Source organism: Rattus norvegicus, chromosome 1 (assembly GCF_021556685.1).
Source record: "Rattus norvegicus strain SHRSP/BbbUtx chromosome 1, alternate assembly SHRSP_T2T, whole genome shotgun sequence".
Taxonomy (NCBI): domain Eukaryota; kingdom Metazoa; phylum Chordata; class Mammalia; order Rodentia; family Muridae; genus Rattus; species Rattus norvegicus.
The window spans coordinates 165189200-165305912 of record NC_141534.1 but is presented as its reverse complement, the minus strand read 5'-3'; the positions used below and the strand labels follow the sequence as shown (position 1 = coordinate 165305912).

At 47.2% G+C, this 116713-nt stretch overlaps 2 protein-coding genes and 1 long non-coding RNA gene across 22 annotated transcripts; 2 read left to right on the top strand and 1 right to left on the bottom strand.

The window, feature by feature from the left end:
* Window positions 1–19696: 19696 nt before the first annotated feature.
* Window positions 19697–50798, top strand: LOC134484906 (uncharacterized). 10 transcript variants are annotated; one of them, XR_015651954.1, is made up of 6 exons: window positions 19748–19808; window positions 26346–26435; window positions 28503–28781; window positions 39711–39826; window positions 49969–50131; window positions 50675–50798. XR_015651954.1 is itself a non-coding variant. In XM_087607397.1 (6 exons), the coding sequence occupies exons 2-5, from the start codon at window positions 26423–26425 to the stop codon at window positions 50080–50082; spliced, it is 363 nt and encodes a 120-aa protein (XP_087463523.1). In that variant the 5' UTR covers window positions 25720–25811; window positions 26346–26422; the 3' UTR covers window positions 50083–50131; window positions 50675–50798. The 10 variants fall into 10 exon arrangements, 1 of the variants encoding a protein (XP_087463523.1); XR_015651982.1 differs by lacking the exons at window positions 39711–39826; window positions 49969–50131; window positions 50675–50798 and adding exons at window positions 24906–24987; window positions 25646–25811; window positions 32238–32968 and having other exon boundaries at window positions 19754–19808; XM_087607397.1 differs by lacking the exon at window positions 19748–19808 and adding an exon at window positions 25720–25811 and having other exon boundaries at window positions 28662–28781.
* LOC147996891 (uncharacterized) lies at window positions 42095–73695 on the bottom strand. The gene is made up of 3 exons (XR_015651992.1): window positions 73512–73695; window positions 47128–47222; window positions 42095–44327 (listed from the first exon to the last, which is right to left on the bottom strand). It is a non-coding gene; the product is annotated as an uncharacterized LOC147996891 (long non-coding RNA).
* On the top strand, window positions 56519–67917 carry Tsku (tsukushi, small leucine rich proteoglycan). Of its 11 annotated transcripts, none has more exon segments than NM_001438195.1 (3): window positions 56613–56659; window positions 57596–57874; window positions 65478–67917. In NM_001438195.1, a coding segment is annotated over 1 exon segment (1062 nt). In that variant the 5' UTR covers window positions 56613–56659; window positions 57596–57874; window positions 65478–65485; the 3' UTR covers window positions 66548–67917.
* Window positions 73696–116713: the final 43018 nt, after the last annotated feature.

The window sequence follows — 116713 nt, the reverse complement described above, 5'->3', positions numbered from 1 at the left end:
TCCTAAGTGCAGCCTGAACAACAGCAGCTGTTTCCATGGAAGCGAAGTGCCCAGCTGTGGGGAGGTTTGTGTGTGTGTGTGTGTGTGTGTATGTGTGTGTGTGTGTGTGTGCCCGTGAGTATGAGTGCATGCATGAGTGTGAGTGCATATGTGTGTGAGCATATGTATGTGAGTGTATGTGTGTATATGAGTGTGCATGAGTGTATGTGTGTGATTGTGTGTATATGCCTGTATGTGAGTGTGTGAGTGTGTGGAAGAGAGAGAGAGAGCATGAGTGTATGTGAGTGTGTATGTGTGTGCATGTGTACAAGTGTGTGAGTGTATGTATGCGATTGGGTGTGAATGCAAGCATGTGTGTGAGTGTGTGGGTATATATGTGTGAGAGCATATATGTGAGTGTATGTGTGTATATGAGTGTGCATGAGTGTATGTGTATGAGTGTGTCTGTATATGCCTGTGTGTATATACATGAGTGTGAGGACATGAGTGTGTGTGAGTATGTGTGTGTATACAAGTGTGTGAGTGTGAGTATAAGAATGTGTGTGTGTGTGTGCGTGTGTGTGTGTGTGTGTGTGGTGTGTACGTGGCATATGACTGTACTGCCCACCAGGGCTGCTTGGTTTGCTAGAAGCTGCTGATGTCTACGCTTAAGGGTTGGGCTGTGGCCGGCTTTCTGCCATCTGAGTGCCCATTTTGGCTTGGGAAACCTCCTTTGAGACAGAGGCAGCCAGCTGGACCGGCATGCTTCCCAGAACTGGCCGCAAGTAGCTCTTGCTGCTATGGGTGCGTGCAAGCGAGGGGAGGGAAGTGGGGGCTGGCTCAGTAGAAGCCATGTAGCATCAACTCCCAATCCACAGCCAGGATGCCATGGTAAGGGGGCTCTGAGCAGGGTTAGTGAAATGGGTCAGAACCGGAAACTGTGGCAAGGGAAGAACTGGGCAGCAGTGGCAGGGAGGAAGCAGGAGGCAGGAACCAAATAGCCATGAGGTCAGAAAAAGATTCACATCAAAGCTGCCACGGACAGAAAAGAGAGAAGGTGGAGGGAGGCAAAGAGTCACAGGCAGAAACAGAAAGACAGAAAGGAGTAGAGCTAGATTTTGAGGAAGTTAAGGCGGGAAGTAAATGCTGGAAGGCAGAGGGAGGGGGATCATAAAAAGAGGAAGGAGGGGGAGGGATACCGGAAGAGAATGAGAGTTAGGGGAAAGAACGTGCAATGACAGACCAGGAACAAATAAAAGGATGTGGCTCAGGGCTTGTGCTTGGAAAAGACAGAATTTACAGTGGTCAACCCCCTCCCGTGCCTGAGATGAGAGGACAAGGCTCCAACATGGCAGCCGCAACCTTTATCCCCAATCCCTGGGCTTAGTGTCAGTCATGCCTGCAAGGACCTCTGAGTCCATTGCTTTTGGGGGCGGGGTGCCCCGGAGCCCTGTCAGTAGAGAAAGCAAAAGAATGTACCTCTCTGTGAGTTCATGCCTCCACCCTAATCATGCTCTCCCGGTCTTCTCATTCAGACATATACAAGTGCACACCCACGACAAGCACTGGTCTAGTGTGTGGGCATCCTCCTCTCCCTGTCTATAGGCTGACAGCTGGTGCTGGGCTCCATCTTCCTCACTCCCAGGACAGCTTGAGATGTCAGAAGTCCATGCTCAAAGAATGGTGAAACATGTCAGAAAGAACCAGAAGGTTCCCTGGAAGAGTTCCCATAGGGCAAAGCTGGAATTCTCTGTGCATCAGAATAGATACTGGTCACAACAGACTATGAGTCCTTCAATAAAATAATGAGATCAGGACCCCAAGCTGTTGGAGACAGGAGGAAGGAGGGAGGGGACATTTAATGAGGCATGGGATATTTACACATGCCTCCCACCTTCCCACACAACACCTTCCCACGAAATGCTTGTTCACTGTTCAGGGGATGGCAAAGGATTCCTTTCCTCCAAAGGTTTTAGAGCGGAAGAACCTGGCAAGCCCTTGTCAGGAGATCAAAGAGCACCCCATCAGAATCAGGACAGGTTGAAGTCCTGTGCGTCAGACAGCAGGCTACAACAGAGCAATGCCTGGAACATTCTTGCTGAGGAGTCTAATCTGAGTCTAGTCACGAGGAGACACCAGGCAAAACAGCGTTGAAACATACCCTACAGGAAACGGGCCTGTCGGCTTTGAAAGTATTAAGCACATGAAAGGCGGGGCAGCTCTGCCTCAGTCTGGTCTAAGGGGCGGACCCTAGGAGACTTTAAACTGGATCATTGGCTGTAAAGGACTTTGCTAGGTTGTTTTCAGAAACCCACAAGGAGCCTAAGTAGTAGGTGGAGATAACACAGCCACACTCGGACACTCCTGCTGTGCTGCTGTTGTTGTTTGATGGTCCCCATGTGGTTATCCAGGGAGATGGCCTTGTTTCGTAGGTTACAATGGGATGTCTGTTCAGGAAAACATGAACATTCATTCTGCTTGCACAGTTGAATACTTTTTTGTGTGTACATACAGTACAATTTTCAAAAGAGAATTTTCCCATAATAAATACCAAGCTTCCCAGAAATGAAAAACCCCTAGTTTTATAACTCAGCCCTATCAAAATGGAAGCTTATACGTGAAGTAAAATCATGTTTATAGGCTCGTGAATGCGAAGATACCCAATAAAACATGCGAGCTCTCAGGCATTAGATTCAAAGAGCCGGTTCTCAGGTGAGCCGGCCTTCTGACCCTGTCCCACCCTCCTCCCCACCTTGGGACAAAGGTTTGTGCTAGCTAGGGTGCCATCTTGGATCAACAGTGACAGTTCACTGGAAGAGGTAGCACCCTGAAGGAGGAGCCTGCGGCCTGGAGCACTTCCTGGAGCATTCTCACCAAACTGCTCCTGTACTGTTGACTCTAAATTCATCTGTAAGAAGGACAACTCCTGTTGTGTTATATAAAAAGATGAGGGAATGAATATGTTTGGTGGATGTGTGGTAAGATGGTGCCCCTGAGGCCCATGCTGAGTCATCCTTTCCCCTTGAGGGAACAGCCACATGACAGACAGTACGGTATGGAATAGAGTTTATTCAGGGAATTCGGAGCGGAGATGAGAGGGTAGTGGGGTCAGAGAAAAACAGAGAGAGAGAAGTAGAGAAGTAGAGGTTGGCCATGAGCACGAGGAGAGACAGAGGGGAAGGGAATGGGGAGAGAGGGGAAAGGGGCAGCAGGAAGCAAGAAGGCAAGAGAGGAGGGGCAGGCAGTCCCTTTTATAGAGAGTCAGGCACCCTGGCTATTGCCAGGTAACAATAGGGTGGAGCCTAGACAACATGCTAACAACTCCCTCCTCAGGAAAGCCAGTATTTGGGGCAGGGGTATGTCATTTACAACCAAACCTAATTGGAGCATTCAGCAGGGAAATAAAGGATAAAAAGTATACTTCATCTCTTAATGAAAAAAAAATGAATTCAATAAAATTTGATGCTCGCTCATGATTCTAAAAATAACTCTTAGCAAACTTGAAAGAGACAAAAAACGGCTTTGATTTCATAAAGGAACACCTACAAAAGCCCCACGAACAAGCACTAGACTGAGTTCACCAGGAAGTTTTGTTGTTTAAATCTTTAGAACGCTGAAGGAGATAAGCATTCTGGCTGTCATAATTTCTATTGAATTCTCTCCTGGAGACACTAAACAGCCTTATAAAAAAATGCCAAGAACAAAAAACAAAGATAAAGAAATAAAAAAAAAAACAAAAAAAGAACGAAAACTCATTGTTTGCTGAAGATATTATTGTCTACATAGAAACCATAAATATCCACGAATTACTAAAACAAGAGTTTAGTGAGATGCATGGGTATACGACACATATATAAAACAGGAGCACTGTATCCTGACAACGTAGAGCTCAGAAACGTAATTTGAAAAGGTGTATTTATAATAGTAACAGAAGTTAAAGTGGACTTTGAATCAAAATGAATTATTTTTAATTTTCTGCATATGAGGGTGTGTGTGGAAGACCGTGGGGGCCAGAAGAACGTATAGGATCCCTAAAAACTGGAGTTACAGACAAGCCATGGTGTATGGGTGCTGGGAACTAAACTTGGGTCCTCTACCAGAGCCATGCATGTCCTTAACCTCTGAGTCATCCATAGCTCCCAGTATAAGCTTTTATTCTCAGTGGATGAACAAAAGGTCCCCCCCAAATACTTCCCCCCAAAAGAAAAATAAGGTTATCAGGCCTGTCCAGCAAACTATTGAGAGGTATCACAGGCCGTATGGAAATTAAGAAAATGCGGTTGCTGAAGGGTGAACACAGCGAGGAATGAGAGAGAGCCCAGAAACCAGCTGGGCACATATAGAAACCCGATAAATGACAGCTGCACAGGGAGGAAGAGGAGAAAATGCTTCCAAACGGCCTGGCACTTGTGGTTGTCCATATGGAAAAGCTGTAACACGAGTCACACACTTAACGACAAACTTACAAACCAGTTTCAGGTGGATTAAGGTCTTTAACACGGCTGGCGGAGAGTTTGGTCAGCTTTTTTTTTTTTTTTTTTTTTTTTTGGTTCTTTTTTTTTCGGAGCTGGGGACCGAACCCAGGGCCTTGTGCTTCCTAGGTAAGCGCTCTACCACTGAGCTAAATCCCCAGCCCCATTTGGTCAGCTTTTGAAGAAAAGATAAGAACATTCTTTTATGAAGTTGGGGTAGGGAAGAACTCCAGCAAGACCTTTTAACGCGCAAACAGAAAGGGCGCCTGCAACAAACTCAATTACTGTAGAGATCCGAAGCTTGGCTAGCGGAAAGGTGTCAGATAGGGATCAAAATACGCAGGCATGAACGGGCACAGCACGGCAGGCTCTATCTTCCAAAGATAGCAGGGACAACACCTGTCTTAAATGCTTTCTGAGGGCCCTGCCACTCACAGGCAAGAGGGAAAGTTCATAGCCTGGAACTGCGCAAACTCTGGGGATTGCCTTGAGTGACAGGATGCAGCCAGCATGGTGTCATATAACTACTGAATTAGGTCATAAAAAGCCACACATTTCAGTCTCATCCTGTGGCGACTGTCCTCAAAGTCTCACTCATTCCCCAGCTGGTGGCAATATTTTGGGAGGATGTGAGGCCCTTAAGGTTGGGCCTAGCTAGCAGAAACAGCCGATAGAGGCAGGTCTTTGAGGGTCACAACGGTCACAACGCACAGTTCTCTGCTTCCTCTCCAGCTGTCAAGTGCTCCCAACCCTGTGAGCTCCATGCCTTCTGGGAATGTGAAGCAAGATAAGCCCTCACTCCCTGTTCCTGCCAGGGGTCAGGATCACACCGGTGCTTAAGAAGCTGATTGGCTGAGCTGAGCGCCGTTGCTCAGCCCACTCAGTCAGGTGACATCATGCAAGGATCTAGGTATCTGAATGTTGACATTCACCCAGCTTGAGAAGCGGAGAGGAGCACAGAACTCGGAGATTAAAGGACTATTGAATACCTGTGTGTGCTGAGGGGTCCTGTTGAAGCAGGAGGAGTATGTTGGGGTTGGGGTAAACCTGCGTGGGCACTCTGAGCCGGAGGCTGGGTACTCACTGGATGCCGGTCTGCCCTCTGGAGTCATGTTCAATACTGGGGAGCAAAGGTTTGAACCCAGACAGTTGTCATCTCTGACCTGTCTCCAAGTGCTCTATGACTCAGGGCAGGCCATTTTGGCTCTTTAGCCCCTGGAGTCCTGTGCGTATCATTTGCATAGAGCCCGCGTACATCAGGAAGTCTGACTATAAGCAGAGCGGCAAGGATGCCCACAATGTGGGCATTACCTAGACTCCTGCTTCCAGTCATTTTCAATACCCATCTCACGATGACTGCGTCTAGGACGCTTCCTTTTCCTTTATCTCACCAAGCCACCATGTAGCCCCGACCTTCCTTCCATCCTGGCAAGGAAGTCTGTCTGTCTGTATTTATCTACCTATCTATTATCTATCTACTTATCTGTTCGTCTGTGTATCTATTATCTATAACATAACACATAGCTCCTAAACTTGAATTAATCATTATGCAAAATACATTATGAATACTGTCTTCTTCAAAAATATAAAACAAATAAGCAAGATGTGAAAATAGGCAAGTTTCCATTAAATAAATGAGCGGTTTTAACGATTTATTTTTAAAGTATGTACATGTGTGTGTGTGTCTGTCTGTCTGTCTGTCTCTCTTTCTCTGTGTGCGTCTGTGTCTATCTGTGTGTGTGTGGGTGTGTGTGTATGTGCGAGAGTGTGCATGAGCGTGCAGGTGCCCAAGGAGGCCAGAAGAGGGTATCAGATCTCCTGGAGCTGAAGTTACAGAGCTGTAAGAACCAAGCTGAGGTCTTCTAGAAAGTGTTAAGGGCCCTTAACTCACTAAACCATCTCTCCAACCCCCAACCTCCTTTCCATACCATTTAAAGACAATTTGAATGGATCTCCAACTGCATTCTAAGGCGTCAATCTCTTCCTGCAAATTTTATTTGCTGCTTCTAACATTTCCAGTTTCTTCTTGAGAATGTCTAAGGAAAACATCTCTCATCTGATAAGGTATCGTTAACAAGTCTTCATGTGCGAGTGCAATGCCACTCCAAGAAGCTTGTAATCTCTGGACTTGTTTCTCTTATTTCTGATGAGCTCTGGGATGCTCATCTGTCATTCTTTAAAAGTAACACTGACATTTTCTACAGCCGTCTTCCTGCGGTAGTCACCAGCATTGAAGTGGGCCTCCCGACTTGATCAACTCTGACCCAGCATCTCCATCAGCAGAGATCACGTGGGAGATGTCTGTGCACATCAGACCCCAGCTCTTGGCTGGGGCAAAGCTTGGCCCAGGAAGTAGCTTCTGGATCCAATATTTGATCAATACGTAAGGAAAGCTGTTCTTCTGAAAGGACCCAGGAGGGCCTGTTCTGCTGAAGGCCACATGGTCTGTTAATAGCCATCCTCAGGAGCCAGGCCCCATCTTCTTAGGGAGTTCTGTATAGGAGTCACAGAGCTGCAGGGAAGTCACTGTCATCAGACAGCTGATTCTCAGCACATCTCATGACAGACACGAGAGTCCCTTAATTCGTCGACACTGGCAGGATTCCAGTAGGAGCAGTCTTTTTTTTCCTATTAAGATCGGCAGGGAGTTTATGAAGACATGAGTTGGCATCTGTGTTGTCTGAAATACATCCTTAGCCCTCCATGGCATGGTCAGAGCCGCAGAGCACACTCAGTGCTGTGTGTGAGGATTAGCCACAGCCAATATGCAGTCTGATATGGTTCCTTGCCCCCACCCCCTATAACCTGAAGCTAAGAACACCCACTTTCCAATTTAGTCTGAACCAAGGAAGACCCGCAGCCCTGGTGGTCACTCATCTTTACCTATAGCTCAATCCAGCTCCATCCTGTTCAGTTTTAAAGTGACTTTGGGACAAAAGGAAGCCCAACTGTAGTCCTACTGTGTCTGTCTCACTGCCCCTCTGCCTGTTCCTCTATACCAACATTTCTCAACTTGTGGGTTGAAACCCCTTTGGGGGGTTGAATGACCCTTTCACAGGGTCACACATCAGATATCCTGCCAAGCAGACATTTACATTACAATTCATAACAGAAGCAAGACTGCAGTTATGAAGTAGTAACAAAAATCACTTTATGGTTGGGGGTCAGCACAACATGAGGAGCTGCATTAAAGGGCTGCAATGTTAGGAAGGTTGAGAACCACTGCTCTACCCTCACACAGCACAGCCTTGCATCCACAGTCTCAAGAAGCTGTCTTCTGGCTATAGGAGAGAGAAGAGACAGTGGAGAGACAGGCAGGAGAGAGACAGAGACAGAGAGACAGAGGGACAGAGACATGGAGAGAAAGACAGACAGACAGACAGACAGACAGACAGACAGACAGAGAGGAGAGACTGAGGCAGGAGACTAGGCTAGCAGATACTATGATACTGGAGCCCAGAAGACCATTCTGGCTTCCATGAACAGTTCATTGCTGCTGCCTGATTCCCACCTCCTGCCTCTGTAGCTAGAAAGAGAAGGGCTTTCACAGAAGCCTGCTCCACCTGCAGGTACCTCAGGTTCCACAGTGACCAGAGCTCATGCCCTACCTACCTTATTGTCATTCCTCCCCACATTCTCCAATGCTTATTTATTTCTGTGGTCACAGACCCCACAAATAAATGACATGACCTAAATCACCTCAGGATCTGCTTTGGAGCAGCCCAAAGGAAGATAGCCAGGGGCAGGCTGAGCCGGTGGGGTGGATGTCAAACACCGACGCAGGAAAGAGGCCATGAGAGTGGGCAGAACCGGTTGATCCTGAGAAGGCCCTTGAGTAGAAGAAGTGGGACCTGGCAATGACTAGATATAGGGGTAGTGAGAGAGAGAGGGTTTCCAAGTTGGGTGGCACCTTTCCTGCAGTAAGAGATAATGGATTCTGATGAGTTCCAGTTTTAATGAGCTTTGGATCCAATTTTAAAAATTCAACTTGGATTCAATTTTTAAAATTTTATATCTAAATTTTACATACACAGAATTATAGTTAATCCTCATAGCAACCTCATAGCAACTCAATAAGTAAGTTGATTTCGCATTTTTCAAAAGAGAAAAGCCGGATTTTATGTGACTTATAAGAGCCCCCACCTCCTGTCTGTATCACATCTTTTGAGACAGGGTAACATACAGGTGTAGTGGCCCAGCTATGATTTCATAAAAATACAAGATAATATGATGAATATAAGACTATATACTCAATTATCAGCGGACTGTCAAAGGCAGTCAAATCAAGGATTTTTAGTGACAACAAGGAAAATAGTTTAAAGTGCTTTATTAGGTTAGAATAATTAGCCCACAAAATAATGGGTGAGAACTCATTTGGGTATTAAGAATTATACTTACTTATGTCTGCATGCACATAAATAATGCATTACAACCTTAGACCACACAAGGACACAAAATCGCTAATATCATTTTTTAAGTTTAAGATAACACTCTACAAGGTAGAAATTTATCCTCAATCACTTCTGAGAGTCTGTCTTGTTGTCTCTATTCTGATAGGTAGGTCCTCAGATGTTATCTGTCTGCAGTGGTAAGCCCTAAGACAGACATCTCAGGCCTGTCTGAGCCCTGGCTGGTCAGTTCCCACTGCTCACTGCCCCAGTCATAAGGCTATTGCTTCCAAGCCATATTCTTGACTACTGCAGTGTCCTCAACTCCCAGATACACCTACTTCAAAAGTCCTGGAACCAGGGAATGTGACCTTATATGGCAAAAGGTCTGGTTAAGACGAGACTCTTGAAGGGAGGGGCCTATCTCGAGTTACCTCAAAGGGAGCAGTCAAGAAAGAGGTTGACATACACACAGAGAAGACCCTGTGCAGAAGGCACAGGGAAACATGCAGCTGCCTAAAGAGGACTGAGAGCCACCAGGAGCCTGCAGAGGAAGGGAAACGTCTGACCCAGAGGTGTGCAGCCTGCAAACGCACTGTTTCTGCCTCTGACACCAACTGCCAGCTTGGGATGCCCAGGATTATAGAAGGACACACTGCTTCAGGAATCACATGCAGCTGCCTAGCATGCAGGCTGCAGGTCACTTTACTTGTGGCGTGGGCGTTTTGCCAAGGTTCGATGTCTTTTCCCACTCTTCAGGGACTCCGAGCTTCCCTCAGCTGTTCTGAGCTTTTCCAGGGCTGGAGACATTTATGAGGCTCCTTTGGTCTGTTTCCCTGGACTCCCCTCAGCTGCCTCTGCTCTTCTGGACAGGATCTGATCATCTACCCCCAGCCTGCTCTTGGAGTCCCACAACAGCCTCTGCCTCTGGCAGCTGGTCCCCAAGTTCTCTCTCTGGGGCACAGTTTGATGGGGTGTATGATGCCAGACGCCTCACCTTTTTTCCAGCTCTCTCTCACTCGGAGTGCTGTCTGCTTTGGGGTGTGAGGTTGTCACCCTTCATCAGGCCTTCTGAATGACCGGCTGATCCTCCAACCACAGAGGCTGGGTGGGTCCAGGAAGGAACCTACCTTAGCTTAAGGCATTATTCTCAACAACGAGGAAGGCCAAGGGCATGGGGCTAAGGAGCCTGAGGAAAGGATGGAATATGTTTAATAGCTTCATTTTCTTCTGGCCATGTGCACGCACACGTGCACACACACACACACACACACACACACACACACATACATGCATATGTACATGTACACACATACACACTGACACATATGCACAAGCACACACACATGTCCATACACACACATGCACACTCGTGGTGACAAAAATATACTACAGAACGATTAAAGTATTATCTTTGAGTTACGCATATTTTCATTCACGGTCCGTTTCTTATATATTTCCCCAAATATCTAACAGTAACAGGTCTGATTTCTGCAATTGAGGGGAGAATGTTATTTGAAAGGCAATATTTAAAGGAGGTAACATTTCAAATGTATTTTTAAAGTAGGTGTGAAAGAAAAAGCAAGCCCAGGAACCACGTCAGACTGTGTGAAGACGGTCACTCTTGCTGTGCTGCTCAACACTGTACTCTGGGTTCCCGAGCAGCCAGCCGGGAAGCGTGAGCCACACTGTGCTTATGAGACAAGCAGAGCAACTGCTCAGAAGGACGCTATTCTTAGGTCTAGAAGCAGACAGGAATGTCTGCCAAGGATCTGGGCGGGACATAGTATTAATCTTCTTTTTTCAGAGAAGAGTGAGGCAGGGTGGAGAAATCACTCAGTCATTGATACAGTTGCAAAGCGGGGGACGGTGGGGGCTGAGCCTGGGGGCCCATCAAGAAACCAAGTGGGGTGATCCTTCCAAAGCAGTGGCAAACAGGCTGACTTCTCTGTTAGAAGCTTCCCAAGGTTCCAAAGTCACTTGAGAAAAACCAACATTCCAGTGCCCTGTAATGCCTCTACTAAACTGTAACCTCGTTCAGCATGCTCCACTGACCTCAGCAACACCTCAGGAAGCCAGGTCTGCTCCACCTCAGGGACTTTGCCCTGCTGCCCCATGTGACCAAGAACACACTCTCCGAGGACCTCTGTCTCCAAATACCCTCCGCTATTTCTAGACCCTCTAAAGAGGCCTGTATTAGCCCAAAATAAATTTGCTGCCCCACTCCCATCATTCTAGCTTTAATCTATTTCCAGCCAAGGCACTTGTCACCTTCTAATGTCCACTGCTATTGGCTGTTTGTTCCCTCTACCGGAAGGCATGAAGATTATCACTGATTTCGCCCAAGCCCTGTGGACAGAACTGGTGCCTCGCAGATGATCACTGAGCATTCGTTAAATGACTGGGTGGTCAGAAAACGTTTCACACTTTGACCATACAGAGCACGTGACTCTGTTTGTCTGTGGAAAGTTGGGACACTACCATCCACAGATACTGTGATGGGTCCTGGGTTAGGAATCAGGACTAGAAATGACCCAGGTCTCAAGGACTCCTCATTCTGAGGAGGGACATATGCCAACTAACATAAGGCAGAAAGTGAGACCCGTTTTTCACTGAAGAAAGTGCCAGGATGAATTTATGTGCCAGAGTCATAATTTCATGTAAATTCTCTCACTCGATGTTTGTAGGACTCACAGATGTAGACATCAATTTGCAAGTAGGTGAACTGAGGCTCTGTGATGTACTAACCTTCCCAGAGTCAGTTAGCAATGTGTCATCCTGACCAACGGAGATCTCAGGGGTTACAGTAGAGTTGAAGGTAGGCAGGTATTAGCAGGAAGAGAGGGCAGAACTACATGACCCTGGTGTTAGGGACAGCAGGGGCCGAGGTACAGAGAAGGTGACATGGCAGTATGACCAAGGGCAGCCAGAATCAGAAAATGGCTTGTCTTCCTAGTATGTGGTCTTGACCCGTGCTAGGTGAGACAGAAGTCTGGTGCCCAGATCATTATCACAAGAAAGAATAAAGCTATAGTCACTGAAACAGCCAAGCCCTTGGGCCTGCATCCTCATTGGCAGAACTGTCCCTTTGACCTCAGCCTCCTTGTGCTTGCTCCAGTCACAGTTCCTCTGGATCTGGACGACTCTCTCCTCAGCAACCCACTGGGCACTTGATCAAAAACCTGCAGGAGTAACATTCAGGCACCATCTCTCAATTGCTGTGCGCCTAAGGGCCACTGTGAACAGGCCAGGCCCTTTTACCACGGACCCTTAGCAGCCCAAGTTTAAAAGGGGCAACTGTTCCCCCATGTTGTATTGTCTCATCTTTACATGATGGATTTTAAATTTCAACTCTTATACTATGGTATTTATAATTTATATGTGGATGGTATTTACTGAGGTTTCTTATTTAATTCCAACAATATGCATGCTCCATCTCTGTTTCACTGAGGACCTGTGATGTATGCAAGGCCACAGGTGATCAATGACTGAGATTCAGCCGTTCATTGAGCGGCTACCTGAGGCTGCCATCCCTTTAAAGGATGTTAATACATCTTCAAAGCCTCTTTCCCGGGCTGGAGAGATGGCTCAGCGGTTAAGAGCACTGCCTGCTCCTCTAGAGGTCCTGAGTTCAAATCCCGGCAACCACATGGTGACTCACAACCATCTGTAATGGGATCCGATGTCCCTTTCTGATGTGTCTGAAGACAGTGACAGTGTATGCACATACATGAAATAAATAAAATCTTAAAAAAAAAAAAGCCTCTTTCCCTTTGTTTCAGCTGAAATTCTCCGGGGAAATTTAACAAGAACCAGCCAAGGTCACAGAACCATTCTGACTTACTCTTTTAGGGAATCTAGAGTAATCTTGGCTCATTGCAGTACTGAGCTGAGCATGCTCAGAAGTATTCATGTCAGCCATCTTTCCTTTCTGAACATGCTCTCTCTGACCTTGAACTGATTGATGGTTCTTGGAAATGTGCCCTCTTCCGCATGTATATTAGTATGTATAGGCTTCCCAATAAATCCCCATGCTTCCCCCTTGTTCCCAGAAAGCACTCTTTCACAAATAACCCCAATCTTTGTATTTGCTATAATGTGTCTTTCTCCTCTTACGTCCTGGTTGTGCTTTGGGGCATGGTATTCACTAAGATGGGGACCCACTGCCTTTGGTTACAACTCATCTTTCATTTTCTCTTTATTCTGAGCACTCTCCCTGTGTCACTCACAGGAGGCATGGCTGGGGCTTAAAGCCGGCTTCCTGACTCTTAGCTTATTCCTTCATGAAGCATTCAAATTCTACCTCAAGTAAAATTTGAGACTTCTATGTTGGGAGTTTTATCTATGACTTAACCTTTAATTCTTACAACAGTGCATTGCAGGAACCTGCTTATTATTATTATTTTTTTTTTCAGGAAAGGAAGCAGGGATTAAGAAGAGGAAAGCAGTTTGACTAAGACCCCAACACCCCCCTCCCTATTGCAGGGGGTTGCGGGGAGAGCGGATCCCAGGACCTGAAATCCCTGAATCCCCACATCCAGTGTCACAATCCATTCTTACTTCCTCTCCCTTGTCACCTCCTGCTTGGCTTTTCTTATAACCCACCTGTCCTGGGTGCTAATTCCTCCCAGATGTCTAATAGCCTAGCAGGCAGATAAAGGTGCTTGAGGAATGCAGTCCCCTGGGGGAAATCAGCCTAGTAAGGGGTTGCTCCCAGGCCAGGACACCAGGGCAATAAGGGACAGGAAGAGGCCCAGGCTGCCTATACAGGATGGAGGTGTGACATTGCTAGGTAGAAAAGGCGCAGATGACCTTACCCATGAGTCATAGCTGCCCCACTACTGCCTCAGCAAAGCAATGTTAGGAAAGTGTGAGTCTGGCCCATGCCCACAGACCTTTGTGGAGCCTGACCAGTGGGGGAAGTGTGAAGGAGACAGCCAGGCAGGATTCAGGCTTCTCAGGGCAGGGAAAGGACTTGGGGAAACTAAGAGCCACCCTTTGCCAGGCTGCAGGAGGGGAAGGCCTGGGTAGAGGGAGGGTATAGCTGGTTCAACAGGAGTATGGAGGGAGGAAGGAGCCTAGGAAGTCGCAAAAAGCAAAGTCCAGGAGGCATAGACTGAGAGGGCAGTGCAGAGAAACAGCAGGTGGAAGACAGGGACAGCAGAAATGGTTCTGTGGATAAAGTGCTGGCGGTGTAAGCAGGAACCTGAGTTCAAGGCCCAGAACCGACAGAAAGCCAGAATCAGGAGCCCCATACTTGTGCTTGTCAAGTTCCTACAATGATGCAGAAGGGCAGAGGCAGGAAACCAGAAGCCCTCAGGCCATGTAGCCTGGCCTGAGGCAAGAGACAAACAACAGATCCTCTCTCAGACAAGGTGGAAGGTGAGGATTGATACTCAAGATTGTCCTCTGGCCTCCACGGTTCTCTCTCTCTCTCTCTCTCTCTCTCTCTCTCTCTTTGTGTGTGTGTGTGTGTGTGTGTGTGTGTGTGTGTGTGTGTGTGAAAGAGAGAGAGAGAAGAGGAAGAGGAGGAGGAGGAAGAGGAGGGGGAGGAGGAGGAAGAGGAGGGGGAGGAGGAGGAAGAGGAGGGGGAGGAAGAGGAAGGGGAGGAAGAGGAAGAAGAAGAGGAGGAGGAGGAGAAGGAGGAGGAGGAGGAAGAAGAGGAAGAAGAAATAACAAGGCCAAGACAGAGACAGACACAAAGGGCAGACCCAGAGTCTGAAGGGCACCAAGACTACCAAGGAGACAAATCAGAGGAGGGGAGAAGGCTGTCTCCCAGGAACAGCTCTTCAACTGGCTGCACTGCCTGCCTGCTGGACTCTGGAAAAGAACAAAGGCCATTCTCACAGGCTCCCTCCAGACTGAGGGCTGAGGAGAGAGCTGGGCAGATGCCTCACACAGAAGAGGATTCAACAGAGGCCTGAGTACTGAGTGCAGGGAGGCACAGCAGATCTACGACTCTGGTCTAAGACTGAGCCTGGGGCATAGAGGATTTAGCAGTCTTGGCTGGGTCTCTCTCTCTCTCTCTCTCTCTCTCTCTCTCTCTCTCTCTCTCTCTCTCTCACACACACACACACACACACACAAACACACACACACACACACACACACACACACACACACACACACACACACACTCCCCCCTGTCTCTGACAGGATCTGGCTTCAAACTTGCTTTGCTCATATGTTGAAGTGCTGTACAACTGGGCTACATTTCCAGCCCTCAGCCCCTAGCCCCAGCTCTTTACAGATCAAAACTAAGGTCCGGGTTGGGAAGAGGAGAACATGCTGAAGTCATACTTTTTCAGGCCTCCTATAAACGAAGCCCTACTTACCCAGGCATCTGTTTGATGCATGGTTATCCATTAAGCCATCCTTAACAACTTTGCCGTGAACTGAGTATCATGGTAAATGCTGAGGGGACATCAGGTAGTCTCAGTTCACAGTCAGAGGGCAGAGGCAGGCGTCACTGCACACTAAGTGCCACCATAAAGGATAGCTAGGCTAGGGGAAGTCTGTCTGGACACAGGGTAGCTTCCGGAGGAAGACACCAAAGGCTAACCTGAAAGTGGAGTAGGAAGTAATCCGGAGGGGGAAAATGGGAAACCACGAGAGGCAGAGAAAACAGAGGAAGCCAAGCATTTGGCAGAGGCGTTACAAGATTCAGCTCACTGCTCTGATGCACAAGGAAGCTGTAATTATGTTATTACTAATGTGACTTTTCTCCCGAACTCCTCCCTGTCTCTTCCTTAGGTTGACAGGGAAGACTTACATCATGTTACTGAGTATATTTTTAAAAGCTCAGTCTGCGAAGATCTTTTTATGTACCCAGGTACCACGCTGCCTTGTATCTAACTATGAAGCTGGATGTGTAGCTCAGGTTGGGAGAGTGCGTGCCTTGCATGCTTGAGGCCCTGGATTCAGGCCCTGGCACTGGAGACAACCGGGCACAGTGGCCCCAGCATTTGGAAGTAGAGGCGGGAGAATCAGAATTTCAAGAATGGTTGACCTTGTCTACATAGGAATTTTGAGGCTAGCCTTGGCTACATGAGACTCTGCCTAAAAAATTAAAACTAAATGACTAAGGCCATCACTTTTGTCAACCTTCAGGCAGTGTTGGTTCTACTTGAGTGTGGGGAAATGTTGAGGGTAAGTGGGGTCTGTTGGGGGCTTGGATACCTAAGTAGGAAGGTTACTCTGAAGAGGCAATGCTCATCGATGTCCTCTGCCTCTACAGGTCAAACTCCCACCTGTCCAGTCACAAGGCTCCTCGGGAGGGTTCCCAACTCATGAACTTGGGGGTCTTTTTAGCCAGTTCAGGAATGCCTCTGCCTGAGCTGCCTATACTGGAGCTCTGAGAGTCTGAGCTCTCCTGGGCACTTGCCCAGGCCTCTCCCTCAGCCTTCACTGCTCCATCCCTTACTCAGCTTCTAGTACATTTGGAGCATTGGACAGGACAGGCAGGCAAATAAGCACAGGCCTTCACCCTCGGACAACACTTGCACGGACGCCTTGCTCTGTTGCTGTGTGGAATCATGAGCGTGCCAGATTTCCTTTTCCTTTTCTTTTCTCTCTCTCCCTCTCTCCCTCTCTCCCTCTCCCCCTCTCCCTTCCTCCCTGTCTCTCTCTCTCTCTCTCTCTTTCTCTCCCCCAAGATGAGCCTTCTCTGTGTAGCCTTGACTGTCCTGGAACTCCCTCTGAAACCCACACTGGCTCTGGTTTCTCCCAATTGTCAGTGTAATGAACAGTGTTTCAGGAAACTTCTCTGTGCATGCATCCAGGTGTTTCTTCAGTGGGTAGATGCCTGGGGGTGAATTGCTGGGGTAAATACCATATATTTTAAATTCCAGTAGAATGTGTCTGATGGTCTCCAAAAAAGTTGTTCCAACTTACATGGCCAGCAATGCTTTTTATTTCTCCAAGCTGTATTTTATTTTTAATTACGTGTCTCTGTATGGGTATGTACACATGAGTGTGGGCACCCACACCCCACAGGGACTAAGTTATGACACGTTGTGAGCCGCCCTATGCGGATTCTGGAAACTGAACTTGGGTCCCACGGAAGAGTAGAGGGCTCTCAGTTGATGAGCAGCCTTTCTAGTCCCCACATTATATAGCAACTCTTGTCAACACTAGGTATTGCTATGAGTTGGTTGTGGTTTGGTCTTCAGTGGTTCATGAAAAATTAGCCATTACTATAATAATACTGAGAGATGGGATGGACCTTTCAGAGATGGGTCCTTAGGTCACTCAACCGCTGTGTTTGGAAAGAATTTAAGCAAACCTCATTTAGAACCCTCTCTGGCTTCCTGTCTGAGAAGCTGGTCACTTCTCCCCATCCACCTTGCAGCCACTGTGACATTATCTACCAAAAAGCCTTTACCAGAGCTGAGTTCATACTGGCTGGGGGACCCGTGAGCCCCCAGAACTGTGAGCTAAACTAATTTCTGTATATAAACTGAGTCCTATGAAAAGCCTTGTGTGTTTTGCTATCATAATGGATGCAGATATCATCAATAGTCTGTCAGTCTCTCAGATGAGAACTGATTTCAATCGATGGTATTTCAGAGTTTCACCCCCTGACAAGCAGCATGGAGGACATGGTCGCATGTGTGAACCCTTCCTGCTCCTTCTATGGCTTTCCTATTTGAATGCTTTGCCCAGCTCTCTGGTTTGGTTTACTGGGTTAGGGGGTTGTTTGCTTGTTTGTTTATAGGAATCCTTTCCAGTTTTCAGACTACTTTTTCTTATGTATGAGGAAGCACTTCCCCTTTTCATTTTTAAAAACATTATTCTAAATTTTAAAACATTATTAAAATTTTTATCCAAAATTTTAATACAATGTATTTTGAGCTGTTTCCCCTCCACCAACTTCCTCCCAAATCCTCCCCACCTCCTTCTCCCTCCCCCACCCTCCAATAATGTACACTGGGTGTCTGGGCTCCAGTAGCTCTGGCCACTGTCACACCTCCCTCAACATGGGGTAATGTCACACAGAAACAAGTTCAGCCACCTGAAGCAGGCCTTTTTCCAGATCGCCACGGGCATCTCAGGACTTGACCCACCACCTAGACACCAGGTACAGACCAGGCTGCACATTTGGGTTTCTTGCCTGGCAGCCCTGCCTGCTTGACCCAAGGTCCTAGCTCTCCTGTGGGGTGGAGGAAGGCACCATCATCTTCTCACAGTTAAGATTCCTGTTCCCTTTTCTCCTCTGGGTCATCGCAGGGGTCTGGAGGTTGTTTATTTTGAGCCTATGAAACATTCTAATTACACCCAAATTATAGCCCCTTTCCTGACCACACTGCTGACCCACCCAGTCATGGCGTTCTGCCATGACTCCCTCCAACAGTTGCGAAGGACGGCTGTGTCGGTCACCAGCTGGGAACATACATCCTATGAGTGGGTCTGGCTCCCCTCAGCAATCAGGGGTCAAAATTCCCAGGTACCCATAAGTTGTCAGGTGGTTCTCAGTGTGTCACTGCTCCACCATCGCCTTCCTCAGGACCTTTACTCCCCTGGGCAGGGCAGGAGCCATGATAATCAGCAACACTGCAAGGAAAACCACGCCAAGGACTCTGAGGCCAGGTTCAGTCATAACTCTCTCATTAAGGAAGACATTTCCCAAAGTGTATGCCTAGGGCGTGGGGAGAATCGCTGATGATGTGGCTAAGTTGGTAGAGTGCCAGCCTAGCACACATGAAGCTCCGAGTTCAGTCTCCAGCGCCATATAAACTAGGTGTGGTGGCTCGTGCCTGTCATTCGAGCCTTTGGGAGGTAGCTATATTGCTGTACGGTGGATTCAAGGTTAGCTTGGGCTACCTGAGATATTGCTGAGAGGGGCAGGAGAAGAGGAGGAGGAGGAGGGAGAGGAAAGAAAGACCATAAAGTGGCATTTTTAATATGCTTCTCTTATAGTCATGCCCCCACTTAGATTCTAGAATGATCAGTAAACATAACCAGACACCCTAAGTAGCTACCAGTGCAAGAAGGATGGGAGGTGTTCTCCATAGATCCTTAGGCCCAAGATAGCACCATTTACATTCTCTCTCTCTCTCTCTCTCTCTCTCTCTCTCTCTCTCTCTCTCTCTCTCTCTCGCACACACACAGTTTCTAAGTGTAATAAAATTGGTCTTTAAATTCTTTAAAAATAACACTGTCTCTGTTCTTAACATGTATAATTTTTTTCTTGTCATTATTTTCTAATCGAGGCACCATGATAACTGATTCTGTGGCTTTTACTCTGTCTTAAGTTTTCACCCAGAGGCGGTTTAAAGTAGGTGCTCTGTCTGAACAGTTTGTGTGCATGCCATTGAATATGAGAGACTGGGGCGTGCACGGACTTGGGTATTCATGCAGGGTCCTAAATCAAATCCTCTGTAGACAAAGAGAGGTAGCTGTACTCTACTCCCCTCTGAATGTGATCGTTTTACGGCTTTTTCCTAAAAATGTAGGCACAGTATCTGGGCAGAGGGAGAAGAGGAGGGTGGTAGGGGAGAGAGGCTGAGTAAAAAACAAAACATGACAGTTCACGCCTGTGAAATGTCACAATGGACTCCACTTTGCATGCTACCTTTAAACGTTAATTTAAAAATACAGATAATCAGCCCTCTTTTTAATTTGTATGAATTAGCTTCTTGTTGGATGCCTTTATGGCGTGAAGACCATGGCAACCAGACTACTTTGGTTTTTCAGGGACTTCCTGACTCTGAATGGCAAAATCCTGCATTAACTTTTGTGTATAAAAGCGTTCCTCACTCCCTCTATGCCACCCTGCTTCTTTCAGTGAAGTGAGGTCAGGCGCATGAGTCTGCATAGTTTACTTTTCATGACTTAGTGATATTTACCCTGTCCCAGGCTCTGGCCCCAGGGATACCTGAACAAGGGCATTACACACAGTCCCTCTAGGATGACACTCGGAGCCGTGAGTAGGACAGGTGATCCACACTGTTCAGATGCCAGAATGGAGGTAAGAAATGAGCACCCGGCTGAGGTGGGACACTAACTCCCCAGGGAGTTGAGAACATCAGAAAGATCTCTGGGAGTTGGTCGATGGAGTGTTGGAGTGTGATTTGAGTCAAGAAGGAGGAAGCAGTGGGCCTGGGTTTGGGTGACCTCCCTCTTTACAGGCTGAGTCTACAGAGCGTGGGGACATCGAGTGGGGTTGTCCTGAAGCTGCTGACAATGTGTCTGAAGTCAGACAGGCAGCATAGTGGACGTGAGAGAATGGAGGGTGGATGGATGGAAGGAAGGAAGGTAGGCACAGAGCCATTGTAAGACGGGAGCCTCAGAAAGGAGACTCTGTGAGGTGACCATCTGAAGGAGGAGGACACTGAGCCTCTAGGAGGGCAGTGAACCTGGGTCCCACAGAGAGCAACCAGTGCTCTTGACTGCTAAGCCATCTCTCCAGCCCAACTAGTGATGGTTTTGCTCTGACAAAAAAGAGATTGTGTTTGCTCTGAATGACCCAGATGATCCCCTCAGCTCCCCCAACCCAGCAAAGCCTCCCTAGTGGCCAAAAGGGCCCTTCACCCCGAGATACCCACAGGCCCTGGAAAAAATACAGGGCTGGGAGTCTGCTGGCTTGGAGTCACTGAAACAGCCTTCTCTAAGGCTTCCTCTTGGGGCCCCTTGTTGGGACCGCACACCTTGACTTGGAGACCGATGGGGCCAGCGGTCTCTGGCTTGATTCTGATTTTATGCAGTGTTGTTCCTGCACGAGCACATACTTCTACTCACTCACAGGCAAACACTGCTCGCTCTGATCCTCAGTGTCAGCTCACAAGCTCACACACTCACAGACAAGAACATCACTCAAGAAGTGACCTGCTGCCAGACGAGTTAGGGGATGCAGGAGCGAAGAGGTTAGAGCAGGATACAGGACTCTGCTGTGTGGGGAATATCTTGGTCCTGAGCAAATGGAGCTGTACTTTCAGATCTGCTCTCATTGCAGCAGAGAAGCAGCTCTGGCTTCAAAGGCTGTGACCTTTCTGACTTTGGGGCTAGACAGAGGGCTGGCCTGCATCAGGGCTAGGCCCAGAAGAGCATCCTTAGTGTCTGACTTCTGTTGCTGGCTGGCAGGGCTCTGGGTTGTTGTGCACTGAGCTAAGGGTTTTCACGGCCCTTCTGCCTGGAGGCATCTATGCTGTGGAAGGAGGCAGGGGTGGTATGCCAGGCCATTGCCCTGAGTGACTATCTCCATGATAGCATTCCCACAAGGCAAGCTTAGCTGCCAGTTTTTCCCCTGGCATCTGCTGAACCCACGATTCCAATGAGCAGAGCCTTTCGGAGTCAGGTATAGAGGACCTGGGCCGTGAATTTCTGGGAATCACACAGATCATGAAAAAAGACATCCAAGTGTGCTGACGGATGAAATCTTGCAGGAAATGACGTTGACAGCCTAGTAGTGGAGGGAGACTACAGAGGAAAGTTGGGGGAAACAAGAGAATGTGTGGGGAAAGACTAATAAAACATCATATTTTCTCCTACATGCAGAATCTAGGTATAAATATACATTGTGTGAGAGCAAAGGGGGTCCATTTGGTAGAAAGAAGGCTAGCAGGGATGGGTGTCGGAAGAATAGGAGAGGGTGAGGAGGGTCATGAATATAAGCCAAATGCAATATCACACATGTGTAAAAATGTCATAATAAGGGGTTGGGGATTTAGCTCAGTGGTAGAGCGCTTGCCTAGGAAGCGCAAGGCCCTGGGTTTGGTCCCCAGCTCCGAAAAAAAGAACCAAAAAAAAATTGTCATAATAGGTGCCACAATAGCAACACTAATGAAAGTAAAAACTAACAGAAAAAGGTACTAACCTAAACAGTAAAACAAACAAAAACAAACAAACAACAGCAAAATCTGGACTTGAGTGAGATGGCAGTCCAGAGTCGAATCCCCCACACCTCCACCTAGCCAGATCCTAGCTGCGTAAGCTTCGAGCACTGATGTTTTCAGACACCAAGTGTAGGGGTGGGTGTATCCAAACGGCAGAACCCTCACTTTTCGCAGATCCCCGAGTGGGCTCCCAGAGGCCCCCACTGTGCTTGGAACCCTCGGATGAGTGCTGCCAGCATCGTTAACCTCACAGCAAGTCTGAGCAGCAGGGGTAATGAGCTCTGATGGGCTCCGGTGTGGTAATTAAGTCAAAGTGGAAAGGAGCAGGATAATTGAGGGTAAGGAAGCAGGGAAGGAACTTTAGGTCCTGAAGGAAATCAGAAGTTGGGGAGGCATTCAAGCAGGGGCTGGCTAACGGCTCTGGGGGAAGACACCGGCAGGGGGGGAATGCATTCCACTTTGGTTTTCTCCAAGACAAGTGAACCTCAGAATCCCATGGGTTAGCACTTCTGTGCAACTAAGGTTTGAGACCCAGAGGGAGGTCCAGCTCCTCTGAGGGTGCCCTGCTAAGCTTGAACTGATGACAAGCTTCTGATAATGGCCTCATCCGACACCCCCTGCACCTTAGGGTTCTGAAGTCCAAAGGCTGTTATATGACTTGCTCCCCTGTGGCTGGGGATTTGTTTCCTCATGAAGTCCCAGATGGGCTCCATGCAGAGCCCTTCCTCAGCAAGACTACAGCTTCCTGTCTCCAAAGTCACATGTAACCTCAAGATTTGTTAGCCACTGGGTGAATTCAGCAGATGGGTTTCTGCTGGTTGGATGGTGTCCATGTCCTCTGATGTCTGCTGTCAGATCCACACAGAAAGCAGCCCTGATGGCCTCTTGAGGCATGAACTCAACGGCTGTTAGTTCCTGTGCAGGTCAAGGGCAGTGCTGAGCCCATGGCTTCTAGTCCTAAACACCCAGAGTACAGGGTGCCAAAGAGGGTTCCCTGGAGTGCTCAGTGAATGAACAAAAGCAACCGTGTCTGCACCTGGAATAATACCCTTTGCCCTAACAGAGCAGAGCCAGCACGCAATGCCAGGAGAGGCATGCAAGGTGGGTAGATAGACCGGGGCGTGGGGCAGATGATGTGTGTGGGCAGGTGAATCATGTCCTTCCAGACCAGCTCTCCTCCTCTCTCCAGTTTCCCTCTGCACTCAGAGACCATGCTGAATAGGTTCCGGGGCCCTTTGACCTCTGCCTAGATCCAGCAAAGAGGAACCCAGCAGGACATGGGACAGAAGGAGAGTCTTGTTTCCAGAATTTCTACACAGTTCCTTGGCCTGGCCACACCCCTTGACACAGGGCACATTTCCTATTGGGCATCCCTCTCTGTGTAACTGGCTCTTCTGCACTTTTTTGGGCTCTGGGTAACATCAGTCTAGCTGTGCTCGATCAGGTCGTCACGAGCCTGGGTGGTCTCCCTTCATACTCTCCGATCCTCGTTTTTCCTACTTGTCCATTTTTATTTCCTTTTAGTTTCTTGCAGACAGTCTCCCTCTATATGACCTGGGTTAACCTTCTGGTTCATGAACTTTAGGTTGCTGAAGCTGAGGAAAATGTCTGGGCTCATATCTTACCTAATGTGGTCAGCCAGCCACAGAAGAAATAGCCCGGGCTATCCTCAACCAGCAATCCTCCTGCTTCAGCCTTCAAAGTGCTGGGATTACAAATGTAAGTAAAGATGCCTGGCTTTAATAGTCCCAAGTTAATAAAGCCCACCCTGAAACATTCCAGTTTTTAAATAAATGAGTTTCCCAGTGCAGTCCTGCCTGGCTGCTGCACATGGTAACTGACTGGCTCAGGGTGGCCAGAAGTCACCACTGTGATATGGATAGAGGCCCAAGTGGGTTTTTTTAACCTTTTATTTATTCTTTGTGAGTTTCACATCATGTACCCCAATCCCACTCACCTCCCCGTCCCGTCAATATCTACTGTCTACCCTTGCCTGCCAAAATAAAAATAAAATAAGATAGAATAAAAAAAAAACTGTCATGGAGGCTGTAGGGTGTCAGTGTGGCACACAATGTACCCTTTTGTCCACATATCTTTACTTGCAAATGTTCATTGCAATGAGTCATTGGTCTGCTTCAAGGCATCTGGCTTCTGTTACACTATCAATACTGGGTCCTCGCTGGATCTCCTGCTGTCTCCCTGTGTCTTGGAGATCCTGCAGCTTTGGCACTGCGGGCCTAGTCCTTTCACACATGTAAGCCGATTATAGACAGGGTAAAGTTGGGGTGCACCAACTCAGAGCCCTGGGTCTGGGCCTGGGTGGTAGCTGGGTGGTCAGCCTGCCAGCTCGCCTGTGCTGTGCCCCCAGGGCGAGCGCTCCTGCACTGCCCTGGCTGTTAGGCTTCAGACCCAGGACAAGGAGCTGAGGTACATATTTTACATACTGAAGCAGACCTGGCCTCCGGGTTCTCCCAGCATCCCTCAGTCCCAACATGGCATACCCCACCCCAACTTTCCAGTCCAGGGGCTGGGCTGCCCTTCCCTATATAATCCAGACATCTTTTTCCTTCTCTCCCTGGGCACACTTTCTCTCTTTCTCTTCCCCAGCCCCCGTCTCTCTCTCCCCATGGCAATGTCTCTGACCTTGTTCCTTGGGACCACTGAACTCACCCACCTGAGGGCAGACTCCCAGTCAATCTGTGTTTGTGCATTTTAATCTGCCTTGAGTTGACTCATTTCACCACAGAAATAACTTATCACTGGTTAGCTCACCCAGTGCCACATCCAACAAGGGTCAGGGTCAGCTCTCCTGATATGTCCTCGGGGCCAGCTCCCCTGCACCTCTGTCACTAGGGCCAGCTCTACTGTGCTGCTCAGGTGAAGTGCAGGGCCTGCTCTCCAGAATGCTGCAGCAGGTGAGAGATGTGACCAGCTCTTCCCGCATAGCCTGGGTGCCAGCTCACCTGTCTGCTGCAGGTGGCAAGTGTCGAGATAAGGAAAGCATCTATCCTTTGCCTGGGACACCCCGTGACAGAAGAGAGGCCAGGTCAGGCAAGGTTCAGGGCTCACTCTCCTGAGTGCTACAGACAGTGAGGGGTGGGAGGACCAAGGTGTCAGGATTCACTTCCTGGCTCTAGTCTATGTGCATACTTGGGAAAGCCTGGTAATGCCTTTAAGGATTCCTTCTTCGGGTGTGAAAGTGGGAATTGAAATGGGACTCCCTTGCTCAACAGGGCTTCAGGGAGCAGCAAGAGCTAAGCATCCTGCTTGACACAGTGAGTGCCATCGTTGCTTTTGTGGATGGCTGACCACATGGTAAGATAAAAGCCCACAATGCCTCCCTTAGCTTCAGCCGCCTGAAGGTCATGAACAAAGAGGCCAACCCAGGTCCTGCATTGTTCCCAGGTTCCCTCTGCCATATATGTAGTATTTTGTACTATGTGTGTGTGTGTGTGTGTGTGTGTGTGTGTGTGTGTGTGTATGTGTGTGTGTGTGTGTGCGCGCGTGCATGTATGTGTTCTGGGAGTCTTAGAATGTACTTCTGAGGGGGTTGCTATATTTACAGTGTCGCTGAGGTATGATCTCCCCTGGGCCCAAGTTGGTGCAGGGGTTGGGTGCTAAATGGACAATGACAGTGTAGTAAGACAGAGAGGACAACAGATGAGACCTGCCATGACACACAGAGAGTTACTTTTTGATTATTGTGACAAAATGCAATGACCGAGGCAACTTACAGAAGAGTTTATTGCTTACAGTTTTAGAGAATTAGAGTCCATGACCATCATGGTGGGGAACATGACTTCAGATAGGCAGAACTGGCATGAGAATGGTAGCTAAGAGCTCCCACAAGGCATAGAGAGAGAGAACTAACTGGAAAGGTCATGGATTTTGGAACCTGAAAGTCCACCCCAGTGACACCTTCCTTCAACAAGGCAACACTTTCTAATCCTTCCCAAATGGTTCCACCAACTAGAAGTGAAGTATTCAAACTCCTGAACCCATGGGAACATTCCCATGCAAGCCATCACAGATGCTGTCACGTGGTGTGGTTGATGGACAAAAGAGGGAAGATCCAAGCCCAGCAATGGTGGTGCATGCCTTTAATCCCAGCACTCAGGAGACAAAAGCAGGAGACTTCTGTGAGTTTGAGGCCAGCATGGTCTACAGAGCCGGTTCCAAAGCTACACAGAGAAATCCTGTCTTGAAGAAACCAAAAACCAAAACCAAACAAACAAAAGCAAACGAAGGAAGGCCCTTGACAGGAATTAGAGAGAATTCTTCTTGGGTCATCAGGTCTCTGAGACACAAGAACCTTCCCAGATCTAGAATATTCTGTTTTACCATGGTTCCAGATGGGATCTAGCTACCAAAAGAACATTTTTGACATTTGCTCAACTTTAACCAAGGCCATCCTAGTTTTCATACTGAGTCCTGCTTAGGATCTGGGAGAGTGTTGGCCATGGAGACTAGAGGAGGGATACCCAGCTGCAGGCTCTGGCTTCTTCCGTAGGGCCTGCCACAGTCTTGGGTATGATCAGGGAGGTTCGAGCTATGACAAGTTTTAAAACACGTTCTGTTTTGTTTCAAACCTCCATGAGAAGGTGATTTTAGAAGCTAGCTCTGTACTCTTTCCGAAGTTCTCAGTCACGATTTTGTCTCTTCTTATCTACCAGGCTGTGGTCGTCAAAAAAAGGAACCAGTCCCCTGTAGCCACCCATGGAAGCAGAAGTGATTGCATGCAGAGTTAGAGATGCCAAGCTTTCGTGAGTATCCACAGTGTGCCAGCGGGCATGTGTTCATATTAATGAACACGATCGTTAATTGGACCAACTCAGGCCCACTGTGTGCCTCCCACAATGCTGCTTTCTCTATATTCTCCCAAGAACTTTGTAAGGAAGGACTCATTATTTCAAAATGAAGGAAATGGAAGCCGAGAGAAGGGTTACTTGCCAAAGTTTCCCAGCAAGTCCAGAGTTCAAGGAGCCAGACCTTGAACTCAAGTCTGTTTCCAAATTCCCTCAATCCCCTGGCCCGATGCCACAACTCACATTGATTGAGGCATGGACAGGCACCTGGCTGCTGGTTGGGACACTCAAGCTAGAACATGCTGTACACCAGAGTACTGGGTGGCCTTGGGCAGGTTCTTGTCCTCCCTAGACCTCACATGTCCATGTTGAAGTGATGGCTTGAACACACTGTCCAGCTGTGACTAACTCGGACCTGTGTGTGAACGAGCAAGGTTGGGACCAGTCCAAGGTGAGGAGAGCAAACCATGGACACCCTGACTCGGCATAGCAGGGCTTTCTGTCACTCACTGTGGTGCTTGTTAGATTCCGTCAGGCGGGTAGTCCATGCAGGGTGCACTAAGTGCAGAAGGATAGCTCACTTTCTGGGTGAGGCACAGACAGACATCACGGGAGAGGCTAGCATCATGCTATTCACAACCGTATGTAATCTAAAGTTTATAAATTATTTCTGGAAGTTTCCCTGTAAAATTACTGGTTTTGTATTTTGTTTGTTTGTTTGTTTTGTTTTTTTTGAGACAAGGTCTCATGTAGTTCAGGTTGCCCTTGAACTTGTGATCCTCCTGCCCTTGAACTCCCCAGTGCCATGGTTATAGGAGTGTTCCACCATACCTTGCTTTCATTTAATATATTTGGATTGTGGTAGACAGTAGGTCACTGAAGCCATGGAACACAAAACCATAGAGAATGGAGGTTACAGTCCTTTGCAGCTCAACATAAAAGGTCAGGCTCTACAAAAACACTTTGAGAAAAAGATGCTTGAAGATAGACCATTTCCCTGCAGGGCACAGGTTGGAAATGACTGGCCCAAAGTGAGGTAGGTTTAGGGGGCCCACTCTTGACTGTGGAGGTGCCATCCCCTGAAGAGACCACTGCTGCACTGCTACAGAGTCCTTCCCATATGTGTCAGGGTTTCAACCAGGAGCTGGAGGGATTCCCAGGCCTGGAAATTCCTGCTAAGATAATCCCACTCCACCCTAAGTCCCCATAAACTGGTCATTCTCTGCTCTGTTTCTTGGAAGAAGTTGGCTTGTGATCAAAAATTCTGGAGTTCATCATAGGAAGTGGCCATTCAAGCAAGGAGAAAGGACTCTGATTAAAGAGCCAAGAATTCTGGATCCCGATTTCCCCTCCAGCAATTACAAGCATGTGTCAGACGAGCCTGGATCGACTCCAGCTCTGTCTTTGGGCACTGCCTGGTTCCGGACAAGGCGGGAACCTCACTGAGCCCTGGCTTCCTCTTTATGACTAGGGACTGAGGTATCTGTCTAGCAGGTTCTTGGGAGGATTTCAGAGGGAGCAACTGGGCTTGTGGTACGTTGGCGTGCAAGGACACTTACTGCCTTGGGAATAGCTGCTACATGCAAATGTCCCTCTACCCGACCCCGCAAGGTTCAACAACCAAAGGGTTAACAACTAGCCCACCCTACTCTCCAAGACCCTTGGTCTTTCTGATTGCTAATAAACTCAATGGGTAAACGAATGTTCTATAAACCACCAGTTACTGTCATCCCACCTCCACACATACCCAGGTCACACCATCTCCTACAAACTTCCAGGGTCTCTTCACCCAGATCTCTGGTAGCCATGATGCTCACTGAGCTGAGTCTGTTGTTGAATCTTTCCTGTCATCCCAGGCAGGATGGCTGGGGCAGGATCCCAGACAGCTCCACCTTGCCCTGATGTTCCAAGGCTCCCAGATCCTTTCCAGACTCAGTGTCCCCACCCGCACTCCCTGTTCTCTGAGTCCCTACAGATCAATCCCCTCCTTCTGCCCCCTCTCGCTCACATCTTTTTTTTTCCTAGATTGAAACAATCAAATCCTCCCTGACTGCCAGATTCCAATGTGTCCTGCCAGAGCATCCCCTCACTCTGGACAGAAATGCCTTCAGAAAGAAGGGTCTCTCATCACCCCTCAATGAGATGCCACCCATCATGGAGACCCCTGCATGATGGTTGTTACAGGTGGAGCTCTTGAGGACGGAGATCAAGAGGGAGACTTGCTGGTAGAATGTTCTTTGGGGAAGTTCTCTCAAGATCTGCCTCAGAAGCAGGACTGGGCAGAGGGACAAACTGGACTTCCAGGTAAACCCCTCAAAGGCCTTTGCCTGCTCCTCCCAGAGGTCTGGAGCTGGCATGGCTTGTGTGTTTGGTGGTGTGTGTGTGTGTGTGTGTGTGTGTGTGTGTGTGTGTGTGTGCGCGCGCGCGCACGTATGTTTGTGAGCTCTCACCAGTCTTTTATGTGAATATCAGAGCACATGTTGTAGGTTTTGTTTCTCTCCTTTACCTTATGGGTCCTAGGGATTGATTTCAGGTTGTCGGACTTGGCAGCAAACATCAGTTCACTACTAAGACATCGTACAGCACCCCCCTCCCCGATTTAGTATTGGAGCTCAGGTCTTTCACCAAACATGGCACTCACTAATTTGGATGGGTTGACTGGCCAGTGAGTTACAACCCACCTGCCTTTATCTCCTCAGCTCTAGGCTTACACACGGCTGCCTCTGGGCCTGGATGTTACACTGGGGATCCAAACCTAAGTTGTTTTTGTTTTTGTTTTTTCAGTCTGGCACAGTAAGGACTTTACACATTGAGCCATCCCCCAGCCTCTATAATGGTTTCTTGTGATTATCCCAAATTGAGGGAAGAGCCCTGGGCAACACCCCACCCCATCCCCCACACCACGTGATGGGGAGACAGTGGCAGTGGGGAACATTAACCACAGATTCTACCACCGGAAATCTCAGCAACCAAGGAAGGAGTGACACAGCCTGGGGTTCGGGGGCATCTGGGCTGCACCCAAGGCGTCCACCACAAAAGTGCTTCGGGTTGAGGAGCTGTTTGGGATGTCTGTTGTATAACGTACGAAAGAGCTTGGTGTGGCCTGCAAGCTGGGTCGTGAATCATTTAGTACCCTAGACTCTTCGAGATCTGACCCAAACATCCCCATGTCCCTGCTGCCCCTCGCCCCCACCCGTGTAACGGTATTGTGCCTCTTCCCACGTCTGGCAGGTTATTTCACACCCCTCTACTTTTGCTCCTGTTACTTTGCCTGCCAGGAAGGCCTTTAAAACAGAAAAGAGAAATCCTGTTCGCTAGGCCAATTCCCACTCCCCCATCATACTGCAGCCAAGCACTGCCTCCCCTGGGCAGTTCTTAGTTCTTTCAAAGCTGATGCTGCCACATGCTCAGGGCACAGCCACTGGGTGCTGTTTGAGGACCAGTATCTGGCTCCCTCCCAATTCAGAGGGCAGGCCCTGGCTACTTGGTTTCTCTGGACGTGTTTGTACATGTGGAATGTCTTGGGTAGGTACCCAGGAAGATGCACAGGGTGGAGTCCGGAAGTGTCACGGATGGCATCATCCTTCTCCCTTTCTTTGTCATTACAACACCATCGTTACATTGTCATGACCATGAACGCTGACTACCTCCCAGGCTTGGCGCCATGTGTGTTACAAACATGCTTCCAATTAGTCCCTATTTTATTCCAGTCATTAATAACCCTCCATCAATAGGTACTGTCATTATCACTGTTTTACAGGATGGAAGCTGGGGCTGGCTAGCAGTGGGCGTGTCCAAGGACACCCTCCATCGCCACACTATCGGGCAGACAGCCACAGTGACCTCAGCCCTTCTGAGTCCCTCCCGCTTGCATCACTGTCTGCTTTTCTAAATGATCTGAGATGCAGGGTAGACCTACCAGAGGAGCAGCCTTGGAGGGGGTGAGGCAGACCATTCAGAACCACATTCCCTTCCAGACCCAACCAAGACAGGGCTTGAGTCATCTACAGTCACTGTTGCTCTGAGTGCTTGTCCCAGCCTCATGTCTGCAAACCTGCAATCTGACAGCTCGCAGAGAAGACTTGCTGAGGATGTTGGTCAGTTGATAGAGTGTTTGCCTAGTATGCACCAAGCCTTTCATTTAATGCCCTGTACCGCATAAAATCCGGTGTGGCAGTATATTTTGTACCCAGCATTCCAGAAGTGGAGGTAGGAAGATCACAAGTCCAAGGCTATCCTTGGCTATCTAAACAGCAAGCTTAAGGCTAGCCTGTCTCAAAAACAAGCAAACAAACAAACCCAAAAGGGAAGAGACCTTTTCAAGAACGCACTGCCTATCCATCTATAGTCAGGGCCGGAGTCTGGAATCCCAGGCCAGAGTTCTGCCAAGCTAACTCCAAGAAAAGAATATTCTGAGGGTGCTGGGCAGAGATCTCCTCACTCACCAAAACTGATGGTAAGCCCCAGAATCTTCCAGAGACCCCAGGAATGAGGCCTTTGACCCCAAGATCAGCCTCACAGTCAGATGGTTAATGGAAAGCCCCATTCTGTCTCTTCTGACTTAAATAATGCACAATTATCCAGGGATAGACCTGGGATGCAGCAGACCCCCAAACCCAGCCGCAGTGGCAATAAATACAGAATGAGGGACAGCAGAGCCGGGAAGTGGCTTTTACCCAGATCTATTTAGGTAAGGATCCTTCATGCTGGCTGTGTAAATTTTGGAGCAAAATCTGATTGATCAAGCCTCAGTCTTCTCCTCTACACAATGGGAATAAGAACTATTATCTGGTAGTGTTGCCAACAACAGTTACTGAGGAAAACAATGGCAGTGTTCAGTAGGGTCACAAGGTCTGGGCTAAGAAGAAGCTCTGGGTGGCAGCTGCTCTTTTATTTCATTTGGAGCGGACAGAGATGGTGGGTTCCAGGTCGTGGAACAGAGTAGTTCCAGTCCCCACTGGACAGGACTGAGTTTTCTATGTCTCTGGAGTCCAGAACAAAGGGAGAAAGTTTCCCATCCCTGAAGCCAAGGAAGCGATGGTGTAACTGTCTATCAGGTGAGACGGGCAGGGAGGAAGCAGAAGAATTCCTGAGGTCACCAGGAGCATCAATGACAAACCTAGAAAATGACCAGCAGCTATATCTTCAGCCAAGCAAAGCAGAAAGAATCCCTCCCCAAATCTGCTGGGGTGAGAGGACAGTGTATACCAAATGCTGTCCCTGCCTCACCTCCAGTTGCCCAAACATCAGCTCTGGTAGGCAAGACTGGCAAAGCCCTGATGGCCTTCAGCTGCCTGTCTGAGGAGGAAACTGGATTCAGGACAGGTGTAGCTACTCCAGGAAGCTACTGAAGCCACACTGGCTGAGCTGGGCCTATACCCCAGCCTCAGAGACGAAGAGACAGAGACACCAGCTCAGGAGACTAAGCTCACCTAGGAAATTCTGTCTGGGCAGACACGTGGTAATGGTTGGCTGCCCCTGGACAGCCCTCACTCTCAATCAGGGGAAGGCCTCTGAGGGCCCAGAGAAGTCACAGGCTGAATTTGTACATTTCAAAGCTGGGTCCCACCAGATCCCAGCCCAGCACATTCCTGTACCATACCCTGTACACAGCAACACACATCTGTAACACCAGCAACACACGCCTGCAAACACCACACAAGCACTTCCCAACCTCTGCCTTTGCATATACTGTTCTCTGCTGAGAAGCTGCCCTTATCTGGCCCCTCTAATTCTTGGTAACCTATGTTCTCTCAGCAGGGTTCCCTGTTCCCTAAAGCCTAAAGCCATCAGCTGCCACCAGCTCTCATGCCCTCAGCCTGGGGCCTCTTTCCCTCTGTCAAGGAGCAGGTCATGTTAACAATCAGTGTGTCTCTTTCCTGCATCAGATGGAAGTCTCTAGAAAACAGAACTGGCTTCTGACTTAAAGCAACAGTCCCAAACGTAATAAAGCCTAACTACAAAGGATCTACAGTTTCTTCCCTCTCTCTTGCTCTTCCTCCCCCAAAGACTGACTGAAATCCTACTATGTACCAGGCTGTAGGGAGCCAGTAAACACTTGTACGGAATATGAATTGTTTGACACATGCAGGGCCATGACAAGGACCAGTTCCTCGGTCCCATGGGAGTAGCAAAGCCTCGAGTGTGAATATTGACATTGTGTACAGAAAATGTTCACCATAGCTGTCTGCCCCCACCAAGATGTTTCCAGCCGGAAGACTGCTCTCCCACAGACTGCTCTTATCAGGTTAGCTAGACCTGCCTCCTGCCTCAGCTCCTCATCATAAACCCCGCCTCCTTGTTTATCTTTATGGAATAACTCCACCCTTTTGGTTATCTGAATGCAATAACCCTGCCTTCTTGTTTATCTGTATGCAATAACTCTGTCTCCTCGCATATCTGTATCAATAACCCTACCTTCCTGGTCTAGTGTATATAGTAAACTAAGCCTAGGGTGCTATGGCTTCTCCATTTGAGAGCCCGGATCACTCAACCCCAGCGTTTCTGTGTCCATATGTCTGTCCTTCCTTCATTTTCCTTATCACCGCTAATAGGCAGTTCAGGGCCCAAGTCTTGCAAGGGCTCAGCACCCGGCAACTCCTGGGGCAGGAGATGGAACAGTGACCAACACAAAGTTCATGCTACACGATCATCATTCTTCTCGGGGAAAGGGGCAGGGAGACCACTGAAAACATGAAAATGCCAACAAGTTTCGGTGGAAACAAATGCTAGAAAGTACTAGCTCACTGAGGGAGCCAAGGGCTTCAGGGCGGGAGCTGAGGGCTGTTACCTATGCTCTCAGGCTGCCAAGAGCTGCAGGGGGCATGTTTTAGGAAGGAAGCTCTGGTCGATGGATGTGCCAGACAGCTTTCCTGCCCACAGGCACACTTCCTGGCTCTCCAGGAATTTGACTCAGAACAGTTCTAAGCAGTCAGTTGTGTACTGGTCACAATAGATGCCATTATGGAAGGCCTTGGGAGCGCTATGGGTGGAGATGACCTTCCCATTACAGAAGCCTCCGTCTATCCATCTGGGCCCGACTAGTCTCCACTGAAGGAAGGCTCAGCGTCACACAGCCTACACAGCCCATCAGTGGCCCTGCTGGGATTTGACTCCTGGATCCCACGGTCTCCCTACCCCAAGCCCTGTAACTTCCCCAAGGCTTGGAGTGACTTGTAAACAGTCTGGTAGTGGGAAGAGTGTGACACTAAGGTGCTGATCCCAGCCAAGACTGCAGCGTGGGGGGTCCCCTAGCTCCTGTCTCTGTGGCCTCTCTACCACTCCCTGGCAACCGTGCCTTATACCAAGATGGCCTATGAACCAGGGCAGGTTTGCTGTGAACTTGGGCATAGGTAAAGTCCACTATGTACCCAGCTCCCAACCAACCTGGCTGGAAGCCAGTCCCGAGGCCAGGGCTGGGCGAACACAGGGTTGGTTGCCAATCTGGGCTGTAGATGAGGGTGGAGTCAAGGGTAGGGTGCCCTGGATCCATGCTGACACAGGATGACTCTGCAATATCCCTAGTCAGCCAGCTACTCTTCTTGTTCTTGGAAGATAGGCTAAGGACATTTGCTAAGGCCCTATTATGCACCAGACCTCTTCTTAGGGACTCAAACCATACAAATGTGTTAAATGCATTACCTTACAGTTCTTACGAGTCCAAGGTTAAGGAGTTAGCAGGCTTGCTTTTTTTTGTTGTTTGTTTTTTGTTTTTAAAGACAGGGTTTTTCTCTCTCTTTGTAGCCCTGGCTATTCTGGAACTCACTCTATGAGCTGGCCTTAAACTCAGAGATCCACCTGCCTCCGCAGTGTTGGGATTAACTGTATGTCATCACTGGCCTTTGGGGCTTGGTTTTTGAGTTCTCACTCCATGGTTAGTAGACGGCCATCTTTATAGTTACATGGCGTTCGACATGTGGGGTCACAAGCAAATCTCTCTTCCCAGTGAAGATACCAGTCGTGTGCGATCAGAGTCTAGCCTGCTGACCTCATTGTCACTTGTACCTTGCCCCAGATATTTACAATCTAAGATAATCTAGGATTTTAAGAGAGAATGCAGGTGGGGAGCACAATTCTAACTATAATGATGAGCGACAGAATCAGACTTTGACCATGGGTCATTTAGATCCCTCTTTTGTCCACTTCCTTTCCCTGGGACCCAATGTCTACCCCATTATAAGAGCTTTGCCCTTGATTTCATTCACACAGTGCAGCAATGTGGTCCTCGGAGGACACCGAATCTTGGGGAAGAGAAGGCACATGCACACACCAGAAGTCAGCGCTACAATAGGACGTGACCTTGACTTTCCCCTCTACCACCCTGCATAATTCACTTCAGCAGCAGCATGGTGGTGTGGTACCATGGCTTGCTCGGACAGATGCCCATCAGATATGAGCCATTAAATTGCTGGGATGCTCAGACAGACTCTGGGCCCAGGGCAAGAGAAGGGTCCGCTTTAGACAGCTGTGGGTATTTTGCAGCTTGTTTTGCTCCATGTTTGAACAGCAGTCCTCTTCTCTCCTGTAGTCCCCAGGTCGTCCTTTATGGTAAAGACCATTGGAACGTCTGTCCTCTAAGGAGTGTGGCAACAGGAGCTTCCTGTCTTTGAAAAGTGAGCTTCACTAAGGAGTCAGCATTAGAGCAAGGATGCAGGCCTGAAAAGACCCTGAAAACCAGACTATCCAAGCCCCTGCCCTGGACATTCAGAGAGACCCAGGCCCGTGGAGCAGGCTGTTTCTTTAGACTGTAGGGAACCAGCCCTGAGCCAGGCAGGAAGGCCTACCCCAGGACCCAGACCCAGGTTCTTTTGCTACATCAGACTAGGTGTTCTGGCTGGGGCAGAAAGTTCACTGTCAGTTGTGGGCCAAAACATTCCTCTTGTGAAATTGTTCCTGGGATGCCGATTCTGATGAAATTCTTTCACTATCCACAGGATTCTCACTATGACCTACAATGCTCCTGAAGCTCGCGTGTGTGTCCCTGCCCTGCCCTTTCACCCTCTCCTCTCTCTTCTCCACATTAGCTGATTGCCTCAAGCAAGCATCGAGCGACTACTATTTGAACAGACTCACAGTTGGCTTGTGTCCCAGAAGATAAACAAAAAATATCAGCACAGGTCATCTACCATGTCTGGGGTGCCCCAACCTGGAGTGCACTGAACCAGGCTGGTGGGTGTCCCTCCAGGGTTAGGCCAGCTTCCACAGTCCCGCTTTTGAGAGAAGCAGTTAAAGGTAGGGACTCTGATGTGGAACGCTGGATTCAAGTCTCAGCCTCCTGCTTACTAAAAGAAGGGAATGATAACAACAGGGTTCTCCTTGTGAGCCAGTGAGGACTAAGGTCACAATTATGTCATGTCTGCTGGGAGCCCCAGCTAAGTCAACACTTCCCATCTCCCAGGGCCCCCATCATAGGTGCTGATGGCATAAAACTAACTTCACTATCACTTCTACCTCCAGCTGAATAATCTCTTTCTTCCAAAGCCTCCATTTGTAAAACAGAGGTAGGAATGCCACACACCCCACCCCCCCACCCCACCCCACCCCACCCCACCCCTGTCACCAAATGGGCCTTGGGTATGACCTCAGCTTGACCTCCCTACCTCTCATTCTCTCCCTCCCCAAGCTACCTCTTTTCTTGATGTTCCCCACCCCCTAACCTCCACCACCGTTCTAAGAACAGAACTTGCTTGTGCTCCCAGCTCCTGGAGACACTAGATTTCAATCCCCAGGGCTCAAGGGAGAGGGCATTCTGCACGTTGGAAACAGAGCAAGGCAGAGAGAGTGGAAGGCACCACAGCATCCAAATCTTACCCAGCCTGGGCGGTCACTGTCTGGGCCTGGAAGTAGGCACTCGATGTGGAGGCAGGCAGCTGGGACTTTTTGTGGTGATCCTCGGGAATATGGAGGAATGGAGACTGGATGAGGCGCTGGGAAGATTCTGATAGGTGTTTACCTGGGACCAGGACCCACTCAGAGGACCCAGCACAGCCTAACAAAAGGATGGCCAACCCACTGGGACCCTCAGCAGAGATGAGACACATGTGCAAACATGGAGGCCACCGAAGGGCTCTCAGGTCCAACTGCCCACGGCATAAGTCTGTGTCTTGCTCTCACGGGATTTGACAGAGTCTATTCCATTGTGTCCCTATGTCCCATACCGCTTTGGCTTCCCACCTATGACATCAGACAGCTCACTGTGAGCCTTGCTGTGAGCACCTAGAGTCAACACCAGCAACTGTGACTCTGTGCAATGCCTGACTCAAAGTTCCTTGCCCCCTGCTCACTACCTTCCTGTCTCAGCCCTGGGGGCAGCTGGCAGGCGAGGCCATCCCTGTTAATCACCAGGGTTTACTACACCTTGCCTCTGAGAATTCAGAGAAGCTGCCATGTGCGCACAATGCTGCCAATTTCCGAGATGATGCCAGGGAGTCCCTTCCATTGGCTTCCAAAGAAATGATTGTCTTTATCTTACAGAAAGTTTGCAATCAACTCCCTTGACCTGGTGATGCCAGGTCTGCCATGTGCCCATTGAAGAGCAAGGCTTACCCTCCTCCACTCCCTCCCATATTTGGTGGACCCTCAGTCTCCTGCTCTGGCCATGTCCCAGAACATGAGGCAGAGGAGAGACATAAGGGGATAGTACAGAGTAACAGTAAGGACAGGGGCCTCAGTCAGAGGCTAGGGTTCAAGGACCAGCCCTTCTACTTGTGAGCCGAGTGACCTGTGGGGTTTAGGAAGGAGCCTAAAAAAGAAAGTAGATTCTCCCTGGACCTCTGACACAGCATGGTCTGTGAACTTGGACTCCTGCCCTCTCTGAGCCTGTTTCCCCATCTGTGAAATCCAGGTTTCTGATGCAATTTGTCCTGCTTTGAGAATCCCTCTTGACGTATCCTTGGCCTTGGCCCAGGCGTCACCATGCACACCCAGGCCAGAGCAGGGACTCTGTCTTCTAGGCCCCCAGAAAAATAGGTCCCAACATCAATGCTGGTCAGCCATTTGATTACAAAGGGAGTCAGGTCAGGCACAGAGGGAACACAGTCTGTGCCATCAATCAGTCCCAATAGTCCTAATTGCTCCCGAATAACCACCAGACCAGCAAAGCAGTGCTTCTTATCAAGAAGTTCATAAAGCAGCCTTGAGAGTCAGAGAAATCCCAGCCGGGAGGCATTGCCACTGACATAGTCTCTGGCCCTCCATGTCCACCTTCTGGGTATCTAATCACCATGCTTCCATGATTGGTGGTCCCATGCTCACTCTGGTTAGAGTAGTCTATGTTCCCGCCATGTAATTATCATCCCCTCTGGACCTTAGGTTAATTCTGTTTGTTTGTTCACTGTTGGTTCATTAAGTCTTGTTATATAATCCCAGTAAGGCTCCAACCCAAGATCCTCAGGGTTCAGCCTCCAGAATGTCGTATGACGGGAGTGTGACAGCATGTCTGGTTGGCACAGTGGTTCTGCGCATGGTCTTAACATTCCTGGAGTCTAAAGTCTATCCCTCTGTGAGCATTTACTGTGTCTATACTTCATGCAAAGCCTTGCGCTCTGTGGTGCTGGGGCTGGCAACAGGCAGAGCAGAGCACAGAGTCACTGAGCTGGCAGGACTGAGAGGGAGGCGGGGCTACTTTCCTCTGCTCACACAGGAAGGGCCAGTATGACATCCTCAGTAGCCTGGAAGGACCAGAGGTCTGTTTGTGCACTTCTAGAGAAGTGTGGAAGGTGATGAATTCCATTTAGTTAGCTGAGCAGGGAGGCTGAGAAAAAATTCTTTTCCTTATGTCTTGTCTTGTTTTAACACGAGAAAAACTAAAACAGCTCTTTCCACATCTCCCATTATAATGGTCAATGAGAGGTGAAATCAACTCACAGTTGTGACCACCATTGTTAGTTCTCCCTTTTTCTTTATTTTAGTTCTTGTGTGCATTGGTGTTTTGCTTGCATATATGTCTGTGTGAGACCGTCAGGTCCCGTGGAACTGAAGTTACAGGTAGTTGTGAGCTGCCAGCTGAGTGCTAGGAATTGAACCCAGGTCCTCTGGAAGAAAAGTCAGTGCTCTTAACGGCTTCAGCTCCAGTCCCTACACCACTGATATTCCTAACAAAATGGGGCAGAAAAGAAACTATCAGAGTGTAATACAGGTGGGCACCGTCTGTCAAACTTCTCTTTCAAATATGGTGTGTGTGCGCATGTTCATGTCCAGTTGTGGTACTATGTGCTTCTTACTGTGAACTATCATTTAAAAACCTGAAAAAAAAATATCTTGATAAAACCCGTTTGCTCTTACCTACCACTGACTCTGCTATGCATGGAGATGGACCTTGTGAGATGGCAGCATTTCAGAGTTCTGTTTGTACTGGGACGGAAAGTAATAAGCTTATTTCAATACTTTATTTTCTTAAGCTGTGTAATAAGAATACGCAGCCCTTTGCACGTAACCCTCTGATAACAGAGTTACCCCCCCCCGGATGAGATAACAAGGGCCCCAGGCTTCACTGGCAATCTGGGATACCTAATGTGGTGAGATTTCTGGACCACAGTGTAAATGGACGTCTTTCCACACCTGGGCGATCTAGAGGGGCCAATGAAACAACGGTCAGAAGGGTTCCGGTGGCTAGAAATCTCCCTGCCGGTATGGTACTCACAGCAGTTAGTGTCAGAGTCAGCGGTGGCAAAGCCAGGGATTTTGGGTCCATGTTGAAGACTTGGTGCCTTTATATACCATGGAAGGAGATACTGGGGTCCTCAGCAGGAAGACAGGACAGGGGTGCATAGGAAGGGGTGGGTTCCTAGCAAGAACCGCTAGGCTCAGAGGAGAGAATGAAGTGGTAGAGCTCACAGGAAGAGAGTGAGTGCCCACATGCACGTGGAGGGAGGCAGGTAAGGCAAGAGCACTGCCAGGCCTTTGGGAGGTGACCAACAGGCTAGCTGGAGGTAGGCGAGACTCCCCAGGGCTTCCCCCTCTTCTCTCAGGGCTAACCTCACTGGAGCCCCTCATTCCCTGTACCTTAACCACCCACGCTGAAACATTGTTTGCTCCACCTTTTCCCTTGCAGGTTTTCCCTCTCTTAGGTCACCTTGTTCCTTTGCTAAGCACCCCTTGCCATCTCCTCTGGGTCCAAGAGGATTCCTTCCCCCCTGACCCATAACAGCTTCTCTGACTGCTCTGGAAACTGTGCTCGGTCTCTATTGCTCGCAGACAGACAAACTCATCCGGATCTGTGATCTGTCTTCGTAGGTGAGTCCAACCTGACCGTGAACTCCCAGACCAGCCTAGATCATGTGTCAGAGGACCATCTGAGAAACACGTGGGGTGGACGGAGAGGTGGACAGAGAATAAAGACAGCAGGAGAGGTGAGAGAGGCGGTGGGAATGCTGAAATAGAAACAGTACAGAATGGTCACCCCTCTTCCTGGGCCTCAGTCTCTGGAATTAAAATGGGCTGTGAATGGGGCTAAAGTGTCTCACTGTAAGTGAATCTTCAGGGCTTTCAGCTCCCAGGTTGATCCACAGTGGTGGGAGCATTACCTGTTGTCTGAAGTGTATGTGAGCTCAGCTCCTGGATGTAGGACTCAGGGAGGGACATGGAAGGGGAGGAGAGGGGAAGGAGTGAGAGGGGGAGGGGGAGGGGAGGAGGGGGAGGGGAGGGAAGGGCCTCAGGTTTGTATCCAGACCCCTGGAAAGGGACCAGTTGTGAGAGCTACTTGGAAAACAGCCTCTGACCTCCAGCCACCACCAGACTGGGGAACACATAGGTTGGAATTTTAACAGATTATACCTACTGCTTTACAAAAGCCCTGTGACCTGTCCAGAGAGCAGGCAAGGTGCTCTAAGTCCCCAAACCACCTTTGGGCCCTCCAAGCCTCTAGAGTCATAGTGTGTTCCTAGGCTCTGTAGTCTCTGTTTCCCTGTCCATCTGTTACAGAGTTTCAGCGTGGTAAGATGCTCATAACGGCTTTTATGTTGGGTTTTTTGTTTGTTGAGATAGGGTCTTACTATGTAGACCAGGCTGACCTCGAACTTACGGAGATCCAACTGCCTCTGCCTCCTGAGAGCTGGGATTAAAGATGAGCACCACGGAGCCCAGCTTTAACCCTTCCTGTCAGCTTCAGTGATAGAATGAGGTTGTGCAGCCCTTACTTTGTCCCATCTGTACCTTTTCATCTTGTCAAACTGAAGCTACACCCTTGGGGTGAGGTTTCTCTCCAGAGCTCAGATCCAGTGAACTCAGCTTTTCATCTGTTAGTCTGTCTGTCCATCTGTCTGTCATTTATTTCTTCATTCTCTCCCTGCCTCTGTCTGTTAGGTCTGTCCCTGGGACTGTGGAGGACTCCACAGTGATGTTTACAGTTCAAGTCTAGTTGCATAACACTGGTGCAGCTGCCCGACGAGTTTGGTTGGTAATTGCCTGAAAGATCTTTTCCCCATTCTTTCACTGTCGATCTATTTGTGTCTTTGAACCTCAAGTTAATCTCTCCTGGGAAACACATATCAGTGGTCTCCAATGGCTTCCTTTGTGCCTCCAATACCTGACACATAACCATAGGTTTAACTTAATCATTTTTTTTTTTTTGGTTCTTTTTTTCGGAGCTGGGGACCGAACCCAGGGCCTTGCGCTTCCTAGGTAAGCGCTCTAACCACTGAGCTAAATCCCCAGTCCCTACTTAATCATTTTTAACGTGACATTAACACAACATAATATAAAATCAATCTGTGATCAGCAGAAACTGGCTCTCCTGCCATGTCGGGCAGCTCCTTCAGCCAATCACAAGCACAGCTAGTCTCCTCCAGCAGGTGAGGGTACTAAGCTAGGATGTCTCCAAGATTAGGTGTGCTAAGTTCTAATAAGCTGTTTCCAGCATAAAGTGGGCTTATTGTTTGATAACCTAATCATTAATCAAGAAGGAGCTGTAAGGGGCTGGGGATTTAGCTCAGTGGTAGAGCGCTTACCTAGCAAGCACAAGGCCCTGGGCTCGGTCCCCAGCTCCGTAAAAAAGAACCAAAAAAAAAAAAAAAAAAGGAGTTGTAGTTGGATCATGTGTTTTACACATTTACTATGGTGGTTCATAGCTGTAATTCTAGCACTGGGGAGGCTGAGGCAGAGGGTTTGCAAGTTCCAAGCCAGTCTGAGCTACAACTGAGACCCTACCTTAGTAAATAAATGAAGTTGGATATGGTGGTGCACACGGGAGGCAAGGGGCAGGCAGTTCAAGGCCAGCTTGGTCTACAGAGTGAGCTCCAAGACAACCGGGGTATATATAGAAACCCTGTCCCGAAAAATAATAAGTATACAAGTCTCCCTTGTCCAGAGTTTTCTTTCCCACAATTTCAACTTCCCACAGTCAATTAAGGTGTGGAAAATTCCAGAAATAACTCAAAAGATTTAAATTGTTCAGAGTAGCAAGATGAAATTTCACTCTGTCTACTTTGTTCCACTCTACCCTGCCCCGGACTCAAATATCCCCTTTGTCCAGCTTCTCCATCCTGTAATATAATCTTTATTCCTTATATAACCGATCATATCCATTATATAACACAATCTTTGCCTAATGCCTGCCTGTGTCAGAGAGAGAGACAGACAGGCAGACAGAATACTCACATATTATCATAGCACTTTGATATAAGGACCTCCATAGCACCATTTTATTAACTGTTTCCATTAACCTCTTTGTTTTATTTTGTTTCGGAGACAGGGTTTCTCTGTGTAGCTCTGGTCATCTTGGAACTCACTATGTAGACTAGGCTGGCCTTGACCTCACAAAGATTCACCTGCCTCTGCCTCCCTAGTGCCGGGATTAAAGGCACCCACCACGACCTGACTGCTCTGTTACCCTCTCATTCTGCCTAACTTTTAAATTAACCTTTTCCATAGGTGCTTAAAACTAGGAAAACCACGGCATGCATAAGGCTCAGCACCATCTTCAGTTTTGGGGTTCTTGAAGCGTATCCCCCACAGAGAAGGGTGACTTCTGATGTGGAGGGCTTTACTCTAGCGTTTGGTCATATGTCTTACATGTGCCCCGTAGTTCTATTTCCTGCAGTGCATTTTCTTCTGTGTCTGGCTGACTTTTTGGCAGTAAAATATTTAAATCCCTCCCTCATTTACTTTCATTTCTGTTCTAACAGCTATCTTCTTTATGAGCTATGGGATTATGTTTAACGTCTTAGAGGTATAATGCTCTAATTTGAATTTATAGCAACTTAGCCACACACACACACACACACACACACACACACACACACACACACACACACACACAGAGTCCCTTAACAGTCCTTTCTTATCCCTTTCCGTTATTAAAATCACAGAATTACACATTTACTCGGTGTGTACCTTAAAAACTAAACAAAACACACAGAAAACAAGAAGCTGACAAACCACCTTACTGCAACGCTAGCGTTTATAACCGCCTGTGCATTTATCTTGATCAGGAACTTCCGCCTACAGCTGGAGCTGTTGTCCGCACTCCTTTCTTTCACAGTAGGCAACTCCCTTCAATGTTTCTTGCAGGACAGGATGGAAATGTCTTAATTCGGCCTCATTTTTAAAAGTTTGTGAGACACCGGATTTTTGGTTGACAGTTTTTTTCCCTCAGCATTCTGATTGGCTCTGTCTACTGCATCCAGCCTCCTGATTGGCTCTGTCCTACTGCCTCAGGCATCCGGAAGTTTCCGAGCTCCTGCTGCATTTCCTACTGTGATCCCCTTGAGGATGGGTCTATAGGCTGCTTTTGTCAAGATTTCAAAGATTCTGAATCTGGCTTTTGATAATTTAACTATAATATCTCCACGTAGGCCCCTCTTAAGGTCCTCCTTGGACCTGCTTTGAGTTTGCTGGAATTACAGATGTTTATCTCCGTGTTTTTAATCAAATTTGTAAAGTACCTAAACGTTTCTTTTCCAAACATTCTCTGTATCCATGTCTCTTTTCAGATTTCATGATGCATCGATTCACTGGCTGATGGCTCTGTCTACGCTTCTCTAATGGTTTGATGCTGTTCCTCAGATGTATTTCCATCATCCTGACTTCCGTGTTGCTTTCTTTCTTTTACTTCCTGCATCCCCGGAGTGGTTTCCATCTCCGTTATTGTACTTTTCAGCTCTAAGTTCACTGTGAGGTTTTTACATCTTTTCTTGGTTATTTCCATTTAACTCGTGATCATTTTCTTCACTTTCCCTTGCTTTTTTTTAAAGCAAATATTCTATTCTAGAATAGGTCGGCTGTCAGGTCTTTCACAGTTTCCAGTTTCCATTTAATATTTTCCTTTCCTTTTTTTGAGGCAGGGTCTCTCTTCATAGCCCTGGCTGTCCTTGAACTCACTATGTAGACCAGGCTGGCCTCCAACTTACAGAGATCCATCTATCCATCTACCTCTACCTCTGCCTTGGCCTCCTGGGTGCTGGGATTAAATGCATGCACCGCCATGCCTGGCCTCTGATAACTTACCTACTAGTATCATTAGTATTAGTATTACTGTACATGTGGATGGCAGATGGGATGTGTGCACATGCCATGACACAGGTGACACTCAGAAGACTACTCTGTGCCACCAGCCTCTCCTTCCACTTTCATATGGGTTACAGGGATTGCAGGTTTCCAGTCTTACATTTTACCTACAAAGACACCTACCCAGCAGCCTCCCCCTGCCCCCTTTTTTTCTTCAAATGGGGCATGCTTTGATGTTTGGTAACCTTGTAGTATTCTGTTGAAAACTTGATATTTTAAACTAGTAATTTAGTAGGTCTTGAAATGAAGGCTGTCCCCTGCAGCGTTTGGGGTGGATAGTTGCTTGGGTGCTCTCTTGACTGACAGCTGTCCTGCTGGACACTGTGGTACACGCCTGCACTCCCAGTTCTGAAAAGGCAGAGGCAGTGGAATGTAAGTGTCAGATCACTGTGTTACACAGTCCTAGGGCAGCCTCAACTGGAATAGCAAGACTTTGTTTCAACAAAACAAAAACAAAACAAACAAAACATAACAAAGTTGTTACAAGGATCAGCCTAAGGTATGTGCCTTCCCTGGCTGTGTGTGGTCACTTTGTAGTGTCCTCTATATACACTGTTCCTTTAGAATAAATGATCTTTAATTTGTGGCTCCCAGTGGGGACAAAGGGGAAAAAATTAAGGAGAAGGAAAGATACCAGTTAAGTCCCTGGTAGCTGCTTCATGGAGGCAGAGTCTTGCACTATGTGGGGAGACACACCAACAAAGGATCCCAGTGTCTTTGTGTCTCTTCCTCAGAAGTGACAGAGTCAAAGGTCAGGACTGAGCCTGTACTGAGAACTACATCCTTCTTTAGCTGTGTGTATAGTTCACTCCAGGCACACACTTGCACAGTTGCCTACACAAGATGGATTCAGGTCGCTGCTGCTTGGGTTAGCAGTTACAGTGGACTGAAATCAAACAGTTCATGAACCAAGTCTTCCCCTGAAACAGATTCCAGATTTCTACCACAGCCGCAACAGACAGAACCCACCAACGCAATTCTTGTGGCACTTGGGAGAGAGAATCCCAATGCTTACACTTCTGTCATCTTCCCGGAATCCTCTTTTCTGTCCAGTTTGACAAGCATTTTCCCAGGACTGTCAAATGAATTAATAAGCCACAGAGAAAGAATCAATATTCCCCGTGTGCAGGCCCCAAACCGCACATTCGACCTGAATTAATTCCTTAATCCTTACCACAACTTCTCAAGTAGAAGCCATTATTTCCCCGTGTTACAGGAAAGAAACATAAGGCAGGGAGGGCCTGCTGGGGGGACTTGCCCACTCTGAGGCTGAGATTCAACCTGACTAGTTGGCCCAGAGTCCATACCTTATGATTGTGTTCACATAGAGGTATCCTTGGCATCTCCTGGCAGCAGAGAAAGGGCTCTCCATGGCACATGATTAGAGATGCAGGGGGCACTTCCTGAAAGAGGTTTGCCTATGAAGGTCAGAGATGAGCTGGGCAAAGGGCTCCTCTATAGAAAGAATACCTGGAACAGTCAAACTGGGAAGTGCAGTAGCCTGAGCATGAAGCAAGCAGCAGGCAGGGGCTGAAGGCAGGCTGCACTCAGGAGCCTTTCCAACTTCAGGGAAGAGAAAGAGTGGGGAATGGAAATGTCTTTGCGAGGGAGGTGGCAGCTTTGGAAGATAGCAAGGCCTGCAGCTGGCAGATTGGGCTGAGAAATCCTTCCAGACAGGGGAAAGTACGGAGGTGGGGGAGTGGGAGAGAAATATTTAGGGACACATTTGGTTTGGCAGGAGGGGAGGAGTGTTCATCACACAGTGACTGCTGAGATGTCAGCATGGCCCACACGGGAGTCTACAGTAGGATGACTGGAATTTTCACCGAGCCAACATGAGGCTTCAGTGGTGTGACCACGGGTGAGAGCAGTGAGAGTCTCAGTTTCCACATCTGTAAAGGGGAAGAGTTTGGTGATCACCTAGAAACGTCACCCCAGGGTTTACAGATGGGGATTGTGTGGAAGAACTTTGTCCACCGTACAGCATCTTTTCAAGTCCCTTAGTTCCCAAGTTGGTTCTTAGGACTGACATCGGAATCACTAGAGGGTCTTCAACACAAAACAACAACAGAAATAAACCAAAATAACCCCCAAAACAAAAAAAAAAAAAAACAAGATGGACCAGAGGGTGGCTTGGCAGGTAAGGAAGCTGTGTGATATACAGATCCCACATGGCAGAAGAAGAGACCAGACTCCCACAAATACAAACTTGTCCTCTGACTTCCACATGCACACTGTGGTGTGTGTGTGTGTGTGTGTGTGTGTGTGTGTGTGTGTGTCTGTGTGTATGTGTGTGTGTATGTATGTGTGTGTATGTATGTGTGTGTATGTATGTGTGTGTGGTGTGTGTGTATGTGTGTATGTGTGTGTGGTGTGTGTGTATGTGTGTATGTGTGTGTATGTGTGTATGTGTGTGGTGTGTGTGTATGTGTGTATGTGTGTGTGGTGTGTGTATGTGTGTATGTGTGTGGTGTGTGTGTATGTGTGTATGTGTGTGTGGTGTGTGTATGTGTGTATGTGTGTGTGGTGTGTGTGTGTGTATGTGTGTATGTGTATGTGTGTGTATGTGTATGTGTGTATGTGTATGTGTGTGTATGTGTGTATGTATATGTGTGTATGTATGTCTCTCTGTGTGTTATATGTGTGTATGTGTGTGTGTGGTGTGTGTGTGTGTGTGGTGTGTGTGTGTATGTGTGTGTGTGTGTGTGTGTGTGTGTGTGTGTGTGTGTGTATACAGGAGATGAAGACCAATATGAGCTAAAAGATGAGAAACCCACAAAATTACCTAGCATTGTTCTTGGGGTATCACATAGGCAGGATGTCCAGGAGGAGTGGGAAGAAAATTGTGAAAATGGCTGTTTAACTACAAAACCCTGCAGAAACTAACAAGGGATCCAACATTTCCAGGGGGATTTCTGGAGGAAGGAGATTCTGGACAGAGTAGAGGATTCCCAGGGCACTTTTTTTTTTTAAATCTGAGATTTTTCTACTTATATTTAATCTAATTATTTTTTCTTTTTAATTGGATATTTTCTTTATCTACATTTCAAATGTTATTCCCTGTTTTAGTTAGGGTTCTATTGCTGTGAATAGACACCATGACCAAGGCAACTCTTATAAGGACAACATCTAATTGGGGCTGACTTACAGGTTCAGAGATTCAGTCCATTGTCATCAAGGCGGGAGCATGGCAGTATCCAGGCAGGCACGGTGCAGGAGAAGTTGAGAGTTCTACATTTTCATCTGAAGGGAGCCAGGAACAGACTGAGCATCCTCAGGCAGCTAGGAGGAGGGTCTCCAAGCCCACCCTCACAGTGACACACATCCTCCAACAAGGCCACACCTTCTAATAGTGCCACTCCCTGGGCCAAAGATATGCAAACCACCACATTTCCCTTCCCAGTTTCCTCTCTGGAAACCCCCTATCCCATCCCCCCACTCCCTCCTCCATGAGGGTGCTCCCCTACCTACCCATCCACTCCCTCCTGCCCTGACATTCCCTTATACTGGGGCATTGAGCTTTCACTGGACCAGGGCTTCTCTTCCCATTGATGCCTGACAAGGCCATCCTCTGCTACATATGCAGCTGGGGCCATGGGTCTGTCCATGTGCACACTGTGGTTGGTGGCTTGGTCCCTGGGAGCTCTGAGGAGTCTGTTTGGTTGATATTGTTGTTCTTCCTATGGGGTTGCAAACCCCCTCAGCTACCCTAATCCTTTCTCTAACTCTTCCATTGGGGACCCCTCCCAGGGCACTTCTTGCCTTCACCTCCCTCCCCCTTGTATGCTAGCAATTTAACCTTGAGCTGTAGGCGAAAGATGGCCAAAGAAAGGAGGGAAAGGGGCTTGTCATGTAGGCCATGGGTGCATTTTGGGAAATTAAGCTTTTGCCATTGAGAGATTTTAAGCAGGCAAGAGTCGTGGCCATTTTGCAAATTTGTAGTTTAGAAAGATCCTACTTGCTGCAGCAGAGACAACATTCAGAAGGCGGAGTGGGGGGTGGGGGGTGGGGGGAGAGTCTGTCAACAGTAGACACAGGGATGGGATTGGGAGGCAGGTAGAGCAGCAGATGCCTCATCCCCAGGGCCTCCCTGGCTGGGTGGGGAAAATCAAGGTTGGTAATGAAAGGGAAAGCCCAGAAGCTGATGGGCTCCCAGGAAGGGGTAAAGGGATTTGTTGTTGTGTTGTTGTTGTTGTTGTTGTTGTTGTTGTTGTTGTTGTTGTGTTGTTGTTGTTGTTAAGACAAGCGCTTCAGAGTCCTGAGGCCCCAGCCTGCACAGGACGGATGATAGAAACTGAATGAAAGCTGAACACTCCTCACACCTACCCAACAGCTGGGAAGAGGAGGATGGAAATCCTTAGGCCAGAAGGAGGGCGAGGGCAGTGTTTTGATTGCTTCAAAACAATCTCTCTGCAGTGTAGGAATGATGTTGTGCACTGTGTAAAGTTTGTCATTGTGTTATTAAAATGCTCATTTCTCTGCCCTCATGCCTTGTTGCAAACCAGGCACTGTAATGCTTATGCTAAGAACTTCCTGTGTAATGTAAATGCTTAACATTTATTCTCTGCCTTGTCAATAAAAGCCGATCAGCCAATGGCTGAGCAAAAAGGAGAATAGGGCAGGATTTCCACCAGCCCTGGAAAGGGGGGGGGGGGGGAAGAGTAAGGTAGATTCAGTCAAGAGGAGGATGAGACAGGAGGAGGGTAAGAAGAGACATCCTAGGAGAATATACCTGAAGCTGAGAGAGCAAAATCAATGCTAAAAGACAAGTATGTCAAGGGTAACAGGAGGTAGCCAGGTTAGGCTAGAGGATTAGAATAGGTCAACAATAGGTCCCAGGTTTTGTGCTGTAAAGTTTGATTGAATAAATCTAGTAGTCTCAGTCCCAATCATTTGGGAGCTGGAGGGGAGGGGGTCATAGAGAAAAAACTAGACATTGGGTGTTACTTTGGGCACCAAATGTATCAGTGACTTTAATATAAATATATTCAATGCATTAATACAGTGGCTGTTTTCTTTATCCTAGCTAGTTCTCCAATAAGGACACAGAGAGACCAAGATTTATTTTCAACTTAAAGTGAAATAACTAGGCACTATAATTCTACTATGTCATCTAAGCTAATCTGGCTCCCTCCTAAAGATGTTTGGATTTTAGTATTGTCCTTCAAATGTGTTTTCTGAGGATGTCTCTCCTCTTGCCCTCCTCAGAGCTGACTTTCTTCTTCCTCTCTTTCCCTCCTCCCCTGACTGATGGAAGTTCCACCCTATCTTTCTATTGCCTAGCTATTGGCTTTTCCGGCTTTTATTGACAAGGCAGAGAATAAATGATGAGCACTGATTACACAAACTCAAGACAAGAGATTCTTAGAATAAGCGCTATAATACCATGTCCGGATTGCAGCAAGACTTCCATCAGTTATTTCACTTCAAGTGAAATCTCAATCTGTGCACTGCAACACTTATCATGTAAATCCAATTTACACTATGGTTCATAACAGCAAAATTACAGTTACGAAGTAGCAACCAAAATAATGTTCTGGATGGGGTCATCACGATATGATGAACTATATTAAGGGGTTTGCAGCATTAGGAAGGTTGAGGAGCTGTTAAGAAGTTTCAGGACACTGGAAGGATTCTGACCTGCGTGTAAATAGAGATCTTCCCTACTCATGTCTATTGACATGAGAGAGAAATTCAGTCTCCTCTGGGAAATTTCTTTTTTTATTTGGCACCATGCTCTGAGGAACCCAGTCTCTCCTTAGAACTTTCTCTTTCTATCCCAGGACTCTCTCTCCTGTGGAGTCTAAAGGCCTCTCTCTTCTCACACTTGTTCCCACAGAGGTCAGGGACTGGGGCTCTCTAGCAGAACATTTGATGGAAAGACCCTCCTCTCTTGGCGACTGCCGCTCTAGCCAAGGCAACTCTTTGATGAGATCTGAAGGTCTGGAGCAGCCTGTGAGAGAGGACGGTTTTCTCTCTCTTTGTTCAGGCCATTCCTGGTGCAGACTGCACAGCAGCATCCACTGAGCTGTGCTCATCACAGGAGATGCTCTCCCACATCCTGCAGTGTGGTCTTCCCTTGTCTCCTGGCCAGCTTTCCTGAGACTTGATTTCATCTCTCTGAGAACATCCCTGCAGTAGTTACCAGATGGGTAAGTCTCCCATTCTGAACCTGCCTAGTGTTCTTGCCTGTTAACTGTTGGCTCCTACACCAAGGGAGTCTTTTAAAAATGATACCTTTTTTATTAAAGTTTCGCCTCCAGTTCTTGACAGACAGCATGATGGTTTGAAAGAAATGGAGCCCCAGAGGCACACATATTTGGATGTTTGGTCTCCAGTTGGTAGAGTTGCTAGGGGTAGCCTTTTAGGTTCTAAAAGCCCGTATCATTCCCAGTTAACTCTTTCCCTCTCCCTCTCCCTCTCCCTCTCCCTCTCCCTCTCCCTCTCCCTCTCCCTCTCCCTCTCCCTCTCCCTCTCCCTCTCCCTCTCCCTCTCCCTTTCCCTCTCCCTCTCTCTCATCTTCTTCCTCTCCCTCTCCCTCTCCCTCTCCCTCTCCCTCTCCCTCTCCCTCTCCCTCTCCCTCTCCCTCTCCCTTTCCCTCTCCCTCTCTCTCATCTTCTTCCTCTCCCTCTCCCTTCCCCCCTCTCTCTCCCTCCCTCTTCCCTTCTCCTCTCTCCTCTCTCTTCTGTTTGCAGATCAGGATGTAAGTGTCCGGCTACTGCCCCGGTGCCATGTCTGATGCCGTGCTCCCCATCATGATGATCATGGACTTTAACATTCCGAACTGTGAGCCCAGATTAAAAAAAATTTTTATAAGTTGTCTTGGTCATGGTGTTTTGTCATAGTACTAGAAAAGCAATTAATTCAGACACCTCATCAGGAAGTACATTTTAAAGATACATGCCCCCCCAATTTGAGAATAGTAGCATCAGTTTTCATACAATTCTGTTGGACCCTTTCCTCCAGAGGTGTGCCTCAGGATCATCCACCCTGGTCTCAACATGAGGCAGGCACCTTCTATTCCATCACATTCAGCACTGGGATGTATTATAAAGAACTGAAGTGAATGTAATCTCTAGATCCTAAAACGAAAGGAAGGAAGGAAGGAAGGAAGGAAGAAAGAAAGAAAGAAAGAAAGAAAGAAAGAAAGAAAGAAAGGAAGAAAGGAAGGAAGGAAGGAAGCATCCTGTGTTCCTTTGTGATGTAACTTGGCTTCAGTGCACACTGGGAGGCCTGCAAATGTGACCCTTCATTTCACCACAACACTCTTTTCTCAGCCAGTTCTGACATAATGTTCTAGGTGGTCAGAGGTATCCTATATATATCCAAGCTTTCATGTTCTTTTCTCAAGATCTAAATCTGCAAAATGTCTGGCCACGTGTGTTTAGAGAGATTGCCAGGGTCCTCAGAAGCCCAGAACATCCTGGATAGCCCTCCTTCATCCCATGTCATCCTATCAACCACTCCCTCAGTCCATTTTCCCAAAGGGGTTCAACAGTTCTCCCATAACCAGGGCTCTGATATCCTCACCCTTTCACACACCCTTTCAAGAAAGAACTCTATAGACCTAATGTGTTCTGCTGCTGCTTCAAGAAGCCTACAGCTCCTCTATGAGATAGCCTGCACTGTCAAGGTCTGTGTCCCCTCCTCATACCTGACCTTGGCCAGACAGAAACCAAAGTGGTCTCTTTCAGCCAAGACCTCTCTACATGCATTAAAGCAAGATCTTTTCTATCTCCTCCATCTCCTCTGACTAAAGTCAGCAGAATATATGCACTCATCCACTGCTGTTCACATGAGGAAAAGACCTGCGCTTGGTCAGCACCTGAATGATGGGCTAATGAGACCCTCATCTGAATCCTATGGGAGCCCCCCCCCCATGGAAGATGCACTTCCCCCAAACAGACCCTGGGAGGTGCCTTAGGAGAAGGATCCAGGTAAGGAGGGTCATAGCTACATGTTTACGCTGATTAACCAGTGGTGATAAAGCCTGCTGATTATACCAGACTGCCCTGTCTAACTCCAGACTGACTGAGGCCATGTATAATTCCTACCCTGGGACCCAGAGTGTCCTGAAGGCCTTGTCACTTCTCAACCCATTTCATAGTTAGTCCATCTCAGGTATCAGACAGAACCGCCAAAGCTGGGCAGGGATCTGAAGTTTCTTTCCCCACTTGGCTTCAAGGTATTGGATAACTGGGAGGAAGTTTCAAGCCTATGCCAGGGCAGCTCTAGGTGCCTCTATCACAATACAAACAGTTTAAAGCTTCATCTACATCCCTTCTGTTCTGCATGGGGAGACCAAGTTCAAGTAATACCCCCTCCCCTGCTCTGTAAGTATTCTCATTGCGTCAGTCATGACATTTCAGTCAAGATTGTCAAAAGTGGCCTGTGCCCACATTGCAAAAAGAAGGGACATTGGATCCAGGACTGCCTCTCTCTGCAAAGGAAGGGTTACCTCAATACCTACAGTCCTGGAGATACTATGGCCAGGGGCATGGAAGGTACCACTGGGTCTATTCTTGGACTCCAAGGGAGGAGGACTGGCTTACTAACAGACTGTATGTAAATAGACTCTCAGACTATTTCTCTCTCTATGGAAGAGCCTTGGGTGACCCTGAATGTGGCAGGAAGTAGAATTAATTTCTTAATTAATATGGGAGCCACTTCTAAATAGCTTCCTTTTTGGTCTTTGATACACTTTATTGAAATTAGTGGGTGCTTCTTGCAGAGCTAAGCCACCCCATACCCCCTCTAGAATGTTCCTTAGAAATTTTTATCTTTTACACATCCAGTATTACTGAAATGCCTACTGTACCCTTAGGGAGGGGCTCAACATTGCCACTAGCTTTCCTGGCCCCTCTTACCCAGACACATCATTAGACTCCCATTTCCCCAAAAATCCCCCTGAGGTCTGTTTCTCACTCTCTGGATGATCGTTGTGCACAATCTCTACAAAACATTTTCTTGAAAATTCCAACTCCTTTCTCAGGCACCTCTCCCCCAAGCTGGAAGTCCAAGGATGTCTGTTCCTTTTATCTATAAGCATTTGGTCACCAGTGTACTCTGTCCCTGTAACTTCCCTTGTGACATGCCCATATTTGGAGTTAGAAGCCCTGATAACATATACTGGGTAGTGAAAGACCTTAGAGTCATCGACAAGACTCTGGACTCTATATGCTGTTGTACCAAACCCCTATATTCTCTTAGGGAGAACAAATTCCCATGGGGCATTCCTACTGATCTCCTTCTTCCCAGTTAGTCCCCCTTTTATTATTATTATTTTTAGGAGTGTCTTAGTTAGTGTTGTGTAGAGTCACCATGACCACAGGAATTCATATATATTCAATTGGGGCTGACTCACAGTTTTAGAGGTTTAGTCCATTATTATCGTGGCAGGAAACGTGGCAGCGTGTAGGCAGACGTGGAGAAGGAGTTCAATGGCAGTGAAGGGAGACTGTACCACACTGGGCATAACTTGAGCATAGGAGTCCTTAAAGCCCTCCTCCACAGTGACACACTTCCTCCAATAAGGCCACACCTACTCCAACAAAACCACACTCCCTACAGGCCAAGCGTTCAAAGACAAGAGTCTGTGGGGCTATTCCTAGTCAATATTCCTAATCCTATTCACCACAGTCAGAAAATGAGTTTAATAAAAGTTACATATGGAGGGAGAGGCAAAGGGAGAGGCTATTCACAGGAACATGAGCAGTTACCTCTAGGGGCTGTCTAAAAAGCCTTTCCCACTGAGACTAAAGAGTACAGAGGGCACAACAGCGCTTGAACATGTACTCTTTCACTTCGGTCTCCCTTTCTCTCTATGGTCAGTTTTCACTCAAACAAACAACAAAATGAACAAACAAAAACAACAACCAAGGAATCGGTGAGGCCCTTAAAATAAAGTGTCACTTGTACGCTGTATACACACAACCAGCTGGAAAGGCGGAGAGGACAAAGAGGCTCCTCCTTAGTAATTTAATACAAGAAACTCAACAGTCCTACCTAACTCTCCTCTCAACAGCGTTCCTAAGGTCTCCTATCACTGCTGAACAGAAATGTCTCAAGCCCATTTAAGGTCCCATGTAGAGACCATTTCTTCAGATAAAGCTTTCATAAAGCCCTGAAACTCATTATCTTGCCCAGTATGTCACATCTCAGAAACCAGCCATCAAGACCACTAATGATCAACAAGAACATTAGAGCCCTAAACCAGACTTCTTTTCCATAAAGTGAACATAGCCAGTCAAAATTAACCTCAATGGGACACCACAGAACTGCTCTCTCTAAGTCCTCTAGGACTCGAATACTGACCAGTCAGAAAGAACCATTATCATTTGTATGGTGGGAACTACACGATGGGAACTGCATGGTGGGAACTGCATGGTGGGAACTGCATGGTGGGAACTGCATGGTGGGAACTGCATGATGGGAACTGCCTGGTGGGAACTGCCTGGTGGGAACTGCCTGGTGGGAACTGCATGGTGGGAACTGCATGGTGGGAACTGCATGGTGGGAACTACACGATGGGAACTGCATGGTGGGAACTGCATGGTGGAAACTGCATGGTGGGAACTGCATGGTGGGAACTGCATGGTGGGAACTACACGATGGGAACTGCATGGTGGGAACTGCATGGTGGGAACTGCCTGGTGGGAACTGCATGATGGGAACTGCCTGGTGGGAACTGCCTGGTGGGAACTGCATGATGGCTCGTCCTAATCAAAGTGGGTAGTGGGCTAGTGAGACGACACAGTGAATAAAAGAATTTTCCTTTAAATCTGGTGACCCGACTTCCATCCCCAGAACCCACACTGTGGAAGGAGTGAAGGAGAGACTAACACCTCACAAGCTGTCCTCTGACCTCTACAAACATAGGTACATTCCTCACACCCGGAACAATGAAAAATAGATTTTTTTTTAAATAGATGGTAGCTGCAGACAGTGATTCTTTCTGACCACCCACCTCCCTGAATTCTCCCAGTGTGTTCAGTAAACCTGCTCCCCTACTTGGTCTAATGGTGAAAGAATTCACCACCCTACATCATCCCTCTTGCATTCCCACTCCATAGGAAGAAGAGCTCAGACTCTTCCCAGAAGGCTCCAAGGGAATTGGTACTGCAGCAGTAAATTCTAGCAGCCCAACTGTAAGAGTGACCTGCCCACTTGGATATGATTTCAGAGGGGGCCACAGTGAAAAGATCCCCCAAAGACCTCCTATTCCCAAGGATGATGGAATCCATTTTTCTTTCCCTCTTTTGGCTTTTTCGAAACATTCTATCTCTAGGGCTAGGCTGCCTTCACACTGACATTTATCCTGCCTCTGCCTCCTGGTACTAAGACAACAGGCAAGCTTATAGACAGGGACTTACCATTGTCCCCTCTCCTTAACTAGCAGGGTCCAGCCCAGGTAAGTCCCCAGGGCCACTCTGTGAAGGTAAGACAAGAGTCTGAACAACCACTCTCTTCTGAGTGTGAGCTTGACTTTGCTGACTGGGAACTCCCTTTTTCTCAGGCAGACACACACAAGCCCAAGCAAAGATTTTTGTTTTTAAATAATAAGGAAGAGAGAAAGGAAGACTGGATGCAACAAGCCTGGGCCATAGCAGGGGAACATTGCTGGGTTTCCCCACCCAGAGGCCCTTTCCAAAGGGGCAAGTTCCTGGGAGGTCCAGAGCCAATATCAAACTCCCTCTAACCCTTCACTGGAAAGGGCCTCCCTCTGAAGGTGGGCATTGCCTGGGGTATGTGGGCAGAAGTACCTACAGCAGGTAATTTCTCTTTTTAATCCTGTATTTTTTCCAAACACACACACACACACACACACACACACACACACACACACACACACACACACACAAATAATTTCGGCTGGAGAGGATGGAAGACTTAAGCCGCTACTACAGAGCAGTTTCCCTTCTTGGAAATCCAGCCAGAAGTTGACTTTCCCTCCAGGAAAGAAAAAAATAAGTCTGTTATGTCTATTGCTTTCTCTCTCACTCGGTGTCTGCCAGCTTTTCTGCTTAAGCTTTCTCTCTCTTTTCTGTTCTCTGTCTCTCCCTCTTTTTGTCAAACACACCCATTAATGGCTCTAGACCTTTTTTTAAACTTCTTTTTAGTGGGGTGGAGGAGAATTTGAGAGAAAACCCTCATCTACTCATTCTTACCAACTAATTCTGCTTCCCTCTACACACCACACACACACACACACACACACACACACACACACACACACACACACACACACACACACACACACACACTCCGGCGACCTCCAGATGTTCCCAACCTAGCGGCCATCTGCTGAGATTACTAGGACACACAACTGAAGGAAGGCAGAGGGGGCAGGGATCCGGGACGCAGGAAGCTGGGAGAGAGAGAGGCCTTGTGGAGTGGGAGGGAACCGCACACTTTTTAGACGCTCCCTAGGGTGGAACCCGTGCTCGGCCAGCGGGCGGGGACAGGGCTGCTAAAACGCCCCCCTAGACTTGCACTTTAACGACGCTCCCTGAGCTTCCTGGCCCGGAGCCGGTGCAGCCACTGGGTGCCGAGCAAGGGGAGCCCGGCGGCGGGCGGGGACGTGGGGCGGGACGTGCGGGCTCCGAGAAAAGCGCTGGCCCACGGGCCAACGCCGGGTCGCCTAGGTGAGCGTGCCGAGGCGACAGCTGCCGACCTGCCAGGTGGGTGCTGTCCCGAAGCGCAGCGAGATCGGCGCCGGTTTGGAGGTTTGGAGCCCGGGACTTCAACCTCACCGCCCCATCCTGTGAGCAGGCCGGTGCGAGGGGCGGGTCCGGGTCCTGCTGAGGCCCCTCAACTTTTCCGGGACACGGAGCCACAGCGGCGCAGGGTCCGGGGAGCAGGGGTGAGGGCTTTCAGAAGACAAAGGCTCTGCTTGGGGGCCGTGGGCGTGGGCCGGCGCCTCCAGGGTCTTTGTAAGAACACGTGCATCTCACGGTAGTGGGTCTTTTGTAGATTTGGGTTCGGAAGCTAGCATCTGCCTGTGCCTTTGTGTGTGCGTGGCTTTGCATGGCTATCTCGCCCCGGTGTCCCCGTTTTGTAGCCTTGCGTTTGGTTGTGGGGACCGGTGGGCGCTCCTAGTGTCCGCATACGTGGTCTAGGCTTGTCGACGTGTCTGGGTTGAGTATCCGTGGGGTATGTGCGAACTGAGAGCCTGAAGCTGCCCAGACTCTGTTCCCCTGCTGTCCTTCGTTTTCCCCCTACTTGGCTTCAAACTTTTCTCTGGGTTCCTCCGGCAACGCCTGTTGGCAGCCCTTCTGTCTCTCACCTCCGGAGGTCCTTTGAGCCGCGGGATGGATTCGGTGGGTTGGGGGTGGTCAGCAGTGCCTAGCGACTGGCCCCGGCCAGGACTGGGCGGAGTGTGCAGGACACCCTTACAGGACCCCAGTGGGAGGGGGAGGGGACACCGCTTGTCTGGGCTCTGGCCTGAGGCTGGAGACCCCGGAGTAGCGCAATGCTGGCAGTAGTCTTCTCTGCGCCCCTGGGACAGAGTGTGGATTGAGATATGTCTGCTTGATGGAGAGACATGATTGGCTTTGAGTTCCACTCTGCATTTAACCGGACCCCAGTGTGAGGGGACGAACCTTCCGATCCTGTAGGTTAGAAAGGCCACGGTTTGCCTGCATCCGGCCTGCTTGTGGCCCCTGTCCCTGGTTGGGCTGTGATGAGAAGAGGCCTTCCACACACTAGTTTCGAAAGGCACGCCAATGGCCCACGTAGGATACGGGCGTGTGGCTGAAACCCGTTGAGATTCGGTCACTGTTGTGGATGAAGTGAGAAGAACTCTATCCCTCGGGAGCGGAGCGCACAAGTGGTGGTGACCAGCGTGGCGAGCTTAGCTGAAAGCGGCTCCCGCCCACACTTGGCCGGGCCCAGAGGTGACTCAATCTTTGATCCTTTCTTGCTCCATGCTAGCTTTTCGGATAAGTCTAGACTTGCAAAGCCCCCAGAGTGGGAGGGGCTCCATCCTGTCTGAGCTTTTGATCCTGAGTGTCAAAGATAAATCAAACATTTTTTTTCCCAACCCTCCACCCCAATCTTTAACTAAGAACTTTGGTCAGTTATTACCCTTGGGGTGGAGGTGGGGGGACGACAAACTTGGGAAAGGCAACAGAGGGCCACTTTCCTTTTCTTTTCTAGTCCTTCCTTATGAAAGATAGAGTGTGGATGGTCTCTGTACTCTCTTGATTCTCCTGATTACCAGAGATAGCTGAGTCTAGAAACAATTGTGTTCCCAGGCATTTATTTACTCCTAGGAAGGCTGGCGTTCTTGAGTCCACAGGGCTTCCACCTACATTGTTCCACGGACCCGTGTAAAGGCAAAAGCTAGTCTTGCTATCTTTTAAACAATAGACTGGGCAAGAGATTGAATCCACACTAGTTTTCTTTTTAATTGTAACTTCTGGCTCAACGCAGAGACAATGTACTTGATTGGGTTCACCATCCCTTCTCCGGGCTCCGAGCCTGGGTATTGGGAATACTTCCTGAAGACAGCTGGTCCCACCCTGGAAGTCCCCTGCCAAAGCAAGTGCTAAGAGAAACAGGTTCCATAGGAGCAGACCTGGCAGAGCAGGTGACTGTACTCAGGGGTTTGAAATTTCCCAAGGGGTTGCAGAGACTGGAAAGGCCTCCCACAGTACAGGCTTCGGGGCTCTGTGTGCTCTGGAAAAGGCAGAGGGTGCAAGGTTGGGTGTTAAGGAATAGGAGTTACCCAAAGACTGGGAGGGAAGACAGAGGTGAAACACTGAGCATCAGTTTGATATCTGAGGTTGAGCCCGTGTGCAGAAAGCTGCTGGAGACAGCAGAACCATGTGGGAGTGACAGGGGTGATATTGGTGGTGGTGGTGGTGGTTGGTCATTCTTAACTCTGGCCTTTGGATGGTTCTAGAGTCTGGGAGGCCTGTCTGGAGACAGGGTGCTGCATGTCTTCCGATTAGGACGTCTGGGAGTTGTGCTCCCTCGTTCCCTAGCCTCCTGCCTCTGTCACCTGGTGTGTGTCATGTCACCTGTCTGATTCCCAGGCTCCTTCCAAGGGAGATTTTGACTCCTGTTTCACCGGTGTGTTATAAATACACTGGTAAATGGCATAAAAAATTATTATTTACACTAATAAATAATGTGGTTTCAGGGTGTCTGGTCACATACACTGTGTGAATTCAAGCGGAGGCAGAAATAGCATGAACCCCTATCTTAAACCTGGTTTTACCATTTAGTCAAACCCTGAGTTCCAGGAAGCACCCAAGCAGAAGGAGGCCTCTGTGTCCCTGTCATTTTAGTCCTCTAGTTTCTGCCCCTGCCATTCGAGTATCCAAACTAGAGAGGAACTGGGTACATTCTTAGACAGCCATACCCAGGGCTCCTTCGGGAGTTGAAAGCCAGGTTGGTCTGGGAAGGCCTCACAGAACAGGTAGCTTTTGAATCAGACAAGTGGGAATTTGTGGAAGACAAAGGGAGGGGGGCTTTACCATCTTTGTCAAAAGAAATAGCCTGTGCAAAGAAAGAGGTCCCTGGGGAGTGACAGGCATCCGGCCTGAGAGGCTCTCTTCTCGGAATGGTTTTATATGGGGCACCATGGTGGGGGCTTGATCTTCAGTTGGAAGCCGTCCTCTGGTGCCCAGCGTGGCACTTGTTTAGAGCTATGACAGTGTGTAGAGGCGGAGGTCAGAGGACTACAGAGTTCTCTTGAGTGTGACCTACGCAGGGTGAGGTGGCTGCCCAGTTTGAGGAAGAGGACAGTGACCTATCTATCCAGGAGTGACTGCTGATTTGATGCCAGCTTCTCATTTGGCCACAGGTGACATTCACCGTTTCAGCTTCCTCTGGCTTCTGTCACCTTCCCAGAAACCAGGGGAACTTGGTCAGGACCCTGAATGGGACACTGAGAGAATCCAAGACCTCCAGGGATGACTTCTGGGTTCTCCTCCATCCCATGTGTCTTAGCATCTCTTTTCTGGCCCTGCTGTCACCCACAGAGGAAAGATTGAACACTCTCTGAGACCCTCTGGGGCCAGCTTAGGCTGGGTCCTTGCTTTCTCTAAGTAACCCATACAGGGCCTCACAGTCACATGGAATCCTGTGAGGTTGGTACCCAGTCTTCAGATCCCCTTTCTTTTGTCCTATGCAGCCTCTCCCTTTATTCTTACTGTGCTACTTCAGTTCAGTGGGAACTTGACAATTTCCCCAAAGATCAGCTGGAGGGAGAAAATAGCATTTGGGACCTTGTCTATCACCCTGTGGGTGGCACTCTTTGGGTGGGAGGGTATTGAAGTTCCAGGTCCCACTCATACCATGAAGGAGGCCAGATGCTAGATTCAGGCCGGATCCTGCCTTTGTCTCATCAGTGGCCTCGTGACTCTCTGGACAAGTCACTGAACCTCTCCAGACTCTTTAGCCAGCCTTAAGACAAGTGCAATGCCTTCTAACCTCCTGGTTTCACAGGGTGAGCAAACATAATTGCTGAGGATGCATGGGGCAGGCTGAAGTGTCCTTTGGTGACACTGTTGCCTTCTATGTGCCTGATACGTCTTTTAGACATGTTTGTTTGTTTGTTTACAAACTATATAATCCCAGCTGCCCTGGAACTTACTATGTGAACCAGGCTGGCCCCAAACTCACTGAGATCCTCCCACCACTCACTCTCAAGTGCTGGGATTAAAGGCATGCACCAGCAACCCCCAGCCAACAATACCTGGTATATATTAATAAAGTACCTGATCCAGGGTTAAAAATTAAAAACCCTAACTCCCCCTCTCTGCCCACAAAGGACAGATAGGTAAACAAGTCATTACAGCCTAGCATTACCAACTCTAAGCAGCCATCCGCACTCCCCATCGAGGCCAATTGTGGGTTAGAAGCTAGAGTGTCTGGGTCTGGTTCCTGGTTCCTCTATTACCCGACCGAATAGCATGCTGATGTTTGCCTGTGCGACAGGGATAATAAGCTGGGATAATAAGGACTGGTGGAACAGGAGTCACACATGGGGGAGCTGATGTGCTTGTAGTTATCGGTTCTGTTGAGGAAGCCAAACCTGGAGGCTCCCAGTATGTACCCCCAATGCTAATTCCTGGAGCTTCCTGGTCAGGAGGCAGGACACTTAGGAAACTTTTCCCTGGGGATTTCATTATCATCCCTATTGACTGAGGGGAGTGAGGTGCAAGGCCAACTGGGGTAGAGGTCTAGCAGGTTGATGGAAGGCCTGTCCTAGGTAGGTGCTGTGCATTGAACCAACCTGGAACTAGCCCCTTACCCATTTAGCTCCTGTTCCTGGGGTTCCCTGTTGAAGTTGTTAATAAAAAGCTAGAAAGTTCTGTGGATCAGAAATGCTGTGGCTCTGAACTAGGGGCTTGGCAACCAGGCCCAGGAGGAGCCTGGACTCCAACCTCTAACCCAGCCCCAGAGAGGTGTCCACAGAAGATGCAGGTGGTTGGACCGTCATCGGCAGATACCAACAGTGTGTCCGAGAGGTCAGAGCAAACTATGGTGAACCTGCTGGAGTCTGACTCTGCAGATAGGAATCTGGCTGGGAAGAGATAGGAAGGATAAGTTACCACCTCCAGGAGATTTAGGAAAGCCACCGGGGGACTAAGCACTTACTGAGCAGACTTCTCCATCACAACATGGTCCACAGCCCTCACTTCTTGTTCCTGCAGAGAACTCTGAGATTCTAGTGGTAGGGCTGGATTCCCAGCCAGGTCCTTCCTAGCCAGGTCCGTCTGGCAGCCAACCCCTGTGGCTTTCTTATTGGGTCTCTGTTGCTTCCTCCCTGCCACCAGGTCTGACTTTGACCTCAGTTGGGGAAGGATACTTAGGTTAAGAAGGAGGTACTCTGTCCCAAGCTGCTGGCATCTTATGTTGGAAATGTAAATTCTCTCAGTACCCTCTGAAGGAGGCCTATTGGTAGCTTGAGGTGTGAGAGGCCTGAAGGGAGGGGTGGTGGGAGCCTGTGGAGACAGAGGGTGCTTTGTTCTACCAGGCAGGGGCAGGCGGGTAGATGTGTGTGATGCAAGGACCATGTGAGGTGGTGGGTCTCAGCTACTGGGCCTTGCTCTGCTGTTGCGTTTCCCTTAATGCCCCTCTGGGCCTCCCGTCACTTCACCGGTCATCTCCAAGGACTCTGCAGCCCAGGAGCCTGGAATTCTCTCTGTTTGTGGACAGTGTGAAAAACAGCTGACTGACTGCAGGAAAGCTGCTACCCGGAAGACAAAGAGGGTCCAGTCCCTAAGGGGATTCAGACAGGGAGGGGAGAAGGGCATCTCCAACTTTCAGAGGCCTTTCTGGAGTAATCTCAGTAGTTTTACAATCCCCCAGGGCAGTGATGTCACCAGCTCTGTCTCATGGCTCAGGGATGCGATGTCGGGAGCCCCTTGGAGCTGTCAGGTTTGTAGCATTTACTCCATCCATGCTTGGCCTCACGGGCCAGCAGCCTACTTTTCTTTAGAGTCACTGTGGACTTGACATTGTGGGCCCTAAAATAGCTCATGTCTGGCCTCACAGGACCTGCTGTCTACCACACCAGTGCCGTGTGAAGTATCTTGCCTTGTATTCTGTTGATCCTCTGATGTCTTTCATCTGCAGGTCAGGCTTTGTAGAAAAGATCTCTTGACCTAGAGATCTCTCTTCTCTCCAGACATCCTTGATGGCTGCCTATCAGCACTGTCCGTATGTCTGCGCTGCCTGCTTGTCTGCACTGCCCTTTCTCCCAGGGTAGAGGTCCCTGAATGGAAGCTGAGCAACATTAATACAGTAACACAGATGAGGAACTCAAACTCCTGGACATAAAACTGTGAAAAGTCACAAGAACTTAAGCTTCCTGTGTCTGAGATGTTGCTGTGGGTGGGAAGGGGGCCCTAACAATCTCACACACTCACACCCACCAAGACTTAGTCATGTGCTTCGTGCTTAGTGTTTGGTTCAGCTTTAAAACTGTAACTCTGGGGTCGGCGCTAAACCCTATATTGTGAAGGTGGGAAACAGAGGCTCCCAGAGGGGTGGGACTTGGCTGGTGGTCACAACAGTCCAGGGCAGAACAGTGACAGAGACCTATGGCTTGACTCTCCCCTGGGACTTGTCCCAACACAGAGTTGCCCCAGTGTTTTCTTATCAGCGTCCTGGAGGGTAGTGAAGCAATGATGGGGCACTCTGACATCTATCCTAGAGAGACAGCCCATGCTGTTTATCTGTCAGTGTCCTAGCTACACTGGGCACACCCTCCATAGGGGGACATGTCTAGTCCTTACGGCAGCTCTTCCAAGGTCTGGCCTTTCCATTTCATCTCCCCTGTCGTGCCTCCAAAATATTAGTAAGTGGCCCTTCAGATCCTGTAATGGGGGATGAGACAGTTGGTCTCATTGGGCAAACCTGAGGTCTATAGGAGAGGGGCTTGTGTCACTTCCTGTTTCCCACTAGAGTTCCCCAGGTCCAAGTATGACAGCAGGGGTCTGGGAGATGTTCATGGCACAGAGGAGCAAGGTTCTGGCCGAGTGCATTTATCACCCGCGTTGTCTAGGCAGGCCTCCACTGCACTCCTGTCTCCTTTATCTCGTTGTGAGGACCACTGCCGAGGTCCAGATTCTTCAGGGAAGGCTGTGGGAGGGAGGCTCTTCACAGATGTAGGGTGCAGGGCTTTGTTAACTTGCGTGAGGATGGCAGGACAGACGTTGCCACCCTGTGCAGAGTACAGGGCTGGGGCCCAGAGGAGAGCCACATCTGGGCTGTATTTGCCCCATTGGTTTCATAAGCTAGAGTTCAGGAGAAGTCACTTGGCATTTTGTGAATGCATTGTATAATCACCTCTGGGAGCCAAAGGGTGATTTTGGGGCCCTTTGTGGTGTTTATTTAAACCCCAGGCCGAGTGGGTTGGAGCTGATCAGCTTAGCTAGAGGGCGGGGCAGGGGTCGGGGTAATGAGCTCTGGAAGAGCTCCCTGGGGAACAAAGGGGGCCTGGAGCAACTTAATATTTTCCTCTTAGCGCAAACATTGGAACACTCTGTCCTGCCTTTCTGGGACCAGGATGCACCTGGGCTGGGTTTAATCCTCAAATTGGTCTCTACAAAAGAAAGGAATGGGCAAGAAGAGCCCTAGGGTTGGGGGTAGGAGAGAATAGGCCAGCCCCACTTCTCCCTGGCCCAGCATGGAGCCAGAGTGCAGATCAAGTGGCTGCCCCTTTAAAGTTTCATGCAGGGCCTGTAATGCTACCCAGCTGCTCCCCACCCCCAGCCTAGAAGGTGGGCAGGTCCTTGTCCCTCCCATTTTACCCCTATTTCTTTCTCTGGAGGCCCATGAGAGGGAGACAGGCAGGAGGACAGGCCACCCAGATGAAGAGCCTTCTGTCTCCTAAGTGGCCACCTAGCAGGGTAGGGGGCGCTTAGATGTTCTCAGTACATAGCTCTCTGGTTCTCTGCTAATACCACCCGGCATGCGAATGCAAACCTTGAGTGTGCCTGGTAGGGACCATGTGACTCTTAGATGTGACAGCATACATGGTGTCAGACATATGTAGTGGCTTCTGTTGTGATTTCACAGAAGGAACTGAGGTCAAGGTGAGTGGCTTGAGTTGTAGCATCTGCCTATGAGGAAAACCCTTCCTGGATTCTGCCCTACTTCCCACCAGGCCTGCTGGAGGCAGGAAGAACTGAGCAAGTCTGGGTCTAATTCTGCTCTGTTTTGTGCTAATTCGATGGTGAGGCACTTGTTCTCTCTGGGCCTCCGTTTCTTTTTCTGTACAATGGGGTAACAAGCAACCACCTTTCACAGTTAAAAAGAGGGGGAGCAGAGAGGTGACCTGGCTGTGATAGCTTATGTTATGTAAGGCACAGGTAAGGATGGTGCATGTCTCGCAAGCATCTTTGGGAGTCTGGACATTGGGTCTCATGTGGAAAGGAAAATGCTACTGTGGAGAACCAGCTAAGGTAGAGGGAAGAGCCGTCAGCCAAGGATCCTGGCTACCTAGTACCACTGTGCTTAGCTGTATTCATACCTTTCAAAGCTCAGGTCTCTCTTAGTGGCTGTGAGGGTTAGAGGAGACGATGTTCCGAGGCAGCCAACCCAGCAGCCAGCCTGTGGTTTCTTTTCAGCAAAGGCGAATGAAACCCCCAACTCCACACTTGCCCTGTGAAGTCCTCTCTCTAGCATTCCTGGGTCTCCGGCAGCCTCTGAGCCTCAGATCAGCAGTTATGGTAAAAACAGCCAAGAGACTGTCTGGTCTAACAGATTTCACAGTAAGATGTCCAGGTACCTTTACTTCGGTCAGAGCAGGCCACTTGCATCTGATGCTCCTAGTGGGAGACCCACCCACCTGTCCCAACCCTTAACCATACAGATGTGGGGACTGAGGGCAAAGAAGATTAGGGACTAGGGGTTACGAGTGTTCGGGGAGGCTAGGAGCTGTGACAAGTTCCAGCAGGGTCCGTACACGTGGGCTGTGTCTTATAGGGCAGGATATGAGTGTCTGCATCCACCCCTCACCTGTAGCTTTCTTTCCAGGTGTCACCATGTTGTGCACCCTGTTCCTGCTACTGCTGGCCCTGGGCACAGTGCAGACAACTCGGCCATGTTTCCCTGGCTGCCAGTGTGAGGAAGAGACGTTTGGCCTCTTTGACAGTTTCAGCCTGATCCGAGTGGACTGCAGCAGCCTGGGCCCCCACATTGTGCCTGTGCCCATCCCTCTGGACACAGCCCACCTGGACCTGTCTTCCAACCGGCTAGAAACCGTGAATGAGTCAGTCCTGGGAGGGCCAGGCTATACCACACTGGCTGGCCTGGATCTCAGTCACAACCTCCTCACCAGCATCACGCCCACTGCCTTCTCCCGCCTTCGCTACCTGGAGTCACTGGACCTCAGTCACAATGGCCTGGCAGCCCTGCCAGCAGAGGTTTTCACCAGCTCCCCCTTGAGTGATATCAACCTGAGCCATAATCGACTTAGAGAGGTCTCAATATCTGCCTTCACCACCCACAGCCAGGGGCGGGCACTGCACGTGGACCTATCCCACAATCTTATCCACCGCCTGCTCCCCTATCCAGCCAGGGCCAGCCTGTCCGCACCTACCATTCAGAGCCTGAACCTGTCCTGGAACCGGCTCCGAGCCGTGCCCGATCTCCGAGACCTACCCCTGCGTTACCTGAGCCTGGATGGGAACCCTCTGGCTACCATCAACCCAGGCGCCTTCATGGGGCTGGCGGGCCTCACCCACCTTTCACTGGCAAGCCTACAGGGTATCCTCCAGCTACCACCCCATGGCTTCCGAGAGCTCCCAGGCCTTCAGGTCCTGGACTTGTCTGGTAACCCCAAGCTCAAGTGGGCAGGAGCCGAGGTATTTTCAGGCCTGGGTTTGCTGCAAGAACTAGACCTGTCTGGCTCCAGCCTGGTGCCCCTGCCTGAGACGCTGCTACATCACCTCCCTGCTTTACAGAGTGTCAGTGTAGGCCAAGATGTGCAGTGCCGGCGTCTGGTACGGGAGGGTGCCTACCACCGCCAACCCGGTTCCAGCCCTAAGGTAGTCCTGCACTGTGGAGACACCCAGGAATCTGCCAGGGGCCCAGACATCTTGTGACGAATGGTGTGGCCTGAGGCCACTTGACAGACTGCTGTCCTGGGCTTGCTCAGGTCCCCACTAATATTTTAATGTGCCAATGCCTGTGGAGTGTCTACAGGTCTAAGTGGCAGCCATCTCAGTGAAGATGTGGGCCAAGGATAGTTTTCATACCTAGGGCCTATACCCAATAACAGAATCTGCCCGCTTGTCTCAGCGGCTCACTTCCCTGAGCTATGAGCAAAGGGACTTCGATGCCAAACCAGACTTTGGTCCCTTCCTGAGCCCTGCCCCAGTTATCTCTAAGTGCCTTCCCTTTTGCCCAGACTGACCTGACCCATGATGTAAGGACCATAGGGGAGCACCACCACTGCAAAGGCTGACTAAGGTCTGTTGGGCTAAAGGTCTCTTTGAGCCCAGTGTCTATAGTCACACCTTCTTTGCTCTGGGCCCAGGAGGCCTACTTCTTCTTTTTCTCGTGGAATCCTGGAATCTTAAAGATAAAAGAACCTAGAAAGAAAATCAAACCCATTTTCCTTGTGGGGCAGATGGTAATATGGGACTGAGAACAGCAAACCTGGGGTCTTGGAGAGGAGCCCAGCCTCCTGTTGAGGTTGAGAGCTCTGTCACCCTCCCTTCCCCTGCTGGGTACCCTGTTACTATTGTCTGTACTGTTTTCCATTGTGCCCAGCAGTAGCAACAACAAGGTCACAGAGGTGGGAACTCTAGGTCCAGTGGCCAGCTTATGGTGTGAGCGTAGTCAGTCCCCCTTTCAGAGCCTCAGGAAGCTTGGAGCACCTCAGTCTCAAGCCTGTCAGTTCCTTACTCTGGGATGACCCCCAACATCAAGACTGGAAACATACACATTCTCCCCAGGGACACAGTCTTAAGATGCTTTTCTAAGAAGTCAATGCAGTTGTGACCATGTGGCCATGAGCTCCAAGGGACTCGTGGGCTTGGTGTCCATGGGCCGGAGCCCAAAGACCCGCTTCCCCCTCCAAGAGTATGGCAGAAAGGGTCTCCCATGCACATTGTGCTCCCCGCCAGGGCCACATCTCAGCTCTCCAGCTCTGGATTCTTTCTTCTGTTTTCATTTTATGAGTCGTTGTCTTTTTTAAAATGAACTGTTTAACCCCCACCTCTGCTGGCCAGGGGATGGAAAGGAAGATAAATGTATTTGTTCGCTTTTGTAAGACTCTGTTCTGGGTGTGGGCTGGGGATCTTGGGAAGAAGCCAGTTGGCTATCAGTAACCATGTGGGCATTGGGGCTGGTCCCTGGGATGCTCAAAAGTCAGTGAGAGCTCTGTCTTCTCACACTAGCCCAGCCCAGCCCACCCCGTGACTGGTCCTTGGTTTAATAAACACATGTAAGAGCTCTTTCCATCACTGGACTAGCATTTGCTGACAATCACTGGACTGGGATTGGGGTCACAAAGGTAAATCAGACCCCATCTTGAGCAGGTTATTCTCCCTGAGAAGGCCAAAAGCCTTCCAGAATTGGGGGTGTATGACAACATATGGGAGACAGCCAGCCACTTGGGTGGACCAACCCTCTTCCTATACCCCATCTACTTCCTTCACCCCTATCCATGCCACTCCACCTCCACCTGCCATCTGTCCAGCTTTAGAGGTGAGCTTGCTGAGGCCTTGCACACCCCTGCCTCAGCTCAGGGTAGAGCCATAGGACTCTGTCCTTGCCTTGCCTGAGCCCCTCAGCTCTTTCTCACCTGGACAACCAGTTCCTAATGTGCCTTAGGAGTTTCCCAGAGTCTTTCTCTAACTCCTGTTGGTCAACTTTGCCCATCATGGCATTGAGCTCTTGTGGAACAGTCACTCCTGTTTGCACATCTCCAGTGACAGCACCCTTTGGTGACAGCTCAGTTCCAGCTTCTTGTAGGCCAGGTTGGCTTGTCAACAGGTTGATTCTGACTGGGCAGTCTAGGGAGGTATCCAACACCTTCATTGACACCAACAACAGCATGCTGCTGATACCTGCTCGACACCAGGCTACGTGCTGAGCTGGGGTTTCTGCCAGGGGGACACAACAGGGTCCCTAGGTAAAGAAAAACTCGGAGCCAGTGAAAGCCTAGTGGGGGACTTGTATCTCTCATGACAAGCAGACCAGAACAAGGAGGTGGCACTCAGGAAGGGTCATGGGTGAAGGGTTGATGGCACAGAATCCAGAACATTCCAACAATGGGCATCCATCCAGGGAGCTGACATTCTTGTCAATAAGGCCACCATGGGAGATTTATCAACTAGAAACTCTGAGCCCAGGGTAATGATCAATGCAGAAAGAGCCAAGCTGGGAGGATCCCGGTCAGTGAGGTGGGGAGTAGGCAGCCCTGTAGATCAGGCAGGATAGGCTTCAAATGGAGGAGTTGGGGAAGTATTGTACTCTTACACAATAGGCCTGGGCCCTCCCAAAGCCCTGCTTGTGGAAGGAATTCTGTTGTTTGGAGACAAGATCTCGCTAAGAAGTTCTGTCCACACATAGGAATCTTAAAAACAGGGACAAAGCCTAAGAGTGGAAAAATAGATCTCAGCATTCAGGCTGAAGCGACCAGTGCTGGTGCTCACCAGTGATGCAGGATTCCTGAGGCAGAGGCAGGACCACCATGGCTTACATGAGGGTCCGGGGTTGCAAGGCTGGAGGTGAGCTTGTGTTACATTAGACCCTATCTCAAAATCAGTAACAAAGGTTAAAGAAATGGGACAGGGCTTGAGCTCCTGGAGTGAAGGTGAGGGCACAGACATCAGATTGCAGCCTCATCCTGTGACATGAGATGTTCAGAAACTGCCAACAGCCGGTTGCCTGCCTTAGGCCTAAAGCCTCACGGGAAGTGCTTCTGGAGAGGCATCTGTCCCACAGCGCCACCTGGTGGCCACAGCACATGTTAAATGGACTGGTGGAGGAAGGCTTTAAGTGCTATTCTCAGCTTCTGCTGTTCAGATGCACTCATAGGTCGTCCCCTACCCCCAGAGATCCTGGCACTTAGGAAGAGTGTGTTAGAGCAAACAGTTTCCAACTTCGTACAAAGATTCTAATTTGGATTCAAAGGGTTCATCACCCAGAAAATCCTGAACTCATCACAAACCGATTGTGTCACTTCCCTGAGCCTGAAAAATGAGGGTGAAGATACCTCTGTTCACAAGAACAGGAAGTGAAGTCAAAGACTATGGCAGTCACAAAATAAGGTGTCCCAGAAGCACCTTTCCTCTCTTCCTTACAATTGCGCCCAGTATTTTGGTCACCACACGCCTTAGAGTTTTACTGCCGTGAACAGACACCTTGACCAAGGCAACTCATAAAAACATTTAACTGGGACTGGCTTACAGGTTCAGAGGTTCAGTCCATTACCATCAAGGAGGGAGCATGGCAGTGTCCAGGCAATCATGGTACAAGAGGAGATACGAGCTCTACACCTTCATCTGAAGGCCCCTAGGAGAAGACTGGCTTCCAGGTAGCTAAGAGGAGGCTTTCTCAAAGCCCACCCCACAATGACACACTTCCGCCAACAAGGCCACACCTACTCCAACAAGGCAAAACCTAATAGTGTCACTGCCTGGGCCAAGCATATTCAAACCATCACACCATATAAACGAGGAAATCAGCCTGCCTTCATTTACCAGATACCATCATCATCTTGCCTGTCACTGCTCAGGAGTGAGGCCTCTGAGAATTCAAAAGCAGAAGGTGCTTAGAAAACGCCAAAAAGCCATTAGATTGAAGCTGTTTTCTGTTGCAAATTGGGGAGATTATGCCACTCCAAGTAGATCCTATCAGGCCATGTTGTATAGACCCTCAAGCAGAAAAAGCTGAGGTCAAAGCTACAGATGTTTTAGATTTTTTTTCTCTTGGCCCCTTTTCACAGGTGTGAGCCTCTTGAGGCACAGACCTAGGTCCTCCAGCAGGGGGCAGCACTCTGCTTCAGACCTGGCTACACAACCTGGGACGCAATGTGCAAGAACTTGAGTCTGCTCTTCAGAAGTGTTTAAAATTTCAGGATGGCAAGAGTAGCCGGAAGGCAAGCACGGGCTCCTTCTAAGGTGCCGCCCTCCATGAAGCCACCATCCTGGGCTCTGGTCATCTCATTAGTAGAGAAAGCTGAGGCTTGCCTAGTGTGGTGAAGACAACAGAACTCTCTGCTTCAGAGAGCCCATTGAGATCTTCAGAAACAGGAGTTCCCCTCTTGGTGTAGCCACACTCCAGTCCCCTGCTCCCCCATACCCACAGAACCAAGGGGCACTCAGAAAGAGTAGCATCGAGGCAGAAACTCCCATGCAAGTGCCATCAGACCAACTCACGAGCCACCTACTTAGATAAGCCCACATGGATGTGAAAGGCAGAGGCGTTGTCCCTGCATGTGAAGTCCACACACACATAGCTCCTTCCAAAGGTGAGGTCTGTGACAGCAGAGGTCATCAGAGGCTAACCCAGAGGCCAGCCCATGGAGGGTCAGCATTCCTTCTTGGCTAACATTTACTGGGGAGCAAATGTTTATCCTATCAATAATGACTCATGGCTAGTATCCACAAAGAAAAGGTGCCCAACACCGGTCATGTCGACCGTACACTGCTGCCCGGTGTCCCAGGTAACAATCAATACTGCGCTCTGTGCTCAGCACTTAATGTCCATCCTCAATGCACCTACAGAAACATGGCCCTTGAGCTGAGCCACACACCCTGTTGGCTTTTCTCTTTTCCTTATCTTACCTTTTGTTTATTTAAGTACTACAGATTGCATTTTGGGGGATTATTGCGTTTGCCGAGCTGGTTGGGATTTCCTCCTGTGTTCTCTAATTACCGACACTTTGTCATTTTATGTCACACACTCATTGGGCAAACTGGGAAAATCAGTATATGTCATATTGGTGTATGTACATGTTCGTATATCTACTACATATATCATATGTACATATATACTACATACATCACATTCATGTGCACTGATACAGGGAGACACAGAAGAAAAATATTGGTTGGAGGCCTGAAAGATCAAGCTAAGAACAATTTCTAATTAATTGATTCTTAGTGGCTGGTGATAACTAAGCCGAGGGATGAATGAGGGCTTGACTCTCCTGCTAGGATTAGGGTGGAAAGCCCCCCTTTGAGAAAAGAAAAGCTGGATTCCCTAGTGAAGAGTGACCAACAACTTCTCTCGGGGCACCCCAATAACAGTTCCAGAAAGAGGGCATCTGGCCTCAAAATCTGGCACTGCTGAGTCCAGGGGAAATCACTCACCCTCATTTTTAGCCATAGTCTCTCTCTTTTTTTTTTTTTTTTTTTTAAAAAAAGGCTATAGTGGCCCCTCTCAGGGAAATCGATGCCAGCAAACATTTGACATGGTGCTTACAGGACAGTTACGTGCTACATTCATGAAATATCCATCTTTTATTTTGAACCACCCTCTGCCTTGGCCAAATTCACAAGCCTCCCTCTTTTCTCCTCCTCTTCTTTCTCCCCCTCCTTCTCTTCCTTTTTTGTTTTTTCTTGGGAGTGCCAGCTCCCAGGGGGGAGATACCCATGGGGAACAGTATCACACTTAGGGACTTCTCTGGTTGGGCTCAGGAGCTACAACTGACCCATTAGACTTGAGGGAAACCCTGACCCTGTCCCTTTTCTTTCTGAACAGCCTCATCTTTTGCCTGAAAACCACCATTGCTCTTTGATTTAAGTGATGACAGTTGTCTGAGGCTCCTCCATGATGGGCAAGGACTCAGTATGTCCGGGTGAGCCTACAAGTAGGACATGCACTGTTTCATGGAGCCAAAGAGGCACCTGACCCACTGCCAAGGTGTGCCACCCTAGAAATGCTTCCTAAGGGGAAGACTAGAACACTAGAGGCAAGATGACAAGGCCCACAAAGAAGGTGGCAGGAAGACAGGATCACACCCCTCCCTGTACTGCCACTGGACTGTCAATGAGATATCCCCATCAGACTAGTGGCCCCAGGAACCCCCGGCTTCCGGTATTCACAGCCTGCCCTTCACACCCCTATGACTTTGATTAGAACAGTGTATTTTTATTTTGTTTCATCTTTTTCAAAAATTACATTTCTATATACATTTATGTTTATATGGATGTACACACATCAGAGGACAGTTTGCAAGATTTCATTCTGTTCATCCACCATATGGTTCCTGAGGATAGGCTCAGACTGCCAACTTTGGCGACAAGCACCTTTACTCTCAGAGCCATTCTGACAGCCCATATTTTATCTTTTGAAACAGGGTCTGACCCTATAACTTACTCATTCTGGCCCGGAGTTCGCTTCAGCCTCCTGAGGGGTGCAAGTATATACAGGCAGGAATATGATACCATGCCCAGAACAAAAAGGTTACTTTAAATACAGGATAATGTAGAAGATGACCCACGTTAAACCTATCTTGTTTTATTTCCTTGTTTAATTTTAAACTTTTAATTTTTGTGGTTCAAGGAAATAGAACCCAGAGCCTTGGTATGCTAGGCAAACTCTTCACAACGGATATTCATACATACATAGACTTTTCCACCTCAGCTTATGTAAGACCTAAGTCTTCAGAGGATCTGGCTTGCTGCCTTGAGAACTCTGACTAGCCCTGTACAAAGTTTACTGAGAACATATAGGAAGCCTCCAGAACTACATGAAGAGAAAGAGAAACTTCAGTCTCTCTCCCAGCAAGTTGAAGACCCTAGCTGACTTCCTTCATGCCAATGCCAGCAAAAGCTGACCAGCCAATTAGCTGAGACCTGCCCCGCTGCCCCGCTGCGGAATCAAAAGCAGATAACACGGCTGTTGTTCTAGGCTGATTCAACTCGTGCTGAATTGGCACAATTCACAGCGAATTCAACCCCCGTCACAGCCCCCACAGGCCCCCAGCCTGCTGCCACATTCCTGCCCTCCTGTTAATGTAGCCATGGGAAAAGGGTGGTTGAAGACTCAAAGAAAATTCTAGATAAAAAAGAAATGCTCTTGAAATACCGCTATTTTCAAGAGCCCTACCTGGCTGGTGGTTTAAAGTGTCCCAGGAGCCAATGCAGCTGGAAGCGCACTTCTACTTGCTTGCTTGTATCACAATGCCCCTGTGGGCTCAGCTCTTCCCACCCCAACTCCCAGACAGAGCCCCTGGCCCTTTCCCCTTCCTGGCTCTCCTCTCCCTGCCTGTCCCTGTCAGTCCCTGCCAGTCCCCTCTCCCTGCCAGACTGACCCAAGTCTGCTGTTCTGTTTGGGTGGTTACCTTCCCCTAGAGGCTTTCTCATGCCCAGGGACTTCCTGAGGAGCAAAGAGCAAGTGAGAATAGAGTAGGGGGAGCTTGTGGGAACCTGGCGGCATTCCCAGGGGCTCCAGGCAGAGAGGAAGCTTCTGTTCTTCCCACAGATGTGAGGAAAGTCGCACTTGGCTCAAGCTCTAAATATTCTCTCATCACACAGATACCGGAATTCCCTCAGCTTGTCCCACACTCCAAAAACCATGAGAGTGGCCCATGAGGCTGGAGAAAGGGGTTGTAGACAGACTTGGCAGAGATCGGGGTCCTGAGTATTTTCAGCAGGGGCTCTAGACCGACCTTCCCTTTGCTGATGTGTGAAAGAAGATGGCTACCGGAGGGCCTGGAGTACAGGGAGTGAGTGCCTCACTGTCTTCATCCCTCAGCTTGATCAGTTCCCATCTCCCCAGCTCCAGCATCCACATCACCCTCTCCTGGAATTCTCTCTGTAGACCAGGCTGGCCTCAAACTCACAGTGATCCACCTGCCCCTGCCTCCCAAGTGCTGGGATTAAAGGTATGCAGTCATTGAGTGGATTTGTCAGATATACTGAGGACAGCAACAGTAACAGATATACTGTTGCTCCCTAAAGCGGTGATTCTCAACCTTTGGGGAATGGCCCATTAGGGGTCAAATGACCCTTTCACAGGGCTCGCCTAAGACTACTCAAAAACATGGATATTCATATTACTCATAGCAGCAAAATTACAGTAATGAAGTAGCAACAAGATAATTTATGGTTGGGAGTCACCACAACATGAGGAACACTATTAAAGGGTTATAGCATTAGGCAGGTTGAGAGCCATTGCCCTAAAGGGTCCTTAATGCCCAGGCTAGGGCCTGATACATAGGTGTCATACATATCTGGTGAACTAACAAATAAGTCAGTCACTGGCAGTTAGGTCTAGAGTGGTTAAGTAGCTTCCTGGGTAAACTCTTTCAAGTTGTATTTCAAGCTCAGGGCAGAAGGCAGCTTTTGCAGGGCTGGAGAAACAATTCCATAGTTAGGAGTGCTTCCTGCTCTTACAGAGGACCTGAGATTGGTCCCCAGCACCCACGTCAGATGCTGCACGACTGCCTATAATTCCAGCTCCAGGGCATCCTATGTCTTCTTCCGGTCCTCATGGTACCTGCACATGTGCATATATACACATAACACATAAATAAAAAGAAATCTAAATAGTGGAAGAAAGAGAGGTCAGAGAGATGGCTCCGTGGTTAAGAGCACTTGTTGCTTTTGCAGAGGACCTGGGATTCATAGGACCTACATGGTGGTTCACAAACGCCCAGAACTCCATTTCCAGCCTATACTGTGCCCTTCTGTCCTTCATGGTCACCAAGCATGCATGTGGTACAGGTACATACATGCAAGCAAGACACACAGAAAATGAATAAATCTTTTTTGAGGCAAAGCAGGAATGATATATATTCCTGGATAGTTCTTCCAATAAATAATGCAAATCTCTGGTTAAACACACGTAAGCAGCTCCCACATTTAACTGTAACAAAAGTCAGAAAGCTATGCAGTTCTACATTCTATACCTTATTTTTTTTAAAGATTTATTCATTTATTATATAGAAGTACACTGTAGCTGTCTTCAGACACACCAGAAGAGGGCATCAGATCCCATTACAGATGCTTGTGAGCCACCATGTGGTTGCTGGGAATTGAACTCAGGACCTCTGGAAGAGCAGTCGGGTGCTCTTAACCACTGAGCCATCTCTCCAGCCCCATTCTATACCTTATTAATATGGTGGTTTACACACATTATATTAGTTCAAGACATCTAAACCAGGTCTCGTCCCAGTCAGTGGAGAGAGTCTTGGCCTGATTGTAGCATAGCATGTACATCACACTGAGTCTTGAAATCAGTCTGCTGAGGCTAGAGCACAGCTCCGGTTCCTTTCACCTTCCCCATTGTGTTTAAGTGACTCTACCTTCTTTGAATGGAAAAAAAAAACCAGCCTTGTAAAGGTATCCACCCTTCTAGGAACTTTGGTAGCCTGGGCCAGCAGAGCACACGGAAGGGCTTACTGTACAGCTCTGCGTACAGCACAGTTCTGCTGGGATCACACACCTAAGATAAAGTTTCAACCAACACTTTCACATGAGAGAATCCCGCCCTACTCTGCAGAAGCAGTACTAACATTTCCTTTCCTGCACAACCTATAAGCCCTCTGGGAGACAGCTCAGCTGCTCTAACACTGTAACAGCCTACCATAAATTTTGAGACACGTCTGTCAGTCCTGGAACTTGCTCTGTAGTTGGTTGGCCACAAACTCAAGAGACCCTCCTGCCCCTGCCTCCTGAGACTACCACTCAACGGAGGAGCCACCATTTGAAAGCAAAGGACAGCTCAGAGAACCAACATTAGACATGGAAATGAAATGGAATACTCACGTCTCAGAAAGGCCTCAAGCTTCCACCAACTACGGTTCTAACTTCTGAAGGCCTAGGTTACAGAAACTGTCAACTGCAATCCTTAAACATCTAATGTTTTACACAAGGTCTTCTCTTAGACTAAACTACCTGGCTAAATGCAGGTAGGGCAGACATCCTAACTGAACCACAGAACAATCCAAATGTTTATGAAAGTAGACATGAGGAGAACATAACTGGACAGACCTCAGGTTATAAGCAAAAGCATTTTTAAACTATACTATGGCACAAGCTCCCTCTTGTTAGCAGCTCTGAGATCCTGGTAAACAAGGGATGATTCACTTGTTTAGATTATCTGAAATACAACTTTATTCTGATTCTAAAAGAAAAGAATGGGGACGACAGTAACAAACAAGATTTCACCACTGAATATTGTGAGGCCACTGCAGCAGTTTTATCTCTGAAATTCAGAAAGGAAACAATTCTGTTCCAAACAGCTAAATATGGAAGTCCAAAAAAAATGAAGGTGTGTTTAACTGCCACATTCACTCTGAGGCCCATCCATCTCCTTCAGCCTCCCAGTGACATGTGCGACCTGCTTACTAAGCGAGGTGGTGTATGCACTGCCCCGACACCAGGGCACAGAGTTAGGATCTCCAGTGAGCTGTCTGGGAAGCCAGAGGAAAGGCTTTTCAAAGTTGTAGTTACTTTTGGCAGAAACGTCATAGCCCTGAAGATTCTTCTTTTGGTGGAAGACAAAAGGTTTTGCCTTCACTTTCCTGTCTTTAGTATCCACTTTGTTGCCACACAATACAATGGGATGTTTTCACACACTTGTACCAGATCTCTATGCTAGTTAGGTACTTTCTTGTAAGTAACTTAAAAAAATTATTTATTTTATGCATGAGTACAGTGTAGCTGTCTTCAGATGCACACCAGAAGAGAGCATCAGATCCCATCACAGATGGTTGTGAGCCACCATGTGGTTGCTGGGATTTGAACTCAGGACCTCTGGAAGAGCAGTCAGTGCTCTTAACCGCTGAGCCATCTCTCCAGCCCTCTAAGTAATTCTTGACGTCACGTCAAATGGTACACTGGGCTTGGATGTAGTAGCCATTGTGCAGGCCCCCCGAACTTCTCCTGGATGGCTGTGTCCCACACGTTGAACTTGATATGGAAAACAAGCTGATGCACCTCCACGCCCAGCGTGTCTGCTTACTTCTCAAACTCGCCTGTCAAGTGGCACTTCATGACCATCGAACGGTGCTGCAGTCGCCCAACAGGATGAGCTTGAACTGGACCTGTGGCTCTCCCTGGGCAGCCATCGACACGATCCTGCAGGAGGTTCCAAAAGAGTCTCTGCACCTGTCCATAAATCTACTTTTTAAAAAAAGATCATCTCATACTCACAAAGATAAATAAAAATAAATGAAAGAAACACGTTTTTGAGATTTCGAGTGTTTGTTTCTGTTCCCTGCCAGTGGGAAGCCCTTTTGTGCCCTCTTTTTCTCCAAGGCGTATGCCAGAGCCTCAGGCAGCAAGGTTGCCCCACAGTCTGGAGTTGGCCTAGGGCAGTTGACTCCAGTGAACGCTACCTATGGCTTTCTAGCCCCTTGGCCTACACCCACCTCTGCCCTCTCTTCTTACTGGTGATGAGTGTGCCCTCAGTGATCCCACCCATGGCCTCATGGGCTCATGGGCAAGGGAAACCTCTTCCTGGGAGGCAAGTCCCTCCTATGTCTGGCTTCAGGACCCTTGCCTTCTCCCCCCACCCCATCCCCTACACCCACCCCTGCCCTGACAAGATAGGGCTCATCATTTCAGTCCTCTGCTTGGCAAGGGAAGAGCCTCAGGTTAGGCTATCTTTGCTCCTTCTAGGAGGTCTATGCCCCAGCTTGGGCTTGTCAGCAGCGGGGGTGCAAAGGATAATCCCAGAGCACCAGGAAGACCCGGAAACCACCGTATTTTCCCAAGCGCCTCATAGTTTATCTTCTGGATTACATAATTTTTAAACTTTCACACGGGTGGGGGATGGTGTGGGAATGGGTGGGGTTCAGGTCTTAAAACAAGCAGATCCAGATGAGTCTACTACATAGCTGAGGCCGGAGTTTACAAGAATCTTACACAGCCTTTGAAAGCAGGGCAGGGATGTGTGTTACCAGCCCCCATCCAACTGCCCTCCGTTCTCTCTCGGAGTGATTTGTGTTGACACAGGAGAGGAGAGGAGAGGAGAGGAGAGGAGAGGAGAGGAGAGGAGAGGAGAGGAGAGGAGAGGAGAGGAGAAGAGAGGAGGAGAGGAGAGGAGAGGGAAGAGAAGGGAAGGAAGGGAAAGGGAAGGAAGGAAGGAAAGGAAAGGAAAGGAAAGGAAAGGAAAGGAAAGGAAAGGAAAGGAAAGGAAAGGAAAGGAAAGGAAAGGAAAAATGAGAGAAGAGATAGAGAAACCAAGATGATGTAGCCGGCAGGCTGGCCAAAAGGACACGCAGGAGGCTAACTCATGTGGGGTAAACCCTTTCTCTAGTGGACCTGTGAGAGATGACAAGAAAAATAAAACTCCAGGTCAAAGGTGACAGCATTCTAAGAGTGACAAATGGATTAAGGAAGGAGGGGAGGGTTGTGGGAGGGGGGAGGGGGCTCTCAGCTCTCAGTGGGCTTGGACGCCTTCCCCATCTTGCCTTCAAAGCCTTGCATCTGGCAGAGGCCTACAGCTAGTCTTAGGGTACTCGGGGATAGGCTAAACTCAGCCCGTGCCCATAGCATCCCAAGTCTTGAAGAAGCATGAGGTCAGCAATGAAAAGGAGCAAAGTGACTGCGTAGTTGGGTGGGGAACTTCATTCAGTTCGGCGGTCTGAGGGGACGGGACTAAGAGCTTGTCGTGGAGTCAATGCCCGGCAGGTGGCGCTCCTCTTTTCTGCTTTCTTCCTGGACTCCTGCTGATGGAGGTATCAGGTGAGTTGGAGGATGCCCCAAGTCCAGAGCTGAGGGCAGATGCAGAAGCACTTATCCGATAAGCAGAAGCTTTCACGGTTACCAGGGACTCCATTATATTCACATAGTCCCCTTTGCTACAAGAACTTTCTTACTCTCTTCTTCACAGAATCCAAAAATATTAATCCATGTTCTCTAACAGTGTTTTGTTGTGTATGTGTATGTGTGTGTGTTTTGTTGTTGTTGTTTTGTTTGTTTGTTTGTTTTTAGAGTTTTCTGTGTCCAAGTCCAGGGATGGGTACTGAGGAGAGATCAGTGACTTAAAGTATCTGATGTTCTAGAGGTTGGTATCTGGTGGGGAAGGGACAGCCCATAGTCCATTGCCTGGACATGTAAATAAGACCATAGTAAATACTGCCAGAAAGGTGCAGAAGCAATAAATCAGCGTTCATAGGAGTGAATCAGGAGCATTCTTACATCTGAACTGAGGTCTGAATGGAGGGTAGGCAAAACCCACAGGGACACTTCCCAGAGAAGGAAACCCAAGTGCCTTACACATGAGTAAGGGGCACAGTGTAAAGCCAACAGAGCAAGAACAGAGGCCTTGGCTGCCCAGGAGGCTCCACTGTGGGGGTGTGCACTCCGCCCCACAGAGAGAAGGCAGCTCAGCCATCCAGAGGAGGACTGGATGCCACAGAGATCACTGCGTTATGAGTATGGAGCTGGCCAGAGGGGCCAGAGAGGAAGTCATTGCCATCAACCTGACGATGGCAACTCGGTGGTAAAGGTGTCAATGAGAATGAATGTAAAGTTTTGGACTGTTTTGGAGTTAAACAAAAGACAAACAAAACCAAAAAACAAATGAAGGAACAAACAGCAAAATCCTCATCAACAAAAGGGAGTCTGGAGAATCCAGCCCTGCGATGGCTTCGCTCTTGCTTTATCAGAGAAACAGTTGTAGATAAGAAACAGGAGCAGAGAGAGAAAATAGTTTGGCCAGGTCCCATAACTGATAAGTGATAAAATCTGGGTTTAAAGAGCAAGGCTGTTTGCCACCTGTAGAGGAAGGGGGCTGTTCAAGGACTTGGCTCAAATTAAAGGATGGAAATCAGCCAGTAAGCTGCCCAGGCACTGATACAACCTTAACACCAAACCCAGAGTCTCTTTGCAAAGCGTTACCAAGGTAGCTAGGTACAGCCCTCAGCATAGGGTCAACTGCTCCTTCAACACTGGGAGCATCTTCATAAGGAACATTGGTGAGACCCTGGCACTTCAGTTCTTTTGATTGCCTATCCTCTGTGTCCCTACACACAGAGCCATTCCCCATCCTGACCCATTAGGGTTGGGTGCTGACAATTAGGAGCACTAAGGAAACAAATGCCATGCATCCAAAATGCAGGGAGAAACTAAGTGAAAAAAGTAAAAGTCACCCTAGTTAGCAGTGTGCCTGTTACTTCTTTTGCTCTTTCTTTCCCTTCCTCCCTGCTCCCCCTGCACCCCTTCCCGCCTTCTCTCTTTTGAAACTGTCTCTGTGTTGTCCTGGTTGGCCTGGAATTCACTACGTAGACCAGCCTGGCCTTGAACTCACAGAGATCCAATGTCTATCTTCCGAGAGTTGGAATTAAAAGTGTGGATTGCTATCACTGGCCCTGTTTTGTTTCATTTCTCTCCTTCTTTCCTTTCCTCTTCTTCCTTCCTTCCTTTCTTTCTCTCTTCCTTTTCTATTAATGTGTTAGGTGAGCATACAAGGCAGCATGTTTGGTTGCAGTGTCTTCATTACATACGTGTCATAACACTTCGCTCTCCTTTCCCCTCCCTCACTGCCCACCCGAGTTCTTCCCCTGCCCTCCAGCTGATTTCCTTCCTTCTCCGAGTCAGTCCCCCTTCTGCTTTCTTAAGACTTCCCATCTCACTTTGGAGCCTTTCCTCTTCTCTCACAACCCTTTTTTAATTTTATGACCTGTAGATATATAGATGTAGTATACATGTAATATATAAACACACACACACACTCACACACACATACACACACTCACACACACATGCACACACTCACACACACACATACACACACATACACATCACTTTAAATCTTATTTCCATTTATAAGAGAAAACATGTGGCATTAACATGTCTACTGCAAAGTATTTGCACTTCTACAGTAGGTTTTGATTTTCCCAAAAGCTTTGTGAAGAAACAGCATTGTTAGCACTGTTGGCTCCCTTTGGATGAGGTCGCCATGGTCAGAGAGGGGGAGTTAAATTGATTTAGGGCAGTGGTTCTCAACTTTCCTAATGCTATGACCCTTTAATATAGTTCCTCATGTTATGGTGACCCCAACCATAAATCATTTTCATTGCTACTTCATAACTGTAATTTTGCCAGGTTTTAAGTGTAAATATCTGTGTTTTCTGATAGTCTTAGATGACCCCTGTGAAAGGGTCATGACCCACACACTAAGAGAGAGGACAGCAGAGAGCAGAAGTCTGGTCCCTGAACTTAGCCTACTGATGTGGTGGGTGGGAAGACTGGGAAGAAGGAAAGAAATGGGGTCTCAGAGGGTTCCTGGGAATCAGGATTCCCCTGCAGCTGGCTCCGACACTTGTCCCCAGTAAAGAAATGCAAGTTCTCACACTGTGGAAGTCCCAGCCGCAGTGTTTTTCCTGGACTCCTAAAGGGAGCTGAGAGGAGGCTGTTCCAGATCCAGATAGCGAGAGGACACACAGCACTGCTAAAGGGAAGTTCCCTAACCGGAAACTAAATGGCAGCAGTGCTTCCACTTCCAAAAATGCTTCCCTATGGCATGAGATGGCTTGGGTGGAGGCGCTTGTTGGCAAGCCCGATGACCTGAAGTTGCGGCAGGGAAAAACCAACTCCTGAGAGCTGTGCTCTAATTTCCACACATGTACACGGTATGCATGTGCTTGCTTTCTCTATCTCTTGCCTCATTTTCAACAAACAAACAAACAAACAAACAAAAATAAACATTCATCTTGAGCGAAACACAGTGCCTGCACCAGTTTACTCAATTACTGGGAAGGATAAGGTGGGCAGTGTTGGAAGCCCAAGTGTTTGAAGCAGTTTATGCGACTTAGTAAGAGCCATCTTTCCACAACAAAAATAAAAACAAAACAAAAACAAACAAACAAAAACCACCACTTTTTATGAAACCTTCACAGATGAATAATAAACCTACTCTCAAGAGTATTTGTTTTCATTATTTACAAAAGCATTAGCCATGATCCAAAGATCCATCAGTAGCATTAAAGTAATGGGAAGAGACTGTCGAGGAGCTGGAAGTGTTGCTGTGGTGCAACAGATCTTCCTGAGCTAAGATTGCTCACAATGTTTCCTCTAAGAATTGAAAAGCCATCATAGGGAAAGCTGAAACCCAGCCCCAAGGAGCGACTTCAGGCCTGAGACCAGAGGTAAGGCCAACTTTTCTGCTCCAAGTGACCTGCCTGGTGGACTCAGGACACACAAAGGCAAAATTCCTCTGGGACCAGACACTTCCAGTTTCTAGCTGGCACCCAAACCTCACTGATCTGGGCCCATAGCTCCCTGCTCCCAAACCCCATGGGAGAGGGAGCTGATCGCCCAGATGTGTGGGCACTCCAGAGACTGCAGGGCAGGAGAGACCGCCAGTACTGCCCACCTTTGCCCACATCCCTGGCCCAAGAGGAAACTGTATAGAGCCTCTGGGAACAGGAAGATAGGGACACTCAAGATGCAGGAGCCCTGAGGTCCAGACTACGCCCGGATCTGAAGAGACCCGGTCACACAGTTCCCTGCACCCAAATCCCATGGGAGGGAGAGCTAGACCTTCAGAGGGGCAGACACGCCTGGGAAACCACAGGAAAATACGCTCTGCCCACATTTCTGACTCTAGAGGAAAACACCTAGAGTCATCTGGTCCCCCCCACCCCCCGTGGACAGGGACCTAGGAGAAGTAGGGGCAGGCCCTTCTGATTCCCGCCCACAGGGACAGCTGAGAGCCAGTCGACAGGAACGACTACACGCCTGAAAGCAGAACACTCTGTCCCCATAACTGGCTGAAAGAAAACAGAAAAACAGGTCTACAGCACTCCTGACACACAAGCCTATAGGACGATCAAGCCACTGTCAGAAATAGCAGAACAAGGTAACACCAGAGACAACCTGATGGCAAGAGGCAAGCACAGGAACCCAAGCAACAGAAACCAAGATTACATGGTATCATCAGAGCCCAATTCTCCAACCAAAGCAAACACTGCATTTCCAAACACACCAGAAAAGCAAGATCTAGATTTAAAATCACATTTGATCATGATGTTGGAGGACTTCAAGAAAGACATAAAGAACTCCCTTAGAGAAATGCAGGAAAACACAAGTAAACAAGTAGAAGCCTTTAGAGAGGAAACACAAGAATCTCTAAAAGAATTACAGGAAAACACAATTGAACAGGTGAAGGAATTGAAAATGGAAATAGAAACAATATAGAAAGCACAAAGAGAGACAACCCTGGATATAGAAAACCAAAGGAGGAGACCAAAAGCCTTAGATACAAGCATCACCAACAGAATACAAGAGATAGAAGAGAGAATCTCAGGAGCAGAAGATTCCATAGAAATCATCAACAAAACTGTCAAAGATAATGTAAAACAGAAAAAACTACTGGCCCAAAATAGCCAGGAAATCCAGGACACAATGATAAGATCAAACCTAAGGATAATAGGCATAGAAGAGAGTGAAGACTCCCAACTCAAAGGACCAGTAAATATCTTCAATAAAATCATAGAAGAAAACTTCACTAACCTAAAGAGATGCCCATAGACATACAAGAAGCCTACAGAACTCCAAATAGATTGGACCAGAAAAGAAACTTCTCCGGTAACATAATAGTCAAAACGCCAAATGCACAAAACAAAGAAAGAATATTCAAAACAGTAAAGAAAAAGGTCAAGTGACATATAAAGGCAGACCTATCAGAATTACACCAGACTTCTCACCAGAGACTATGAAAGCCAGAAGATCCTGGACAGATGTCATACAGACCCTAAGAGAACAAAAATGCCAGCCCAGGTTACTGTATCCACCAAAACTCTCAATTAACATAGATGGAGAAAACAAGAGATTCCATGACAAAACCAGATTTACACAATATCGTTCCACAAATCCAGCCCTACAAAGGATAATAAATGGTAAAGCCCAACATAAGGAGGCAAGATACACCCTAAAAAAAGCAAGAAACTAAAAGTCTTGGCAACAAAACAAGGAGAAGAAAAGCACACAAACATAATCTCATCTCCAAATACGAAGATAACAGGAAGCAACAATCACTATTCCTTAATATCTCTCAACATCAATGGACTCAATTCCCCAATAAAAAGACACAGATTAACAAACTGGCTACGTAATTAGGACCCAGCATTTTGTTGCCCACAGGAAACACACCTCAGAGACAAAGACAGACACTACCTCAGAGTAAAAAGGCTGGAAAACAACTTTCCAAGCAAATGGTCTGAAGAAGCAAACTGGAGTAGCCATTCTAATATCGAATAAAATAGATTTTCAACCAAAAGTCATCAAAAAAGATAAGGAAGGACACTTCATATTCATGAAAGGAAAAATCCACCAAGATAATCTCTCAATCCTAAATATCTATGCTCCAAATACAAGGGCACCTACATATATAAAAGAAACCTTACTAAAGCTCAAAGCACACATTGCACCTCACACAATAATAGTAGGAGATTTCAACATCCCACTTTCATCAATGGACAGATCATGGAAACAGAAATTAAACAGAGACATTGACAGACTAACAGAAGTCATGAACCAAATGGATTTAACAGATATTTATAGAACATTCTATCCTAAAACAAAAGGATAGACATTCTTCTCACCACGTCATGATACTTTCTCCAAAATTGACCATATAATTGGTCATAAAACAGGCCTCAACAGATACAGAAAGATAGAAATAATCCCATGCGTCCTATCAGACCACAACAGGCTAAATCTTGTCTTCAACAAAAATAAGGGAAGAACGCCTACATATACATGGAATTTGAACAATGCTCTACTCAATGATAACCTGGTCAAGGAAGAAATAAAGAAAGAAATTAAAGACTTCTTAGAATTCAATGAAAATGAAGGTACAACATACCCAAACTTATGGGTCACAATGAAAGCTGTGCTAAGAGGAAAACTCATAGCTCTGAGTGCCTGCAGAAAGAAACAGGAGAGAGCATATATCAGCAGCTATACAGCAAGCCTAAAAGCTCTAGACCAAAAAGAAGCAAATACACCCAGGAGGAGTAGAAGGCAGGAAATAATCAAACTCAGAGCTGAAATCAACCAAGTAGAAGCCAAAAGGACCATAGAAAAAATCAACAGAAGCAAAAGTTGGTTCTTTGAGAAAATCAACAAGATAGATAAACCCTTAACCAGACTAAACCAGAGGACACAGAGAGTGTGTCCAAATTAACAAAATCAGAAATGAAAAGGGAGACAAAACTACAGAATCAGAGGAAATTAAAAAAATCATCAGATCCTACTACAAAAGCCTATATTCAACAAAACTTGAAAATCTGCAGGAAATGGACAATTCCCTAGACAGATACCAGGTACTGAAGTTAAATCAGGAACAGATAAACCATTTAAACAACCCCATAACTCCTAAAGAAATAGAAGCAGTCATTAAAAGTCTCCCAACCAAAAAGAGCCCAGGTCCAGATGGGTTCAGTGCAGAATTCTATCAGACCTTCATAGAAGACCTCATACCAATACTATCCAAACTATTCCACAAAATTGAAACAGATGGATCACTACCGAATTCCTTCTATGAAGCCACAATTACTCTTATACCTAATTCACATAAAGACCCAACAAAGAAAGAGAACTTCAGGCCAATTTCCCTTATGAATATCGACACAAAAATATTCAATAAAATTCTTGCAAACCAAATCCAAGAGCACATCAAAACAATCATCCATTATGATCAAGTAGGCTTCATCCCAGGTATGCAGGGATGGTTTAATATACGGAAAACTATCAATGTAATCCACTATATAAACAAACTGAAAGATAAAAACCACATGATCGTTTCTTTTTTTTATTTTTCAATGATTTATTTGTTCTATTTATATGATTACTCCCGCTGTCTTCAGACACACAGCAGAAGAGTGCATGGGATCCCTTTGCAGATGGTTATGAGCCGCTATGTGATTGCTGGGGAATGGAACTCAGGACATCTGGTAGAGCAATTAGTGCTCTTAATCTCTGAGCCATCTCTCTAGCTCTTCACAAGCTTTATTTAACTAAGCATTAAACGTTAACTAGAAATGCCAAATCCTGTAAATATGGTCCAGATTCAGTCTTACTTAGAATTCCCTGAGCTGGCAGGGCGAGGCTGGGACTTGAGAGTCCACATGATCATTTCATTAGATGCTGAGAAAGCATTTGACAAAATTCAACACCCCTTCATGATAAAAGTCCTGGAAAAAATAGGAATTCAAGGCCCATACCTAAACATAGTAAAAGCCATATACAGCAAACCAGTCGCTAACATTAAACTAAATGGAGAGCAACTTGAAGCAATCCCACTAACATCAGGGACTAGACAAGGCTGCCCACTCTCTCCCTACTTATTCAATATAGTTCTTGAAGTCCTAGCCAGAGCAATCAGACAACAAAAGGAGATCAAGGGGATACAGATTGGAAGGGAAGACGTCAAAATACCACTATTTGCAGATGATATGATAGTATATTTAAGTGATCACAAAAGTTCCACCAGAGAACTACTTAACCTGATAAACACCTTCAGCAAAGTGGCTGGGTATAAGATTAACTCAAATAAATCAGTAGCTTTCCTTTACATAAAAGAGAAACAAGCCGAGAAAGAAATTAGGGAAATGACACCCTTCATAATAGACCCAAATAATATAAAATACCTCAGTGTGACTTTAACCAAGCAAGTGAAAGATCTGTATGATAAGAACTTCAAGCCTCTGAAGAAAGAAATTGAAGATAATCTCAGAAGATGGAAAGATCTCCTATGCTCATGGATTGGCAGGATTAATACAGTAAAAATGGCTATTTTACCAAAAGCGATCTACAGATTCAATGCAATCCCCATCAAAATTCCAATCCATAGAGTTCTTCATAGAGTTAGACAGAACAATTTGCAAATTCATCTGGAATAATGAAAAACCCAGAATAGCTAAAACTACCCTCAATAATAAAAGACTTCCAGGGGAATCACTATTCCTGAACTCAAGCAGTATTACAGAGCAATAGTGATTAAAAACTGTATGGCAGATAGACCAGTGGAATAGAATTGAAGACCCAGAAATGAACCCACACACCTATGGCCACTTGATCTTTGAGAAAGGAGCCAAAACCATCCAATGGAAAAAAGATAGCATTTTTCAGCAAATGGTGCTGGTTCAACTGGAGGTCAACATGTAGAAGAATGCAGATCGATCCATGCTTATCACCCTGTACAAAGCTTAAGTCCAAGTGGATCAAGGACCTCCATATCAAACCAGATACACTCAAACTAATAGAAGAAAAAGTGGGAAAGAATCTCAAACACAGTGGAGAAATTTCCTGACCAAAACACCAATGGCTTATGCTCTAAGATCAAGAATTGACAAATGGGATGTCATAAAACTACGAAGCTTCTGTAAGGCAAAGGACACTGTTGTTAGGACAAAACGGCAAACAACAGACTGGGAAAAGACCTTTACCAATCCTACAACTGATAGAGGGCTCATATCCAAAATGTACAAAGAACTCAAGAAGTTAGACCGCAGGGAGACAAATAACCCTATTAAAAATGGGGTTCAGAGCTAAACAAAGAATTCTCAGCTGAAGAATGCTGAATGGCTGAGAAACACCTAAAGAAATGTTCAACATCTTTAGTCATAAGGGAAATGCAAATCAAAACAACCCTGAGATTTCACCTCACACTAGTGAGAATGGCTAAGATCAAAAACTCAGGTGACAGCAGATGCTGGCGAGGATGTGGAGAAAGAGGAACACTCCTTCCTTGCTGGTGGGATTGCAGACTGGTACAACTATTCTGGAAATCAGTCTGAAGGTTCTTCAGAAAATTGGACATTGAACTACCTGAGGACTGAGTTATATCTCTTCTGGGCATATACCCAAAAGATGCCCCAACATATAACAAAGACACATGCTCCACTATGTTCATAGCAGCCTTATTTATAATAGCCAGAAGCTGGAAAGAACGCAGATGCCCTTCAACAGAAGAATAGATACAGAAAATGTGGTGCATCTACACAATGGAATACTAAAACAATGACTTTATGAAATTCATAGGCAAATGGATGGAACTGGAAAATATCATCCTGAGTGAGCTAACCCAATCACAGAAAAACACACATGCTATGCACTCATTGATAAGTGTTTATTAGCCCAAAAGCTTGAATTACCCTAGATGCACAGAACACATGAAACTCAAGAAGGATGACCAAAATGCAGATGCTTCACTCCTTCTTTAAAAGGGGAACAAGAATACCCTTGGGAGGGGAACGGAAGGCAAAGTTTAGAACAGAAGCTGAAGGAACGCCCGTTCAGAGCCTGCCCCTCATGTGGCCCATACATATACAGTCACCAAACTAGATAAGATGGATGAAGCAAAGAAGTGCAGGCCGACAGGAACCAGATGTAGATCTCTCCTGAGAGACACTGCCAGAATATGGCAAATACATAGGCGAATGCCAGCAGCAAAACACTGAGAACGGGACCCCTGTTGAAGGAATCAGAGGAGGGACTGAAAGAGCTTGAAGGGGCTCGAGACCCCATATAAACAACAATGCCAACCAACCAGAGCTTCCAGGACTAAGCCACTACCCAAAGACTATACATGGACTGACCCTGGGCTCCAACCTCATAGGTAGCAATGAATAACCTAGTAAGAGCACCAGTGGAAGGGGAAGCCCTTGGTCCTGCCAAGGCTGGACCTTCAGTGAACAGAATTCTTAGGGGGAGGGTCTCAATGGGGGGATGATTGGAAGGGGAACACCCATATAGAAGGGGAGTAAGAGGGGATAAGGTATGTTGCCATGGAAACCGGAAAAGGGAATAACATTTGAAATGTAAATAAGAAATACCCAATTTAATAAAGATGGGGGGGAAAAAGTAATGTGAAGAGCAATACAGATAGGACACTGCCTATTCATAACAATAAAGCCTCCTACAGGCAAAACCAGACATGAACAACTCCCCTGGATACAAATCTCACACCTTATAGAAAAACACAGCATTTAGAAATAAATATGGAATAAAACTTTAAGATTAAGATAAAGATTAAGGGTTAGGCAAAAACAGCATTTTAAACTTCATATCAAATGAACAACCTGCTCTGGTTTTATTCCTGTTGTCACGATAAAAACACCCCAACAAATAGCAACTTAGGGGGAAGAGGTATTTATTCCAGCTCATAATTCCATGTTCTAGTCCATCACTGTGGGAAAGTCAAAGTAGAAACTTCAGACATATAGTCACAGCACACCCACAGTCAAAAGCACAAAGGAAGAAATGTGCTTCCTTTGTTTGCTCATGCTCAGCTTACTTTCTCTATTCAGTTGTCTATACTATCTATTCAGGACTCCTTGCCTAGGGAATGGTGCCATTCACAATGGGCTCGGTCTTCCCACCTCAGTCTCCTTTTTCTTTTAAAGATTTATTTATTTATTATATGTATGTGAGTACACTGTAGCTCTCTTCAGACACACCAGAAGAGGGTATCAGATTCCATTACAGATGGCTGTGAGCCACCATGTGGTTGCTGGGAATTGAACTCGGGACCTCTGGAAGAACAGTCAGTGCTCTTAAGCTCTGAGCCATCTCTCTAGCCTGCCACTTCCGTTACCTAATTAAGACCATCCCCATAGACATACTCACAGACCAACATAATGTTCATTAAAACTGTCCACCCGGGTAATAAGTTGTGTCAAATTGAGAATTAAAGCTAACCACCAAATGGCCTATTTTTAAAATTTGTACCTAGACCTTTCGAAACTATTTCAATTTGGACTTGAATTATTCTCCTCAAAATGTTCTGTGTTGATGGTTCATTCACCATCCTGTGGTGTTCAGAAGAGGTGTAGATTCTTCAAAAGAAATTAGGTCACCAAGAGGAGGGTGTGCCCTTAAAGGTCACACAGTGGTATACTAGGACCATTGTCCCTTTCTTAATTTCTGTTTGCTTCCTTACTGCTGAGAGGTGAGCAACTTTCTTTCACTTTGGATGGCTATCATGATATTCTGCCTTACCACAGGCTCCACAGACACAGCCATGTAAGGAGGGGCTGGAGTCTCAGAGACTGTGAGCCAAGATGGCAATGATGATGATCTAGAGGCTGGTTACACTATTTATGGAAGTGCTATGAGTTGGACATTTAGGATACATGGGCTGGGCTTTGTTTGTTTCATTTTTTGCCAGTTTGGTAGTGAGCCTGACTTTTCACGACTGAACCATCTTTCAAGCATATTGGTTTTTGTTTTGCTGTTGCTGTTTTTGACACAAGGTCTGTACACCCCAGGCTGGGCTGGAAGTCAGAATGTAACTGACAATGACTTTGAGTTTTTTTAAAGTTACATTTGTGTGTGTGTGTGTGTGTGTGTATGCAGTTGTGTATGCTATGACACACACACGGAGGTGAGAGGACAATTAGCGAGATTCCATTCTCTCCATCCACCACGTGGGTCCCGTGGATTGAACTTAGGACATGGGTAGCAAGCATCTTCACCCACTGAGCCATCTCATCAGCCCCAACAGGTGTTCTAAAAGCTTAAACCTGCAGAAGAACATGTAAGAATAATGTAAAAATGTTTGTATTTTCAGTGGAAACAAAAGCAGGATACAAGACAGGCATGGTAGCTCATGTCTATAACCCCAACACTCAGAGATAGATGTGGGATGATTGCAAATTCCAAACTAGTCTGGACCACACACCCAGACCTTGTGTCTGTTTCTGTGACAAAACACTGGGGGGGGGATGACACACAGGGAGACGGAGGGAGGGAAGGAGGGAGAGAGGGAGAGAGAGGGAGAGAGAGAGAGAGAGAGAGAGAGAGAGAGAGAGAGAGAGAGAGAGAGAGAGAGAGAGCACGCACAGGGCACACAGCAGTGCACATTGTTGATAAAATCTGCATTAAGAAATGACTAAAGGGGGGTTGGGGATTTAGCTCAGTGGTAGAGCGCTTACCTAGGAAGCGCAAGGCCCTGGGTTCGGTCCCCAGCTCCGAAAAAAAAGAACCAAAAAAAAAAAAAAAAGAAATGACTAAAGGAAGATGTGCCAAAATGTTAGCAGTGGCTAGCTCTGAGCAGCATGTCAAGCTAAAACTGTCCCCACTGACCTTCCATATTTGTCATGATAGATATGCACTGGGTTGATGAGGACACCAAAAGAGGTTGTCTTAAAAACTAATCTGTGCCGTCTCTACGAGTTTTCTCTTTTGTGAGCACTTTGTAACTTTGTTCTCGAACATCTGGGAAGGTAGAGTCATCATCCCATCTTACCATCAGGAAACTGTAGAACAATGATGGGGAGTCTCACCCTCTGTAAAGAATGTGCTCAGGTCCTCCGGAACTTTCCTGAGACTCCCTCATCGTTACTCTGCTATTGTAAGCAAAATACCATGCTGGGCATAGAGTGAACTTAACACTTCTAGAGTTGGACCTTCCAGGACATTCAGTCTGGTCCCACCATCATCTCTGCTATCCCCCACAATGGCCTTCGGGTCCCTTCTTGTATATCGAGAGGAACAGGAAACTCACTTCCTATTAAGGCAGTTCTTCCTGGAGCTGTCCTCGCTCCTGGTAAATTACTCAGCCGTTCTACTGACCAACCCCAGCTCCTGCTTCCAGCTCCCTTCACCCATTCTTATTGTGTTTGTTGGATATATACTGACCAATGAGACCCTCTCCCCACCTGAGCACTGGGAGATAGCATTCCCGTCTCAGGCCCTAGTTCCTACAGGGGAACTCCAAGCCTCTTGTTTCCCAGATCTAGACTAGATCTAGAATAGATCTAGATTCTATTTCAGAGAATGATTATGGTGAGGTTGCTCTGGCCTAGCACTGTGCTACTTGTGAGACATGAAGTCTTTTATTAACAGGGGGCAGAAAGGAGACCACTGATCTCAGCAGCAGCCTTGCTGTGGAGTCCTCTGGAACCACAATCACCTAACTCCTCACCTGCCGACCAGAGGAGACTGTACACAGCCACCCACACACTCATCATGCTCCTACTCCTGGGGACCCCAACTCTGTTCTCATGGCCATTGTGGAGATAAGCTAGTGGGGAGGAGCTGAGGAAGAGAAGGTAGAAGGAAGGAAACCGGTCCTGGTGGGACTCCAAAGGCAACATTGTGCAAGTCACTTGTCCTCCTGAGACTTCAACTTCCTCAAGTGCAGGGTGCAGAGGCTCCGCCCTAAACCACTTCAGAGCAGGGGCGGGGGTAGGAAAGGACTCAGAGAAAAAGGGGACCCATGTCAGAAAGCAGAGAGAGAGAGAGAGAGAGAGAGAGAGAGAGAGAGAGAGAGAGAGAGACAGAGACAGAGACAGAGACAGAGACAGAGAGACAGAGACAGAGAGACAGAGAGACAGAACAGAGACAGACAGAGAGGGTATTGTTATATAGCCTTCCCTTCCCTCAATCCTCCATTCTTCTCCTTTCCTTCCCCCTTTCTTGGCTAAGGTTCAAAGAGTTAAGCCAGCTTGGGCATAGGTCTTGGGGGTTAGGGGGTGCAGCTCTTAACAGTCGGGGTGAAGTGGTAGGAAGAAATGGAGTCAGTCCAGCCCACAGGACACAGGACACAATGAATGCCTTATGGAGGAGGTGGTCTTGGGATAGGAATTGAAGAGTAAGAGGGCACTCTAGGCATATGGCTGCACAGGGATATAGGCCTGTGGGTCCAGGCATACGCTGCTTCTCTGGGTTCTAGTTGCACAATTTCTCTTGATTCTTGTGCCCTGGCCCAGATGGGACAGAAGCCAGAAATAAATTGCATTAGGAGATCTGGCCTAGAAGAAAGGGCTTAGGGAATTTATCTCAGGCGGGATATAGATGATCTGAAAAGGCCAAAAGTCCAGAAGAGGAAAGGTAAGATTAAGGTTATGTTGAAGAACACACAGTAGTTACTCAATGAAAGCCTACTGAAGCCAGGAATAGGAGTGCATGCCTGTAACCCTGGAACTCAAGAGGTAGGTATGGAGGACCAGAACTTCAAGGCCTGCCTGGGCCACCTGAGACCCTGTCTCCAAACACACCACCATCACCAACAGACAGAACAGCCTGCTGAGTGGCTCAGTTTGCTAAAGACAGTGGAAAACAGCTTTGAGAATCTTTTGAATATATTGGGATTTTTCTTTTCAAACAGGAGAAGAACGAAGACAGAATTGTAAAGAAGTTACTAAGTCCTATACCCAGTCATGATATCACTAATTACTAATTACTAGTGATATTACATGATGTTACTAATTACTAGAGATATCATTACTTGATGTCACTAATTACCAAGTTCCATACCTCGTCATGATATCACCCAGATCAGTGGTGCTCTCTAACAGGGTCCAGTGGGCAAGGTGCCCATCAGCAACTTGAGAGTCGGCCAAGCCGTGCAGCTGAGGAAGGCTCGTCTTCCTTCTCCAGTCTGTGAACCTAGAGCACACTCTCACACCTAACTAGGGAAGGTCTACACACTTATCCGACCTTGGACCCTTAATCAAAATTGGTGAAGTGCCGTCCTTTTTCCCAGCAGAAGCACTGCTGATACGCTTCCTTTCCTGGAAGCCTGCTAACTCCATGGTATATGGTCTGAGGTAACATCTTCAGCTGCAGGCCCTGTGAACTGCTTGTGTGGATTTAATGTACTTGTGCTTCACTGTTTCTTAACAAGTTTAGTCATTCTGACATCACTGCAGATGCCTCACTGCCTCTCCCAGTAATTACCCTCCCTCCTACCTGTTTCTGTTTCACACTGCTCTGGCTTCAGTTCCTAGCACTGGCTGAGAGCTAAAAAAACTATAACTGAATCACTGGGACTGGGGAGACAGTTCAGTCAGTAAACGGCCTAAAAGTATGAGGACTTGAATTATATCCCTGAATCCATGTCTAAAAGCCAGGCTTGGCCCTGTGTGCCTTTAATCTCAGTGTCTTCCGGCCAGGTTCCATGTGAGGCCCTGCCTCAGAAAAGTAACATGAAGAGTGATTGAGGAAGCCAGTTATCACTGTCCTTTGACCCACACCCCCCCATCCCCCCAACACACGCGCACACACACACACACACACACACACGCACCAAAACAAAACCCACAACTTTTAGTGCATGAGTCCCAGTCAGAGCCTGAAGCACTGTGGGAAAGTGTCGAGCCTGGGCTCCTGTAGGCGTTCATTTCCATCTGAGAGTCTATACCAAGCCCTGTTCCAGGCTCAGAGGCACACAGGTGGCCCCCCTCGGCCTCCCAAGTGGCATCTGAAGAGATGCGTTTGGCCTAATCCACTCATCAAGGCCCACTAGGAGACCCTGATATATGGACATTTTTCAACATGAAGTCTCTAGGGGTTACAAACATTCAAATGACAGTGCAGAGGAACCACACGGCTGGAAGTACCAACCCCAACTCAGCTGTTATTTATCAATGACCGTTTCCTCAGGAACAGCCCAGAAGAAATGGCCACAGAAATCGGGGCTTCACACAGCCCCGTGTGAAGCAAAAGGGAAAAGGAATGATTTCCTCTCTGATACTCATTTATCTTCCAAAGAACTTTCTGAATAAACATAATTTGTCAGCACAGTCCAAACACACGCAGGGAGAAATGGTTTCTATTTCAGCCGCGGGGCAGATGTCTGACAAGCCCCCAGCCCTCTGAGTGGAGTTTGCTTGTGGTCTGCTCTCTGCGACTCCAGAGGATCAATAGTGCTCTACCACTCTTCTCTATGGTGTCTCCTTGGGTGAGGCACCCTGACACCTATGTTAATGTCACCTGGGTGCTTGCTTAAAAGCCTGAGTCTTACCCAGACCTACCGACTCAGAGTCCTACTGAGGTCAAGACTGCAAACCTGAGTTTTACCTGGGCTCCCAGAGGCTTTGAGTTGGGGCAAGGGTCAGGAACTTCTGCCCCTTGGTTCTCCCTCAAATAAAAGAATAACTTAGCTTGCACATTCTAGCAAAGATTTCACTCAGTTTCTTCACGGTGTCTGAGGTTGGGGAGTGTGTAGTATAGAGTGGTGGTGGTGGTGGTGGTGGGTGGTGGTGGTGGTGGTATGTGTGTGTGCGTGTGTGTGCGTGTGTGTGTGTGTGTGTGTGTGTGTGTGTGTGTGTCTGTGTGTCTGTGTCTGTGTGTGTGTCTGTGTGTTGTGCTGGGGATCCAACAAGCAGACAGAAGGATGGTAGACATTCATATGTATTTATAGGTATACATGTATGTCTAACTCACAGACTAAAATAAGAGGTCAAAATATTTTTCTTTGTCCTAATCTATGTTTACTTTAATCAGGAGTACACATGACTTACTTAATAAAAAGAGAAATTAAAAACAAAAGGAATTTACTATATTCCATTGCCGTATACTAGGTTTATTTTTCTGGAACAGGGTCTCCTGTAGCCCAGGTCAGCATGGAACTAGATAAATAGCCAAGGCTGGCCTTGAACTCTTGACCCTTCTGCCTCAGCCTCCCAAGTGTGGGATTAGAGGAGTGTGTCGCAATGCTCAGCTATTGTCTGTCTTGAATTTCTCAGTCTCTCCAAATATTGTGGCCCCCAGTACCCTCTGAAGTGTCAGAGAGGGATTTTCACAACCGATTCCAGAATCAGGCTTCAAGAGCAGCTGTCAGGAGATATAGAGCAACCTGTTCTGCCATCCAGGCCTTGCCCAGGTGCTGTCTTCAGGGACCTGGGCCTAAGGTTCCCAGGGATGTCTAGCAGTGAAACAGACCCTGGCCTAGGTCCGGGAAGCAGGTGCAGGGCCTGGCATGGCAGCAGGGTAGTCTCCTGCTGAAAGCAGCCACAGCATCTCACCTCCAATATATGTATCCATTACCCCAGAAGAGAGTGGTGTTTGATTTGGAGTTTCCTTTGTCCATTGATAGTTCGGCCCAGTTCCCTGTGAACACAGTCAACCCACAGTAAGTTAACACCAGTGAGTCACAAGAAAAGAATGTGAAGCTACAAGCAGTCTTGGGCGTTCGTAGGGGACTTGGATCACAGTGACTTGAGCCTGTTGGCAAAGAACCCTACCTAACAGGACATACATTTCCTGAATCTCTTTACACATCATGTCTCCCTCCCCACTGAATACCTATCTCTCCTGGGAGCCTGAGAAAGTTCCCAGGATAACGCTGATGGTGATGTTAGGCTGCTCCTGGCTACCATGGAGATCCCCTCTTGGAGCATCTGGGCTCACAGAGGGTGGGGGACTAGGCATAGCACCGAGCAGCCTCTCTGCAACCAGATGTCCCTTTAGAGCCCCACACCACTCCCACATCCTATGCCAGGGGAGGGGAAGGCCAAGATCTCAAGGGATATTGTTTGAACTTTACAATTATAATAAAGTTTGAAAATACCAATTCATCATATGGCGATTTCCTCACTACAAGAAAGGGAACTGTTTCAATAACTGTGCCTTGGCACCAGAAGAAGGTGTTCACTAGGCAGTCTGTGAACAGAGTAAGGAGTAGCTGCATCCTGTCATCTTGCACACCATCCCCATCCCTCTTCTTCTACTGCCTTGTGCAGGAGGGAGTGCGCATGAGGGAGACAAGGTTCAGACAAAGCCTACTTTCTATCATCTTTCTTCCAGCCCTTGCACTGCCCACTAGATACGAAGACACACAGCCACACTCTCCAGATGGCTCCCTGATGCCCTGTTCTGCCCTGTTCTATTGCTAACTTACAGCTAAGGATGACAGCGAACTCCTAATCCTCCTGCCCACTCCTCCCAAACGCTGTATTACAGCTGAGGTGCTGTCGCTCTCTGATTTGAATCCTGAATTTATAAAATCCCATTCCACGGAGCTTGAGGTGAGTTTGGTGCAAGAGACTTGGCAGGACGTTGTTTAATAGACACCTAGCTTAAAATAAATGCTCACATAGATGGCGTCATTATTTCAACAAGTCCTTGCTGCTGGGAAGACCTCATCAGAACTGTTCTGAAGCAAGAAACTTGTCTGTTGTGCTAGTTCACCTCCCTGAGGCATCATGGGTGACAACCACAGACATGCCTTATTTTCTTGTTGGGTCTCTTGTCACTAAAGTGACCTTAAAATTTTCTGAGGGCTCTGTGTTCCTCTCCTTAAAAGTGAGACCCTCCTAGGCCTCATCAGGCTGTTGTGAAGAGAGGGGCCTGACTGGTGGTTCAGAAACACTTCCCCTTATCTCCTGAGAGGGAGTAATACCAAGGATGTCTGTCACCTGCATATCATAATCCACAAAACCACGTGACAAATGAAGAGAGTGTTCAAGAGCGTATGTCATAAAAGGTGAGTCGGGGCTGATGGGAGCTTCCATGAAGACTTTCTAAAGAAGCATCTGCTTCAGCATACTGCATGGTGCCTGTGCCTGTCATCCTGACACTTGGGATGTTGAAGAAAGATTTCCAAGTTCTAGCCCAGCCTGGGCTACATGGTGAGACTCCATTTCAAACAGCAGAAGCAGCAGCAGCAGCAGCAGCAGCAGCAACAACAACAACAACAAAATAACAAATAAATTAGGACTGGGGGGGGAGGCTGGAGAAATTGTCAGTAGATAAATACCCTTGTGCAAGCATGAGGTTGAGTTCAAGTTCCCAGACACATAGCATGAGTGTTTGCAATGCCAGCAATCCTACAGGTGACTGTGAGGCTGAGATAGGAGAATGCTCCCAGAAGCCAGTAGCCCAGCTAGCCTGCCAGATACAGTGGGAAAACAATAAAGAACCTTGTTACAAAGTGGACTCCTAAGGTTGTCCTCTGAGCTCCATGCTCACACTATGGCACATGCACACGAACACCCACATTCCCACACAGGAGTGAGCGCGCGCGCACACACACACACACACACACACACACACACACACACACACACACACACTGCTGAGAATGAATTTCCCTTAGTAGAGCAATTACCCAGCACGCAAGAAGCTCTAGGTTTGAATTCTAACATTGTATAAGAACAAGTTTGCTGGCCTATGCCTGTGATCTGAGCACTTAAGAGGTGAAAGTAGGGGCTGGGGATTTAGCTCAGTGGTAGAGCGCTTACCTAGGAAGCGCAAGGCCCTGGGTTCGGTCCCCAGCTCCGAAAAAAAGAACCCCCCCCCAAAAAAAGAGGTGAAAGTAAAAGGATCAGAAATTCAAGGTCACCCTTGGCTACTTGATGAATTTGAGGTCAGCCTGAAATATGTGAGCCCCTGTCTCAAAAGTAAGCAAGCAAACAAACAACAACAATGAAACCCCAAAAAGAAAACAAAATCCTGTAGAAATCTACCACCATTCACTGGGAGCAGAGGTGCAGGCTTGGTATCTTCAGCAGCCACTATCTTTTCCACTGGGTTCAGTTCTGGGGAAGCTGAGGGCACAGACATAGAAGCTGTGAAAATAACTTCCTCTTGTATTTAAGATTTTGAAGAAGTCTAAGGCTTAGGTCCGATTTCTCCCTTGGATGCTCTTGTTTGTTATGGGCGAATGACATCAAGTCCAGCCTTGGGAGGAAGTACAAAGCCATTGTTTGTTGGTCTGGTGCTGCTCAGTGGTTCAGCTTGTGTGAGGCTCCAGTTCAGTTTTCAGAGCTGAGAAAGAGCACGTGCTGCAGACTCAGAGCTGCTAGACCATGTGACCGACGTTGGGAACAGTGCCCAGAGGGACCGAGCCCTGCCTTCATCTTGCTGCTTTTGTCATGGCCAGACTGAGAAAACCAAGAGGCTACTTGGATTATTGTGGTGCTGAGGATTAAACTCAAGGCCTGGGGACTGCTAAGGAAGCTCCCTATGCCACAAGTCCTTCTGATTTTATGTTTTAGACAGGATCTCAGTAAATTGCCCAGGTTGGCCTCAAACTTGCTGTTCTCCTGTCTCAGACTCGAAACTTGCTACAACCTATATTTATCTATTTAGTATGTGTATTTGAGTCTCTCTCTCTCTCTCTCTCTCTCTCTCTCTCTCTCTCTCTCTCTCTCTTTCTCTCTCTCTCTCTGTGGTGTGTGTGTGTGTGTGTGTGTAAAATGTGTGGTTGTAGTAACATGTAGAATTCTTGCCAGATGTCAACATTAAGATCCAGTGGGCAAACACTAACTACCCGAATCTTTGAATTATTTGTATTATATAAAGCAGCACTGGGTAGCTGATTTCTTCTTGAGCACAGTCTTTTAGGACTTAACACAAGCCATGTTAGCAGACTTGGGACAGCTGAGAAGGGCTGAGGAAATGGCTCAGTGCTGAAGGACATTCAATGCTCTTGCAGGGGACTGGAGCTGCCTGTAATTCTAGCTCCAGGGGATCTGATGCCCTCTTCTGGACTCCATTTGTACACACACACACACACACACACACACACAGAGAGAGAGAGAGAGAGAGAGAGAGAGAGAGAGAGAGAGAGAGAGAGAGAGAGAGAGAAAGAGAGAGAGAGAGAAGGAAGGAGGGAGAGAGAGAGAGAGAACACATAATTAAGAAGAAATTAAACTAAGGGAGAGAAAGGAGGGAGGAGGAACTACTCAAGTGCCCACTCTTCCAGGAAGCCCGCTCTGAGGAAGCCCGCTCTGAGGTCTTCTTGCCAGGCTGGGATACAGGCTTGCTCAGTTTCTTGCATTTCCCTGTCTCTACTCGATTCAGATTACGTGGCACATTCTTGGACCTCATCTGCTCCTATCATGGCTGTGGTACTGTCCTCGGGGATCCAGGACCTAGCACAAGGCTGGCCAGGCTATGAGTGGGGTCAAAAAGCTTCTGAATTGAACAAAGCATCAGGGCTGGAGGCTGTGATGGAACAGGATGACTCTGCCTGCATTTCCAGTTGGTGAATTTATTTCAGAGAGCGTTTGCCTGTACTGATTTGTATTTCCTGTGCATTGGTGTTTTGCCTGCATGCATATCTCTGTGAGGGTGTCGGACCTTCTGGAACTGGAGTTACAGATAGTTGTGAGCGGTCATGTAGGTGCTGGGAATTGAACTCCGGTTCTCTGCAAGGACAGCCAGTGCGCTTAACTATTGAGCTATCTCTCCAGCCCTGTCTAAATATTTTTATGAAGCCTATGGAGAGTTTCCTCTTTGTTTACTAGCTGCTCCCTTGAAGCCCAAAACTCCTCCCAAGCCTAGGGAGCTGCACTGTCTCTAACATCTGGGACTCCAAGACCCAGAATGCTGTGTGCAAGCAACGAATAGACAGATGCAGTCACCACTATGTTTGTTTGCCTCTCCTGCTGCTGAAATCACTGGTAGAATGAGAGCTGTTAATGGGTGTACTGGTTGAAATCCTGAGCCAACAAGTGATGGTGGTTTTTAGGTCATAAGGATGGCACCCACATGAAAGGGATAGGTACCCAGTAAAAGAACCCCAGTAAAAGTAAACTTCTCACCCCTCTTTCTTCCACGAGGATACAATGAGTCTATGGTAGCTTGCCAACAGGGAAGAAGGCCTCACCAGAACACAATCATGATGGCACCCTGACCTCATGTTTCCAGGTTCCAGAAGAGTGCTAGCCAGCCTACTGGGTGTGTTATCCCACTGGGTTTGGGATTTTTGTATAGCAGCCACGATCAGGAAAATGGCCTTGGAGTAGATTTTCAGTGTGTTCATAAAACTACACTGGACATCAGTTCTGTGCAGGTTCCACAGAGTAAGCGATGAAGACAAGATATCAGTCTGGAGATAGAAATGTCCTCATGATGCAGAGGTCCTCTGGAAGACTCAGTATCTCCTGAGGGACAACTATACCCAAGCACTTTATACACAATGTCTAATTCAATGTTCCCCTCATGGAGGTGTCACACTACCTTCAAGTTCTAGTTGTAAAAGAAGGGCTCCAAAAGCTGGGTGACCTGGTAGGACCAGCAAGTAGCAGAGCTGCCCTAGAATCCATGTCTACTTGGCTCAGAAGCTAAGACAACTCCCAACAAACCCCAGCACTTTCTACTTCCAGGATTAAAAAACAAAGATTAATATATTATGAATGAAATTCTAAAGTACACTATTTTATGTGCTTACTAAACCATTATAAAAAGAAAATCCAGATAAAAATAAGAACTAAAACTGTAGCTAAGCTGGCAGAGTGCCTGCTTGGTTAGCATGCATGAAGTCCTGGGTTCAATCCCCAGCACTGCATAACCTGGGGTGGTGGTGGTGGTGGTGGTGCATGCTTGTGATCCAGCAAAGTGGGGGGGGAGGCAAAGGATCAGAGGTTCAAGACCATCACCAGCTAGATAGCAAGGAGGCAGCATGGGCTATATGAGATCCTATCTCAAAAAAATAATAAAAATGAATGATGCAATTTTAAATATTAATTTGGAAAAAAATCTATGACCATCCCCTGCCTTGGAACCTAGCTTTTAATTATTTTATGCAACACACACACACACACACACACACACACACACACACTCACACACACACACACATACACACACACACTTTGTATGCATGTGTATGCATGCAGATACCACAAAGTATGTGAGGAAATCAGGGGACAACAGGTAGGAGTCAGTTTCCTTCTACCATGCAGATTTCTGGTATGGAACTCAGCTTGTCAGTAATGGTGACCCTGTTAGGTCTCTAGTCAGATTTCTTTAGCAAGTATCTTTATCCACTGGGCCATCTTCCCAGCTCATGATTGACTCTTTGAATGGCAAAGAGGAAGCCAGTGCATGGCTAAGGAAGATTAACATAGGAAGATGTAGCAGAAGGTGCTGCAGAGGAGGTGGCATCATACAGGACCTTTCCTGAGTCCTTAGAGAAATGTAAGCAGGGTAGGGACACGACCTTCAAGGAAACACTTGGGTCCAAGCACATCATGTTGGCCTAGCTGAAGAGACTTGTCCAGAGATCAGTGTCAGTTATCCATGAAGCCAAGAGGTAACTTTATAACCCCAGTCTCCCATTTCTCCAAGGGGTAAGAAGAGCTCGTGGTTAAAGTCATAACACCCATGAGCACCATCGTGTCTCCTCCTGAGAAGTTGCCCTTTCCTTGGCCAACTCTTACGCATGCTGTGGCTTAGTGCCTACCCAGCAGACAGTCAATGCTAAAACTGAATTCAAGTTAGTTGTGTTGGCTTAAACCTTCCACCTGTGTTCTTGTCGCCCTCTCCAGGCCTAAGGGAGTGTGGATGTTCTATGTGCCCTCACAGAGGTGCTGGGGTGGGGGTGGGGCTGCACTGGCTGAATGAGCACACAGACATATAGCTATAAAGTCTTGCAAAGGCAAAGATTAGGGGCATCGTTTTATAATCCATGTGTGATAGTCATGCACTCAGAGTGGATAAGAGTCCATTGGGGGCACTAAGCCAGACTGTCTCACTTCAAGGCTCCTTTCTATTGCACTTGCTGGAGGTTTGACTTCAAACACATTGCTTAGCCTCGGTGTTAAAAGAGAGCTCACCCATGAGGAGCCAATGCTGCTTTTCCTGGGGACCTGAGTTTGGTGCCTGTCTTAGGTTGCTTCCTACTGCTATGATAAACACCATAGCTGCAATCAGCTTAGAGAGGAAAGGGTTTAATTCTCACAATGACAGTCATTCAAGAAGGGTAGTCAAGCCAGAAACCTGGAGGGTAGGAACTGAAGCAGAGGCCATGGAGGAATGCTGCTTACTGGCTTGCTCTCTCCATGGCTTGCTCAGTTTGCTTTTTTTATACACAACCTCCCCTTTAATAACTGACTAGGGTTGGCATTGCCCAAGTGGGCTGTGCCCTTCCATATCAATTATCAATCAAGAAAATGCCCTACAAGCTGGCCCCCTACCAATCTGATAGGGGTATTTTCTCAGTTGAGGTTTCCTCCTCTTAGATCACTCTAGCTTGTGTCAAGCTGAGGAAATAAAACTAACCAACACAGTTCCCGACACCCATATCAGTTGGCTCACGGTCACCTGGAACTTGATCTCCAGGGGATTTAATGGCCTCTTCTGGTCTTTAAGGGCACTCGTTGTGGCATGTGCATTATACCACCCCAAACACAGGTATACACATAATTAAAATGTTTTTAGTTACCCTTTCTTGCCTTGGTTACCTGCCTTGGTTCCTCATTATAATGACGTTAATAAGGTATTTAGGTGATAGATTTATTGTCGCTACTAAGGTACTGTGCAGAAACTATGGCTAAAGCACCTGAAACAGTTCCCAGTATTTGTGAAATATTACCCAATCATGTCATTGCTGACAACGATATATGTAATAAGGAAAGCAAATAAGAGGAAGATTTGGATGCTTTCCATGAAGACACCTGGCATAGAAGGTAAAACGTTATCTTTGGAGGGCTTGCCTAAATGGCCAGTATAACCTTGGCCCCTGAAGGTGAAGATAATCCTTTGGAATTTGGCTGTAGCTGTTAATGAAGGGGACCACCCAGGGACCACCCTATGGGATGTTGGTGCTTGGCACAGCTCCCAGAACCTATTCAAAGGCAAATAATGTTGTTTCCTTTCTGCCTTCTCCTCAGTGGCCTATGAGCTTGCCAGCACAGCATTCTTAACTGTGCCCCCATCTGCCCACACCCTTGACCCCAGCAGAGCCTGGTTAACAAATAACAAGCCAGTGTGTGTAGTCAAAGCCACCATTGCTGTATTCCATATCGCTGTCCCCTTGCTGTGTTCTTTCTGCCAGAAAGCTTGTCGAGCACATAATCATCTGTCACAGCAGAAGGTCCACTGCCATCTGCTCATGTCCCTACACAGGAAGGACCTGTCCTCTGGCTTTATCAAACATTACAGGAGACCTACCACAACTCAGATCATACCCCAGCCTTGCTCAGAGGCTTCTATGCACCCCTCCCACCCCTGCTTCTCAGGATAGTGTTTGAGCCTCACCACCCTATCCCCTGGTTACTTTGGTCGTGTCTTCTCTCTGCCTCTTCTGAGCCTCTGCTCCACACCCCAAACCGCAACTACTTACAGTGTATCCCTACCTTGGTGGCCTCCCCAGAGCATCGCACACCCAAACACTCCAAGATCCTCTTCTCACATTCCCACAGATCTACTCTGCAGCACTTCTCATACACGGGCTGGGCTGCCTCGGCCGTGTGCTGCGTCTGTCTTCATTTGTGAACCAGGCAGGCACTCAAAGAATACGTGATCAGGGACTGCTCTCGCTTCCCCCTGCCTCCTGTATCTCCCTTCCTCCTTTCTCTCTCTCACACTTTTGCGTGTTTTCCAAATGTAACCCAAGCCCAGTAGACCAGGCTCCAGCCTTCTGTGACATTGATTCTTATTTGTAAGGAGCGGCTTGCCTCTCAGTCTGCTTTTGCGGAGGGAGACCAACCCCTCATCGTCTTGTGTGCGGGCTGAGGCCAGCAGCCTCCTACCAGGCTTTCTTCCTGTCTCAGATCCACCCAAGGGCCTTGTACAAGCACCCCATTGTCACATCCAAAGTTTCTGCCACACTCTTTTTGGGTCTTGTTTTACCTTTCCACTTTCAGCTACTCCCTCCTGTCTCCTGAACTATTTTATATATTAATTTATTTTTTAAATTTTTCTTTATTTCTACATTTTACTTATTTGCTTTTAATTCTGCTCACTGCCCACCTCCTGGTCACCCCTCCCACAATTCTTCCCCCACCTCTCCATGCCTTCTCCTCTGAGTGGGTGGGGATCCCCCTGGGTATCCCCCACCACCACCCTGGCACTTCAAGTCTCTGCAAGACTAGGCCCTTCCTCTCCCACTGGGGCCAGGCAAGGCAGCCCAGGTAGAAGAACATATCCTACATACAGGCAACAGCTTTTTGGATAGCCCAGCCCTGAGCTATTTCTAATGTCCAACAGCCCCATGCTGTTCCCTTCTTTTGGACAAGTGAGTTAGGTCTCCTTATCTAAACACAGGCTGACTCTGACCTCAAATTTGCAGCCTTCTGAGCTGGAACTATAGGCGTGTGCCACCCAACCTCGCTGCTCTGTCCTATTTCTGACCTTTGAACCACGGTGACTATTTTTTCTAAATGATGTTCCCATACCCTGGGCAGAAGAGGTGGCTGATGGCAGGGACATGACACTAAGTGTAGTCTCACAAGTAGGACTGATCTTCTCTGGGTTTCTAGACAGCGCCCTTTGGTTATTTGCTAGCCTGGGTCAGAGTTCCTGTCTATCCTGAGTGCTCACATGAAGTTATTCCTCTCAGTGAGGATCACCATTGTTCAAAGACACCTTCTTGAGAATGTCACCACAGCACTAAGTCCATTTCTGCTGTTGACAATCTGTAGATTTTTTTTTTTTCTGGATAGGATGGCTCCTTTTTGCCTCTGGACTCCTGTCACTTTGTCCTACTTTGCTCTCAGTCTGGGACTGTGGTATCGAGAGGGACTGGGAGGAGTCAGGACTAGCCGAGGATAGAGCCCTCTGGGAGTCAGGCTGTCCCAGGACCCACGAGGAGTGACAGACAGGAGAAAGCTAAAGAACAGAGGAAGTTAGCAGGGAACCGAGAGCAGTGAAGCCATAGGAGCAGAGAGATGGGGGAGCAGAAAAATAATACACTCAAAAAAACCTAAATATTCTACATCATATTTGTCTAAGGTAAGTATATTAAATATATTATTTTCTTTTTGAGACAGGGTCCCCTTGCCATATAGTATAAACTGGTCTTGAACTCAAAATCCTGCTTCAGTCAGCCTGGTTATGGATTACAAGTATGGGTCACCAAACCACCTTTTCTGCCTTTTCTTTCCTTTTAAAAATTGAGACAGGGTTACATTATGTATCCCTGACTGGCTTGGAACTTACTAGGTAGGCCAGGCAGGCTTTGAAGTCACAGAAATCCACCTGTTGCTACCTCCTCAGTGCTGGGATAAAAGGTGTGTGCCACCATACCTGGCCCCTAGGATAGCTTTAAAAAATATATATGTTATTTATATTTTAGTGAAGAATGCTTCTTCTAAACATAGTCATGAAGAAAGTGTTCATAAATACATTCTGACATATCTGTATCCGTTCCTATATGTTTTTCTGTTGCTCCCTTCTCGTCTTCTCTGCCCCTCCCCCTTTTCAGACAGGGTCCTTCCTCTGTCCTTCAATCTTCCTTCACTGCCAAGTCAAATGGAGGTTCCAGCGCCTGATGTCCCCAATGATAACAATCCAGTGGGTCTCTTTGAAGTGTGACCCAGCACCAAAGTAACACTTCCTCAGTTACAAAGACACACTCGTACTGTTCAAGGACCGCGAACAGACTCTATTTGTCAGCGGAAAACTATGGCAGTATGCCAGTGTCACACCAGGACTATCATGAGTGAATCTTTGAGTGTTTGATTTTGTTTGTGGGATAGGGGACTCACCACTGCTGGGGTTCCACTGAACTACCTCCATAGTCCCTTGAGTAGGCTTTTGTTTCTGCTTTTTGTAATTCAGGGTAGGCTTGAACTTGCGACCTTGTTTCAGCCTCCCTTCAAATCAACACAGTTTCTACAGACAAGTCCTAACCCCACAATCCATTGCCTTCTCCACATTATCCCACTAGGCTCTCCCTCCTAGTCCCATTCCTCCCTTCCTCCATCCTCTGATCTCACTACCCACATAGTTAGGGCAAAGCCAGGCACTTCACCTCCTCTCCACTGCCCTCTGGCCACCCACAGCTCTGCAGATCTCTGCCTTACTCTGTCAACCTCTGGGAGAGCTCTCCGAGTTGGTGCTTGGCGCTTTCATCCACGGGGATTCTAGAGCACCTCTCCAGGGACTTGTAGCACCCTCTATCTCAGGTTACAGAGAACTTGCTCCATTTGCCTTCTTCTCCCAGTTCATGGTTTCGCAAAAAGAAAACGGCGCATTTTTAACGAAAGGATCGATTCTCACCCAAACCACTTCCCACGCAATGACTGGATTAATTCCAGTTTAATGATTTGTTTTAAAATACTACTCCAGGTGAGCCAAGCCATACCCTCTGTTTCATTTCTCTGGGGTCCAACATCTGGTATCATGCCGGACCTACCTAGTCTTCTTAGCTTCCTAAACACCACATCACTCTTTATGTAGTAGCTCTTTGAAGTTTAAGCAGCACTTTCGGACCCGCGTGTGATGTCACTCTTCTTCTGACTTTACAGAAAAAGAAAACAGAAAAAGAAAACAGAAAAAGAAAAAGACCCAGAATAAGAGACCCCGAAAGAGCTACACCCAACAAATCTTGTTCCAGGGCCCTTGCTTTCTGCCATGTGAAACCACTTCTTCCGTGGTTTTATTTAAGGCAATGGGTTGGCAGGCAGCTTGGTGAGTTAGCCTTTGAGGTCCAGTTTCATCCCTAGTTACTGGGTGGTCTTCACTGAGATACTAATTTCCCAAATGCTGAGTATCTTGTATGCAAATGGAAGCAAAACCTCAGATAGATAGATAGATAGATAGATAGATAGATAGATAGATAGATAGATAGATAGATAGACAAACAAGTAAATAAATAAATAAATAAATAAATAAATAAATAAATAAATAAATAAGGATTCCTCTGGGCTTGGTGGCATCGGCCTATAATCCTGGTCACTAGGAGGTAGTGGCAGGAGAAGAGCAAATCTAAGCCTTACGTGGGCTATAGCAGGAGCTCAAGGCCAGCCCAAGCAACTTAGTGAGACAGTGTCTCAAAATAAACAACAGGAAAACAACAAATACCCCGGGAATTTAGCTCAGCGGTAGGGCCCCTGTCAAGCATGCTTGGGGTCCTATATTCAATTCCTAGTATCACAATAAACAAACAAACAAATACAGCAAAAAAAAAAAAAAGGATTTAATGGGAAAAGTATCAAATGGCTCAGACATACTCAGGGTTCAATAAATGCTAGTCCCTTGCTTGGTCCCCACACTACCTGGACCTACCCCTAATGCCCACGATGATGAGCAGCTCCCACCTCTTGCCTGACGCCTAAGTGCTTGCAGTGTATGCATGAAGGAGATTGCTCGCCCGCCCAAGATAATGCAAGGTCAATGCAAAAATAAGAGCACATTAACTCCCCACTCTTAGAACTAGCTCTTAATCTGTCTTCCTCTGGTTGATTGGAGGTGTGGAGTTGCTTTGTTTTGAGATTTCGCAGAGTCTGTGTGTCAGGGTTTACCTGTGCAGCTTGCTTTATCTACAGAGCGTAATCCGAGCTCTTCTCTCATAGGAACCCTTCACTCCACCCCCCTAGGTACCAAGCTACAAAGTTTTGTGGTTCATTAAAGCCCAAATAACCATCAAAAGAACTGGTTTTTGTTGCCGTTTGTTTGCTTTTGAGACAGGCTTTCTATAGACTTGGTGTGTAGCCAAAAATGACCTTGACTTCTGATCTTTTTGCCTTGTCTCCCAAATGCTTGGATTCTAAGCATGTGTCATTGTGCCTAACACGTGGCACTAATGACCAGATCCAGAGCCTAGTGTATGCTAGGCAAGCATCCTACTAACTTAGTCATATTCCTAGGCCCTGATTTTTTCCTTTAATTAAGTAAGTAATTAATTTGTGTGTGTTGCTCATACACCATAACATGTGTATAGAAGTCAGAGAGTGATTTCCAGGAGCTGTTTGTCTCCTGTCGTGTGACTCTTAGATAATAACACATCTGCTAGAGCCTTAAATTTCCCAGCCTACATAAGAGTGGGAAATAAATGTCTGTTGTCTATAAGTTACCCAGTGTGAGAAATTTTGTTATAATAGCTCAAACGGACTAAGTCTGGGCCCTGTGTAAGCCCCTAGAAAAACAACGTTTTATATTTTACAAGGTAGAAAACAATTCTCAATTAACTTTGTTTAAATTCTGAAATATCTTTGGAAGAGTTCACCCTGGTGGCCAAATGACTGCTAATTGCCCAAGGGGGAAGAAAAGAGCCTCAATTAGTGCTTCAGTCCAGTGGAACACTTTATTAACTCCACTGGGACCTTTACCTAATTGGTAATGAGTCCTACTATGTGTTAGTTGTCCTATTATGTGTTTTTTAAAGCACATTAATGGAACCTTTTGTTTTATTGGCATTTACATTTTTAATTACATTTTATTTATTTAGGGGTAAATGTATTTTTTCATTAATTTTTTTATTACATGTGTGTATGTGCACATACCACAGCACACAAGTGGGGATTCTCCTTCTACCTTATGAGTTCCAGGGGTTCAGTTGTCAGGCTTGGTAGCAAGTACCTTTATCTCTCCTGACCTTTTAAAAATGGGAATTTGTGGTGTTCTGTGAGTCCGTTGTTATTGGCTGAGGTTTGCAATAGCAAGACTAAGAGATTGCACAACGACCACAAGCCATGCATGGCTCCAAAGTGAACACAGACTTGGCAGGGCCCAGCAGGGAAGATGCAGCATGGGCTGCGGACCTCTGCTTCCCATGGCTCAGGCTTCACACGAGCCAGAGTTGGACAGGGCAATGGGCAGGGCAATTCAGACTCTGAATGAGAACTAATCTGGCTCAAGGTTGGGACTCAACTGCACTTAGGAGTTGGAGTACCTAGTATGGGAATGTGAGGAACTGCAGACCAGGTCATGCAAGTGTCTAGGCTTGCTGGACTCTGGGCTGGAAGACAATAGTGTTAAAAAGTCCCTAAAAGAATGGATCCCAGGAAGCCAAGAAGCCAGAGAGGCAGCTGTAGACAGGCAGCAGGAAGTAGGAGTGGCTTAAGGGAGATGGAGCTGGAGCAGTTCTGAACTCCCAAGCATCTCTGTTCTTAAGGAAGCTTTTATGAATTATTAACTACTTAAGGCACACCCACTCACACCACACACACACACGCACACACACACACATACACACACTCTCACACATACCAACTCACACAAACACACACTCTCATACACACACACACACACTCACACACATACCCACTCACACAAACACACACTCTCATACACACACATACACACACACTCATACACACACACACTCACACACACACACTCACACAAACACACACTCTCATACACATACACACACTCATATACACAAACATACACATACACACTCACACACACTCATATACACACACATACACACAAACACACACTCTCCTTTTCTTTTTTTTTATCTTTATTAACTTGAGTATTTCTTATTTACATTTCGATTGTTACTCCCTTTCCTGGTTTCCGGGCCAACATCCCCCTAACCCTTTCCCCTCCCTTTCTATATCGGTGTTCCCCTCCACATCCTCCCCCATTACCGCCCTCCCCCCAACAATCACTTTCACTGGGAGTTCAGTCTTGGCAGGACCAAGGGCTTCCCCTTCCACTGGTGCTCTTACTAGGCTATTCATTGCTACCTATAAGGTTGGAGCCCATGGTCAGTCCATGTATAGTCTTTGGGTAGTGGCTTAGTCCCAGGAAGCTCTGGTTGCTTGGTATTGTTGTACATATGGGGGTCTCGAGCCCCTTCAAGCTCTTCCAGTCCTTCCTCTGATTCCTTCAACGGGGGTCCTGTTCTCAGTTCAGTGGTTTGCTGCTGGCATTCGCCTATGTATTTGCTGTATTCTGGCTGTGTCTCTCAGGAGAGATCTACATCCGGTTCCTGTCGGCCTGCACTTCTTTGCTTCATCCATCTTACCTAATTGGGTGGCTGCATATGTATGGGCCACATGTGGGGCAGACTCTGAATGGGTGTTCCTTCTGCCTCTGTTTTAAACTTTGCCTCCCTATTCCCTCCCAAGGGTATTCTTGTTCCCCTTTTAAAGAAGGAGTGAGGCATTCTCATTTTGATCATCCTTCTTGAGTTTCATGTGTTCTGTGCATCTACGGCAATTCAAGCATTTGGGCTAATAGCCACTTATCAATGAGTGCATACCATGTGTGTTTTTCTGTGATTGGGTTACCTCACTCAGGATGATATTTTCCAGTTCCAACCATTTGCTTATGAATTTCATGAAGTCATTGTTTTTGATAGCTGAGTAGTATTCCATTGTGTAGATGTACCACATTTTCTGTATCCATTCCTCTGTTGAAGGGCATCTTCGTACTTTCCAGCTTCTGGCTATTATAAATAAGGCTGCTATGAACATAGTGGAGCATGTGTCTTTGTAATATGTTGGGGCATCTTTTGGGTATATGTCCAAGAGAGGTATAGCTGGGTCCTCAGGTAGTTCAATGTCCAATTTTCTGAGGAACCTCCAGACTGATTTCCAGAATGGTTGTACCAGTCTGCAATTCCACCAACAATGGAGGAGTGTTCCTCTTTCTCCACATCCTCGCCAGCATCTGCTGTCACCTGAGTTTTTGATTTTAGTCATTCTAACTGGTGTGAGGTGAAATCTCAGGGTTGTTTGATTTGCATTTCCCTTATGTCTAAAGATGTTGAACATTTTTTTTTCTGGAGCTGGGGACCAAACCCAGGGCCTTGCGCTTCCTAGGCAAGCGCTCTACCACTGAGCTAAATCCCCAGCCCCAATGTTGAACATTTTTTTAGGTGTTTCTCAGCCATTTGGCATTCCTCAGTTGTGAATTCTTTGTTTAGTTTTGAACTCCATTTTTTAATAGGGTTATTTGTCTCCCTGCGGTCTAACTTCATGAGTTCTTTGTACATTTTGGATATGAGCCCTCTATCTGTTGTAGGATTGGTAAAGATCTTTTCCCAATCTGTTGGTTGTCATTTTGTCCTAACAACAGTGTCCTTTGCCTTACAGAAGCTTTGCAGTTTTATGAGATCCCATTTGTCGATTCTTGATCTTAGAGCATTAGCCATTGGTGTTTTGTTCAGGAAATTTTCTCCAGGGCCCATGTGTTCGAGATGCTTCCCCACTTTTCTTCTATTAGTTTGAGTGTATCTGGTTTGATGTGGAGGTCCTTGATCCACTCCGACTTAAGCTTTGTACAGGGTGATAAGCATGGATCGATCTGCATTCTTCTACATGCTGACCTCCAGTTGAACCAGCACCATTTGCTGAAAATGCTATCTTTTTTCCATTGGATGGTTTTGGCTCCTTTATCAAAAATCAAGTGACCATAGGTGTGTGGGTTCATTTCTGGGTCTTCAATTCTATTCCACTGGTCTATCTGTCTGTCTCTGTACCAATACCATATAGTTTTTATCACTATTGCTCTGTAATACTGCTTCAGTTCAGGGATAGTGATTCCCCTGGAAGTCCTTTTATTGTTGAGGATAGTTTTAGCTATCCTGGGTTTTTTGTTATTCCAGATGAATTTGCAAATTGTTCTGTCTAACTCTTTGAAGAATTGGATTGGTATTTTGATGGGGATTGCATTGAATCTGTAGATCGTTTTTGGTAAAATAGCCATTTTTACTATATTAATCCTGCCAATCTATGAGCATGGTAGATCTTTCCATCTTCTGAGGTCTTCTTCAATTTCTTTCTTCAGAGGCTTGAAGTTCTTATCATACAGATCTTTTACTTGCTTGGTTAAAGTCACACTGAGGTATTTTACATTATTTGGGAGTATTATGAAGGGTGTCGTTTCCCTAATTTCTTTCTCCACTTGTTTCTCTTTTGTGTAGAGGAAAGCTACTGATTTATTTGAGTTGATTTTATACCCAGCCACTTTGCTGAAGTTGTTTATCAGGTTTAGTAGTTCTCTGGTGGAACTTTTGGGATCACTTAAGTATACTATCATATCATCTGCAAATAGTGATATTTTGACTTCTTCTTTTCCAATCTGTATCCCCTTGATCTCCTTTTGTTGTCTGATTGCTCTGGCTAGAACTTCAAGAACTATATTGAATAAGTAGGGAGAGAGTGGGCAGCCTTGTCTAGTCCCTGATGTTAGTGGGATTGCTTCAAGTTGCTCTCCATTTAGTTTAATGTTAGCGACTGGTTTGCTGTATATGGCTTTTACTATGTTTAGGTATGGGCCTTGAATTCCTATTCTTTCCAGGACTTTTATCATGAAGGGGTGTTGAATTTTGTCAAATGCTTTCTAAGCATCTAATGAAATGATCATGTGGTTTTGTTCTTTCAGTTTGTTTATATAATGGATCACGTTGATGATTTTCCGTATATTAAACTATCCCTGCATGCCTGGGATGAAGCCTACTTGATCATGGTGGATGATTGTTTTGATGTGCTCTTGGATTTGGTTTGCCAGAATTTTATTGAGTATTTTTGTGTCGATATTCACAAGGGAAATTGGCCTGAAGTTCTCTTTCTTTGTTGGGTCTTTGTGTGGTTTAGGTATAAGAGTAATTGTGGCTTCATAGAAGGAATTCGGTAGTGCTCCATCTGTTTCAATTTTGGGGAATAGTTTGGATAGTATTGGTATGAGGTCTTCTATGAAGGTCTGATAGAATTCTGCACTGAACCCATCTGGACCTGGGCTCTTTTTGGTTGGGAGACCTTTAATGACTGCTTCTATTTCATTAGGAGTTATGGGGTTGTTTAAATGGTTTATCTGTTCCTGGTTTAACTTCAGTACCTAGTGTCTGTCTAGGAAATTGTCCATTTCCTCCAGATTTTCAAGTTTTGTTGAATATAGGCTTTTGTAGTAGGATCTGATGATTTTTTTTGAATTTCCTCTGAATCTGTAGTTATGTCTCTCTTTTCATTTCTGATTTTGTTAATTTGGACACACTCTCTGTGTCCTCTCGTTAGTCTGGCTAATGGTTTATCTATCTTGTTGATTTTCTCAAAGAACCAACTTTTGGTTCTGTTGATTCTTTCTATGGTCCTTTTTGTTTCTACTTAGTTGATTTCAGCTGTGAGTTTGATTATTTCCTGCCTTCTACTCCTCCTGGGTGTATTTGCTTCTTTTTGTTCTATAGCCTTTAGGTGTGCTGTCAAGCTGCTGACATATGCTCTCTCCTGTTTCTTTCTGCAGGCACTGAGAGTTATGAGTTTTCCTCTTATCACAGCTTTCATTGTGTCCCATAAGTTTGGGTATTGTACCTTCATTTTCATTAAATTCTAAAAAGTCTTTAATTTCTTTCTTTATTTCTTCCTTGACCAGGTTATCATTGAGTAGAGCATTGTTCAACCTCCATAGATATGTGGGCGTTCTTCCCTTATTGTTATTGAAGACCAGCTTTAGCCTGTGGTGGTCTGATAGGACGCATGGGATTATTTCTATCTTTCTGTATCTGTTGAGGCCTGTTTTATGACCAATTATATGGTCAATTTTGGAGAAAGTACCATGAGGTGATGAGAAGAATGTATATCCTTTTGCTTTAGGATAGAATGTTCTATAAATATCTGCTAAGTTTATTTATTTCATGACTTCTCTTAGTGTGTCTATGTCTCTGTTTAATTTCTATTTCCATGACCTGTCTATTGATGAGAGTGGGGTGTTGAAATCTCCTACTATTATTGTGTGAGGTGCAATGTGTGCTTTGAACTTTAGTAAGGTTTCTTTTATGTATGTAGGTGCCCTTGCATTTGGAGCATAGATATTAAGATTGAGAGTTCATCTTGGTGGATTTTTCCTTTGATGAACATGAAGTGTCCTTCCTTATCTTTTTTGATGACTTTTGGTTGAAAATCGATTTTATTCGATATTAGAATGGCTACTCCAGTTTGCTTCTTCAGACCATTTGCTTGGAGAGTTGTTTTCCAGCCTTTCACTCTGAGGTGGTGTCTGTCTTTGTCTCTGAGGTGTGTTTCCTCTAGGCAGCAGAATGCAGTGTCCTCATTGTGTATCCAGTTTGTTAATCTATGTCTTTTTATTGGAAGTTGAGACCATTGATTTTGAGAGATATTAAGGAATGTGATTATTGCTTCCTGTTATATTCATATTTTTTTGTGAGGTTATGTTTGTGTGCTTTTCTTCTCTTTGTTTTGTTGCCAAGATGATTAGTTTCTTGCTTTTCTAGGGTATAGCTTGCCTCCTTATGTTGGGCTTTACCATTTATTATCCTTTGTAGTGCTGGATTTGTAGAAAGATATTGTGTAAATTTGGTTTTGTCATGGAATATCTTGGTTTCTCCACCTATGTTAATTGAGAGTTTTGCAGGGTACAGTAACCTGGGCTGGCATTTGTGTTCTCTTAGGGTCTGTATGACATCTCTCCAGGATCTCTTGGCTTTCATAGTCTCTGGCGAGAAGCCTGGTGTGATTCTGATAGGTCTGCCTTTATATGTTACTTGACCTTTTCCCCGTACTGCTTTTAATATTCTTTCTTTATTTTGTGCATTTGGTGACAAACACACACTCTCATACACATAGACACACACACACACTCATATACACACACATATACACACAAACACACACTCACAAATAGAATAATATAATTTCCACACTCAATCAGCTTAGAATCATCTAAGTATTTTCTTATACAGAGTGACTGTTTCTAATATAAAAAAAAATCAACATTCTCCAAAATCTAAAACTTTTTGACCAGTGACTGGGTGCCTCATGTGCTGGGAATACAGGTGCATTAAAAATATTACACAGGGGCTGGGGAGATGACTTAGTGGTTAAGAGAACTGGCAGGACCCATGTTCTATTCCCAGCACTCACACTGTGACTCACAACCAAGTTGCAGGGGAGGTGATGCTCTCTTCCGGTGTTTGGACACCAGACGTGCTACTGCAAGCAAGATATCAGTACACATAAAATGGTTTGGTTCCAAGAATTTTGGATCCCCTCCACCCCCAAGACAAGGTTTCTCCGTGTGGCCCTGGCTGTCCTGGAACTCACTCTGAAGACCAGACTGGCCTCAAACTCAGAGATCTGCCTGGCTCTGCCTCCCAAGTGCCGGGATTAAAGGTACGGCTCACCATCACCCAGTTCTTTTTAAATTTAAAATTGCTTTATTTGTTTAGTTAGTGTACATGTGTGTCTGTATACGTGAGCCCATGCCGTGCTATTCATGTGGAGGTCAGAGGACAGCCTGCAGGAGCCAATTCTCTTTTTGACCACAAGGGTCATTGACCAAACTAATCTTTCCCAACCAGTTCCACAAACTGGGGACCAAGTCTTCGAACTTAAGAGCCTATGGTAGGCATTCTCATTCAAACCACCATAATGTACTTAACATTCTTTTAAAGAAGGATTCTACTTTATGTGTATGCATGATTGCTTACATGTATGTTTCTGTGTCATATGGGTGCAGATGCCCAGGGAGGTCAGAAGAGAGCATTAGAACACGTGTGACTGGAGTTACAGTTGGTTGTGGAATGTTTGTTTTTCTTTTTTCTTTCCTTCTTTCTTTCCTTCCTGCCTTCCTTCTTCTCTTTCTTTCTTTCTTTCTTTCTTTCTTTCTTTCTTTCTTTCTTTCTTTCTTTCAGAAGGAACTAAAGAGTTAGAGCTGTAAAAAGCCTCAGCCATACTAAAAGGCACTGCTGGCGATGTTGCATAGTTGACGGAGCACTTGCCTACCATGCACAAGGCCCTGGGTTCAAGCACAATACAGACATGCTAAGTAGCTCTTAGCTGTAATGCCAGCACTTGGGACACAGAAGACCCCAGGAATTATTGGAAGAGTTTGGCTCATTCATTAGTTGATATGGCTGACATCAATTTGCTACCCTGTCACTAGTTGTCATTTTTGTGTAGCTGAGACAACGCAGAAGAGAGTAAGGCCAATGGTTTGGAGGTAGACAGGTGGTTAACTTTGCACCCAGAACTGTTC

Excerpts from the sequence above, each read along its gene's own strand:
- LOC134484906 (XM_087607397.1), top strand. Across the intron at positions 28,782-39,710 it reads GGGACAAACTGGACTTCCAG|GTGAGTCCAACCTGACCGTG; the intron begins GTAAACCCCTCA and ends CTGTCTTCGTAG. Across the intron at positions 39,827-49,968 it reads GAATAAAGACAGCAGGAGAG|GCCATTCCTGGTGCAGACTG; the intron begins GTGAGAGAGGCG and ends CTCTTTGTTCAG.
- Tsku (XM_087558626.1), top strand. The coding sequence starts at position 65,486 with ATGTTGTGCACCCTGTTCCTGCTACTGCTGGCCCTGGGCACAGTGCAG.